The sequence below is a fragment of the Rattus rattus genome, chromosome 2, assembly GCF_011064425.1.
Source record: "Rattus rattus isolate New Zealand chromosome 2, Rrattus_CSIRO_v1, whole genome shotgun sequence".
Taxonomy (NCBI): Eukaryota; Metazoa; Chordata; class Mammalia; order Rodentia; family Muridae; genus Rattus; species Rattus rattus.
In genome coordinates, this window is record NC_046155.1 from 177204884 (window position 1) to 177344148 (window position 139265).

At 47.3% G+C, this 139265-nt stretch overlaps 8 protein-coding genes, 1 long non-coding RNA gene and 1 pseudogene across 17 annotated transcripts in view; 3 read left to right on the forward strand and 7 right to left on the reverse strand.

Moving 5' to 3' along the window:
• Nucleotides 1-1561: 1561 nt before the first annotated feature.
• Nucleotides 1562-4755, reverse strand: Tmem86b (transmembrane protein 86B). The gene is made up of 2 exons (XM_032894482.1): nt 3109-4755; nt 1562-2287 (listed from the first exon to the last, which is right to left on the reverse strand). Exons 1-2 carry the CDS (start codon nt 3425-3427, stop codon nt 1905-1907), a joined length of 702 nt encoding a protein of 233 aa, XP_032750373.1. The 5' UTR covers nt 3428-4755; the 3' UTR covers nt 1562-1904.
• A 102-nt stretch (nt 4756-4857) lies between these two features.
• Ppp6r1 (protein phosphatase 6 regulatory subunit 1) lies at nt 4858-30556 on the reverse strand. The gene is made up of 24 exons (XM_032894481.1): nt 29992-30556; nt 20559-20791; nt 16797-16983; nt 16579-16716; nt 16431-16496; nt 15766-15878; nt 15558-15671; nt 15139-15301; nt 14900-15052; nt 14681-14815; nt 13918-13982; nt 13686-13801; nt 13503-13588; nt 13278-13367; nt 13103-13200; nt 9580-9637; nt 9324-9496; nt 7115-7248; nt 6890-7022; nt 6694-6764; nt 6494-6575; nt 5894-6004; nt 5741-5803; nt 4858-5662 (listed from the first exon to the last, which is right to left on the reverse strand). Exons 2-24 carry the CDS (start codon nt 20783-20785, stop codon nt 5659-5661), a joined length of 2580 nt encoding a protein of 859 aa, XP_032750372.1. The 5' UTR covers nt 20786-20791; nt 29992-30556; the 3' UTR covers nt 4858-5658.
• Nucleotides 30557-32089: 1533 nt separating this feature from the next.
• Hspbp1 (HSPA (Hsp70) binding protein 1) lies at nt 32090-55092 on the reverse strand. Of its 2 annotated transcripts, none has more exons than XM_032894484.1 (8): nt 54839-55092; nt 54218-54512; nt 52348-52552; nt 48890-49114; nt 36506-36661; nt 36307-36403; nt 34721-34832; nt 32090-32410 (listed from the first exon to the last, which is right to left on the reverse strand). In XM_032894484.1, the coding sequence occupies exons 2-8, from the start codon at nt 54419-54421 to the stop codon at nt 32336-32338; spliced, it is 1074 nt and encodes a 357-aa protein (XP_032750375.1). In that variant the 5' UTR covers nt 54422-54512; nt 54839-55092; the 3' UTR covers nt 32090-32335. The 2 variants fall into 2 exon arrangements, with proteins under 2 accessions (XP_032750375.1, XP_032750374.1); XM_032894483.1 differs by having other exon boundaries at nt 54218-54515; nt 54839-54971.
• A 3482-nt stretch (nt 55093-58574) lies between these two features.
• On the reverse strand, nt 58575-60131 carry LOC116892662. Its single transcript, XR_004386962.1, has 3 exons — nt 60106-60131; nt 58784-58865; nt 58575-58666 (listed from the first exon to the last, which is right to left on the reverse strand). It is a non-coding gene; the product is annotated as an uncharacterized LOC116892662 (long non-coding RNA).
• A 282-nt stretch (nt 60132-60413) lies between these two features.
• Nucleotides 60414-86935, forward strand: Brsk1 (BR serine/threonine kinase 1). The gene is made up of 19 exons (XM_032894486.1): nt 60414-60860; nt 62274-62368; nt 62503-62588; nt 64498-64638; nt 68487-68603; nt 68704-68737; nt 68820-68888; nt 74661-74807; nt 75263-75294; nt 75675-75845; nt 76801-76898; nt 77109-77268; nt 77440-77500; nt 77876-78245; nt 78650-78698; nt 78797-78920; nt 79642-79840; nt 81321-81410; nt 86274-86935. Exons 1-19 carry the CDS (start codon nt 60731-60733, stop codon nt 86429-86431), a joined length of 2331 nt encoding a protein of 776 aa, XP_032750377.1. The 5' UTR covers nt 60414-60730; the 3' UTR covers nt 86432-86935.
• On the reverse strand, nt 86625-95403 carry Tmem150b (transmembrane protein 150B). 2 transcript variants are annotated; one of them, XM_032894487.1, is made up of 6 exons: nt 94963-95398; nt 94613-94672; nt 94456-94523; nt 93921-94048; nt 91000-91183; nt 86625-87331 (listed from the first exon to the last, which is right to left on the reverse strand). In XM_032894487.1, the coding sequence occupies exons 1-6, from the start codon at nt 95028-95030 to the stop codon at nt 87123-87125; spliced, it is 717 nt and encodes a 238-aa protein (XP_032750378.1). In that variant the 5' UTR covers nt 95031-95398; the 3' UTR covers nt 86625-87122. The 2 variants fall into 2 exon arrangements, with proteins under 2 accessions (XP_032750378.1, XP_032750379.1); XM_032894488.1 differs by lacking the exon at nt 94613-94672 and having other exon boundaries at nt 94963-95403.
• A 13735-nt stretch (nt 95404-109138) lies between these two features.
• Nucleotides 109139-109197, forward strand: LOC116894900 (annotated as a pseudogene).
• Nucleotides 109198-110732: 1535 nt separating this feature from the next.
• Kmt5c (lysine methyltransferase 5C) lies at nt 110733-118496 on the forward strand. 6 transcript variants are annotated; one of them, XM_032894494.1, is made up of 9 exons: nt 110733-110809; nt 112443-112576; nt 112723-112888; nt 113221-113330; nt 113572-113735; nt 113873-113892; nt 116772-116908; nt 117029-117213; nt 117328-118496. In XM_032894494.1, the coding sequence occupies exons 2-9, from the start codon at nt 112467-112469 to the stop codon at nt 117846-117848; spliced, it is 1413 nt and encodes a 470-aa protein (XP_032750385.1). In that variant the 5' UTR covers nt 110733-110809; nt 112443-112466; the 3' UTR covers nt 117849-118496. The 6 variants fall into 6 exon arrangements, with proteins under 6 accessions (XP_032750385.1, XP_032750383.1, XP_032750381.1 ...); XM_032894492.1 differs by having other exon boundaries at nt 110794-110809; nt 112367-112576; XM_032894490.1 differs by lacking the exon at nt 110733-110809 and adding an exon at nt 110816-112191.
• Nucleotides 118497-122508: 4012 nt separating this feature from the next.
• LOC116894541 (cytochrome c oxidase subunit 6B2) lies at nt 122509-123760 on the reverse strand. 2 transcript variants are annotated; one of them, XM_032896250.1, is made up of 4 exons: nt 123674-123760; nt 123445-123570; nt 122809-122879; nt 122509-122693 (listed from the first exon to the last, which is right to left on the reverse strand). In XM_032896250.1, the coding sequence occupies exons 2-4, from the start codon at nt 123554-123556 to the stop codon at nt 122640-122642; spliced, it is 237 nt and encodes a 78-aa protein (XP_032752141.1). In that variant the 5' UTR covers nt 123557-123570; nt 123674-123760; the 3' UTR covers nt 122509-122639. The 2 variants fall into 2 exon arrangements, with proteins under 2 accessions (XP_032752141.1, XP_032752139.1); XM_032896248.1 differs by having other exon boundaries at nt 122779-122879.
• Nucleotides 123761-124299: 539 nt separating this feature from the next.
• Fam71e2 (family with sequence similarity 71 member E2) overlaps nt 124300-139265 on the reverse strand; it is a 17545-nt gene continuing 2579 nt past the window's right edge. The window contains exons 4-11 of the mRNA XM_032896251.1: nt 130002-130026; nt 129715-129806; nt 129258-129367; nt 129124-129176; nt 128972-129030; nt 127408-128797; nt 126876-127138; nt 124300-124323 (exon numbers count right to left, since the gene is read on the reverse strand). Of these exons, the coding sequence (XP_032752142.1) occupies nt 124300-124323; nt 126876-127138; nt 127408-128797; nt 128972-129030; nt 129124-129176; nt 129258-129367; nt 129715-129806; nt 130002-130026 (2016 nt within the window). The remainder of the gene's footprint in view (nt 124324-126875; nt 127139-127407; nt 128798-128971; nt 129031-129123; nt 129177-129257; nt 129368-129714; nt 129807-130001; nt 130027-139265) is intronic.

Genomic DNA, 139265 nt, shown 5'->3' on the forward strand with positions numbered 1-139265 from the left:
GGAGTCAGGTTTATGCTATCACTAAAAGCACATTGTGGACAATGTAGTGGAGGTAGGGTTGGGTCTCATCATGTGTTCTAACACAGAACAGGAAGCCTCAACTCAGGGAGTGGCTTGTCAAGGTCACACTGCTGATGAGAACCATCCCTAAGATCTGCAGTTACCTGTCATCTCCAAGGTGCCTCTATCCTCACTTCTTCCTGACACTATGACTATTGTGGCTGTGTTCCCTAGAAAGCTGTCTTGATTAGGATGTAGCTCAATAGTGGAGTGCTTGCCTAACAGGCACAAAGCCCTAGTGTTCTGTCCCCAACACTACAGAAAGGTGCTCATGTATTAGTTCTAATACTTGAGAGGTGGAGGCAGGAGCACTGTAAATTCAAGGTCATCTTCAGCTACACAGTGGGTTCACTGGATGAATGGGGGTGGGACAGGTAAAAAGGTTGGTAAAGTGCTTGCTATCCAAACAGGGGGATCTGAACTTGATTCCCCAGAAACCACATAAAAAGTCAGGCACAATAGCATATATTTATAATCCCTGGAGTTCACTGATCAGCACTCACATAGTGGGGGTATGGGGGTGGGCTGTGATCAGGCCCCAGGCCTTGAATCATGGGGCTTAATCAAGATGTTTTGCTTGAGGGGCTAGCTGACACAGGACAGTGAATTTCAGAGTAGCATGGGTTATGGGTTACACCATTAATCCTGTCTGAAAAGACACGTTTAAGGGCTGGAGCAGCAAATGACTCAGCAGTCAAGAGTGCTTGTTATGGGCTGATCTGAGTTCAAAGCCAGCCTGGGTTACAAAGTAAGATCCTAGACAGAGAGAGAAAGAAAGGGAGAGGGAGAGGGAGAGGGAGAGACAGACAGGCAGAGGGGGGTAGGATGGAGAAATTACTAGAATATATGCTTTGCCAAATGGTGGCACACAGGTACACACCTTTAATACCAACACTTGGGAGACAGGCAGGCAGATCTATATGAGTTTGAGGCCGGCCTGGTCTACAGAGCTAGTTCCAGGACAGCTGGGACTACAAAGAGAAACCATGTCTCAAAAAACTAAAGGGGGGTGGAAGTATGGGGGGGGAGCTCACAATTGCTTGTAATCCAGATCCAGGGGATCTGATACCTCCGACCTCCACAGGTACTTTCACTCATGCACATACCTACACACAGATAAATACAAGTTCACATAAATACACAAACACACACACATATATACATACATATATATGATGTACTTGCTGTGCAATCCTGGGCTCCAGAGTTTAAATTTCATAAGCCCAGCTCTGAGAAGGGCAGAGACAGGAAGGAGCTTGTTCTAGTGGAGAAACTGCAAGCCCCAGGTTCTGGGAAGACTGCCTCAAACAGGTGGAAAAGAGAGGATACCAGATTATCAGATATCCTCTTGCGATGTCAGTAGGGGCACACAAGTTCACACATCTGTACACACATGTATACCTACTCACACCCAAGTTATCTTTTTTCCTAGAGCCATGCTTGCTGTTGGAACTATCATCATACCCCTATACATTCCTCCCAAATAATGGTGACACTGATGTTCCAACATTGGTTTTACTTAGACAGCCAGAACCAGACCTGGGAGCAGTGTGAAGGGGCAGGTGGATAGGAAAAACTGACTGGGAAAAGGAAGTGGGCATGGGGAGGGGAAAACAGAATATGGCTTGGGTTGGGCGTCCTGGAATCCAAAGTCAGAAGCCAGGGAAGGCAGCTCGAAATCAGTGGTAGATTTGAAATCCTGACAACAGTATGCAGGCAGATGTTTAAGAGGGTCGGCCACATATCTGTTCACATATGATCGGAAGCATTCACTTGCCAGGCTGGGCCAGTGTGGAAAGCCAAGGTTCTTATGGGAGGGAATACCAGGCTGTCTGGGTCCTGCATTAGTGGGTTTTGAGCCCTGGGTTCCTGAGGGCTGACAGGGTGAGGAGGAGCTGGGCTGCATAGTAGGTGCTCATGGTCACTAGGCGGGCAAAAGGTAAAGTGTAGACAAAAGTGTCCCAGGCCAGCACACCATCTGAGAACATAAAGAGCACGGCACCCCAGCCAGCACTCCTACCCAAGACAAGGCCACGCCACAGCATGGTGTTCAAGATCAGCCCATAGGCTGCCACTGGCAAAACCATGTTCGGCTCAAGGTGTAGCAGGAGGAAGCCGTAGTATGTCAGAGAGGCCAAGGTGGTGCACAGCAGCAATCCAGGCTGCAGTGGAGACAGGCCAAAAGCCCAGAGGTAGAGTAAGTGGGCAACAGAGAAGACTGCCATGCCTGAGGGAGAGAGGGATAGGAACTCAGTGAGGTAGGGGTGGGACACCAGTGAGGCAGGAGTTGGCCTCCTGCTTCTCACTGTTGACTTCTCCACCATCAGACATCAAGAACAATGTCCCCAAAGCACCAGCTCCCCCAGATGGCCACAGCACCATCATGCTCTGCTGATTATAGCACCCTTTTTCTTGATAGGCCTCCAGTTTTTTATCCTTGGGTGTTTGATCAGTTCCCAAAGCAATGGCAATGACCTTAAAATTCATAGCATCATGTGCTTGCTCTGTCAAATCTAAATCGTGTTCTGGGAAGCCCCATACCCTTGTTTTATCCACCATCCCACTCTAGCCAAACTGGTCCATGTGGGCAAAATAACTTACATACTATTACCCCAGGTCCTTTCCACACACTATTTCCACGCACAGGATGGCCACTCTTCCCATATACACACATCCTTATTCCTGTAATCCTAGCCCTTGAGAAAGCGAAGGCAGGAGGATCCAATGTTTGAGGCCATTCAGACCAGCCTGGACTATACAGATGACTCAAAATGACCCCCAACCACCCCCACCCACCTCAGCCATGCTACACCTTTCCTCCACACCACCCCTTTCAACCAGGTAATCTAGCACCTTCCTACCAAAAGGCCTGACCCCAATCCCCTGGCTAAACTGTGAGCTATGCTACCACTCATCACTGCCTTCTGATATCTCATGATAACAGCCTGGTTCAACCCAGGGGACCCTAGGGAAGGTTCCTTGTGTGTTCCAGCACTGACTCAACTCCACAAGAGCCCTAGGTGTGTTGTCATGGGATTCTCTGCTCACCATAAAAGAAAGTTTCAGGCCAGATGAGGCAGGCATCTCCAACAGCAGAACATGTAAGAGCTCCCTGCAGGAGCCATGTGTAGCTCCCACCAGGAGCCACAGCCCACAGGAACAAAACCAGGCAGAGAATGGGCTGGCACTTGACCAGGGCACTGACCCAAGATGGCTGGTCCTCAGGAATCCAGAGGAGGAAGTAGAGGGAGCAGGCAACGATGAAGGGGGCCAGCCACCTGCGGACCTGTGGGTGCTTCAGGAGAGGGAAGCTGCTCAGCCTACCAACACTCAGCCCAATCCAGGGGTAGGGGTCACAGCAAGGCATGGTAGGAAATGTCTAATTCCAGTACTTAGGAGGTAGAAACAGGAGGCTGTTGAATTCAAAACTGGTCTAGGATACACAGTGAGAACCTATTTAAACACCTGTCCCCACACCACCTTCAAGCCAGGTCCTAAGTATGTCCAGGCTGAACTTTCAGGACTAGAATCTTTAGCCACCTTGATAACCTTTACATTCATGTCTCTTGCAGGACAAAACCATGATACCTTAAAACCCAGCCTCCTGGAAAGACAGGGGATCCCCACCAACTCACCAAGCATAGATAATCACAGGCCCCAGGGCTGCCCATGTTCCCAGACCTGACCCCATCCCCACCATACAGATTCTCACTTGGTCTGAAAAGAGTGTCTCCAGGGACAGTCCCTCTTTTCTAGCTTCCATGTTGAGTGACTTCTCTTTAGGAACCAGTGGCTTCAGAGGGCAGAGGGGAAGCCCTGCGGTTACACATTAACCCAAGTGTCCTGTGGACTCTCGGGCTGATAACAAGGCTCACGCAAGGCCTGTTCCTGTCTGGCACTTGCTGATAAGGTGCCCATCAGGAACCAAGGGTCCCTCCACCCTCCAGTCCCTCCCCAGCACCTAGAAACCTGGCCACCACCTCCCTTATGGGTTGGCAAAAGTGAGCTCCCTCCCCCCAAGTGGAGCTCCCATTGTCTCATGCCCAGCCAATCAGAAGGGACAATATAAGGTTCCACAGAGGGGTGCCCCCACAACCAACCCTGGAGAACAGAGACAGGAAGGACTCTAGAGGGGTCCTGTCACAGTGCTGGTTAAATAAATCCTGTGTTATGCTCGAAGTCGTTCAAATGTATTTCCCGGAAGGAAATATATCATGCCACTGTATACTCTGCAGCCTTCCCATGTAGAAGATAGGGACCTACTGGATGCCCAGGGACTACTAAGTTTCTCAACCATCCCCTCAGGAGATACTTCATTGTGTGTCCATTCTCAAGGCAGTTTCCTGTCTCCTAATCTCTCCCACTTTTGTTTTTGAGTCAGGGTTTCTCTGCCGAGCTCTGGCTGTCCTTGGTAGACCAGGCTGAGCCTGACTCTTATGTGCACCACTACACCTGCTATCGTCTATCCCTCAATGGCAGGAAAGTCAGCTCCAAGGTCTGTTAGAGGAGGACAGAGGTAAGGGGGCTGTAAGCTAACTCAACACAGTCATAAGCTGATCTGCATTTTAGAACAGGGCTAAGGAAGTGCACATCAAGATGAGAGAGCCCCAAAGTGCTAACTCAACAAGGCTGGTACCCTTTTCCTGATGTTCCTGCCTGGTGTATACACATTCTTCATCCCTCTACACCCATACACACTCTCACAAGTGTGTTCCAAAGAGAATGTAGCTCTCTAGGCCATGGAGAGCATGTTCACCCAACTCTGAGTCCCAGGAACTCAAAGGCCCACACTAGGAATCTTCTGGTATCTTCCTTTATTTATATTTGCAGTATGAAACACAAGCTCTGCACACATACTTGCACACTCACACCAGCCTTGGGGAGGGAGCTGGGACAAGGCCACTTGGCAGCAGTGCTGGGACCCTCAGGGTATGGGAGATCCAGCAACCCCCATTCTGGGCCTCTGGGGCTGTTGCCAGGGAGGCCGTGTTCCCCAGGGCCAGAGGCCAGATGACTGGTCAAAGTGCAAGGTCTAGACAAACACATGGCCATTTGGGCCCGATGTCCTCTGTTACACCCCACGGTGGTCCTGAGTGAAAGGCTGGATGTGAGCATCTGCACCAGAGCACAGGTCAGCGGCTTCAAACCCCAGCGCCAACCCCTACTGGGAAAGACGGGGAGGTTGTGCTTCAGAACTGCTGGCCCAGTTCTTGTCCTGGCTTCCTTTCTTACTCCTCCCTCAATATCTATCTCTCTCTCTATATATATATATAATATATATATAATATATATAATATATATAATATACTTTCTCTCTCTCTCTCTCTCTCTCTCTCTCTCTCTCTCTCTCTCTCTCTCTCTCTCCTTTCTATGTGACTCTCTATCTTTATTCTTGGAGAAAAAACTCCATAGTTTCTCTTCTCAGTGCAAATGGGGGTGGGTAAGGGCATCTCCCTGGCACCAGCCTCCCTGGGAGTCCAGAGGAGAGAATGCAGGGTATGGGACAATGGAATAGAGGGCCACCAAAGGACTCATCCTGCCCCACTGAGGAATTCCACGGGGAGGACAGAGGACTTGGCCACCACTGCCACCAGGCAGCTACCTAGAAACAGAGAGAAACACCAGTGAGGGTCTAGTGACCCCATCTTGCAGACCCACCCCAGGCTATTGCCATACTCACTGAGAACCCGATGTAATGGGCCCTCCTGGGGTAGAACCATTGGGCATCTCAAGGGCCTGGGCACTGTTAGGGGAGAAAGGAAACCTGGAGGTTATTTCATGCTTTACCAGCCTTGCTCCATCCACCTAATACCACCCAGAGAGACTAACTCACCTCTGGTTTTGGGGAAGCCCCAAATGTTCTGGGCTCTTTTTCCCCTCCACTGTCTGAGGGGATTGGTGGGCCTTGAAGTCTGGGACAGAGGTAGAGGGGTCTCTGGTTGCACTGTGAGAGAGATCAATTTGACTACTGTTAGATATTCCCATATCCCTGCCTGCCTGAGGCCACCATCTTTCCGTAAGGGGCCTAAGGTGAGGGCAGGGCTGGGCAGCAAAGAGACCTCAGAACAGAGAAGCCCATTAGCATACTGACAGCAGAGCATAGTGGGGTTGCAGAGCCTCGAGGGGAAAACGAGACCTTAGACTCAGCTACTCCCAGTGATTATCCCCCTGCAGAATATGCTTGTGGGGCTATGCACAGTCCTCCTGCTTCTTGTGGTCCCTGATCCTCTTGGAAGCTGTTCTTACCTCTGGGGTAACAAGAGCCCTTATATATGCCATTGTCCAAAACATTTAATTATAAAAATGAATGGCTACAGGGACACCGAAGCTTAGTGCTGAGGACAGCTAGAGACAAGAGCCCAGCACCCACCTCAGCAACGAGGCTGGGATTCCCCTATCCTACCTCCAGCTGAGATGGGAAATTAATGATCACCTGTCCAAGGAGCTGGGGACAGAGCGCATCCCATGCAGAGTGGCCTGGACATCTGCAACACTAACCAAGGCCTGGCAGGGGGCTGTGGAGAAAGAGATGAGCCAGATCTTAGCTGCCACCTTCCAGCAAGCTGAGACATGGCTATGCTGTCTTCATACAAGGGCCCAGGGCCCTTAGGGAAAAGGTATGGCTTAGCTCACCCAAGGGCTCTGCTACTTTGCTGCTATCTGTGACTTCCTGAGGTGCTGAGGGGTGTGTGGGGTCCTGCGACCTAGAAGGTAAAAGAGGAGCTTGAAAGAATGCAGGTCATCAACTCCCAAGCCTAAGAGACATAGGAGTGCCTTCCAGACCAAATATCAGAGCAATATCCGCCTGCCCTGTCCTGTCCATCCACACCTGAGCTGTGGGGAATCGTGGGCTGGAGGGCTGGATAGGATCTGGATAGAGGATATGTCTGCCTCCTTGGAAACTGGGGGGCCTGTTGGGGCATCCATAGGCACTGGGTCAAAGGTAGCAGTCCAACTTGGGCCTGTGGCAGAGGTGAGAGAACATGGACAAAAGATAAGTTCAAAACAGTCAGAAGCTCCATGTACACCTGAGCATAAGCCATCCAACACTCACCAGAAGGCTGAGGGCCAGGGCTGGGGAAGGAGGAAGGGCTGGTTCTTCCACATGCTGCCTGGTCAGCCCCCTCATCCTCATCCTCTTCTTCCTCCTCTTCCTCCTCATCCTCGCTGTCTGTGCTTCCTCCACTCCTGCCAGACAACAACTCATTAGGTGGCCATGTAGGGACAGCCTATGATCCACTTCCCCAACCACAGCCCAGGACCACAGAGCAGATAACAAAAAAAGATGGGGAACAAAGGCCTCCAGAGAGGTCCAGGGAACCCAGGAATATGAGGGTGCTGGAGAAGCCAGCCAACAAGTGGAGTCTGAGTCATTTGAGAACTAGACTCAGCTACAACCACAAGAGATGAGACACCAACTTTCAAGTCACCCATCACCAGTATCACACAAGCCTTTCCACCTGTGAACAGCCACTTACTATACAGAAGAATGGCATTGATATGTTTAAAATTTGGGACTTAGGACACTGTCTGAGTGACTTTCTTAAACCAGTTCTGTGAAGTTTTTGAGGAGCTTATGAGAATAAGGTAAAGAAAGGAAGAATATATAAGAACACAAAAAACATAAATGGTGTGGTGGTACACCCTATAATCTCAGCACTCAGGATGACCAAGAAGTTCAAGGTTATCCTTAGATACACTGCAACTTCAAGTCAGCCTGGGCTACATGACAGTATGTCTCAACAAAACAAAAAACAAAAATCTTAGGGGGAAAAAAAGAGAGAGACAGATAAAAGGGTTTCTTTAAAAACTAATACTAGTGGCTGGAGAGATAGCGCAGTGGTTAAGAGCACTGACTGCTCTTCCAGAGGTCCTGAGTTCAATTCCCAGCAACCACATGGTGGCTCACAACCATCTGTAATGGGATCTGATGCCCTCTTTCGTTGTGTCTGAAGGCAGCCACAGTGTACTAATATAATAAATAAATCTTAAAAAACAAAAACAAAAACAAAAACAACTAATACTAGCTGTGCTAAACTCTGAAAGGCAGTTCTATCACACCTGGGTACAATGAGGAATCTAATAAAAATGAATCAAAACAAAACAAAAAAAAAGACAAAGACACAAGCACAAGTGCATTGGTTTATTACGGCACTATTTCCAACGCTAAGTTATAGCATCAGCCTCAGTGTCCATCAACAAAGCACTAGCCAAATGTGATCTATACACAAAAAGGGTCTGAGTTTTATTCAGCCATAAAATATGAAATTACATCATCTGCAGGATAACATAACACCATGTTAAGGGAAATAAGCAATAGTTTTAAAAAAACATGAAAAAAAAAGGGCAGTTAGCTGGGAAGAGGGAAGAGAGTAAAGGGTAATAACATGCATCAAGTGTGTATGTGTGAACCAGCGAGATTGCTCAGCAGGTAAAGTTACTCGCCACCAAGTCTGACCTCCTGAATTCAACCTTTGGGACCCAAATACTGACTCCTACAAGTTGTCTAAGCCAGGGGTTGTGGCATACACCTGTAATCCCTGCCTCAAAACATTTTAGTGACAAGAATTTTAGACACAGGACCCACCCTTTCCCTATATGATTATAAAGAGTGGGGAAAGACACAAAACTGATTCATGGAAAGATGTCAGGACACTGTTGCCCATGGCAGGGGGATAGTAGCCACATAGGGGCACAAAGGGCTCAGGTCCTGCTCCTGGCTCTAGATTCTAACTGTGTGCTTCCATTTCATTGCAAACCTGCACGCTATACAAATATAGAACGAACATAAATAACTGGTCTTCAAATCAAATTATGAGGTAAAAGTTTAGAGCTACAGGCCATACATGAGGTAGTGTTTACCTCAGCAAGTTCTAACATGAAATAATTTGATCACACTATCAAGACAAAAAACAAAGTACAAAGAAAAAGACTTATCTGTACAAAGCTGAAGAACAATATAATTGAGAGAGGTTTCTTCTTTCTTCTCTCATTTCAGAAAGAGGAAGGGAAACTCATGTAGCATCATTTGAGTTCAGGAGCACAGTTCAACGATGGAGCCCTCTTCATTTTGTGCCTACCTTGATTAACATGAACTGGGTTCTACCACTAACATACAACATACATTTTGATTTTTCTCATTCACTACATACCTCTGTATTTAGCTTGTGATAGTGGGTACTTGCACACAGTCATCTGTTTAAGTGCACATACATCTCCAAGCACTGGTAACTTAAGAGATAGGAGGGCTGAGGGAAACTCACCGCACACCAGGGGGCTGGCTTGCCTGGGATGCTCTCACTGGCTGGCTGCCCTGCCAGGCACCATACTCTCCATCTGACTCTGCTGAGCCTTGGCCCTCCTCCTCATCTTCTTCCTCATCATCAAACTGCTGGATCCGGTCCTTGTAGCATATCTCAAGCAGGTTGGCATTGGGCTACAGAGCAGGATAGAAGGGTGGGCTATACTGCTTGTGAGCCCTCTCCTCCCCTCCCCACAGCCAAAACAGACAGTACTCACATTCTCATCATCAGCATTTAGGGAGAAGGTAATGTTGGCAGTCTTGTCAAATGGTGCACTGGAAGAAAAGGAAGAGATGAAGTGAGACATAGTTCTCACCTCCTTTGCTTGCTCACATGACACACAACAACTGCCATTACTATGCAAATTCACCTCCTCCCCAAGATGTTATAACATCAAGCCCAGTGTTCACAGCACCCTGAGGGCATGGTAACAAGGAAGATTATAGTCACCTAACATATACATTACCAGCACATTCCACTTGATTCTCACAATCACACTCAAGGGCAGGGTCCTCATCTCCTCTCTAAACATAAAACCTCTTGGGCTGTGGAGAGGTTGCTCGGTGGTCAACACTTGCTGCTCTTGTAGAGGACCTGGACTCAGTTCCGGGCAACTGCACAGTGGTTCATGACTACCCATAACTCTAACTCCTGGGGATTTTACACTCTTCTGGCTTCCACAGGCAATGAAAACATGTGGTGCACATACATACATACAGGCAAGCTCAAACACATAAAATTAAAATAAACCTTAAGACAAAAACAACAAAAAGAGATGCTCAGAGGATAGAGACTCAAGTGACCTGCCCTGCAAGAAGGTCTGAAGGATGTTCTGAACCCTGATCCGTCTGTGGAGTGGCCTCAGGCAACTTAGTTTGCACTTCTAAATCTCCTTTTGTCATCTGTGAAATTGAGGAAACAGTCTACCTTAAAGGGTGTTTCCAAGGACTGAGACTCACAACCTGCCTACCTAAGAGTTTATACGTATCCACGGTTCCTGATAACAACAAGCTGTGCCAATTTGTTGTTCATAACCACCCTACAACAAAGCAGACCACGATAAAGCACTGACAAGACACTCCCTATTCTCACACTACTGTCTATGAGGGGCTCTAACTACACCAGTACCATTTACTGCTAACAGGAAATGCACGGGGACCAATCACTTCCTATGAGGGTTTGTGGCCTTTATAGTTTGTGGCCATTATTCCTCTTCCTTGTCCTTAGTGAGAACTCAAGTGCTAGAGGGAAAGAAATGGCCAGGTATTCTCCTGGAAAATATATAACATCGAGTGCCAATGAGGCAAACTGCTTCAAGGAGTACAGGTACAGGTAATAGTAGTCGACACATGACCCCTGACCTTGAGCCTGTATTATGGCATTCAGGTGCTAAATATGGGAACATAACCAACCATTTTTGGAGATTAAATAACAAATTATTGCCTAGGCCCCACTACTGAAAACCATGACGGGTGGGGTGGAATCCCAGTAAGATTTAATTGTCAGGAATGGATAGATAGATGGCTTATCAGTTAGGGACACTGGCTGTTCTTCCAGAAGTCCTGAGTTCAATTCTCAGCACCCATGTGATGGCTCATAACCACCTGTAATGGACTATGATTCTCTCTTCTGATGTGCTTGGGAAAAAAAATACTCATATACATAAAATACATAAGATAACAACAACAACAACAACTGCCTGAACTACCCAGAAGGCGCTCGCTGCCTGTAGGGAGCGCCTCACAGTCGGCACATGACAAGCCATCCATGACCACCTCAAACTGTCACTTAGCACTGTGCACAGGCATCTTTGCTCAGTTCTCTTCCAGACAGTCTCAGAAACACAAATTAAACCTGCATGTGTGAAATATCCAAAAGAACTGATGAGTTTATTTTCCACCTGTGACTTTCCAACAGTCCCCTGCTTACTTTGTGTCTTTTACCCACCTCTTCAACTTTTTCTTTTGAGACAGTGTCTCATGTAGTCCATCCAAACTGGCCTTGAACTCACTATGTGCGTAAGGACAACCCCAAACTCCTAATGCTGCCTCTGCCTCCCAAGTATTAGGATTACAAGAATGTGCCACCACACCCAGCCTTTTGCTTTTTCTACTGAGATGTCTTTCTCCCTTTACACAGTAAAAACACTATACACAGATCCACATTGTGAACACAGGTTGGGGTTACTTCCCAATGACCTAACTGCGTAAAGTTCATGAAGTAATCAGCAGCAAGATGGCTCAATGACACACTCCCACACACTCCATTGTCACAACCACTCTACAAGGGAAGTGTCCTTAACTTCCCAAAACAAAACAAAAAACCTGAGGGGAGCTAAGGCCTCCAGCTAGTGAAGAGTGGAGCAATTTAGCCAAGTGCTACACTGTACAGCCCCCTAACACCCACTGACTTGTTGACTCCCCCAACAGCACTGCACTAGCCCCTTCCCCCCAGCTGACTTAGTGTCTCCGAGAATCACTGCACCCCCCACACTTGGTAACTCCCCCAGCAGACCTTCTCCCCCAGCAGACCTTCTCCCCCAGCAGACCTTCTCCCCCCAGCAGACCTTCTCCCCAGCAGCACTCACTAGCCCCCAGCAGACCCCAGCAGACCCCCCAGCAGACCTTCTCCCCCAGCAGACCCCCCAGCAGCACTCACTAGCCCCCAGCAGACCTTCTCCCCCAGCACCTTCTCCCCCAGCAGACCTTCTCCCCCAGCAGACCTTCTCCCCAGCAGACCTTCTCCTCCAGCAGCACTCACTAGCCCCCCAGCTGACTTGGTGTCTTCCCCCAGAAGCACTGCAGAACAACTTCCCCCTGACACTGTTTAATACTCTTAACTCTGAATGATTTCATTTTCCTTGTAATTTACCTTGGTGGAAAAGCAAGAACAGAGTTTTGTCTCAAAGCAGCTAGTTACTCCAACTCCATCCACCAAGAAGCCAACCCCACTGCCATCAGATGGAGTCAAGTTTCCACTTGAGTATATTCCCCAAGGGACCAAATAAAGATCTAGTAGAAAGCCACCACACACTAAGTAGAGAAGCAACAAACACAGGATTCCACAGTATTGTATCTAAGTGCACACTGAAACAGCAGCAGACTGCAGTCTATCACAATGCACCCAGAGATGTTTAGGGTAAAGAGTGGACAACGCTCTCACTCTGGATAGGTCCTGGGACTTTGTCCCTTTGTGTGTAGATGGCTGGTATGCTTGCTAAAAGGGTAGCAGTGGGGGTTACAAACCCGAGAGGCACCCAGACCACTATAAGTGATGACACAAATGTCCACTATATGCTCCCCAAGGCCAGCTCCTCCACCCAACTCAGAATCCAGCACCCTGACAACTGTGTTTTACTTTTCCCAGAGACATCAAGACTTCATCAAGACCAAGTCATCTCTCACTGAAGAATATCATCCCTACACTATACACTATGCTCATCATCCTCACCATGAAAAATGTTGGTGTCCTACCTTCCTGACCTTCACTGTGGAAGGAAAGATGACTACAAACTGGGTCTTAGTCTAGAAGAGGAACACACAAGGCCACAGCTGGGTAAACCCAAAAACAGGCTGCTGGCTAAGCCATGGTGCACAAACAGATGAACATTCAAGAAAAGGCACAAGACATTAATTAACATCACGAGGTGAAACAGCACTGTGACCTCACACAGGAACACACGCAGGTACAGCACAAACCGTCACAAAGCAGAGCCTTAACTTCATATGAGGAACACTTACTTCACACTTTCTTCCTGTTCCCCAAACTCCTCATCATTAAAGCCAAAGTGGTCAATGAAGGCTGAGGTCATGCGTTGCATCTGGAAGTCCATGAAGGCCTACAAGAGGCGTGGAGGTCAGGGCTGGAAGAGGGCTCCTTTCCCCACTCCTCCCACCTCCACAAGCCCATGTCTACCTGCTGCAATACAGCCTCCTCAGGGAAGTTGAACTCCTTGAGGCGGTCATCCTCATCATCACTGGAAGAATGTAGGTGGTGAGTGTTTACCTAGGGACAGGATGATGGAGAACAGTCAGGACCCGCTGAAGCCCCCAGACAAGGGCAAGGCAAGAATCTGCAGGAAGTAGGGGCATGAGCCACATCAAGAGGGAGAGCAGAATAAGACACCAGGTCAGGCCTCACCAGATCCACTGTGTTCTTCTTGTTGGTCTCAGCCAGGGGTCCTGACACAAATGCTTCCCATCGCTGTTGCTGCTCCTCTGGCAGCTCTGAGCACATGGACATGGAAAAGTGTGAGGTGGGAGAACCTCAGCTTCCAATACCTAATACCTGCAAGCTGCAGTTCCAGCCAGCCTCATGCCTTACCCTTTAGCAGTTGTCCCAGTTGTTCAGCATTGGGCCCCTGTTCTGCATTCTGCACCACGGCATTGGCCACCCGAGTCAGGTGGCCCATGTAGCCTTTTCTTGGGCCCCCTCCAGACCTAATTGAGAGTGGAGGTCATTGCTGGGTGACAGGTGAGATGCTTGGGCTATCCAGGCCTCCTACCCATCCTCCCACTGCCCTATCTGTCCCCACAGGAAGTCTGCAAGTACTGACTGCACACGGTCATTCTCCTCCCAGGACGCCAGAATGCGCTCCACCAGGCGGCAGTGCTGAAGGAGCTGCAGGAGAGCAAAGAGGATTTAGCTTGGGGATATCTACACTTCCAGAACCCAGCAGATGGAGAAGAGGCCTTTATTCAGCAAACACAGTTCACCAGGCTCCAAGCCTGTGAGCAGAGGAAACAAGAGTGAAAGCCAGTGTCTATGGCTTGCTTTAATTCCGGATTTCTCTTCTTTTTCCTTTCTGATACAAGGTCTCATGCAGGCTAGCCTTAAACTCTTTATGTATGCTCCCAAGTGCATCACTACACCTGCTTTTTTTATACTGTGCAGGGACCATGCAGAACTTCATGCATGCTAGGTACTAGCTAGCCAAGTGAGCTACATCCCAAGCTCTAAATTTGTTTTCTCTGAGACTTATGCAGCCTAAACTAGACTCAAAAGTTGAGATCTTCTTCTCTAGGACTAGCATTAAGGTGTGGGCCACCATATCTAGCATGTGTTTTGACTTCTCACATGGAATATACACAGCCCCTCATTTGTTCAGAGAACCATCCCCAGTTTCCCCAACTCTCTGTCAAGTCATAGCATTCACTGGTCCTCAATAGATATCAATTTCTCCTCAGCTGTATAACCCACACCCATCCCAGGTACTGATGTTGCCCAATAGACAAGGGTAGAAGTAGGAAACACCTCTGGGAGGTTATGGCCTCAGGCACCAAGTCCCCAGGGGGAGGAAAACAAAAGTCCCAGCTCACATGTTTCACGATAGGGTTCGGGACAGGTGTCTCAGGGCTGCTGTCTGGAGGGGGCCCGGAACTCAGCATTGCACTCACACACACCTCCACTTGAGCATGCAGGAAATTGTTGAATACATAGTGGAAGAAGAGGTCCTGAGGGAGTGAGGGCACAGACTGATATTAAAAGTGCTCTGCACACATCTCTATTTCCCTGGCCCCTGATCCCATCCCTTATACCAGTAAGGTGTTGGGTACATCCAGCACCAGAAGCTCCTGTGTCAAGGCAGCAGCATTGGTACTCAGGGCACTGGCCAAGAGCTTGACCACATGTAACCTCGTGTTACCCAGTGGTGGGGCCAGGCTGCCCCACGTCATCTGCAGAGGCTCCAGCTACAGGAACAAAGAAGGCTTAGTGCATACAGGGCACTTTTTCACCCCCACTTCCCTCTAGAATCACAACAACCCATGTCTCCCACCTTGGGAGGCTCAAGCAGGAGCTGATGGAAGCGGTCAAGCCGGGGACGCAGGGCATGCAAGGCACCCATACTAGAGAGTGCATTATCCAGGGCTCCCTGAGCCAGGAGCTCCAACTGTCCATCCACACTGCTAAAGAAGTTGTTCATGGTCACAGAGTCAGACCTGTGAAGGAAAGCAGTATGAAGGCAGAGTGAGCAAGAGGTCACAAAAATGGGCCAGAAGAATACCACAGCCTTGTGCCCTGAACACCCAGAGCCCTTTAACAGGTCAGAAAAGCAGGGTAAAGGACAGGCCTGGCTGGGGAAGAACTGTATCTCTCACTAACCACAGCTTTGAACAATAGCCATCCAATCCTTCAGGCTCTGAGGGACTAAGTGCAGGTAGGGGCAGTGTGCCACCTCAGGCTGATACACCTCACCTTGGCTTCCTAGGTTCCAGGAGGGTGAGCAGCACCTGGATCCCACTGACAATGACAGACTGGCACTGTTCTCCCTCAAACATGTTACTGAGGAGCTGCTCAATGGTCTCCTGCCTGGGGAAGAGGAGTCAGAGTGAAGGGCCAAGAGCCAAAACTCGCCCAGGAAAGCCCCCTACCACAAGTCTCAGAACTGATCCTGCAAACCCACTTCTCCAAGGTGGCCAACAGCTGGTCTGGCTCCGGGCTGTCCTGGCCTTGGATCATCTGCTCCCGGCTTAGGCGGATGATGTCACACAGGGACTGAGATGCATTGGAATGTTGCTGGAGAAATGGGAACAAGTGAGTATGCACAAGTTAACCATCTGCTCCCAGCACCTTCCAGACAGAAAACCAGTAATCACAGGGACACAGGATACGTGCTATAATAAGGAAGCCAGTACCCAAAACCTCAAGAAAAAAAAAAAATTCATGTATGAACATGCAGCACTGCTCAATCACATGCTCAATAACTGCTGAATAGAAAAAGCAAAGCTGTCCACCCACAATAGGATATTTACTATTCAGCCATGAAAAGGAATAAGGCATTGACCCATGTTACAATACAAGAATTTCATGTAGCCCACACTACCCCCTAAACTTTCTAAGAAGCAAAGGAGGATACTTCTCATTCTCCTGCCTCGGGTTCCAGAGAACTGAGATTGTAGGTGTGAGCCACTATGACTGGTTTATGTGAGTCCCAGGGCTTCATGAATCCTAAGCAAGCACTCTAAAAACTGAGCCATACCGTCAGCTCTCCTACCCATCTTTTAAGGCACAAAAGGAATGTAGAACATAATCTGAAGATGAGGTTTGGAGATGTCAGCCGGCACTCACATTGTCATCCTTTGATGGGTGAATCTGCTCAATTAGCCGCTGGACAATCTTCTCTTCATTGAGCCACTGAAAAAAGAAAACATTAAGTTCCTAAACCAAATGCCAGCCCATCCCACTCCACCACCCACTTCCTGAGTAGGCTCCTCACATTGAAGACATCCTGCCGCAGCTGAGGCCGCTCCACACAAGTAAGCAGACGCAACAGGAGATCCATGATGGCCGAGGTACCAATGTGACGCAGCAACAGATCCACAAAGTCATCTTTCTTGCGCAGGAAGGACACAAGCTGGGGGCACAGGCTGTGTCATACAGGATCCTGATACCCACCCTCCCAACTCCTCATCCACATGCTGAGTCAGCAGGCACCTGGTCTGTCTTGCGATTGATGAGAATGCCCATGACTTTGCTGAAAAAGCTAGCAAGCAGCGGGTTGAGGCTGTCACCACTCTGCAGGAAGCCATAGAGTCGGTTCAGGAGGGACTCATCTGCACCCAGGGCATCGTTGATCTGAGGCACATCAGAGGTCAGGATTTCACAGGCTACACTAGGGTACCTAGGAAGTGAGTGCAGGGTAGGTGTGGGTGCAGAGAGAAGGTAGAAGCCCCACATTCAATCCCCCACATCTAGCACGAGGCTCAGGGGTCCTGTGTCCAGGAAGAGAAACCAAAAGAGAAATAAAAGCCCCCTTCGATTTCTGAGCCCTCCTCAGGCTTCCTAAGACCGCACTGAGAAAGCAAGAATTATAGCTCAGTGGCTAAGGGCACTTGTTGCTCTTGCAGAGGACCTGGGTTTGATGTGTAGCTCTTACAAGGCAGCTCACAAGCTATTGCAACTCAAGTCCCAGAGGATCCAATATCCTTTTCTGGCCTCCATCAGGAGCAAGTAATCATCATACCCACCTGGTAACATGTAGCCCAAACACCCATACACATAAAATAAATTTTAAAAATTAAAAACAGCCAGGCATGGTGTCACACGCCTTTTATCCCAGCATTCAGGAGGCACAGGTAGAGGTTCTTTGTGAGTTCAATGCTAGCCTAGTCTATATGGTGAGTTCCAAGACAGCCGGGGCTACATAGAGAAACCCTGTTTCAAAACAAACAAAAACAACCTACTGGGGCTCCCACCACCACAAAATGACATCTGACTTGAACTCAGTCCTAAAAGTCAAACATTTCCTGATCCCCTCCCAACACTACTCCTATCTCCTCTAATGCCATGCAAGTCCCACATGCTGCTCCAGCTTAGGCCTTCTCTCCTCAGCACCCTATTATCTTTCTAACTCTCCAATCTTTGCTCCTGTCCTCACACATCCTTGGGTACTTGACATTCCAGAAGCTTCACTGCTCAGGATGTCACCTAAGGGCCTAGGAGACTACAGCTATTCCAAGTCTAGGCCAAAACCTGTGGGGCCTGTGCCAAGGGCTCCCAACATCTAGCAAACAGACTCCTTAATCAGGGCAGAGACACCCAGAGCCAGCAGGGCTGCTTCACTATCAACTCCCTATGCCGAGTCTAGATCACAGTCCACTAGATGCAGTTTTAGTGTGAGGGTGGATGGGTAGAAAGGGAAGAGCAAAGGAGAAGACATCCAGTGGGATGAGCTGGCAAATGACAAACTCTGTCCTCCAGAAGTGCTATCGGAGGCAGCAAGACCAAATAGCAAGACCATGACTCTACAAGCCAACACTGCTTTACTGAGTCCCCACTACAAGAGGGAAACTGAGGAGCAGTCATCATTATCCGTCTGGCTCAAGGTTTCCAGGATGGGAAGACAGAACAAGGCAGGGAATAGCACAGTGAACAGGGTGGACACACAGGAGATAGAGATGTAAACCCAGGGAAGGATCATGCAGGCACAGCAACTGAGGAAGAACAGCAAGATGGCAACAACTGCTAGGGGCCCAACAGTATCCTGTCTGCCTGGTCCTGCCTCACCACTGGTGCTATACCCTATGCCCCATGCAGGTGGCATATACTTCCTCCCCCTAAATATAGAGCCTTCATGAACTATGCTAGGAACCAAAAATGGTCAAAGAGATGCAGACACTGTACTCTCAAAGCTCAAAATCCAAAGAGAAATTAACAAAAGAAAAAAATAAAACCCTCAGATGAAAATAAGGTAGTCAGGGGCTGGCTGTAAAGCACATGGAAGCCTCACAGGCTGCACCACAACAGTATTCAGACATGCAGTGAGCCAAAGTCAATCCTTGTCAATCTTGCTACTCTTTTTTTTTTTTTTCAGAGCTGAGGACCGAACCCAGGGCCTCAAGCTCTTTACCACTGAGCTAAATCCCCAACCCCTTGCTACTCTTGATGAAAGAAAAAACCTTTTTCTCAAGGGGTTAAATCAATCTCCAGAAAATCGTCTTGAGAAAAGCCAATGACATAACTAGGTAACAGGGGGACAGACTAATAGCTGCCAAAGTTAAGCATGGGTTACAAAGGAGGTAGCACAAGACTAGAGCAATGGCTCAGTGGTTAAGAGCACTGACTGCTCTTCCAGAGGTCCTGAGTTCGATTCCCAGCAACCACATGGTGGCTCACAACCATCTGTAATGGGATCTGATGCCCTCTTCTGGTGTGTCTGAAGACAGCTACAGTTTACTCATATACATAAAATAAATAAATATTTTAAAAAAGAGGAGGAGGTAGCATGTTATGAAAGGAACAGAAAGAATTGTGCGGTGACAGAAGTGTTCAGGATGTCGCTGTGGCTCAGACATACAAGCCTATGCAGGTGATTAATGTCTGCAATGTGCAAAGGCGTGAAAGTCAGAAAGTCTCCTTCCAACAGGTACTGATTAGGTACTAGGCATGCTATGTCCATGTCACCATTCCAGTTGGGAAACCAGCCAACATATACTTGGGATCACTCTCAACTACGATCAACCATGATCAAGTCTACATCATCTGGACAAAAATCTTAAATTGATTAAAAACATAAGGGAGGTGACTAGAGAGAAAGCCTGCAGTTAAGCATGTTTAAAACTTGCAGAGGCAGGGGTTGGGGATTTAGCTCAGTGGTAGAGCGCTTGCCTAGGAAGCGCAAGGCCCTGGGTTCGGTCCCCAGTTCCGAAAAAAAAAAAAAAAAAAAAGAACCAAAAAAAAAAAACTTGCAGAGGCTTAGTTCCCAGCACCAACATCAGATGGCTCACAACCTCCTGTAACCCCATCTCCAGGGGATCCAATATCCACTGGCCTCCTTGTAGTACACAGAAGTTTATATAGATGCACATGTGACTGCTGTACAAACATGAGAAACTGAGTTTAGATCCTCAGCACCAATGTAACATGCTGAGTGTGATGGCTTGTTTCTAAACAGAGCTAGGGAGGCAGAGATAAGATTTCTGGAGCTTTCTTGGGCCAGTTAGCTGAATTGCTTAACTTCAGATTCAGTAGACCTTGTCTCAAAAAATAAAGTGGAAAAACAGTGAAGATGGCTCCGTAGGTAAAGGCCAAGCCTGAATTCAATCCCTAGAACTTATATACTTATATGGTGAAAGGAGACAGACAGACAAACAGTCAGACACAGACACAGACACAGACACAGACACACACACACACACACACACACACACACACACATATGAGAAGGAGTCAAGCATGGTGAATGCATGCTACAATCTCAGCACTTGGAAAGGAACAGGAAGATCAGGAGTGATACTCAACACAGCCAGTTCAAGATCAGCCTGAGGTATGAGAAATGTGCACAGGCCTTTAATTCAAGCACTTAGGAGGCAGACCTCTTGTGAATTCAAGGCCAGCCTGGTCTACAGAGCAAGTTCTAGGACACCTAGGGCTATACAGAGAAACCCTGTCTGGAAAAATAAAAAAACAAACTAAACAAAAACTGAGGACAACAATCAAACTAGAAGAAAGGTAAACAATAAAACGTAAATAAGAAAATGTGACTCCCTGTTGAGGTTTGAAGGGTGAGTGGGACTTACCCAAGGCTTTGTATTTGGTCTATCTAGAGAACCTTATCATACAAAACTTTTAAAATAACTCAACCATGAAGGGTCTTCACTAGGTGAACTGTAATCCTATAAATGATCTGACCCTCCCTGCCTTACTTCCTCGCCCCAAAGTTCAATTACTGAGAACAGGTAAGAGTGAAGAACTCACTTGTAGCGTAGCCGCTCCTCACCACTGGCTGGGGGCTCCTGGGTGACCCAGGCCACCATGGCCTGCAAGTGGGAAGGCTGTAGCAGGAAGTCTAAGAGCTTCCGATTGACAACCTTGCACTCCTGCAGCACGTCCTCCTCATCCAGCAGCTCAGGTAGGCTCAGGTCCTCCTTCTCCAGCAGTGTGTCCAGGTGAGAGCTTGTGTGCAGGTCAAACTTCCAAAACATGGCGCCCTGTAAGCATGGGCATAATCAATTTATCACATACAACTAGCAACTGCTGCTGAGTGAGACAGTGGCAGTATCAGTGACCAAGTACAAACACCCCTTCTAGGCCCCAGACACAGATTCCTCACAAGTCTGCCCTGCACAGAGGCTCCACAGGTATAGCACATACAGCACTCGGTTCTGCTAAGGAACCCAGAACCCACCATCTCAGCCTCCAAGCTGCCTCTCCTGCAGTATAAGAAATCACTTTATCGCCTAGCAAGCGCAAGGCCCTGGGTTCGGTCCCCAGCTCCGAAAAAAAAAAAAAAAAAAAAAAAAAAAAAAGAAATCACTTTATCACTCTCAGCTTAAGGCCTGGTGAAGTTCTCAGTGTAGACTATCCAGGGCCTGCAAGGAAAAGCTAAGTGGCATAAAGTGACTGTGGCCCATCCCATGAGCCTGTTCCACTGTCTTTTATCTGGGCAAGGATACCATTTGAACTTCTAGCTTCAGATTCATTTTATTTGCTGAACAAATTCAAATGCTCCCATGACCTATAGTGCACAGCCACATCCTACGGTAGCAAATCACCCAAGGCCACTAGTGAGGTATGGGGTGGTGGCAGCTGGGAGAGAGGAAGTATGCTCATATTGAGGCTGTGGCTGTTGCCTAGACACCACAGACACAAACACAGCCCAACCATACTCATCACCCCACGCCCAGGAAAAGAGGAAAACCTGGGGTGGGGGCTCCTAGAACAAGACAGCCACTAAGCAGGATCCAAAGAAACACACAATGATAAACAGGCCAGCATGAGATAAAGTGAGGTATCAAGCCGACTCTTAGTAACTAGGTAAGACCAGAATACCCTGGGTATTAACCAGGAAACAGCACTATGCTGAGTTCCTGGTCTGCACTAAGGCCTTGCTCCTCTCAAGGCAACAACAAAACCCCATTTTAAAAAACTTAAGCCTAGAAGAGACAGTCAAGAGACCCAGCCTATGCTACCAGCAACTCATTCAACAACATGCTCTGGGTACACATATCCAAGTCACAACCATAGAAGCTGCCATTACCTCATCACAGGATGGGAAGAACTGAACCCCAGTAAATTATGAGGCTTCCCAGGACCTCAGGGGCCATTTGGCCCAAGGATAGCATCTGTGGAACTCTTGCTACACTTAAGGCCTGACCACAAGTTCTGCTCTTCACTTGTCTCCTGATAGCCTGACAATCACCTGAGGATGAAGCCAAGACAGAGTAGAGCCAGCCAGGAAAGCCTACAGCTTGGCACACAGACATCAGACCCTCTCTGCCTATACGGTCCCCCCTTGCACAGACCTCTATTATTTCCCAAGACCTTCTGATTCTCTGGTCCTAGAGAGAAGACCTCCTCCACCACAGCCTGCCAGCTAGAGCTTGCTGAAGAGATACGTCAACCCCAGTGCACTCAAGCTACCCTCAACTACCTCCTAGAAACTTATCCCACTCTTTCAACCTTCATGCTGTATTCCTTACTCAAACACTGCTCTTTGTTGTTTCCAAAACATGCTAAGCTTTGGTCCACCTCAATGATTCTGTCCAAACAGCTAGTCTCTTCTCATTATTCAGGGTTTCTTACTAAGCATTCTTCTTGCACAGGGGCTTTCCCAATCATCTTGGCTGAACCATGCAGTCCCCAGGCCTGCCTTTGTCCTCTTACTGTGACCTGTACAGAGCTTACTTAGTGCTATCCAGAAAATTACCACACAATAATAATACATTTATTGTAACTATAAAGACTCCAGGGGCTGGAGATGATTTAGTGGTTTAGAGCACTTGCTCTTCCAGAAGACTTAGATTCAATTCCCAGTACCCACATGGCAGGCAGCTCACAATTGTTGATTCCAGGTCCTGAGGACCCAATGCATTCTGCAGGTACTAGGCACACATATGTACATAAAGACCAAACAGTCATACACATAAAACATAAAAATATAAAAATTTTTTAAGACTTCCAAAATTTTCCTATGCTATTAAGTACACAAGATAGCACCTAACACACAACCTCATATACAAATATTACTAAAAGACACACATATTGCCAAACCATGTTGTCACAAGGCTTCAGCCCCCTGAGGCAGGAGACTGACAGTCTGGGATTGATACAGTAAAATCACTCCCACGCCTTGGCCCCATTCAATCAAGGTCAAAGGAAGGAAGTCTAGTGAGAAGGAGGTACAAGGTCACTCAGGCTGGTAGGGGACAGGCTAGTTCCAGGGTCAATGCAGGTGCTGGGGGTGTTATCATAGATGAAGAGTAGAGGTGAAAGAACTCCTGCTTCACAAGAATCATGTTGTGTGGACCCCTTTTCTACTTCCTACCTCACTTAATGGCAATCTCACAAGCCAATCAAGATCTGTAACAAAAACATGCATTGCAAAGGGGAGCAGTCAGGAAGAACACTGACAGAAGGGAGAGGTGAGGCAGATGGGTTTCCTGATCTGGGTATACCTGGGACAAGAATAATAATCTCAAGGGGCAACCGCCACATCAATCATGACTCACTGACTTCCTGCTGAAGGCCACGTGGTGTGAAGTAACAAAAAGTTCAACTTGGTGAACATGGTGCCTCTCTACACAGGAGGCTGTTTGCATGGCAGTAAGATCAGACAGTAAGGTCGGGAAGCTGCCCAAGCCAAGGGAAGGAAACCAGAACTAAAAATTCTGATAATACCAAGTTTCTAGAACAGACAAATATCCACAGTGACAGAAAGAAGATTACAAGTTTCAAGGATCTAGAAGAATTTGTAGAAGACAGTTTCCTTTTAGTAGTTTTTTGTTGTTGTTTTAATACTGAGCCAGGCACAGTGGTGCATACCTATAATCAGAGAACTTGAGAGGCTGAGGCACAAAGACCTAGATGTTTAAAGTCAATTTTAACTACATACTGAGTTCAACACTAACCTCTGTTACCTAAGGCCCTGTCTCAAAACAAAGTCCAAAAACTGTGAGAGAAAAGAAAATAGTATGAAATAAATTGTGGTGACACTACACAAAGTTGTGGATCTACTCAGACCCACTGACTTGTGCTCTTTAAATGGAAAAATTCAATGGAAATAAATGGTACCAAAACCGTTAATGAAGAAACAAAACCTGCCAGGACGAGTATATTGAGGCCAGACCAGAGCTGACAAAGTGCCTGCTGGCCCAGAAGAAGGGAAGCTTACCAAAGCTCTGCTCTGAGAGCCTGAGCAGATTCCCTTTTTCCCATGCTTCACTACCAACATTCTTGAGATAAAAAGAACCCACCAGGTTAAGTCTGCATGGTGAGAAGATGGCAGAGGCAGGGCATATGATTTGAGGAGTCTTAACAGTCACACTGAAAAGTGCCATTGTGGCCCTCTATATCCTAGCTTTATTCTGGGCATGAGGCAGAGACCTTCCACAAGAGCACCCTGTGCCCACCTAGGCCTGCAACACAACCCTCACTAGAGGCTGCCTATCTTAGGGCTGAAGGGAGAAAGGAAATCACCAGCCAACAGGCTCAAAGAACTGAGAAAGCACAGCAGTGGCCATGTGCAGTTGAGAGTTGAAAGGGCCCAGACGCTAGAGATCAGGTGGACTCAAAACACTCAATCAGGAAGCATGGAAGGAAGAGTGTCATGAGTATAGTGATAAAGGCCTTTTTCAGGGTTGCCAGCAGGATGCCATGCAGAGGGAGGTGAGCAGCTTCCCCAGTACGTGCTAGTAACACACTTCCCATTTTAATAAAGTGGGGTTTAGGGCTGGTGAGACAGCTAAACAGGAAAAGGCACTTTGCTGCAAAGCCTGACAACTGGGATTTAAGCCCTGGAACCCCAATCAATGTGGAAGGAAAACTGACACACACACACACACACACACACACACACACACACACACACACACACACACACACACACACACACCCCCCCAAATAAATGTGGAGCTGTTTGAAAAAGGAAAAAAGCCTCCTTCTCCAGTGGGAGACAGGTTAGAGGCAAGACCAAGCCATCTGTGGACAATCCCAGGACCTAGCCTTTCAGTATTTTGTCTACTGTGAGACAGAAAAAAAAAATTGTCAGTTCCATTTGACAACAGAATTCTATTTTAAAAGGAGGTCCGAAGGAAGAGAAGGACACAGCTACCAAGAGACAGAATCAGAATCCATGTGACATGTGCTGGTCTTCTGACAAACTCTCACTGCTGAGGCCTATCCACTCCCTTCTAAGACACCTGGTTAGAGGGCACAGCCACAGCTTCTTAAAATCCTCTATCCCTACTCCAACCTTACCACCCCCGTCTCAGTGATTCTCATTGAGCTTCTCTCCCCAAATTGGCTCTCCAGAGAACCTAGCTGGAGGCCACTGGAACAAGTCTTGAGCTAACGATTAGTATGAAGTTCACATGATGTATAGTAGCCTCTACTTGAGTCCAGAAAACCCAGAGTATCAGGGAGGAATGCTGACCAAAGGCAAGTACTGATGTAGTGAGGCAAAATTCTACAGGCTGTCCTGAGACCACACTCAGTTTCAAGCAGGAGACAGTCACTACACCAAAGGTGGCAGCACTAAAAACAGAAAAGCAGAAACTCTCAGCATTTGCCCAAGTGACTTAAGCACTTTTCTCAGATCATTCAGATACTTAGCACTATACACCCCACCACCCCCACCCTGTGTAGCTTTCAGCAGCTTCAAGAAAACGGAAGTGACAACCACTGGTTTTAGAGACGGTTTGAAAACCAAGACTGGCTGCTAACGGAAGGAAGGGAAATTATAAATGAGAAAGGAAGCCATTAGAAAAAAAAGTCACTTTGCTTCTTCTGCCAACTCTAACATCAGTAGCTCTGGCTTCTTGTTTTGCTGTGTTGTTCTAAAATCTCTGACACTAGCTGTCCCTCTCAGGAACCTGCCAGTCCCTACAGTTTCTCCTTCCTTGGTCCAGACAGGACCTCACTGTGGTCCCCCCATCCTGCCCTCATTGTTGCTGCAGCCCCGGCTGACTCCAAATATTCTGCCTACTAGGAAACCCATGGACAGGTTCTTTAACTGCTAATCCTCCCATACTTGCCCTAACCACCCCCTGACCTCAACTACCCAGAAATGGGAGACAAGGGCAAAGAGACCTTTAGGGTTGGGGAGGAGTTCCAAGACAGCCACCTGACTGCTCAAAGGCTCCAACATCAGGACAGCCCCTCAGGCTGCCTGGCTGCTCTAGGAGGAAAGGAGACCAGCAGCAGGCATGCTAGCTCCTTAAAAGGCTGGGTGGATCATGCCTCTGTTTTTTAATGCCACAGCCAGCTCCTGGCCAAATCTGGAAAAGGGGTTTGGGACACTTAATACCAGGGATGAGGAGACAGTAACGGCAATCTAACTATCCTAAGCAGGACCCGCAGCAGTGTGGCCTTCTGAACACACCACCACCCTGGCAAAGCAAGCACAGGGCGACAAGCATTTGGAGGAGCCACTGCTAGAAGGATCTGGTCACATGGAAAACTGAGCTGGGACTTTCCCAAGGCTTAGGAAAGGCCTGAGTGAGATAACAACCAGGGTGAGGGAGGGTCGTGCAGGTAGCCAACCCCTCAGATCCTAGTACCACTCTAGGGGAAATAGAAACTCTGGCCCAACCCCAAAGGAGGAATAAACAGAAAACAGAGCCTAAGGACACTTGGCCAAGAACTGAGGCAAAGCCAAAAATACTCTGTACTCATCTCCTGGTGTGGCCACAGGTTTAAAGGGAAAAAGCAACAGCCTACGGAACAGTTGTGAAACAGTCCATAGAAGAACAGAAGGGAAATGAGATCAATGGGCCAGAACTTGGGAAGCTCATGTTGCCAGGGCTAAAGAGCAAAATCCTATCTTAAGACTAAACTAAACTAAACTTTGAAAGACCTAAGTTTAAATCTCTATATGTATGTCCAGACCAGCCTCAAACTCCAGAGCTCAAGTATTCCTCCTGCCTATATTATAGGCATATACCACTGTACCTGACCAGATTTGGAATTTTATCTCTCCAAGATGAAAACCAAAGACCTAATTCCATTGAACCTCAGTGTCCTCATCTGAGAAATATCTGTAACGTAGCCTTTCCTGGAGACGAATTCACAAAACTGACATGCAATGGGAAAACCCTGGTCTGGCATGGATGTATTCCCACTAAGCCAGTACTGGGCAATAACTCTTACCATAGCAGCTAGACCACTTACCTGTCTTTTGCAGCAAGCCTAATGGCAGCAATTGAATGCACTCAGGATGAGGTCTACACCTTCTACCTGCCCTACAAGCTCTGAGTCTAACTACCTCCTCCTTAGACTGTCAGACTTCTTCACTGACACCACTTCCTCCCAGAAGCCTTCCCAGGCAAGTCTCCTTCCAAAGCATCCCATTGGTCACTCTATGAGAGAATATAAGTTTCAGCTGTGAGGAAAAGATAGGCCTGTCCAGGGACCTGCAACTTTCTAGAGATGCCACCTAGGATCTAAGATACTGCCAGATCCAAAACTAAGTGTTTGTTGGGGCTTGAGGATGTAGTTCATTTGCTTGGGGGTATGACTAGCATGCACAAAACTCCTGAGTTCAAATCTCAACAGTGAACCACCACTGTCAACCTAACACTTGGGAAGTAGAGGCAGGAGGATCAGAAGTTCAAGTCATCCTTGGCTACATAGTGAGTTTGAGGCCAGATGGTTTGAACCAGATGAGAGTCTGGTTCAAAATAAAAAGTAAAAGTACTTGTGGGATTAATGGAAACAGAAGTCAGAGAAGAGAAAGTGATCTCTGAAGGTCACTTAGCCAGAGATCCCAAAAGTAGAAAAAAAAAGGGGGGGGTGTCGACAAAGTTGTTTTCTGTCAATGGAAAAAAAAGATGCCATATAGCACAACAAAAGCAAACAACCAAAAAGGATAAATGTAAAAGAAAATACACAAATACACAACAGCTCCTACACCACATAGACGCCCAAAGCACATAAGATACTCGACCAAAATAGCAGAGTAGCAGTGTTTCCCTCCTATCCTCCCTAGCAACATAATTGACAGTTGGGACTGGATAGCTATTTGTGGTGAGGGGCTGCTCTGTATATTAGAACAGTTTCAATAGCATCCCTAGGGGGGATATAGATACACTAGATGTGGGAAGCATACTTTCTTCTACTTCCTATAGTTTTGACAACCAAAAGATCTCCAAACATTGCCAAATATCTCCTAGAGGACATATCATATCCAATGAGAACTACTGGGATATATTATCAAAAACCAGATGATAATCCTAAGAGATACTGATTTGATATACTTGCTGTGTGCCTTGCATTCTGTGACAGGCATCTACAAACATTGCACTCAATATCCAGGACCACCCTACACAGACAGCCCTATTAGCCCACTTACAGATGAGAGAAACAGATACAGACCGCTTGCATAACTTTCCCAAGGATTCATCACTTGGAAAGGGAAGAGCCTGGACTTAAACCTAGGTCTAACTCACAAAAAAATTCTTGCTCTAAATAATTCCTCATTATCCCAATCTCAAAACTAGAGGAGTAGAGTCACTGAATTTGGGCAAAATGATTTGCATTAGGCAAAGGTTACCAGAGAAATAAATAACAACAAAGCCACAGGCAACTCTAAGTGTATGTGGCAGATCATAGCAAGTGCTCCCACATGAACTGTCCACATCAGGAACACAGAATGCATATAGAAACGACTCTTACTGTGTTGTTCAAGCAATCCAGTCCCTGCAACATTGGCCTTGTTCTAACAGAACCTCTCCTTTAGGAGGAAAGCAACCCTGTGACAGTTTTACAACCCTCAACATAGTACCACATTTGGCATACAGTGCAGCTTCCTTCCCAGAAACAACTTGCCTTCCAGGTAGGTGTTAATGGTAATTCATCATCAGTACAGTTGCCTCTGCATATAGAGTGATCAAGACCATAACTACGTTGGCCTGGTAACAAACATATAACCCCAGGTACTTAGGAAGCTGAGACAACAGGATTGTGGGTCAATATCCCAGCAGCTCTGCAGAGTTCAAAGCAAGCCTAAAACAACTTAGTTAAGATATTGTCTCACAATTTAAAAGCAATAGGAGAGGCTCAGGCTGTATGTAGCTCAGTCAGTGGTAGAATGCTTACTCTGCGGCAGAAAAACTTGGGTTGAGCCCCAGTACCACCACAAAAGGGAGGAAAAAGAAGGGACCACTATCCAGGTCACTTAAGGCCCTGAACAACCGCCCCAACCAAGCCATTCCCTGCCCCTTGTCCTCTTAACACTTCAACCCACTTCATCCTGGCTCCTTCAATGTTCCCACCTTCACATATTTGCACGTGCTGTTTCTTCCACCTGGAAAGCCTTTCTTCCCACTCTCCATCTGTTAACTCCCACTCAGCCTTCCTCGACAGAAAAGCCACCCATCCGGCCGGTCTCACCAGTCTCTCCCACTCTGTGGCCTGCTGCCACAGCACCCTGGGTTACCACCATTACAACACGCAGTAATTGTGACTGTCCAGCTTTGCTTTGGCTCCCTGAGTAGAGAAACTACCAGGGACTTCCATTGACCACTCCCTCCCGGACCCAGCAATCAGGCCCTGCACTCAGCAGGCCTCATCTCACAGTATACCCAGTAGTGCACTGAACAGTGGCTCCAGCTTCACCACAAGAAGCTAGGGACAGCGAGGGACAGGACAGCCACAGCCAAGGCGAGGGAAAAACCTGTTTAACCGTTCCTTCCTGAGTAGAGGATGAGAATCAGAAAGGCCAAGAGCCACGAAGGCTGATGAGAGTGAAATGGGTAGACACAGTGGTGAGCACAGAAGAGCAGGCAAGAGGAAGGAAAGAGGAAGGCACCCTAGAGGAGGAAGACTAAGACAGGGGAGTGGGCCCGAAGAACCCCAAGAGAGCTGAGTCAGAATGATAGTGGAGGTGATGTAGATCCCAGTGGGAAGAGATGAGGGTTGGGGGCTGTGGGGAGAAGAGGGTAAAGAAGAAAAACCTAAGAGACTTAGAAAGGGTCCCCAATAAACGAGGAAGATGGACTGGGAATGATGACAGTGAGGTAGACACAGGCCCGGCGACAGGAAACAGACTTGACCACACTGACAAGTGGCTAAAAGACTCGGGGAGTGAAAGGGAGGATACTAAGAGACTCAGGAGGGGGGGCACTCAGGAGGATTTGAGGCAAAACCTCGCGATTAGAAGGCGCACGCCCGGGAAGGCAGCTATGGTGCTCACCTGCGCGGGGGGGCGGCGGCTCCTCGCACTCGGGGCTCATCGGGGCGCCCCCGCCGCCCCACCGCCGGCGGCTCCGGCCCTGTCGAGGGGCCGGCTAAGAGAGGCGGGGGCGGCGCCGAGGGGTGGGGGCTCGCGCAGGCGCCTGGGCCGGAGCTAGCGGACCCGCGCAAGCGCCCTCTGGTCACAGGGAATCCCCTGCCTCACCGCCGAGCGTCAACGAGTTCGGGGCGTCGCGAAAAAGTAGGCGCGCTCGTTCCACGGCAAAGCTCCGTGGCAGACGCAAGGCCTGCGCAGGCGCCTCCGAAGCAGGGGCGACGGGGGAAGTCGCCGCGGGTCACACACACAGAGACACACACAAACACGCCGGCACCCGCGGAACAGGAAAAAGAAGCCGCCGCAGCCTCAACGGGTGCAGAGCTGCACCGAAGGCCGACGCCCGTCTCCTCGGCTTCAGTGTCGCCCGAAACGGCTGGGTCTCCCCGGCCCAGCCGTCCACCTTAAGGCCTCCGACGCACGGCTACCCCCGCCACTGTCCCACAATGCCCCGAGCGCGGGAGGACGCAAGAAGACAGGCTCCGCCCTCTCGTGGTCGCTCTCCGTGCGCAGGTGCGCGAGAGGCCACTAGTTCGGTCTGGCGAGGCGCGTGCGCAGTGAACGCTGGAGCCCAGAACCTGCCCACTCCGGAACTCGGCCGCTGTCCGCGCCTGCCGTTGCCAATGTTCTCTCCCTGAATAAATCTAGAGGGCCCACTGCGCAGGCGCTGCTGCATCCCGAACCTCGTTTTCTGTGACTACATTCCAAAACCCTCTGAGTATTCGGTTTTAGGATCTTTCGCCCTGAAAGCTACCTTCGGAAATCCGATTGTTATTCCGACTCCTCCAATCCTGTTTCTTTGATTCGAGTCAACTCCTAAGAAATCCATTCCGACTTTTCGTCCTCACTCGAAGCTTGTTGGTTTTGTTCAGTCGGGTTCGTCCGGGAGGCTCTGTGGAGGTTTTCTGGCTGACTTAAGTTCCTACTCAGGCATTTGCCCAAGCTACGTCTACTGTTGCCAGTTGCTGCACAATGCCTTCTCTTGTAACAACCGGGAGGAACCCCTTACGCCGGGATTCAGTCACTAAAGGGCCTTTTCTAGCGCTGAGCCTCAGTTTACTCTCAACTTTCATACACTGCCCTTCGTGCCTATTTTATAGGTCAATTCTAAGGATTAGACAAATGCGTGTAAGAAACTTTCGTTTTCCTTCTTTAAAACAGCAGGTTGGAACTTTACATTTCGGGGACGTTTTATCTGAGTCGTGTTTGTATTCTCTTGTCTTTCAAGGAAGGGATCTAGTTATTTGTTTTTTCCACCTCTTGATTCTCAAATGGCTTTGTTGGACCTGCTTTCACGGATTAACACCTGTCAGTAATTTTTTTTCCTGTCTTGTCTCTTCAGGGCTGTGCTGTTTCTAATTTTTTGTTCCATTTTGTTATCAACTAGCTAGTTCAGTGTAATGGACTACCTTCACATAAAGTGAACATTAGTTCTGCTCCCCATGTCTACTTTTTGTTCAGTCTGGGCTCCCACATTCCAGGGTGGGTCTTCTCTCCCCAATTAAACCTTTCTGGAAACAGTCTCATAAGCACACTGGAGATGTGTTTCCATGGTTATTCTAAATCTAGCCAACTTGGCAATGAAGATTAACGTTCACATAAAAATTCCTTTAAGGATATTGAGCTGGCTTGATGGGTAAAGGTGGTTGCTGTGCAAGCCTCATGACCTGACTCAACTTAAAATTTGATTCCCAATACCCACACAGAAGAAAGGAAGAACCAGTGCCCCACATGTCCTCTGACCTCCAGTCACAGGCCATGCTCCTCCTCCCTTATACACTCAAATATGTTTTTAAAAGTACATGTGTATACATATGCACACACACATTGTTTTTTAAAGAACAGATGGTCCCAGCACAACAAAGGCAGAAAAAGACAACAGCTCTGAGGATAAGAGCAACACTTTTATTATCCCTTTAGTAACCTTTTTCCCAAATCCTCGAAGCTCAGTCCCTCCTTCCTTCCATAACACAAAACCTTCCAAAAAACAAAGCAAGACAGCATGGGAGAGCAGGAGAAATGTTTTTATTTGAAGAGCAGTGTGGACATGAAAGACAGAAAGCAAGGAAGGGGATCCAAGGGACCAGCACCTTTCTCAGCAACCCCTCCAGGGGGCTGCCTAGAGATGGGCTGGCAGGCCCAGGCCCAGGCCCAAACAAGGCCTGGCAATCCCTTGGGAGAGGGTGCCTGGGAAGGAGGGAGGCAGGAGGCCTGGGGTTCCCACGGAGAGAATGCAAGAAGCCGCCTGGTCTCACCGATCCATGCTATCATCCGTAGGGCTGGAGAAACAGGTCTGTAACAGCTTTTCACAGAACTCCAGCTCCTCCTGGATCAGGGTAAAAGAAGGGTCCTGAGCACAAGGGCGAACCTGCCTCCTATACATTCAGCAGCCAGAACCTTCCCCTGTATTTCTTGGCTACCACCTTCCCACTCCGGTAGCCTGGGCTTTCCCAATGACCAATATACCAATCATGATCACCTGCCCTGCTCATGGGTTTCTGAGCACCAGACATAAGAGCTCCCAGACGGGTCTGTCTTCACATTAGCCCCATGGCTCATATATCCCTGCACTCAATACCCATAACCCATTTGTGGAAGGGAAGAACTGATGCCTACAAATTTTCCTGTGTGATCTCCACCCATACACCATGACACATGTGTGCCCCACACGCACTATTTAGATCTTTTTAAGCTCTATTTTTATGGGGATGGAGTAAAAAATGTTTGTGTCAGTGTATATGTACTCATACATGTACATGTGTGTAAGGACTTAGAGGGTCCCAGGAGCCAGCCATCCACCTTGTGTGTGTGCACATTATGTGTTTGGGTATGAGTGCACCAGTATGCACATGGGTGTGGACACCAGAGGTTAACAAGTATCTTCCTCAACTGTTCTCCATCTCTTTCCCTTTTCTCACAAAGTAGCCTGGGCTGGCTTGGAACTCACTCTGGGTTGGCCTCATACTCACAGAGCTCCACCTGCTTCTTCTTCCCCAATGCTAGGATTGAAGGTGTATGCTAGCCTCCATCTCATTTCCCAAGACACACTTTCTCAGTGAACCTGGAATTCACTCACTCATACACATGAGTCCCAAGGGATCCCCTGTCCCTGTCTCCTGAGTGCTGAGGTCTTAACTGTGCACCTGGGGTTTGAACTCAATTCCTCCTGCTCACACAGCAAGCACTTTGCCAATTGACCCATGTCCCTGCCTCAAACACTTTCCTATAGCAGTGTCTGTAGTAGTGAGAGGCAACTACATCAGGATTTCAAGTTTGAGACCACTTTGAGCTAACACAGTGAAAATGCAACTAGAACAATAAGAAGAGGTAATTAAATCAATGAGGCCATAAAGCTATCCCCATTCCACTCAATAGAGCTGTGATCGAAGAAAAAAGAAAAGCTGTCACCAGGAGTGAGTCAAAATAAAACCCTCTTGCTGGGCACAAGAGTGTATAACCTACAATCCCAGCACTAGGCCTGGAGTGCTCTACACAGGGACCAGGCTGGCCTCTAACAACAGACATCTACCTGCCCTTGCCTCAGTGCTACCCTGTGTCTTTATGTTTGAGAATTATATATAAGGCTTGGTCTCTTTGCCTGTAGATTGTGGGGCAAAGCTGAACTTGGAATAATTCAGCTCAGGGTCTCCTGGGAGATAAATACAAATGTGGCATGTAGGGTCCCCACATTGTCCACCTGAAACCAAGCCAGGCTGGTCTGTAGCATCCAGTGCTCTATGGGGACAGATATTAAGGTCACAGGTTCCTGGGATGAGGTCAGGATAGACACCTGCTAAAACATTACTACTGTCCCTCTGTAAACATCAGGTGTGTCCACAGAGACACAGATGCAATAGAAAGGGCATCGCTGGTGCACATTTGCTATGCTTAATTTTGCTAAAATCCACAGCGTTGAAGCAAAGGGTACTTCACAAAATGAATAATCAGAGCTGGCAAGATGGCCCAGCAGGTAAAAGTGCCTTCTGCCAAGCCTGATGGCCTGACTTTGATTGTTCTGTGACCTCCACACAAGCACTGTGGTACTTATACATGAACACTCCTACACACACAAATGCATCCACATACACCCCTACGAATGTAAAAAACCAAATAATAGAGCCTGGAGAGATAGCTTGGTGGTTAAGAGCAATTGTTTTTGCTGGGAACCTGGACTCAGCTCCCAGCACTCACAGGCAGCTCACAACTACCTGTAACTTCAGCTCCAGGGGTTCCGATGCCTTCCACTAGCTTCCAAAGGCAACCCCCCCTCCCCAATACATACACATACAAACACAGACACATAAATCTTTTTAATTAAAAAAAAATTTAAAATAATCATCTAGATCAGGAAGTATGAATACTAAATTAACTGTGATCATTCATTACTTATCTAGTAAGTTAACCATTCTTATCTATTTAATTTATTCACCCATTTAACTGAATATTTAAGGATGTTTATTACTTTTGTGGTACATAATACCTAATCAGTTTAATTCTTCCCCACTCCCACCGCCCCCCCACTGACACAGCATGTGGTTCACAGTGTCAAATAACAGGAGAAAACACAATAGGGAGAGAAGAAAGGCAGAGACAAGCTGAGCTCACAGGAACAGGACCCCAACCCCTACCCTCCTACCTGGTACTCCTCATGCTGCTGCAGCAGCTGGCAGCGATGACGGAGCAGTTCCTCCAGGCCCAGCTCAGGCTCCCGGCATTCTCGAACACCCTGAGGGAAGTCTGTCACAAGGCTATGGGAGGACACAGGAGCAAACCTTAAAACCTCATCTGCAATAACCTAGCCCTGCACCACTGCTTCTATGGGAGCCAAGGCCCTATAGTGAGTCTTTGGCTCCCCATCTATAAAACTGCCATCCACCTGCTTCACATCCTAGCAGTGAATGTAAGGTTTGGATGGTGCCTGCTATGATGTCTATGCTGGCTCCACCATGGTCCAATGTGTCCAACTTTTGACACTGTGACACACACATTGTTGTCAGCTGTCATCTACAAAGACCATGCTAGAGAATGATATGATTGATTGGGTTATTTTAAGAAATCTTGGTTGAGTGGTAGTGGCACCTGCCTTTAATTCCAGCACTCAGGAGGCAGAGGCAGGCAGACATTTAGACAGTCTGATCTACAGAGTGAGTTCCAGAACAGAGAGGGCTATACAGAGAAATTCTTTCTTGAAAAAGCCAAAACCAAGGAAGGAAGTAATGAAGGAAGGAAGTAATGAAGGAAGGAAGGAAGGAAGGAAGGAAGGAAGGAAGGAAGGAAATCTTACAATGTGGGAGCTGGAGAGATTCTTCAGTGGTTAAGATCACTGGCTGCTCTTCCAGAGGACCCAGGTTCAATTCCTAGCACCCACACAGTGGGTCACACCTGTCTGTGATTTCAGTTCAGAGTTTCTGACACTCACACACAAACGTACATTCAAGGTTTTAGTTTACCGATGAACATAATATAAAATGATATATATTTTAAATTATATATAATATATATTATATATATGAAATCTTACAGTGCTTTAAGTTTACAATTCTGTATTGGGCAGTGTTGTGTTTTATAAAAAGATAAGGAGAGAGAAAATGTGTTTGGTGGATGTGTAGTTAGGTATGGGGGAAAGGGTACTTCCAGAGGCCCATGCTGAGGCATCCCTTCCTCCTGAGGGACCAGCTACACAATTCTGTAGTATAGAATAGAGTTTATTCAGGGCATGGAGAGGGCAGTTGAGAGGGTAGTAAAGACAGAGAAAGGCAGAGAAGGGGGAGGGAAAGAGAGGGAGGGGAGAGGCGTGGAGGCCGGCCATAAGCAGTCTTAAGCACGTGGAGAGAGGTGGAGGAGAATGGGGAGAGGGGGTAGCCTCTTTTATAGTGAGTCAGGCATACCTGGCCTTTGCCAGGTAACTGTGGGGCAGAGTGTAAACGAAATGATAACAGGCAGCATTCTGGGCACATGTGGCCTAAGGCCTGCAGGATGAAAAGGCCAAGAACACTAATTTGTTCACCCTGAGAACTGTAAGAAGGGTTTCTCCCTCCGAAGAACTGAGAAAAGATGCACTGTGTGATCCCTGCACCTCTCTGACCTACAATCTTTTTGTCTCCCACAGAGTTAGTTCCAGTGCAGGGGGGTCCCAGTATAGGAACAGACTAGTGCCTGAGCTGCTCTTTCTGTGGAAAACTCATACAAGGCCCTTTCCTCCTAGAACCCCAGCACACCTACCTGCACAGGGCTCCAAGCACATGCTCATGGAAAGGACTGTGTTCTGTCCTCACAAGGGCCACCAGCTGCTGGACCATCCCCATGGAGCAAAGGGTTCCTGGGGGAAGAGCTGTGGGAGTCAGGAAGGACGTTCCCATACCACTCCCATGTTTCCCAGATGTCTTTCTCAAGGCATCTGTTAACCTGTCAGCCAGCTCACCTTTGTGCTCAGGGTGGCCCACCAGCAGGTTCTGCAGCAGGAATGCTGACTTGACCTTGAGCTTCTGCACTTGCTGCTGCATGGCCCGCATCAGCACTGAGAATCCATCCAGGCGGAGGAACTGCAGCAATCCAGCCTCCTGCTCTCGGACAAGACCTGGAGAGAGAAGCAGAGCTCTGAGGTCCCAGTCACCATGGCCTCCATCATCACCAACATGCCTATCGTGATGACCATCAGTACTATACCCATCACCACCATCGCAGTCACTACAACTATCAACACCACCCATTCACTATTATCATCAGTGCCATCACAATGAGCATCATTTCTAGCACTATCATCCCCAGCAGCAGCACCACAATACCATCACCATTACTAAACCCATCAACATCACTGTCACCACTGTGACCACCACCACCATTTCCATTAACCACCACCATCCCCTCTATCACCATTACTACAGCCAGGAACAACACCCTCACCACTATATCACTATTACCTCGGAAACCAGCGTTATCATCACTACGTAATTGCTACTTCCATCCACCCAGCACCACAATCACTGTTAACAGCACTATCATCACAATCACCACTTCGACCATCAGTACTATGACCACCATGACCACTATCATCACTATCCACTGTCAGCAGCAGCAGCAGCAGCATGACCACCACTGTCACCATCATATAGTAAGTAGTTCACCATCATAACCCATATTTCACTCTCTTAATGCATATAACTCAGCAGTTGTTAGCATGTTTACAAGCAATGCAACCACTGCTATCACTTGACTCCAGAACATTTACATTGTGCAGGTACCCAGTGGATGACACTCCCATTCTCAGTTTACTTCCTGCTCTGCCACCACGGATCTAGTTTCTTTCCCTATGGATTTGCCTACCTTGGATACCTCATATGAATGGACTCACACAATATGGAACCTTTGTATCTAGTCTTGTTCACTCAACTGTTTTCAAGGTCCATCCATGTTATAAATCCTGTAACTACTTCATTTCCTCTTACAATAGAGCAATACTCGATCATAGGGGATGTAACTTGTCTTTTGCTACTTGGTGGATTCTTCTTTCTTCCATCCTTCTCCGGCCCTTTTCTTTCACCCCTTCAATCCCCTAACACTGGATAAAAGAGGAAAAAAGGATAGAGAGGAAAGGAAAGAGATCCCTCAAAAGATAAAGTCAGAGATTGGAAGGGGGGCGGACAATGTTTTTGTTAGACTACTTCCTGCTGATTAAGGCGTTGAGTTCCTTGGGGCAAGATTGATCTTCAATGTCAGTATCTAATTTCTTCTTGTTTCTTCTTTGTGCCCACTGACTACTTAACAAACCATGACCAACAGTAGCCAACAACCACCCCTGCCTCTTGGAACCCCGAGCATTTACATATCCTCTGATAAGTTCCCGAATTACAAATGTCAAACAATCACAGAAACTATCTGCAGCTGGTAAAACCACGCCCCTGTTAGAGCATGAGGCAAATCATAGCTGCTTTGGATAATCTGAAGCAGTCCCATTCCCCACACCTGGGATTAAAACGAAAACATATTCTTATAATATTTTCATGTTTTTTAGAGAAGCCAAATTTCCAAAGTCGTCGCTAGAGAAGCACACGTTTTTATGCAGTTACCTTTTGCTTTTGACTTATACCCTATAGGTAAGTAGGTTCCCTTGGGCTCCCATTTTATCTATTTGCTCATTCATTCAGCTGTTTACTTATTTTGGGTCTTTTTCTGTTTGTGTACATAATACGTGTATGTATATATGTGTTCTTGTGTATACATATGCACGTGCATGTGGAACTCAGCAGTCATGTCTGATCTTGTCCAGAATCACTGCCCACCTTGTTTATTGTGACAGGATTTCTCACTGAACCTGTAGCTTCCCCAGTCACAATAGGCTGGACAGCTAGGGACTTCCAGGGACTCCCCATTCTCTGACTCCCCTGCTCTGGGATTACAGCCCCAAGCCTCCATGCTTGGCTTGTTACATGGGTACTGGGCATCTGAACTCAGGTTGTCATGCTTGCAAGCATTTTACCAACTGAATCATTTCCCCAGACCTTATGGGTTTTAAGATGAGGTTTCATATATTTCAGTCTGGCCTCCAACTCACTCACAGCCAAAGATGACCTGAACTCTTCTTAGCCTTATTCAAAATTCAGGCATTATAGGTATGCACCAGCACCACACATGGCTAAAATTCCATTTAACATACAAGGCAGCCAGGTCAGAGCATAAATGATCTTTCTTCTGAAGGCAATGAGGATTCTGAGCAGCCTCCAAATAGGGCAACAGCCAACTAGGGATGCGTCTGCAGAAAGCAAGCTCCTGAGTAAGCTCAGACAGAAGTCAATGCAAGTTCAAGGCCACTAGGTACTTCACATGTACCAAGTGTGACTAAGAGCTGGGCTGTCCCCTTTCAAGTTCATTGAAATATAAAGTCCACAACCGGGACGGCTGTAAATTTTTCCACTAAACACAACTCTGTTGTTTTAGTAAAACTATACACCAACCTTTGGAAATTTTATACCTAAACTGAAATATGCTGAGTGTAAAATGCATGCCATGGACTTCTGAGACTTAGCACGGCATAAAGACACAAAGGATCTCATTTTAGTTCATATGTAGGGGCTAGAGGGATGGCTCAGCGGTTAAGCTCTTAACTCTGGGGCTGCTCTCCCAGAAGACTTGGGTTCACTTCCCAGCACTCATGCGGTAGCTCACAATCACCTGTAACTCCAATCCCAAGGGATCTCCTTCTAAAGAGTCAGGCACCAGGCTGGCCAGATGGCTCAGCGGTTAAGAGCACTGGCTGCTCTTCCACAGGTCCTGAGTTCAATTCCCAGCAACCACATGGTGGCTCACAACCATCTATAATGGGATCCCATGCCACTTCTTGTGTGTCTGAGGATAGCGATAGTGTACTTGTATATAATAAGTAAATCTTTAAAAAAAAAAAAAAGAGTCAGGCACCAGACCTACAAGTTAATTGCACAGGCACATTCATGTAAAATACCCATGCACATAATATTACATACTCATAAAAAATAAATTTTAGGGGTTGGGGATTCGGCTCAGTGGTAGAGCACTTGCCTAGCAAGCGCAAGGCCCTGGGTTCGGTCCCCAGCTCCAGAAAAATAAATAAATAAATAAATATATATATAAATTTTAAAAATTTAAAAAGTTGTCTATATCCACTAAGTGCTCCTATACATAATAGTTAACTCTTTTGGCTTTCTTTTTCAAAAAGATATATACATATATATATATATACACACACACACACACATATATATATGTATGTATATGTATACATATATGCATGCATGCATATGCATATGCTTGTGCATGTATGCATGTGAGTACATGCGCCCCCCAGAGGCCAGAAGGGAGAATCAGATGCTCTGGAGCTGGGGTCATAGGCAGTTACAAACTGCCCAATGTGGATGCTAGGAACCAAACTCATCCTCTGCAAAAGCAGTATGCTGCTTTAAAACAACGACAACGACGACAACAACTGAGCCATCTCTCTAGCTTCTTTGTTTTCTTTCTCAAGATAGTGACTTACTACTTACTGTGTGTTGTTAGGCTTGCCTTAAACTCATGATTCTCCTTCACCAATCTTCTAAATGCTGAGATTACATGTGTTACCTGAACTTAATAAAACATCATTTTAGACAAAGGAAAGAGACTTAGGGCTCATTCAGCAGTTAAGAGCATTGGCTGCTCTTGCACAGGATCCAGGTTTAGTTCCCAGCACCTACATGGTCGCTAATGACCACCTCTAACTCCAGTACCAGGAAACTGAATGCCTCTTCTGGACTCTGGGAGTTGTGTTGTCGTGTGTAGTTTTTTTTTTGTTGTTGTTTTGTTTTGTTTTAGGGTTTTTCTTTTTTTTTTTTAGTTTGGTTTGGTTTTGGTGTTTTGTTTTGTTTTGTTTTGTTTTGTTTGAGATGGGGTTTCGTAGCCCTGACTGTCTAGAACTCACTCTGGAGAGCAGTCTGACCTCGAACTCATAGAGATCCGCCTGCCTCTTCCTCCCAAGTGCTGGGATGAAAGGTGTGTCCGGGCATTGCTCAGCTGTTTATTTTTAATAGAAGACTGGTTATAGTGGTGTGCACCTGAAATTTCAGTGTTTGGAAATGAGAGGACTTCTGTTAGTCCAAATCCACCCTGGTCTACACAGCAAGTACCAAGCCAGCCAAGACTATGTAGTAAGACTCTGTCTCACAACAAAAAGAGTCCTAGCACTAATGGCAGCAGCTAATCTGCACACGCCTTTAATCCCAGCACTCCGGGGGCAGAGGCAAACAGATCTCTCAGTTTGAGACCAGCCTGATCACTGTATACAGAGTGAGTTCTAGGACAGCCAGGGCTGTTTCAAAGAAACCCTATCTCAAAAATAAATAAATAAAATAAAAGATAAAAAAAGCTGGTCATGGGGCCAGAGAGATGGCTCAGCGGTTAAGAGCATTGACTGCTCTTCCAGAGGTCCTGAGTTCAAATCCCAGCAACCACATGGTGGCTCACAACCATCTGTAATGGGATCTGATGCCCTCTTCTGGGGTGTCTGAAGACAGCTACAGTGTACTTATATATAATAAATAAATCTTTAAAAAAAAAAAAAAAAAAAAAAGCTGGTCATGGTAGCACATGTCTGTAATCCCAGAACTCAGAATTCAAGATCCATCTTCAATGACATGAGTCTGTGGCCAGCCATGGCTACCTGAGACCCTATTACAAAAACTAAAACTAGATAAGAAAAATAACAACAGTATTTCATGGGTAGGGGACATGAGGCACCACAAATTCAACTGGTAAACATAACCTCCAAAATATGACCAGGAGGAAGGATGGTCCTTTAGCCTAGGGCTTCTCCACCTGGACATGGTAAGCATTTAGGGCTAGGCCAACTATGCTGTAGGAGGGACCATGAGCATGGCTAAATGAGGAATAGAGCCCTGACCTCAACTCAGACAACGGAAAATACTCTGGTCATTCATTGCCAGTGTCCCTAGAGGGTACCTGTCACCTTTCCACAAGGACCTTTGCTTACTTACCTCAACCTTTATTCTCATCTAGGTCATTACCACAACCCTCATTCACCTCCCGCCTTCCACGAACCCTGCCTGAGCCCCTCTGCAACAGGGGAAAGAGAATGGATGCTACTGCTCTCAACTGACAGCCAAGGTCATCAACACCCTCTGAACTTCTCCCTTAAAAAGGCTACACTAGGGGTTGGGGATTTAGCTCAGTGGTAGAATGACTGCCTAGCAAGCACAAGGCCCTGGGTTCGGTCCTCAGCTCTGGGAAAAAAAACAAAACAACAAACAAACAAACAAACAAACAAAAGGCTACACTTACTCTGTTCTGAAAAGCAATGAGCTGGCAAGACAGAGGAAGGCTAAGTGAACATTACTACATAAGAGACCAATCCAACACTCGCTAGGTTCCAACTATATGGCTGTAGAGGTTTGAATGAAAATGTCCCCCATAGGCTTAAAGAGAGTATAACTATTAGAAGATATGGTCCTGTTTGAGGAACTGTGGATGGGCTTTGAGGTTTCAAACACTCAAGCCAGACCCAGTATCACTCTCTCTTCCTGTTATCTGTCGATCAAGATGAAGAACTCTCAGCTACCTCTCCAGCACCCAGCACCATGTCTGTCTGCATGCCAAGCTTCCCATCATGGTGATAATGAACTAAACCTCAGAACTGTAAGCCAGCTCTCATTAAATGCTTTCCTTTATAAGAGTTGCTATGGTCATAGTGTTTCTTCACAGCAATAAAAACTCTATAGAGACAGTGGCATTCCAGGAAAGTCATTGCTCAGGTTAAGGGTGTAACATCCAGGCAGGGCAGAGAGGTTCTAGGCAGTGAAACGTCTATGTATGGTTCCATCGTGATGGATACATGTCATTAGATGCCTATCCAAACCACAGAGTACACAATATGAGCTACAGACTGTAGATGAGACAGCAATGTGGTTTATCAGTTAGAGCAAATGTAACTCTGCTGGGGTGCTGATAAGGAGGGAGGCTGTGTGGGCACAGGACAGAGGGTAAGAGGAATCTCTCCATACCTCCCACTCTGGTTTGCTGTGAACCTAAATCTGCTCTTGGCTGGGGAATATAGCCCAAGACTTGCACAGCATGTACTCAGCCCTGGGTTTGAAACCCACCAAACTGGGCATTTTGGTGAAAGCCTGTAGTTTCAGCTCTAGAGAACCTCAGGCAGGAGGCCCAGAGGTCAAGGTCATCCTTAGCTACAGAGCCAGTTTAGGGCTAGGCTAGACCTTATAAAACTGCGACTTACAAACAATGATGACTTAGTGGTAAAGGTGTTTGCTGTTCTTTCAGAAGACCTGAGTTCAATCCTCAGAACCTACAGCAGGCAATTCACAACCACCTGTAACTACAGCTCCAGGGGGTCTGATACTCTCTTCTGAACACTAAGGTACCTGTTCTCCCAAGTACATGTACACATACACATATAATTAAAACCAAAACAGGAAGATCATTGCAAGTTTGAGGCCTGCCTGGGCTATATCAGGTTACAAACCAGGTTACACTAGATTACAGTGAGACTCTGTCTCAAAAAACAATGGGCCACCAAGATGGCTCAGTAGGTAAAGGCACCTCCATCAAGTCTGATAACCTCAATTCAATCCCCAGGAACCCATTGTTAGAAGGTGAGAACCAACTCCCACAAGTTGCCTTTAGACCACCACACTTATACTATGGGCACACATGCCCATGCAAATGTAAAAAATATGTGGTAGCACACACTTGTAATCCCAGTAGGAGGTAGGGGGATCATGAGGCCTTAGCTACATAGCAAGTCTGAGGCCAGCCTGGAATACACAGGACCCTGTATGAAAAAGAGAGGAGACAAGACTACTAAGACAGCTCAGAGTGTAAAAGCAGTCTGCAGTACAAGGCTGACCTGGAGATCCTCAGGTCCCTCATAAAGGTAAAAAAGGAAAGCTGTTGCCACAATTGTCCTCTAGCCACCACATACGTATGTCAATGGCACTCACTGCCCCCTCTCCTAAGGCAGTGGTAGCACACATCTTTGACCACAGCACTCTGGAGTCAGAAGCAAGAGAATCTCTGAGTTCAAGGCCTGCCTAGCCTACAGAGCAAGGGTTACACAGAGAAACCCATCTAGAGGGCCCGGTGGGAAGAGAAAAAGCAGCAGCAGAAGCAGGGATCACACCAACAGGAGATGCATGTATGTCTCCCTATCCTTCCCTATCCCTTCCCCCACCCTAGGCCTGCGCACACTTGACTCCAAGTGACCCATCTCTGAGTCTTTCTGAAACCCTTTCTCTGTGCAAACAAAGAACCACTTACAAAAGTGAAGTGACTGGGCAACCAAGTCTGTGTCCTCACAAGAGAGGGGTAGGAATACAGTAATGTCCCTGCCTTAAGCAGTACGAACCCACGTGACTAAGCCCTACCGGTTCCTAGCACAGAGTCCTGGAAAGCAGCCACATAACACCATACTATAAAGCTACCCAAGGAAGGGCAGACACCACTTGACTGTGCACTCTAAAGTGATTATGCAAACTCTACTTCAGAGTAAAATGGCAGTGTTGTTTTGTAGCTCCCCCAATGCATTGGAGAATCCACCATGCCATGGGGCCACTCAAGCAACCTGAGTCTTCTTGCCTCAAATGCTTCCTTCAGCAGCAGGCAACCTAACAGACACACAGCCAACACCAGAGGATGCATGTGGGCTCAAAGGCAGTATTACTGCTATGGTCCACTGCCTGGTCAGGGCCTCATAAAGGGCAAAAATCAAAACCTACGTAAGTGGACTGCTCTTGAGCCCTGACTCCCAAAAATGGTAAAAGATGACAGTCACTAGTGTGTAAAGAAGAAAGAGGACCAAAGCAGTCCAAGATCAGCTGGGCAGAACCATCCAAATGGTCTGTTACCAGGTACCTGCAAATGAGCAGAGGAAGAGAGGCTTTGCACAAGTCTGTATATTACATACACACAGAGACAGAGTTACAGAAACATGTAAGTACCATGTACAAGGGGACCAGGTGGTCTGGGACAGGGGACTTTTCTTTCTTTTTTTAAGATTTATTTATTTTATGTGTATGAGTACACTGTTACTCTCTTCAGACACACCAGAAGAGGGCATCAGATCCCATTACAGATGGCTATGAACCACCATGTGGTTCCTGGGAATTGAACTTAGGACCTCTGGAAGAGCAGTCAGTCCTCTTAACCTCCAAGCCATTCTTCAGCTCCGACAGGGGCTTTTCACTACAGAATCTATGTACCTGCCAGACTCTGAGCAATGTAACTTTTTACAGATTTCTGCTTTGTCTTCATTTTCTTTCCCCCTTTCCCTTCCCTACCTCCTTCTGCCTCCTCTTTCCCCAGACTAACTTTGAACTCACTATATACACAAGGATGACCTACACAAGGATGACCCTGAACTTCTGATCCTCCCCCTCCACTCTTCACCTCCCAAAAGCTGATAAAGTCACAGGCATACGCAACACTCCTTTAGGTGGCTTTGGGTGTTACTTGGGGTCAAACCCAGGGATTCCTGAGAGCCAAGCAAGCACTCTACAAACTGAGCTACATCCCCAGCTGTCTATCATTAGCCTTGATCCTTCAAAATGTAGCCCAAGACAACCTCAAAAAAATTTTTTTTTTGAGACAGGGTAGACTAGGCTGACTCCAAACTCAGAGATTCACCTGCATCTGTCTCCCCAGTACTGGAACTAAAAGCATTAGACAGCTGACCTCAAATTTCCAGGCATCCTCCAGATCAGCTCCCAAAGGTTGAATCACAGATGTGTCCCAACATTCTCAGTACCCTGTATTCTGAATACTATAGAATGTCTTCATTGGAGGCACAGGATGTTTAAGACACATTCTCCCTGTAGACCCTAGGGTGTCCTACAACTCACAGAAACCCTCCTGCCTCAGCTTCCCATTTACCAGAATTATAGGTGAGTCATCATGTCCACCTTATTTAATGTCTAAAAAGTGATTGGAACTGGATAGGCTGGAGACACAGCTCGGTAGTTAAGAGTACTTACTACTTCCAGAAGACCCAAATTCAGTTCCCAGCACCCCACCAAGTGGTTCCCAACCACCTATACCTCCAGACCCAGGGAATCCAATGCTTCCCTGTGGCACTCATGTGGGCACACACAGAAACAAACACATATACACACAACTAAAAATAATTTTAAAATAGATTCTAAAAAAAAATTAATAGAGGCTGAAAAGATGGCTCAGCCATTAAAAGCACTTATTGCTCTCACTGAGAGAACCTGGATTCAGCTCAGAGGCACCTGTAACTTGAGTTCAAGGAGAAGGAAGCACTACACACACACACAGACACACGCACGCAGGCAAAAAAAAACTCATGCACATACACATAAAGAAAAAAAACACAAGTGAAGCTTTGCAGTTCCCTATGTAGCTCCAGATCAAACTGTAGCAGATGTAGGGCACAAAGTCCTTTGCCCTACCCTAGGGCTAGGGTATCCTGTGTCTGTCTCTTCATGTTCCTAATTTGGGCATTACTTTCCAGAGGCTGCCCTGCTCCAGACTTCCTTCCTGCCTCAGATTCAAATCCTTTCCCCCTGTTGAAAGGCCTCTCCTACCCAAGCCTTCCGTGTTTTTCCTGCCAGCATCTATGCCCCAGTAGCATCTGCCCATCTACTGAGAACAAGCACATGGAGACCATGGCTCAAGACGCAGGGGAGGGCAAACGAAGGAGGATGTGGGTTAGAGGCCCCTCCTACACACCTCGTTTCTCTTTTTCTGCCTTTCCCCCTCTCCTTGTCTCCTCCCTCCACAGTCTAGCTTTGTAACTCTCTTGGACCTCAAACTCATGCCAATCTTGCCGAGTCTTGGAATTATAAGTGTGGGCCGCTTTATATATCCCATTTGAATCCCAATGTGTAACTTCTACAGCAAAGGAACAGTCAGACTAGGGATGCATATCAGTTGGTAGTAATAGGATGTTTTCCTGGCATTCACAAAACCCTGGGTTCAATTCTCAGCAGCTCAAGAACCATGCACGATGGTGCATGCCTATATTCCCAGAGCTCTAGAAAGATACAAGCAGGAAGATGAGAAATCAAAGGTCATCTTGTGGTACAGAGAGAGTTCAAGAGTTCAACCTGGTCTATATGAGATCCTGTCTGAAAAACAGAAGGGAGCCAAAGGTGGTGGTGCACACCTTCAATTCCAACACCTGAACGCAGAAGCAGACTCCCTAAGCTCAGTGCTAGGTAGTTCTAGGACAGCGAGGCTAAACCAAGAAAACCTGTCTTAAAAAAAGAAAAGAAAGGGTTGGGGATTTAGCTCAGTGGTAGAGCACTTGCCTAGCAAGCGCAAGGCCCTGGGTTCGTTCCCCAACTCCGGAAAAAAGAAAAGAAAAGAAAAGAAGAAACAAAGAAAGGGAAACAGCTGACCTTGCAGAGATGAACAAGGAGTCCCCATATGTCCTTGCAAACCCACCCCCAGGTACATACCCCAAGACTGTTCCCCTGCTCACAGCAGCAGAACAGCCAAAAGGCTGAGACAACCCAGACTCCTACTGGCAGATGAACAGATAAACAAAATGTGCTTTGTCAAAGCAAAGGAATGTCATTCAGCCATAAAAAGGAATGAAGTACTGACGCATGCCACAACAAGGATGAACACTACACTCTGTGAAAGAATCCAGAAGCAAAAGGCCATATGAGGCACACCGTTCAGTTTACAGGAGATGTCATGAACAGGCAAATCCTCAGACACATTAAACAAGAACCTGCAAGAGCTGGGCTCAGTGGGCTATGGCGAGGGACTAAAGCATGCCTACAGAGCCCAGCTAGAAGTGATGAATGTTATAAAGTTGACAGGGGGTACTATACCGTACACTCTACAAGGATGGATTTAGCTGGGCCTCATGGCATAGGCTATAATTCAACCTACTTGGAATATGGATGCAAGAAAATGACAAGTTTAAGGTTTGCTTGGACTGTAGAGTGAGTTCAAGGCCAACCTAGGAAACTTAACAAGATCCTGCCCTCAAAACAAAAAGGTAAAGAGAACTGGGGACATGTTTCTGGGTACTTGTTTACCATATACAAAGCCCTGGGTTTGATCTGCAGAACCCCATAACTAAACGTGGTGATACATGTTTGTAATCCCAGCACTTGAGAAATGGTGGCAGGAGAATCTGAAGCATATGACTGTAGGGGAGAGACTACAGGACTCCACCCTTCCCTTTGATATTCTAGCCCAACTTCTGCTGGGGAAAGGAGTAGGAAGAACCATAGTCCTCAGTGCTGGAGTCACTGGTAAGTTGCCCTTGCTCTGGCAAACAAGCACCTACCTGATGAAACCAACCCTACTTAAATGCAGTGGATCACAAAAGCAAAACGACACAAGAGACTTGAAAGTAGGAGGGAGACTTGTTGGCAGAAAATCTTTGTGAGTTCAATGTAAGCCTGGTCTATAGCTAATTACTAGCCAGTCAGAGCTACATAGTGATAACCTGTCTCAAAAAAAAAAAAAAAAAAAAAGAGTTCGAGCCTCGTCCACATGACACATTGCCTCTTAAAAACAAAAACAAAAAAAGCAATATATATATATATATAATTTACATTATATAATGTTACATACAATATTATATAATATATAATTGTATATGTTTAATACACACACACACACACACACACACACACACACACACACACACAATATCATAAAGGTATTTGCTACCAGCCTGAGGACCTGAATGGTGAAAGGAGCTACATACACAAAATATATAAATTACAAAAGTAAACCGGAAACCGACGTAAGAGCCCCAACAGGAATTTTTTCTGTTCTCAAGCTGGCACCTAAATCTGCGCTACACTTCTGCCCATGCCTTGGCTTCCCTGCTTCACAGCTGTGAGGACAGACAGCATGCACACAGAGCCACTACGGTACCCACTGAGGACTCTGCCCTGTCGGAAGAAGTGCTGGTTGTTATAACTGGGCAGTGCTCTTGTGTCTCCAGTTGGTGGACACCACAAACAGAGCCCAGCATTGGACAGTATACAGGATATCCCCAAGACAGAAAATGAACTGACCCCAAACATGAACAAGGACTCTGATATGTATGAGAAGCTCAAGCTGGAACACAAGGTCATCTATCACCACTATCAAGGTAGAGTTAGTATCTGGCTCTGACTTCCCTACTGTGGCTCTTGCACCTCACAAAGAGTCCTAACAAGAATACAGATAAAATATAAATGAGGTATCCCAACCTTTTCTCCCCTGTGGAGCCAGCAAGTCCCACCCCTATGGTCAACACTGGCCCCAGACCCTCCCCGTCTGATCTTGGGACACTCACAGGAGATGGCGAAGAGAGCCTTGACTCGTACCGTGTCGCAGGAGTCCCGGTCGAGCAGCCGAAGTAGCTTACGCAGGGCACCCAAGCCCAACACCTGCTCCTGGATGGCTGCAACATTCTGACTGCACGTGCCGATGAGCTGTGCTGCCCTCCAACGCAGTCCTGCAGCTCCTGCCTCCAGGTATCGACCCACCAGCAGGTGCATGCCTGACAGCTGGCAGAAATCTAAGGGCAGGAGGAGAAAACTGTCAAAGCCCCCAATTCAAAGGTTGACCTCTCATTCCTCAGAATTGAGACAAGGTGTGAGACAGACAGGGTGTGAGAGGAAAGGCTGATGAAAGGGTGTGGGGCTCACTCGAGGATGATGAAAAGATATGGAAGTGAGGCAGGTCTGGAGCTAAGGCTATACAGCTCAGCTGGTAGAGTGCTTGCCTAGCCTTCACAGAGCCCTGGGTTTGAGTCTCAGCACCACATACAACAGGCACAGTGGTACAGTAGCACTAAGGAGGAAGCAGTAAGGTCATCCTCAGCTACATAGGAAATATAAGGCCTTCCTGACTTACAGATTGGGAGAAACTGGGGGTACATGCCTATAATCCCAGGTACCCAGAAAGCTGAGGTAGAGTAGGGTATACTAGTACACTCCTTTAATCCTAGCACTTGGGAGACAGAGGCAGGTGGATCTCTGTCTGTTCGAAGCCAGACAGGTCTATGTAGTAAGTTCCAGGACAGACAGCTGCATAGTGAAACAGTCTTAAAAAAAAAAAAAAATCGAGACAGGAGGATTAAAAGTTCTGCATGGGGGGTTAAGGATTTAGCTCAGTGGTAGAGCGCTTGCCTAGGAAGCGCAAGTCCCTGGGTTCAGTCCCCAGCTCCGGAAAAAAAAAAAAAAAGTTCTGCATGGGCTTTATAGGGAATTCAAGGTCAGTCTCAGCAACTTTCTAAGATCTTGCCTCAAAGTGCAAAATGCAAAGAGAGCTAACAATCTACAGTAGGCTTCTCTGACATGTTTGAGGTCCTCAATTCTATCCCGAGTACCATACACAAGAAGTTCTGAAACCTGGAGGTGATATTGCAGAATACTGAAAATGTTCTGAATGCTGCCCAGTGTGCAGGCACAGGCCTGTAATTTCAGCACTTAGAAGGTATAAACAGGAGAACAGCCATAAATTCATCATCAGCTAGGATGTTATAGACAGTCTCAAAAATAAATAAATAAATGAATGAATAAATAAATAAAGGGTGGGCAGTAGTGGTGCATGACTTTACTCCCAGCCTCAGAAGCAGGTGGGATCTGACTTCCAGGCCAGCCTGGTCTACAGAGTAAGTTCCAGGACAGCCAGAGCTACACAGAGAAACCCTGTCTCACAAAACCAACATCCCTCCCCAAAAAAGTAAAACAATAAATAAATAAAATAGATGAATGCTACAGAATTATAAACTTGAAACAGTTACTTTTGTTTTGTGACTTTTTTTTTTAGATTTATTTATTTTATGTATGTGCGTACACTGTCCCTGTCTTCAGATATACCAACGGATCCCATTACAGATGGTTGTGAGCCACCGTGTGGTTGCTGGGAACTGAACTCAGGACCTCTGGAAGAGCAGTCAGTGCTCTTAACCTCTGAGCCTTCTCTCCAGCCTGTTTTGTGACTTTTAATATTTACATATTTATTTCTTCAGTGTGTATGTAGGTATGCACGTCATGTATGATTATAAAGGTCAAGCCTCTGGGAGGTGTTTCTCTCCTTCCACCATGTGAGTTACCAGAATTGAACTCAGATCACTGGGTGGCAATACTTTCCCACTGAACCATCTCACTGGCCCACTGTGATTTATTTACCTTGATAACTAAATGAGGTTTAAAAACTAGGCCTGGTGATATACACCTGTAATACCAACACTGGGGTAGTAGAGGAAAGATCAGGAGTTCAAAGCCAACCCCAATTACAAAGCAAATATGAGGGTAGCCTGGGCTGCCTGAGAATTTGTCTCAACAATAACGAAAGGAATATTGGGCTTGAGGAATGGCTCAGTGGTTAAGAACACTTGCTGTTCTTGCAGAGGATCGATGTTCAGTTACCAACACCCACATACAGGCAGACTGCAACTGCCTGTAACTCCAGTTCCAGGGGATCCAAAGCTCTCCTCTAGCCTTTGAGGGCACCAGATACGCACGTGGTACACATACATACATACATGCAGGCACTCACACAGAAACATAAAATGCCTTTAATCCCAGCTTTCAGAAGGCAGAGGCAGGTGGATATCTACGGGTTTGAGGCCAGCCTAATATATATACATAGTGAGTTCTAGGCCAACAAGAGAAACACAATGAGACCCTGTCTCAAAAAAGAAAAAAGAAGGGGAGGGGGAGTGGCTAGAAAGATGGTCCTGTGGTTAAGAGCACCAACTGCTCTTCCAGAGGTCCTGAGTTCAATTCCTATCAACCACATGGTGGCTCACAACCATCTGTAATGGGATCCAATGCCCTCTTCTGGTGTGTTTGAAGACAGCGACAGTGTACTCATATAAATAAATCTTTAAAAAAAAAAAAAGAAAAAAAGCTGTTTGGGATAGCAAATGCCTTTAATCCTAGTACCTGAGAGGCAGAGGCAAGTAAAATATCTGTGAATTTAAGACCATCCTGGCCTACAGAGCTCAAGCCAGCTAAGTCTACGAAGTGAGATATTGACTCATTTAAAAATAAATAAATAGGGCTGGAGAGATGGCTCAGCGGTTAAGAGCACCAACTGCTCTTCCAGAGGTCCTGAGTTCAATTCCCAGCAACCACATGGTGGCTCACAACCATCTGTAAAGAGATCCGATGCCCTCTTCTGGTGTATCTGAAGACAGCTACAGTGGACTTATATATAATAAATGAATAAATAAATAAATAAATCCATATATATGGATATATAAATGTGACCTGTGACCTACAGAATACACCTTGACCCTGGATACTGCAATACCATTGCCTACCCTAGACCCACACATGTCCAGCCCACTCTTCTTTAACAGGGGGATATCTATGTGTTCTGACCACAACAGCACCATGGTACCTCCACCTTTGCACTAGCTATTCCTACTGCCTGGAATGCTTTTTGGCAAACCAGGAATACTCCATGATACCCCATGACATACCCTCACTCATATCTCTGATCAAACACTCTACCTCAAGGCTGCCCCACATTACCACTCCACCCCAAACCACCTCCCTTCCCACCCTTGAGAAAGTAGCAAGCAAATTAGGGGTGAGTATCAGACCCAGGACTCATTAGAAAGTAGCAAACAAACTTGTCACCATAGGGATTTGGTGGAATATGAGGAGGGCTTTGTTCCTGTGCTAACGAAAGGGAGAGGCCAGGAGGAGCCAGTGGCTCAGTCCAGGAGAGCAGGGACAAGGGCTGAGCCACACAGGATGTGGGACACTGGTGAGAGCTGGGGGAGGGGGGTACCTGCCGCATTGTCCATGTTCTCGCACAGGTCTGCCAGCAGCTCTAGTGCCCCTTCACGCTCCTGCTGGTCAGTGGCCAGTTCAGCTTCACCAGCAGTTGGGGGTGTGGCCTGGGACAAGACCCGGAGGCAGTTCTTCATCTGCTCTACCTCTTCCCGCTGGCCTCGGAAGGCAGCTGACATGGCTTCCTGCAGCCATTGGCGTCTCTAGGGAAGAAGGGAAAAGGGTGGGGAGAGAAGAAGTCTCTCAGTGATTGCCTAGGGAGTGACACTAACAGGGACAGCCAAATTCCAGGGCTGATGGCTCTTTCCATCAACAAGTATCTAGGAAGCACAGGAGTCTCTCATTCTATAGTGCAATCAGGCTTCCAACTCACAGCCATCTTCCTGTCTCAGACTCCCAAGTGCTGGGGTTAACAAGCATGAGCCACCATGCCCAGATGGTTACAGTTTTAGTCATAACTTCTTTTCTAGGTACTAGGGAGTCAATCCTGAGACGGACTGGTTACAGAAAAGAAAAGTATTGTTCAGGGTATGTGCGTGGTAAACAGAGAGAAGCTAGAGGTAAAAAAAAAATACAATATGTAATGTGACATGATATGGCAGTATGACAAGCTCTGTATGGTAAGATGAAGACAACGGAGGATCACGAGCGTGGAGGTTGTGACAAATGTCCTGAGAACTACATGCAGTTTGAAAAGCATCCCTGGCCTGTACTTGCCGCCACCACGTTAGGACAAGACCTGCTCTCTAGCCATGCCAACTATTGTCTGGAGAACTAAAACAAACAAACAAAAACCAGAAAGGGTAGAGAATGAGGAGAAATCAGCAAATGGCACGAGAACAAGACAAGGGAGCCCAGAGGAAGATCAGACACTATACTGTCCCCAAAAGGGAGCTTCAGGACTGAAATGGCTAGCATAGCACACACCTGTAAGCCCAGGATTTAGGAGGTGTGGGGGAAGGGCACAGGAAGATAGAAAGGGTAAGGTCATTTAGGCTAGCCTGGTCTGTATGAGACACAATCTCAAAACAGGAAAGAAAAGGGGAAGAGGCTGTAAGGCTTTGAAATCACACTCCAGGATAAATATCTCATTGCTCTGTGCCCGTTTCCTTCTTGTGTCATAAAGATTTAATGATACAACTTGTATAAATGTTTCTATAACTTAACTGAGTTACTATAATATTCTATGTATCATAAATGTCAGCTAAAAAGAAATTACATGTAAAATTCCTATCAACCTTCAGGACAATTCTGTCAGGTTTGATTATGGCTATTCCATAAATTAAAAAAAAAAAAAAATCAGAGACAGAGAAAGGATATGACTTGCCCAATCAAGGTCATGGTTGGCAACTGGCCATGCCCAACCATACAGTATATTGTGTACTGGTCAGTAAAAACTGGAACATCAAAACTGCCTGATGGGGGTTGGGGATTTAGCTCAGTGGTAGAGTGCTTGCCTAGCAAGCGCAAGGCCCTGGGTTCGGTCCCCAGCTGCGGAAAAAAAAAACAACAAAAAAAAAAAACCTGCCTGATGAAACACTATCATTGCTATTATTATCACCATCAACTAAAAAAATGATTGGAAACTTTAGGATTGGAAAGATTAAATAATATACCCAAGGTCATACTTGTGAAGACAAGGCTGAATCTAGTTCTGCCTGGGTCCAGAAAACCCAGACTGATCCTGCCTTCCAGTAAAAGGCTGTGTTCAGACACTTCACAGCTGACCTTCAGCCTACCATGATGCCACATTTAGACTCTAGCTCACACCCAGGAAGACAACAGCTTCTAATTCACTTAACCACTCTTCCTAAGACACTAATATCCCCAGGACTCTCATCCAAGGTTCTTAGGTTCTCATACTTTACCTCCTCGCTCATGGGTTCTGGAGGAGGGTCTGGTTCCTCAGAGCCTGCAGTAATAGCCATCTGCAGCAGGCCTTGGAGGTTCCGTGGAAGCCGAGGGTTGCCTGAGCCCCCCGCCGAGGAGCCACTGCCCCCTGACGAGCAACCCTGGGAGGCCGGAGGCAGTGCGAGGGGGAGGCGATTGCCCCCTGAGCCTTTGTCTGCCATGGACTTTCTGTGAAGGAAGAATGTGTTGAAAAGAAATTGATGGTCACCGGTGAGGCAGCTCTGGCGTCGGGATGGGTCGATTCCTTAAGGTCTGCTGAAAAGGTGGAGTTTTGAAGGTGTTAGGAGTCTCCTCATGATCCCAAAGCATTCTGGCTGCAACCACATTAACCATAGCCCCCTTTCCTTCCCTCATACCAACAGGACCCTTCCCCAAATCCGACGTCCCTCCTTACTCCCTAGCAACAGGCCCCACCCACTCCCTGGCAACGAGCTCCCCCAAGCTCCCCAGCTTGCGTCCTTGTCTCTTAGCAACCCCACTGCCCCGCCTCCGTGGCAACAAGTCTTCCCTCAGTCTCCTTAGCAACAAGTCTCCTCCCTTGCCTTTGAAGAGGGGCGCCCCAGTGGGGCTGATCTCACCTTGCCCGGTCTAGAGCGGCCACCACGCCTAAAGACAGACTCGCCTGCACCTGACTCTGTTGGACGCCGCCATCTTTGCCGGAAATACGCAGGTCTCACTCGGAAGTGCCTCACCCCAAGCTGTTTGCCCAGTTCTAAGCAGCACCCCTAGGCGGATGCGGCACTTAGCTCCGCCTCTGTCTACTAAGCCTTTCTTCTTGCCACGCCCCTACATTCGCGCTTTTGTTATAAGCCCCGCCCCCTAGCTCCTCTATGTACCTTAGCGAATACGACACTCTCGTGGCGAGCTCCTCCCCTCCCAGACATAGGCCCCGCCTATACTCATATCCCCGCCTCTGTTCTAGGCGTTTCGGCCTGACCCAGTCAAGCCCCGCCTCTTAGTACCTGGAACTTCAGCTTGTCCTGTTCGGCCACGCCCCTGCGTAGGCCACGCCCCTTCTCTGCTTCTCAAGGGTTTTTGTTCCTCACTTAGCCGATTTTAACTGCAGTTGCTCTTATAGAGTCTTGGCATATCGCCCCTAATATCCCACCTTTGTAACCTGAGACTCAGTCTCATCTTTTTTTAGGCCTCTGTTTCCCCACTTATTATCGGTTTCGATGTGGAATACTCTGAGTTGTGTATATATGTCTTCATGTGACTATGCATGGTTTGTGTGGAAAGTCACATCAGCTGTCTTCCACCTTTTATCTTCACCTCGTTTAAAAAATATTTTTAGAGTTTTCTTTTAAAGATTTATTGTTTTTAATTATGTAGTGGAGGAGGAGGCGGGTGCATGTAAATGCAGGTTCCCATGGGGCCAGAGACATAGGATCCCCTAAAGCTGGAGTTACAGGCAATTAAGAGACAACCAGTGTGGGTGCTAGGAACCAAGCTCAGGCCCTCTGCAAGAACAGTAAGTACTTTTAACTGCCAAGCCACCTATCTCTCCAGCCCCTCACATTATTATTGTTGTTGCTTTAATTTTTGTAAATTTATCCATTTACTTGTATATGAATGGTTTATGGTTGGTTGGTTGGTTTTTGGGTTTTTGTTCTGTTTTTGAGACAGTGTTTCACTGTGTAGTCTTGGCTGTCCTAGAACTGACTCTGTAGAACAGGCTGGCCTCAAATTCACAGAGATCCACTTTCCTCTGCCTCCGGAGTGCTGGAATTAAAGGCATGCACCACCACTGCCCAGTGTGAATGCATGTCTTGCCCGCACGTATGTATGTGCACCATACCCATGCCTGATGGATTGCCAGGAACTGGAGTTACGGATGGTTGTGAGCCATCATACGGGTACTGGGAATTGAACCTGAGTCCTCAGCAAGAGCAATAAAGTAACAAGAGCTTTTAATCATTGAACTATCTCTCATTGAACTCTCTCTCTCTCTCTCTCTCTCTCTCTCTCCCTCCATCCCACCCCACTCCTCTTTTGTTTTTCATTTTGGAGTTGGTTTGGTATTTTGTTGTTTTGTTTTGATGATGCTCTCAGTATGTAACCTTGGCTGGCCTGGAGCAGACATGACCAGGTGGTCCTACAACTCATAAATATTCACATGCCTTAGCATCCTGAATGCTGGGGGTAAGAGTGTGCACACCCACCTTGCCTTATTTTATTCACTTTTATGTATGAGTATTTTACCTACATGTATGCATATATATATATATATATATATATATATATATATTGAACTCTGGACCTCTGGAAGAGCAGCCAGTGCTCTTAACCGCTGAGGAATCTCATCTGCTCCAGACTTTTTATTTATGTATATATGTATATCTATGTACAGGTATATGCATGTGAATATAGGTGCTATAGGAGGCCGGAAGAGGGTTTTATATTCCCTGGAGCTGGAGTTACCAATAACTGTGAGCTTCCTGACATGGGTTGTGGCAACGGAACTTGGGTCCTCTGAAAGAATAGTACTCATCTTAACTGCTGAGTCATCTCTCCAGCCCTATTTTTTATACCAGCTGGCTATTGAGTCCCAGAGAATCTTCCTATTTCCACTTGTCAACAAGCATGTACCACACAAACACCCTGGGGGTGCTGGAGATCAAACTCAGGTCCTTTATCAAGTGCAACAAATATTTTACTATCGAAGCTGTCTCCCTAACGTCTCCCTAACCACACTCTCTAGGTTTTTAAAAGGATTTCTGTAGCCCAGGCTGGTCTTGAGCTTGCTAAATACCTGGGCTGATCTTGAATTCCTCCTCTTCTCAAGTACTATGATTACAGGTATATGCTATTATTAATAGGACCCCTATTACTCTGGAGTATCTCAGTAAAGAAGGAAAAGTTTTATGATCACATTCCTTATAGATTATTATAAATTATTATCTACATATGTATCTATGCATCATACTGTAATTTTCATAGTATGCAAGGGAGCTTGCATCTTGGCTACCCTCGTGGTGCATATGTTTAATATTATATATACATATAAATATGCTATATGTAAACTTATATTATGTGGCATCATATATCATTATACATATATACATCGTACATAGACCCATACATGTATACATATACATTATAGTTCTAATCCTCAGAACCTATGAATATGTGACCTTATATACCCAAAGAAAATTAGAACATGAGATTCAGTTAGGGATTTTTTTTTTTTTTGGTGGAGGGGGTGAGTTTAAAGTATATGCTCTGCTCTCAGTTAGATCTAGAACATCCTGGTATCTTGATTCCAGCCTAGTCAAATAGTGGGTTCCAGGACAGCCATGGCTACACAGAGAAATCCTATTTCAAAAAACTACCAAAACCAAAAACCCAAGGTGGAGAGCTCCTGAGGAATGACACTAGAGTCAACTAGAGGTTGATTTTTGTTCTCTACAAGCATTATGCACACGTGTGAACACACATCTGCGCGCGTGCGCGCACACACACGCACGCACACACACACACACAAATAATAAATTATAGATGTGGGGAGAGTAACCAGAATACATTATATACATGTATGAAATTTTTTTTAAAACTATATATATTTTTTGTTTTTTCCTGTAGTCATGTCTGTCCTGGAACTAGCTCTGTATACCAGGCTGGCCTTGAACTCATCAGAATCTACCTGCCTCTACCTCCCAAGGGCTGGGATTAAAGGCAGGTGCCACCACTGCCTGGCAAACATATATATTTTTAATACAGATGAAAACTGATAATTACAGAATACGAGACATAAAGCAAAGACATGGTGACTGTTACATATAAAGCCCAACGCAGCTGCTTTCTGGCCTTCCTCTTTGCTTACTCATATCTATATACCCTGGCCTCTTCAGTGTTGCTAAGACATAACCCAGCAGACTCTTGCCTCAGGACCTTTACGCTTGCGCTTTCTCTCCCTAACTACTCCTTGCCTTTTGTCTGCATGATTCATTTTACTTCCTAGCCATCTTACCTAATGCATACCTATTCCTAGAAGCATTTTCCAGGAGAAATGGCTCCGTGATTAAGAGCTCTTGCTCATCAAAGACCTGAGTACAGTTCCCAGCACCCACTCTAGGCAGCCCACAGCTACCTATAACTCCAGCTCCAGCCATCCAGCATCCTCTCCCAACTTCCAGTGGCACCCAAATGCACAAATACAATCTTTTTTTTTTTTTTTTTTTTTTTTTTTTTCCGGGGCTGGGGACCGAACCCAGGACCTTGCGCTTCCTAGGTAAGCGCTCCACCACCGAGCCAAATCCCCAACCCCCCACAAATACAATCTTAAGGAGAAAAAAAACAGTTTCTTACCCTTAGTCATCTCTTCAGAACCAACCATGACTGTCTAAAGTGGCTAACAGGGTCCTCGCCTTGTCCAATCAGCTGCCTCCTCCACTAACAGGAAAACCCTATAGGGGAGGAATTTTGTAGATTTAGCACCCTGACATGTCCTTACCATTCAGAACAGTACATGGCTCAGACTTCATAGTGATGTTGCTAAAACGAAGATGGTTTAATAGGTTTACCACTTCAGAGGAGCACCAGTTTTCATGGGCGCACCCTGAGAGAAACTTGGGGATCAAATGGATGTCTAACAATCTAGGATGCCTGACAAAAAAGATAAGGCTTATATAGAAACACAGTAGGGACCAGATTCCCACACAGTTGAGTGCAGATCTACGGTACTCCCACAGAGGTGTATGGACTATACTGATGCCTATTTGAGGTTTCCAGGACTTAACAAGCAAACACTACAAATACAACCTGCCTACCCAGCTAGGTATAGGAGACATTGAAGCACGGTGGCATAGGACTGATTTTAAACAGTTTTAAAGGAATTAGAAGACTTATGTGTATGGGTATCTGGTTGTGCACATATGTACCACATGTGTACTTGGTGCCCAGGAGTCAAAGTCCCTTGAAACTGGATGGAATTATATACAGCCGTGAACTGCCTTATAGATGCTGAGAATGCAAACCCAGGTCCTTGGGAAGCAGCCTGCTCTTCTGAACTGCTGAATCATCTCTCCAGGACTTAATCCCACACTTGAGAGATAGAGACAGGAGGATCAGGAGTTCAAGGTCACCTTCAGCCACATAGTTTGAGGTCAGCTGGACTTTGTCTTAAAAAAATAAAAAAACAAAAAAACAATAGCAGGACGTGGAGCCCTGATAATGGTGGGAACATAGACTTTGCCCAAGGAGTACACAGTGTTGACCTTAGAGGACATAGAGAAATAGATCACACTTGGGTCTACAACTCCCAAAAGTCCTTCCCTTTTCTATCTCCGTCTCTTTTACCCTCTGCACCCCCCACACACACACACATACCCGCAGTCTGTTCCTGACTAAGCCGAGCATCTTTCCCTCCTGTGAATACTTGGACCCCTGACAGTCTTTTTTTTTTTTTTTTTTTTTTTTTTCTTTTCTTTTTTCAGAGCTGGGGACCGAACCCAGGGCCTTGTGCTTGCTAGGCAAGTGCTCTACCACTGAGCTAAATCCCCAACCCCCTGACAGTCTTTATATCTCTCTTTGTCCCCCTCTACATCTTCCTTTGCATTTCTGTCTCCTCATCCCATCTGGTAGTTTGTCTCCTATCCGCCTGCCCCTTTCAGCTCTTTTTTTATAGGGCGGGTTGAGGGGGTGTTCTCACATAGTCTAGGCTGTCCTCAAACTCACTTTATAGCTGGGATGGCCTTGAACTCTTAATCCTCCCTCCCTTATTCCCTCCTCTCCTCCACCCTGTCTCTGATACTCTGCATCTTCCCATCTATTAATGTATGTCACACTTCTCTTTGTGTCTCCATGTCTGCTTGCCTAGTGGTTCTGTATCTCTCTCCATCCTTACAGGCATCCTTCTTTCCTCCAGCATCCCTCTCCTCCAGCATCCCTCCACCCATCCGTACATCCCTCCACCTATCCCTGCATCTTCCCACCTCTTTCCTGTCCGTCCAGCTTCCAGGCCCGCCCCCTGCCACTCCCCCTCCCCCTCCGAAAGGGTTAACTGTGGGGAAGGGCCGGGAGTCCCCGGATGGTGATGTCAGCGTGCCGGAGAGAAAGGACGAGGTGGCGGGGGGAGGCGGAGAGGAGGAGGAGGCGGAGGAGAGAGGGCGCGTGGGGGGGCGGGGGGGATCTCGGCCTGCAGCATCCGCCGGCCCCGCACTTCAGACCCCCCCTGCAGGGGGAGGCACAGGAAGGGGGGGGCCGGCCAGGGACGGGCTGGGGAGGGGGGGCCGCGCAGCCCCCCCGGCCATGCTGATTCCAGGGGCCTGACCCCCCCGGCAGCCCCCCCTCCCCCAGCTCTGCGGCCCACCGACTGGGGGGGCCAGCCCAGCCCCCTGGGGACCCCCGGAGAAGTGGGGAGCAACCGGGGGGGCCGGGACGGAGGTGTCGCCGGCCCCCACCGGAGGAACGGGGCGACGGGCCGCAGGGGGGGCGGCCGGGGGACCGGTCGGGCCGGGACCAAGGGCACCATGTCGTCCGGGTCCAAGGAAGGTGGCGGGGGCTCCCCCGCCTACCACCTCCCACACCCACACCCACCCCAGCACGCCCAATATGTGGGCCCCTATCGGCTGGAGAAGACGCTGGGCAAAGGACAGACAGGTGAGCCTAGAACCTAAGCGGACACCTGGGGCGGGGGCGGGGTGCAGGAAGGGGCAGAGGGCGGGACCATGGGTATTTAAAGGGCAGACCCTTGTGTCCCTCATAGAAAAGGGGCTTGAATTCTGAGTTCCAAGTGCCCACGGTGTACCGAGTTGAGAGTCTGACGCTGGGGCCTCGAGAGGGCAGGGGTCTGGGACTTCTGGGTCCTAGGGGTATGGACTACTGTGGCTCAAGTAACCCTATTGGGGCAGATATTGGAGGGGCTTCAGGAAGCACTGGGGAAGTAGGCCCGTTGCGGGTGTGGAGCCCGGGCTAATTCTGCAAGCTGAGGCAGGCGGGTGCTGCAGTACAGCCGCAGGCAGGGTGGAGGTGCAGGCTGGGTGGAGGCGCGTCCATCCAGAGAGAGGCTGCTTTCCGGTCCCTCTTCTCGTTCTCAAAAGGGGCCACTTGCGCTCTGGGCAGCAAGCTGGAGCCCTAGGGTATGAGGTCGACTACACTCTCCCCATTCTGCAGTGTGGAAATAGAATGGAGAGGTGGACTGTAGACAGCTCAGTTCCCAGCCAGGAGTGGCCTGGAAAGCAGAGTTATCTTTGATTGATACTAAAGGCTGAGTGTGGCATGACCACCTCCTTCTAGGCAGGGGGTCGAAGTGAACTGGGAGGCCACCTCCAGTGTACCAGGCTGTGGGTCCTGGGTCACTATGAAGCTGAACTCCAGGCCTGAGATAGGAAAGGGAGGTCAGTCCTTTATATCCTGGTAGTAAGAGTGTGACGTGTTGTTGACCTCAATTTTCAAACTATAGGAGGAGGAGGGGTCAGGAACCTACAATCCTAGGTCTGAGGGAGGAGGGCTGGGGCAAAGACTACTGAGTCTGAGGGAGGAGGGATGAAATCTGGATTCCTGGGACTGAGAAAGTACCGTACACAGCTGATCTGTGGATTCTGAGGAGTGGTCAGGGAGTTTACATGCTTTTTAACCATGGCAGCTAGTTTTTAAGAGTTTAAAAAAAAAAAAAGATAATTGAAGGGTTGGGTTTTGGAAGGAGGTGAGGATGGGGAGGCTTGGGAAAGAAGAAAAATTGAGAGTGTGTTTTGTGAGATTATAGGGCTTCTGAATCTGAAAGGAAAGATGAAGTTGGGCAGACATACCAGAAGGTCAGAGAGTCAGAATGAAAGACCAGGGAAGGCTGGTGGAGGGGGTAGGCAGAGGGTGGACAGTCAGAAGGACCAAAAGTGAGCAGCATGAATGGGAGGGGAGTTGTTTTGTAGGAATGACAGCTGTTGGCTATCAGTTCAAATGCAGAAATTCAGAATAGGAGAAATGGGTAGCCAAGCAAGGGGGGAGACGGGTGTTGACAACTTAAGAGCTATTGGGAGATCCAGGAGAACACTTCATATTTTAAATGATCTCCAGGTCTAGTTAAACTTGGGGTCCACTGCATCACGGGTCAGAAGGTCGCTGTCAAGATCGTGAACAGGGAGAAGCTGTCGGAATCTGTGCTGATGAAGGTAGGTGTGAGTGTGTGTGTGTGTGTGTGTGTGTGTGTGCAAAAGTGTGTGTTTGTAGCAGGAGTGTCCTTTGGTACAGAAGGAAAGGCAGGGAGGTCATGCTGACCTTTTCTCTTGTGTCCCTGGCCCCTCAGGTGGAGAGGGAAATCGCCATTCTGAAGCTCATTGAACACCCGCACGTGCTCAAGCTCCACGACGTCTACGAGAACAAGAAATATTTGTAGGTATTTATAGACGCCCAGCCCCTCCATCCTCCCTCTCCATGGTATAGAGACCTCTCCAGACACAGGACCTTGTTAGTGTGGCCTGGCAAAACTCAAGCTTCTGAGCTAGAGATGTAACTCGATTGGTAGAGTACCTCTGTAGAATGCAGGAAGCGCTGAGTCCAACCCCAGCACTTTAAACTGGTAGTGGCAGCACACATGTACCATCTCACCTCTACTGAGCTGAGGCAGAACTGCCAAAAGGTCAAGGTCATCCTCAGCTACACTGTCGTGTTGGAGGCCAGAATGGGCTACTTTTGAGTGAGAGAGAGAGAGGAGAAGAGAGAGAAAAGAGAAGAGAGAAGAGAGGAGACAGAGAGAGAGAGAGAGAGAGAGAGAGAGAGAGAGAGAGAGAAGAGAAGAGAAGAGAAGAGAAGAGAAGAGAAGAGAAGAGAAGAGAAGAGAAGAACAGAACAGAACAGAACAATTTTTTTGAACTTCTAGGTTGGATCACTGAATGCCCAGTCCTGCCCTTGGGTACAGGAATGTCCCACAATCTACACTCCACCTGATACTACTAATAGTACAACAGAGTAGAGTGGTCCTGAGATCAGAACAAAGGCTGAGCCTCTTGCTGCTATCTTTCTGCCTCAGCCTCAGCTGTACCACCAAGCCCAGCTAGCTGCCTCTTTCTTCCTAAGGCAGTTAGGATTACATTAGCCCAGAAGGAGCCTAAAGGATCCTTCAAAATTCCCACTCTGGGACATCTGAGGTGTCTCCTATCCCAACATCATTTACGATGCCAAGGCTGGCCACCCTAACAGTAGGCCTTCTTTGGAGTCCTGTGTCAGTATCACAAAGTCCATTACCGTCCAGTTAAGATGGGGGGGGGTCAGCTGTCTGGGCTTCAGAGAATGATTCTTTTGTGCACACTCTGGTGGCCCAAAGAACAGCTAGAGTGGACAACAGAAGGGGGGACCAGCCTCACAGTCCCTCTCCCAACCTCACAACCTCCCCCAGGTATAGGATAAAGCCATTAATCCAACATCCATCAGATTGGTAGAGTAGGTTCCCCAAGCAGGAAGCAGTGTACAGCCCCAGGCCCTCATGGGAGTTGTAGTCCTTTGGCTTCCCAGGTGTGGAGGCAAGGAGAAGCCATTGTTTTCACAATTGATGGTTACCATTCCCACTCCACCATCAAAGCTGAGAGAGGGCTCATGAGAGTTTGTTCTTCACATGGGAATCTAACTGGCCAACAGCTCAAAAATCGAGTTTTTGTTTCCTGGGAGCTGATAGGAACTGGAGGTGTAATCTTTCAGAGCCTGATGGGATTTGGAGTCTCCACAATCCAGGTGGCTGATGGGAATTGGGACTGTCTATGTCCCAGAGGCTTATGGGAGTTAGGAGGGTTTTTTTTTCTTTGTTTGGTTGGTTGGTTTTTTTGGTTGGTTGGTTGGTTTTGTTTTAAACTTCTTTAAATTGATGGGAGTTGTAGTTTGTCTTTGGTGTATACTGTAATTGTCACTGCCCAAAAGTGAATGAGAACAGCTAGTGAAAATTAGAGGCTTGGTCTGGGGCTGGGGGAATGGACTGCTAGTGGAGGTAGGGTCTTTATTGCCACCAGAGTTTGGTGTGGATTATGGTTTCTGACCTCAGGTGCCAATGGGGTTGCATTATCTCCAAAAACAATCAAGAGTTTCCTTGGGAATCAATGCCACATGGGACTAGTGGGAATTGAGTCTTGGTTTCCTAGAGACGTGTGGATACTGGAATCATTTTTCCTGGAGGCTTGTGGCAACTGCAGTTGAAATTTCTTCTTTGCAGAGACTGGTGGGATTTGGGGCTTCACTGTTTTCAGAAAAGGGAGACCAGGCCTCCATCCTTCACATGCCCCTTCCAGCCCTCTGCCCCGTCTGTGTCTTTCAGATACTTGGTGCTTGAGCATGTTTCTGGTGGTGAGCTGTTCGACTACCTGGTAAAAAAAGGGAGACTGACACCCAAGGAGGCCCGGAAGTTCTTCCGCCAGATTGTGTCAGCGCTGGACTTCTGCCATAGCTACTCCATCTGGTGAGGGGACAGCTGCAGGGGGGAGATGACTGAGGGTGGCCCAGGATGATGGTTGCTGCAGCCACATGAAGGGCTGAGCAGAAACCAGTGTGGTTAGCCCTCAGCCCTAACCTTTATAAAATTCCTGGTATTGTAACTCAGACCATACAATTTACCCTTTTGAAAAAGTGTACAATTTAGTGGTTTTAAACACATTTTCAGACTTATGCATGGTTGCTATGTAATTTTAGAACTTTCTTTTAAGTAAGCAATGGGGGAGGTTGGAGCCTTGGTGTGCTAGGCAAGCACTACTACCATTTGTGATACATCCCCAACTTTTTTTTTAAGATTTATTTATTTATTTATTTTATATATAGGTACACTGTAGCTGTCTTCAGACACACCAGAAGGGGGCATCAGATCTCATTACAGATGGTTGTGAGCCACCATGTGGTTGCTGGGATTTGAACTCAGGACCTCTGGAAGAGCAGTCAGTGCTCTTAACCACTGAGCCATCTCTCCAGCCCCATCCCCAACTTTTTTTTTCCTTTTTCTTTGTGTGAGAGAGAAATCAGTTTCAATAAGTTCCTCTCTTGTGTAGACTAGGCTGCCCTCAAACTCACTGCAGTCCTCCTGTCTCAGCCTCCTGTTTTTTTTTTGTTTTTTTTTTTGGTTCTTTTTTTCGGAGCTGGGGACCGAACCCAGGGCCTTGCGCTTCCTAGGCAAGGGCTCTACCACTGAGCTAAATCCCCAACCCCTCAGCCTCCTGTTTACTCACATTGCAGATATGTACCACTACACATAGCTCTAGCTGTTTTTCATGTTTTGTACATTTTTTATGGTGTGTGTGAGAGAAAGTGTGCACATGTGTGCAACAGTATGCATGTGGAGGTCATATGACAATTTTTAGGAGCCTGTTCTGTCCACTTGTGGGTCCTAGAGATCAAACCGAGGTCATCAGGTCTGGAAGCAAGTTGTCTCCCACACCCCCAGCCATCTTCCCAGCACTTCTGTGCTACTTATAACTAAGTCAAGGTCACTAGAATTCTACCCGATGGTTTCTTCTAGAAGCTATATAGTTTTAGCTCTTGCATTTAAACCCGGGGTCCCTTTTGAGTTAATAATTGTTTGATATGAGGTAAGAATTGCAGTTCATGTTTATGCATGAGTATCTCTACAGACAGATACTTCTTTTCCTCAATGACCTACCTACCTTTAACCCAGACAAGAGATGATACATGTAGCATTTAGGATGAGGGATCCATACCTGTAGTCCTATCGCCCAGGAGACGGAGGCAGAAGCCCTATTGAGAGTTTGATACCCTGAAAGACCCTATCTTTAAAAACAAAAGGAGATATGGCTAAAGCGATCTCTCAGTGGCTAGAACATGTAATGCAGAGGATCCAAGTTCAAGTCCCGCCTCCCACATCTGAAGCTTCGTAACTGCTGTAAGTCCAGCTCCAGGATCCAGGAAGATGAAGTATCTCTGACCTCACTAGATACCTGCAAACTATGGAATTTCTACATCCCATTTCCCTCCATATTTGACCCTTAAATCTTGAGGAGTTTGGTCCAGGAATAGAAAGGTCCTGAGGGGGGTTGGGGATTTAGCTCAGTGGTAGAGCGCTTGCCTAGCAAGCACAAGGCCCTGGGTTTGGTCCCCAGCTCCGAAAAAAAAAAAAAAAAAAAAAGAAAGAAAGAAAAAGAAAGGTCCTGAGTAAGGAAGTAGTTGTCTGCTTTGAATAACAATGAGTAGCAATGCCTTTCCTTTTCTTTTCTTTTTTTTTAAATATTTTTTTACTTTATGTATGTGAGTACACTGTCAGTATCTTCATGCACACTAGAAGAGGACATCAGATCTTATTCAGATGGTTGGGAGCCACCATGTGGTTGTTGGGAATTGAACTCAGGACCTCTGGAAGAGCAGTCAGTGCTCTTAACCACTGAGCCATCTCTCCAGCCCTTCTTTTTTTTTTTTTTTTTTTTTTTAATTACTTGAAGCATTTTTGTGGCCCAGCACTCAAGAGGGAAAAACAGATCTTTAAAAAGTTTTTAAAAAATTACTTGATATGCACTCCTAATAACAACGACGACAATAGTAATAGCTGGGCATGGTGGTGCATGCCTTTAATCATTGCACTTGGGAGGCAGAGGCAGTCAGATCTCTTGAGTTCGAGGTCATTATGGTCTACAGAGCAAGTCCCTGGACAGCCAGGAGTACATAGAGAAACTGTTTTGTTGTTGCTGTTTTTATTTTTTGCGGGGTGGGGGTGGGGAGTTGATATGGAAGTATTTTAAAGTTTTGGGTAGTAGTAAGACAGAATCTCACAGTGTAGCCCAGGTTGGCCTGGAACTCATACCAATCCTCCTGACTCAGCCTTTAGAATGCTAGGATCACATACATGAGCCAGCATACCTTGCTGTATTTTATTTCTCTTTTTAAAAAAAAAAAAAAAAAACTTATTTATTTGTTTATTTATTTATTTATTTATTTATTTATTTACTGGGGGAAGGGTGCAGGGGCCATGACCCACATGTCGAGGTCAGAAGACAACTCTTGAGTTCTTCCTTCATGTGGCTGCTAGAGATCAATTGTAGGCCATCAGGCTTGGCAGCAAAGACTGTTAGCTGCTGAGCTATCTCAGTGGCCCAACGTTTATATTTCTAATAACTAGTGCAGGGTGGATGTGACAGTACATAATTCTGGAGGCAGAAGCATGTAGAGCTCTGTGAGTTCAGCGACAGCCTGGTCTTATACACTGAGTTCCAGGAGAGCCTAGGGCGTCATAGTAAGACCCTGTCTTAATAAATCAATAAGTGAGTTTTAAGTTGAGGCCGTAGAGATGCTCAGAGGTTGCAAGCACTAGCTGCTCTTTAAGAAGCCCTGGGTCCAATTTTCTGCACCTAAACGGTAGCTCATAATCACAGCTCCATTTCCAGATCAACACCCTCCTCCAACCTCTTCAGGCACCAGGCATCTATCTGCGTGGTGCCAATACATACATATGGGCAAAATACTCATCCACATAAAACAAAATAATTTGAAAGAAAGGAAGGAAAGGAAAAAGAGAAAGCTGAATAGACTTAGGAAGTATAATATGAAGCTAGGTAACCCAATCCAGGGCAGACAGAAAAAATCTGCCTTGAAAAACAAGCAAACAATAAAAGCACAGTAGAGAGCAAGCGAGGAAGATGCTGGATGTCAACTTGTTGCTTCCCGGGCACGCCCATACATAGGTACATGCACATACATAGGTACATGCCCATACATAGGTACATGCCCATACATAGGTACATGCACATACATAGGTACATGCCCATACATAGGTACATGCACATACATAGGTACATGCACATACATAGGTACATGCACATACATAGGTACATGCACATACATACATAGGTACATGCCCATACATAGGTACATGCACATACATAGGTACATGTACATACATAGGTACATGCACATACATAGGTACATGCCCATACATAGGTACATGCACATACATAGGTACATGCACATACTCAAAAAGGAAGAAGAATCGGGCACGATGGCATATGCCTGTTATCTCAGTACCTGTGAGAGTAAGGCAGAAGGATTGATTTCAAATTAGATGTCAGTTTGAGTCTTTGTAGCATGATTCTCTCACACACACACACACACATGTCAAGCTTGATAGGACATTCTATCAGGAGATAACATAAGAGATAAAGGCAAGAAGACCAGGACTTCAAGGCTATCCTCAACTACATGATCAGTGTGAAGCTAGCCTGAGCTACATGAAGTATCTCACTTTAAGAGAGACTGGGTGAGCGAGGATGGGCTTTCCTGGAGCATCCAAAGCTGAACCCTACCTGTCTGCCTTAGTCACAGGGACCTGAAGCCAGAGAACCTGCTGCTGGATGAGAAAAACAACATCCGCATCGCAGACTTTGGCATGGCGTCCCTGCAGGTGGGGGACAGCCTCCTGGAGACCAGCTGTGGGTGAGTGGGCGTCCCTCCACGATGAGCTCCTGGGAAGGAGAGAAGCCGGCTGGGGCTCATAGCCTCTTCTTGCTGTCTCCCTATCCTTCTCTTTCTCCAGGTCCCCCCATTACGCATGTCCAGAGGTGATCAAGGTGAGTGAAGGGTACAGGGAGGTTAAGGGGAGTGGACAGTGGGACAGAAATGCTGTTGAAATGACAACTCTTGCCCTTTCAGGGGGAGAAGTATGATGGCCGCCGGGCAGACATGTGGAGCTGTGGAGTCATCCTGTTTGCCCTGCTTGTGGTGAGGCACCTTTTGCTGCTACCACTGTGTCTATAGAGCAGTGTCACCAAGCAGGGCATAGAACCTTACATGCATCCTCCTCCCACCCCACCCCACCCCCCGCCACATCCTAGAAAGAGAGAGAGAGAAAGTGTGTGTGTGTGTGTGTGTGTGTGTGTGTGTGTGTGTGTGTGTGTGTGCGTGTATAATCGTGCACCAGTACAGGTGTGTGTGTTTGTGAGATTTCCCAAATATGTGTGCGTGTGTGCCTGCATGTACGTGTGTAATCTCTTAAATATTTGTATGCATGTGTGACTGAATGGAGATATATATTTTTTTTCTCATGTGTGTGTGTATATGTATATTTCTCAAATATATGTATTGTGATCCCATAAATGTAAACATATGTGTGATCTCTCCCATGTATGTGTATGGATATGTGTGTGACATCTCCCACATATATGTGTGTATTTTTATAGAGAGCAGTGGTTCTCAACCTTCGTAATGATGCAGCCCTTTATTTAACACAGCTCCTCGTGTCATGGTCCCCCCAACCATTATTTTCATCGCTACTTCGTAACTGTATTTTGCTGCTGTTATGAATTGTAATGTCAATATCTGTGTTTTCCGATGGTCTTAGGCAACCCCTAGGGGTAGGTTGTTTGACCCCCCAAAGGGGTGCCGCGCACAGGTTGAGATGCACTGATACAGAGAGGGTCAGGCGGTGTACCATGCCTCCCAGGCTAGCCTTAAACTCATGGATAGGCAAAGGTGGCTTTGAACTCCTGATTCTCCTGCCTTTACCTCCCAAACGTTTAGGTCACCGGTGTGTACCACCACACTTGGTTTGTGCAGCACTAGCGACTAAACCCAGGGCTTTGCATGTTAGGCCTAGAACGGGCCTCCATCCTTACCAGTTCTGTGGTTCACCTAGTAGATAGCAACACCGCTGTAAACCCTCAGCCCCGTGGTCATTTCTCACACACACTTCCCAGAGCCTCCCTCTGCCCTCTCTCACCCCTTCCCCAGGTGGGTCTTGCGATAAGTGTCCTTCTTCCTGGCCATGGTCTGGGCTCTCAGTGTGCATTTTGTTGCATAATTCTTGAAGCCTTGTCTTCCCTCCAGGTTGGGGCTCATGTCAGTCACTTTCATCTTCGTGCATTTGTTTAGTTGACTCTGAAGACCCAGGGCTGGCCTGTCATAAACCCCTAATTCATTTAAAGCAAACTTTCTCTCTCTCTCTTTTGTTTTTGTTTTTGTTTTTTGAGACAGGGTTTCTCTGTGTAGCCCAGGCTGTCCTAGACTCCCTTTGTAGACCAAGCCTCTGACTCACAGAGACCCACCTGCCTCTGCTTTCTGAGTGCTGAGATTAAAGGGGTGCACCACCATGTCCAGCAGCAAGCTTTCTTCTGAGCATTTCTTAATTAAGGTTTATTTTTGTGTGTGTGTGTGTGTGTGTGTGTGTGTGTGTGTGCGTGTGTGTGTGTGTGTGTGTGTGTACATGAGTGTCTGTTGGAACTAAAAGAGGGTGTCAGACTCCCTGGAGCTGGACTTAGAGGTGGTTATAAGCGTCCTCATGTAGGTGCTGGGAACCGAACTTGGGTCCCCTGGAAAAGCAGTCTGTGCTCTTAACTACTGAGCCATCTCTCCAACCCCCAAGTGTGTTTGTTTCTTTTTAAGATTTTTTTTCCATGTATAGATGCAGGGGTTTGCCTGCATCTATCTGTGAACTATATGCTTGCCTGGTGCCGGTGGGTGCTAGGAAAGGCGTCTGAATCCCCTGGAACTGGAATTATGGGCGATTATGAGGACAGCATGTAGGTGCTGAGAGCCAAACCCAGACCCCTGTGGGAGCAGCAAGTGCTCCTAACTGATGAGCCATCTCTCCAGACACATTTGGGTTTTGGGAGGTTTATTGTTGTTGTTTTGTTTTGTTTTTTTGCTTGTTTGATTGGTTGGTTTATCTTTGGTTTTGAGACAGGGTTTTTCTGTGTAGCCCTGGCTATCCTGGAACTCCCTCTAGACCTGACTGGTCTTGAACTCAAATTTCCCCTGCCTCTGCCTCCCGAATGCTGGGATTAAAGGCTAGGTAGATACCATGCTGGAAGTTGAACCCAGGGCTTTGTGTATACTAGACAAGCTCTCTACCCACTGGGCTAGATCTCCAGACCCAACACTCAGCCTTTTGTCATCAGTAGGGAAAGAACAGAGCTCAGATCACTACTTGCTCATCTTGGACATGTAAGTCACTCTCTTTGTGTAAGCCTCAGTCCTCCTCATCAAATAATTATGTGAACCAAATAATTACATGTGAATAATTATAGTACCAACAATTATGAAGATGTAAATTAAATGCAAGATCCCAGGGTCCCCCTCCAGTCCTGCAAACAGACAAGCAACAAAAAGCACATTACAAACAACTTAGAGTAATGACCGACCTTGGTGAAAAAGGTTGTGAGCAGAGAGTAGAAGGAGCCTAGCTTTGAGCAGAAGCAAGGACCCACTCTTCCAGGACTCACTCTCTGATCACAGTGATTATAAAGTTGGACTTCCGAGAGTAGTGAGGACCAGCTGTGCTGTGGCTGATATTTTTAATCCATCCCATAGCCTTTCCCAATAGAATCCTTACATCCCTTACACAGAGGCGAGAAGCTGAGGCTCACTGCCAGTGCCATCAGGCACCAGAGCCAGAGGCAGGCTGTGTGACTCCAAGACCAGTAAGAAAGTGTCCTCTCCCCATCTACCTGCATTCTTCCATGCCCCTCGATACCAGGGTCAACCATTTAAAACATTTGGGAAAGCCCTCAGACTCAATCTCTCCCAAGAATCCTCCTCTGGTGCCTTAGGTCAAGCCAGACCCCTTTCTTGCTGTCCCAATCCTGAACATTACTTCATCCATTCCACCTGTATTTTCCCCGTTTCTCCTTATTTTTTGTTATTTTAAACACGTATTTATTTGAGGAGAGGGGGTGTGTGCGCTCAAAATGGTATCCAAGGCGCGGGTGAGGGCAGAGGACAGCTAGGAGGAGGCAATTCTTCCCTTCACCATGTAGGTCCCAGGGGTCAACTCTGGTGCATAGGCTCGGCAGCGCATGCCTGGGTTACATATCACGTCAGGGCCCTATTTGAGACAGGTTCTCACATAGCCCAGGCTGGCCTTGACCTCATTATGTAACTGGAGATGACACCGAGCATCTGATCTTCCTGTTCTACCTCGTCCCAGGGCTAGGGTTACAGGTGTCGGTTCCATGTCCCGTTTATGCAGTGCTGGGAATTATGCACAGCTTTGTGCCTGGTAGAAAAGCTCTCTACTGCCAACTGAACACATCCCCAGCCGTCCCCTCCCCCCCTTTTTTTTTCCTTTCTTTCTTTCTTCCTTGTTTGTTTGTGTGTTTGATGTTTGTTTCAGACAGGGTCCTTGTATTTAGACCAGGTAGGCTGGCTTCCAACCAAGCGAGGTTGCCTGCCATTCTACCAAGTTCTGGGATTAAAGGTATGTACTCCCCCACCAGGGCCTCTTTGTTAGTTAGCTAGTTAGTTAGTTTGAGACAGGGTGTCACTGGTAACCATGGCTGGCTTAGAACTCACTGTATACACCAGACTAGCCTCAAACCCACAGAGATCCAGCTGCCTCTGCCTCCTGAGCACTAGAATTACACCATACTGAGCTCTCCCACTTGTTTTATTGGTGTGGCTATTCATTATTTACTTATATATGCTGAGATTAAAGGCATGAGCCACCCAACTTGGTCATCTCTTTCTCCCTTATTCTTTTTCAGACAAGATCTGTAACCCACCCTAGAATTCACTCATGCAGCGCATGAGTGCACGCATGACTGCACTCATGCAGTCCAGGCTGGTCTCAAACCTGCACCAGTCCTCCTGCCTTAGCCTCCTGAGAGCTGGGATTATAAGCGCGCATCACTGCACCTGGCAAATACAGTATGATAAGTATTAGTCTCCAGTGGAATTTCCCACAGTACCGGGGACTGAGAGCACTCTACCACTGAACTATGCAGCCCTGGCTGGCCTAGAATTCACTTAGTAGACCAGGCTGGCTTCAGACTTGCAGTGGTGGTTTTTGTTTTGTTTTAGAGACCACTTGTCCCCTGCAAATCTCTAATATGTAACTTACATATTTGCCTTTGGCAAATTGCTGAGCTTCTTGTGTCTTAATTTCATCATCAAAGGTGAGGATTATGGGCTAGAGAGATGGCTTAGTGGCTAAGAGCATTCACCGCCCTTCCAGAAGATGTGAGGTCAAGTCCCAGTACCCTCATCAGGCACTTCGTAAATGCCTATAACTCCAGCTCCAAAGGATCTGATTCCCTCTTCTGGCTTCCAAAAGTACCTGTGCACACGCGTGCGCGCGCGCGCACACACACACACACACACACACACACACACACATCTAAATAAAAACAAATTTGGAGATGGAAAGGTGGCTCAGCAGTTAAGAGCACTAGATCCTCTTCCAGAGAACCTGGGTCAATTCTGAGCACCTATATGGTGGCTCACAACTGTAATTCCAGTTCCAGGGGATCTGACACCCTCACACAGGATATGCAGGCAGAATACCAAAGTACATAAATAAAAATAAATCACTAGATTTTTTTTTTAATATTTTTTGTTTTTTGCTTTCCAAGACAGGGTTTCTCTCTGTAACCTGGGCTGTCCTAGAACTTGCTCTGTAGACCAGGCTGGCCTCAAACTCACAAAGATCAACCTGCCTCTGCCTCCCGAGTGATGGGATTGAAGGTGTGCATGAGGATTTAGAGCGAGGATTATTTTGGTTTTGATGTATTTTTGTTTTGTTTCTGTTTGGTTTTAATGTGGTTTTTGTTTGTGGCAGTGTGTAAAATCACCTAGGTTGGCCCCAAGCTCACTATGTAACCGGAAATGATCTTGAACTTCTGATCCTCCTGCCTCTACCTCCCAGGTTCTGGGCTTGTAGGCTGTGTCACCACACTGGTGCTGGGAGTGGGACCCAGGGCTTCATGGAAGTTAGGCAAGCACTTCACCAGCTGGACTACATCTCCAGCCCATGTAGGTGAGGATACTAAGTGTCCTCCCAAACTCTCAATCTTTTTTTAAAGATTATATCTATGTGAGTACACTGTAGCTGTCTCAGATACACCAGAAGAGGTATAGAATCCCATTACAGATGGTTGTAAGTCACCATGTGGTTGCTGGGGATTGAACTCAGGACCTCTGGAAGGGCAGTCAGTGGTTTTTTTTTGTTGTTGTTTGTTTTTTTTTTCTTTTTTCTTTTTTTCGGAGCTGGGGACCGAACCCAGGGCCTTGCGTTTGCTAGGCAAGCGCTCTAAGCAGTCAGTGTTCTTAACCGCTGAGCCATCTCTCCAGCCCATCATCTGGACAGTCTTAAGCTCCACCTAAGGCAGTGACACTCAGTCTTCCCGAAGCTCTGGCCCTTTGTATGGTTCTTCATGTACAGTTGTGGTGACCCCCGACCGTAAAGTTGTTTTGGTTGCTACTCCATAGCTGTGATTTTACTACTGTTACGAACTGAAGTGCAAACATCTGTGTTTTCTGATGGTGTTAGATGACCCCTGTGAGAAGGTCATTTGACCTGCCAATGGGTCATGACCCACAGGTTGAGAAACACTGCCATAAAGAAAGACCCAATGGTGTTGCTCACTTGGCGGATTGCTTGCCCAGGACACTGAAGCCTCTGGTTCCATCCCCCAAACTACATAAACTGGTCCTGGTGGTGCATGCAGCCCACAGGTTGAGAACCACTGACCTCAGGGTTCTTGATGATGTCTTGCACAGGGGGCGCTGCCCTTCGATGATGACAACCTACGACAGCTACTAGAGAAGGTGAAACGTGGTGTCTTCCACATGCCGCACTTCATCCCTCCAGACTGCCAGAGCCTCCTGAGAGGGATGATTGAAGTGGAGCCCGAGAAAAGGCTCAGTGTAAGCAGGGAGGAACTGGTGGAAGAGAAATGGCTCCTGAGATGGCAGAATCCTGGGAGAGCTTCCTGGGCCTGCCTGTAAATCCTGGGATTGACTGAGTTTGTTGGTTAAGTGACAAGCCCAAGAACCAGCAATACCTAAAAACTAGACAATCATTCCCAAGTTAGACCGAGGATCTCAGGCCTTGGGGACGGTGGGTTGAGGGTTGAGGCAGGGGTTGAAAATGCTGGCACTGTGCATGCAGGAAACTGCTACGGGGGGGGGGGGAGTTAAAAATGGTCAGTCTACAGGTGCTTTACCACCACTAGGGGAAGACATGATATCACTCTGCCTCAGATTGGGAAATGATGGGTCAGTGACCTCCCAGAGCCAATGCTAATCAATTTTACTTAATTGCTCACCTTCTGTTTGTATATGACCTAATTTCTGCTTCTCTGTGACCCACCCCTTCACAGCTGGAGCAAATTCAGAAACATCCTTGGTATCTGTGAGTAGGAGGGAATTCAGCAGTTGGGTACCCGAGGGAGGTAGGGCACTGGGGTCAGAATACAGAGAAAGGTGGAGGGTGGGATGCGATGTTCCTGATGGTGGGGTGGGATGGAGGGAACTACAGTCTGAAACTTCAGAGTACAGGCAGAGGACAAAGCTAAAAAGAGGCCAGGGTGTGGAGACCAGAGGCGGGTGTGGAGAATCCAGCACTCTTGAGTCAGAGAACTGGACCCCCTGAGTCTAAGGAAGTAAAGCTGGAGAGCCAGAATCTCCAGATCCTGGGATGAGTAGTCTGGGCATAGGACATAAACCTAGGATGATAAAGTCTCTATTACAGATGCTGTTTTCTCCAAAGCATTTGTTCCTGCACCATTCCAGGGGCGGGAAACACGAACCAGACCCTTGCCTGGAGCCAGCCCCAGGCCGCAGAGTAGCCATGCGGAGCCTGCCTTCCAATGGCGAGCTGGACCCTGACGTTCTGGAAAGCATGGCATCTCTGGGCTGCTTCAGAGACCGAGAGCGGCTACACAGAGAACTGCGAAGCGAGGAGTAAGAGCTCCTAAAATCGGGGTTGGGGATTTAGCTCAGTGGTAGAGCACTTGCCTAGCAAGCGCAAGGCCCTGGGTTCGGTCCCCAGCTCTGGAAAAAAAAAAAAAAAAAAAAAAAAAAGAGCTCCTAAAATCCTTTTCAGCAGCGCCCCACTATACAGGATGAATGGGTTGTGGCAGTTCCCTATGTAGCCTGAAGGGGGCGAGCTGCATCCACTTTTAGGGACAAAATTTAGGGAGCAATTGCAGTCTGGAAATACTCAGAGAAAGTATTAATGCTGAGACAGGCATGGATGGTGTCTTCGTTACTTAGAACTTAATAAGTACTTAAGTCGTGATGTACATTGGACCATAGGAAGCCAACTATGTTGGCTTATGTGAAAAAAATGACATTCTGGGTCCAAAAAGAGAAATAAGACCTGAACACCTGTGTCTGAGGGAGGACAGCTAGGGGCTTGGACTGGAGGGACTGTGGTGCAGTGGGCTCGAAAGTCTAAAGGAGAAGGACGGGGGTCTGGGCTCCTTGGTCCACGGGAGAAGGCCTGCACTTGTGCCCTTGGATATGGGGGCAGATCTATGAGGTGGCCTGAGCTGGAAGAGCCACAGCAGAGGGAAGGGAGAGAGAGAGAGGGGGAGGGGAGGAGAGAGGGAGGAGAGAGGGAGGAGTGGGAGAGGGAGAGGGGGAGGGAGAGAGGAAGGAAGGAAGAGGAGGTCTTATTCAGATACAAACTTCCTCATTTTACATGGTTGTTTTGTTTTTCATTGCTTTTAATTATGTATGGGAGGAGGGTGTAAAGACCAGAGGATAACTTGGCAGGAGCTTGGTCCTCTCTCTCCACCACGTGGGTCCCAGGGATCAAACTTTAGTAGCAAAGCACCTTTATCCATCTCTCCAGCCCTGGGTACTGTTGCTGACCTCGGTCCTCCCTTAACCGCCTCCCTCTTCCCTGTCTTAGGGAAAACCAAGAAAAGATGATCTATTATTTGCTTTTGGATCGGAAAGAGCGGTACCCTAGCTGTGAAGACCAGGACCTGCCTCCTCGGAATGATGTTGGTAAGAAGACAGATAGGGCAGTCCAGATCCTAGGATTCCTGAGGGAGGAGGATGCTGTAGGCCCTGAAAGTCTATGTTTAGACAACTAGACATGAGAACCTCTCTCTGCTCTGGGTCTTAGTTTCCACGTCTGTTTACAAGGCAGTCATATATATTCTGTGTATACCTGGGCAAACTTACCTACTGGGTGGGTGACTAACTCTCCCTCAGACCCACCTCGGAAGCGTGTGGATTCCCCCATGCTGAGCAGACACGGGAAACGGAGGCCAGAGCGGAAGTCCATGGAAGTCCTCAGCATCACAGATGCTGGGAGTGGTGGCTCCCCGGTGCCTACCAGAAGGGCCTTGGAGATGGCCCAGCACAGTCAGAGGTGAGAGAGAGGCTGTCCCCTCTGGAAGAATCTTCAGTCCCAGAATATAGAGGGAGCAGAGCATTGTAACCTCCTGTGCCTGGTCCCTCATCTGGGAGGACATGGAAATAGAGAAACAGCTGAACCTTCTGAAACTCTCTCAGATAATTTTTTTTTTAACCCTGTAAACAGATCCCGCAGCGTCAGTGGAGCATCCACTGGTCTGTCCTCCAGCCCTCTAAGCAGCCCAAGGGTAAGACTAGACCCTCAAAAAATTAAGAGAAATCAACAGAAAATACAATTCCATGAGACATTCTTGCCCAAGAAGTGTCAAAGACACCATTTTTTCTTCTCAGGGTTGGGTTTGTATATGCCTGAGGGGTTTTAATCATTTATCAGAAGTTCTTTGAGTACCTTCAGCATGCCAGTCTCTGCTAGGCAGTCTTAGTGGGTTGGTTGGAGACAGTGCACGTGCCTCAAATCCAGAGCGTGGATGGGGCTGATTGAACTACAACTCCCAGCATGTCTTGCAGTCCTCCCCAGCGAGTCTGTCTTAGTAATACTCCCAAACACAATTCCCTCCGGGAAGTTGAAGTCCGAATTCTCACTAGGTCCTACTTGTCTGCAGAGTCCGGTCTTTTCCTTCTCACCGGAGCCAGGCGTTGGAGATGAGGCTAGAGGTGGAGGCTCCCCAACTTCCAAAACACAGACGCTGCCTTCTCGGGGCCCCAGAGGTGGGGGCGCTGGAGAGCAGCCACCACCTCCCAGTGCCCGTTCCACGCCCTTGCCTGGACCACCAGGCTCCCCGCGCTCCTCCGGCGGAACCCCCTTGCACTCACCTCTGCACACGCCTCGAGCCAGCCCTACCGGGACTCCAGGAACTACACCACCTCCCAGCCCAGGCGGTGGCGTCGGGGGAGCCGCCTGGAGAAGTCGTCTCAACTCCATCCGCAACAGCTTCCTGGGCTCCCCTCGCTTCCACCGGCGCAAGATGCAGGGTAAGGGTCTCAGCAGATGCTGGTCTGGGTTTGGCAACTGCTGGCTTCTAATGTGGTTAGGAGGGGCTAAACGTCTTGTCATACAGGAAATTTCTTGGGGGTCTTTAGGAAAGAGCCTGCTTCCCAAGTCCCAACACGAATAGCGATGATAAAGTTTGGAGAGAGACAGGTTTGGGGGCTGGAGGGACATGGGAACATGTCCTGCCACAGTGTACTCTTCTTGGTAGCCTACTCATTGGTCCATAGGGACTTAGTACCCACCCTGGTAGCACCACTGCCTATCCTGAAGGACTAGATCAGACTACTGAAGTTAGGGTTTGCCATTTGGGAGATGACTGAACCCACAGGGTGCTGGATGATAAATAATAAGTAAGTGCTGACTACTCTCTCCTCTCCCAAACTAGTCCCTACCGCTGAGGAGATGTCCAGTTTGACACCAGAATCCTCTCCAGAGTGAGTTCAACAAGGGAAGGAACTAAGTGGGAACCAAGGGGACTTGTCTCTTAGTGTCTTCTTGACCCTCCTCCTTCTATCTGTCCCCTTCCACCCAGGCTGGCAAAACGCTCCTGGTTCGGGAATTTCATCTCCTTGGACAAAGAAGAACAAATATTCCTCGTGCTAAAGGACAAACCTCTCAGCAGCATCAAAGCGGACATTGTCCATGCCTTTCTGTCGGTAAGAGTCCTGGCATCCCTATTGACTGCAAAGCTACACCCCCCTAACACTCTATCCCTGGCCTGATTTACTTCTGAGATTCATGGGATTTGTAGTTTTCCAGCAAGAGGTGGACTTGGTTACTATGGCACAGGGAGGCAGGAACAGATGATTGGGCCCACAGCCTAAAAGCAGTGAATAAAGAACCTAAATAACAGGGCTGGAAAGATGGCTTAGAGGTCAAGAGCAACACTGTCTGCTCTTCCAGAGGTCCTGAGTTCAATTCCCAGCAACCACATGGTAGCTCACAACCATCTATAATCAGATCTGGTGCCTTCTTCTGGCCTGCAGGAGTACATGCAGGCAGAAAACTGTATGATGTATACATTATAAATAAATAAACGTGTAACAGGTTCCTGAGTACCAGTGAAAAATGCGCGAGTCACCATGCCATGCCAAAAGATCTGAGGAGAAAACTTTCTCTATGAACCTTAACGCTTCCTACTTACTACCAGTCATAGCCCTTTTGGAATTTTCAGATGAATTTAGGATGCATTCTTCTGATCATAGGGCAGAGGATCTATAGAAGGTGAGGCAGTGGCAGTGGGTCCTCCCAAGGCCTACTTTGTTATCTCTTACCATTACCATTGTGATGGGCCTTGTTCCTTGTCCAGAGCCAGGTGTAGAACAGTCATCTGTTCCTTAGATTTACCTCATCCTTATTTATATTCTTACCTTCTAGATCCCTAGCCTGAGTCACAGTGTGCTGTCACAGACCAGCTTCAGGGCCGAATACAAGGCCAGCGGTGGCCCCTCTGTCTTCCAGAAGCCTGTCCGCTTCCAGGTGGACATCAGCTCCTCTGAGGGTCCAGAACCCTCACCCCGAAGAGATGGTAGCAGTGGAGGTGGCATCTACTCAGTCACCTTCACTCTCATCTCCGGTGAGTTCCTCTTGACCAGCTTTGGGGTAAACGGGATCTCTAAAATAGGATCTCAGCACAGGAAGGCAGCAAGAAGGGGAATCAGCACAGAATGCTCTGGTTCTGTGGGTGCCCCTGTCCCCAACACACATACAACACACACGCTTTCCCTTCCCAGTCTTTCCATCACATGTATTTTGAAAATAGTTCATGGGTATCAGGGATCACTCATTTCACAAAGGGAACAAAACCACAGAGTGCTTCTTGCTACCTTTTCATCTCCATTTTCTAATAGAAGAGCGAGCATGCTAGCCTCAAACATCAGGGCCCTGCCCAGAGCAGACATCACCAGTCTATCCATGGAGTTCTTCCTGCACTCAGCTGAGCTGTAGCCTCAGAATTTTAACTCTAGGCAGCCATGACTAATCAAAAGTTAGCCTGAGGGCTGGAGAGATGGCTCAGTGGTTAAGAGCACTGACTGCTCTTCCAGAGGTCCTGAGTTCAAATCCCAGCAACCACATGGTGGCTCACAACCATCTATAATGGGATCTGATGCCCTCTTCTGGTGTGACTGAAGATAAGAGACACTGTGCTCACATACATACATAAACAAACAAACAAACAAACAAATAAATAAAAGAGCCTGAGAGAGGAAAAACTGCAGAGATAAGTTTTTTTCCAATTCTTGGTTACTGGTAACCAACTTTAATATGTTATGATCAGGAGGTGAGTTTACTCTAAGAGTTTCTAAATCAGGCTGCAATGTGTGTGTGTGACACAGTAATCACGTGGCAGTCAAAGGACAGTTTTGGGGAATCAGTTCTCTCCAACTGTGTGGGCCCCTGGGATTGAACTCAGGTTGTAAGGCTTGACAACAAATACTTTTACCCATTGAACTGTTCTGCCAGCCAAGATTTTTGTTGTTTTAGGTTGGGGTTTTTGTTTGTTTGTTTTTGATGTTTTTTGTTTGTCTTTTTTGTTTGTTTGTTTGTTTCTCTCACTTATCTTTCTATGTTAAAAAATGTTTATTTTATATGTATGGGTATTTTTTCTGCATTAATGTTTGTGCATGACATGTGTACCATAAAAAGGTATCAGATTTCCTGGGGCTGGAGTAACAGGTAGTTGTGAGCCACCATGTGGGTGCTAAGAATCAAACTCAAGCCCTCTGGAAGAGTGACCATTGCCCTTGCACACTGAGTCATCTCTCCAGCCCCTCACGTGTTTTTTTTACCTGGCCCCCCACATCCTTAAGGAAAGTTAAATGAGCGACAACATCTATTTTAAATAGAAGCCAACACCTATTGCTATAATCAAATGAAGATGTCTGGGTGCAAAAGTATTCCTTAAGGGCAAGATCCATCTGGAGAACCAGTTAATGATGTGGGTCCCAACAGAGTCAGGAAAATTAACCCAAAAGGAGGACAGTCTTGCTTATGGAGGGACCTTGCCTGCCCCAACTCTCAGTCACTGTGTTTCCTGATTGCCCATCTTATCTCAGGTCCTAGCCGTCGGTTCAAGCGTGTGGTAGAGACCATCCAGGCACAGTTGCTGAGTACTCATGACCAGCCCTCCGTGCAGGCCTTGGCAGGTAGGTGACAGATGTGTGAGGGCACACATCCAGGGTGACCAGTGCAAGCTCAAGTCTCCCTCTGCTTCTCTTAGGCTGGCCCACTTCTTGGACTTTTGGCTACTGTCTTGCTGAGGTCTCCCCTGTACTGTTGGAAATAGCTTTCCCCCAAGAGGCTGGGGTCAAAGAAAGGAATTTCTCAGCCACCTGAAGACCCTAAAATGACAGTGGTTCCCAAGTTGGGAGCAATGGTACCACAGAGCCCTGGAGCCAGATCTGCCACCAGGAACTAGGGGCTAAAACCTGGGGAAATAGAACAGGTTGGTGGCCTTCTTGGTAGGACCCAAATGCCACTGTCATAGAAGGACATAGTTTTCCTGTGATATCCAGGGAGCAGAGCAGAGGGTAGGCCTCAGGGAAGTGTTTGTAATTCATTCAAGTTTCCATAAGAGAATAACATAAACTAACCAGAGGTTAGTTCAGAGGTAGACTGTTTACCTAGCAATGAGAAAGGTCCTGGATTCAATCCCCAGGAGAAAAAAAAATGCAAATAAACTTGATCTGGGTGGCTGTTTTGACTTGTTTTGTTTGAGACAGGTTTTCTTTGTGAAGCCTTGGCTGTCCTGGAACTCTCTCTGTAGACCAGGCTGGCTTTGAACTCAGAGATCTGCTTGCCTCTGCCTCCCAAGTGCTGGGATTAAAGGGGCATGTCATCACCATACAAGTGAATTGGTTGATGTTTTAAGCCGTAAGAAACTGAGTATGGAAATGCATACATGCTTGCAGTCCAAACGTTGAAGAAGGTGAGGCAGGGAGATTGCCACAAACTCAAGTCTATCCTGAGAGACTAGTTCCAGGCCATGTTGGCCACTTAATAAAATTGTTTAAAAGCAGCAAGCGGGCTGAGGCAGTAGCTCAGATATAGAGTCCAGCGTGCACCGTATTCTGGGTTCAATCCTAGCACCACGTAAACCAGAAGTGACATGGCACGGCTGCTGTAAATGTCAGCCAGCACTTCAGAGGTGGGGTCTGGAGCATCAGGAGTTCAGAGTCATCCCCATCTGTATGTATCAAATTCAAGATCAGACAGATATTCATGAGACCCTGTCTCAAAAATAAAAATCTTTCATTTTTTTTTTTTTTTAAAGATTTATTCATTTATTATATACAAGTACACTGTAGCTGTCTTCAGATACACCAGAAGAGGGCATCAGATCTCTTTACAGATGGTTGTGAGCCACCATGTGGTTGCTGGGAATTGAACTCAGGACCTCTGGAAGAGTAATCGGGTGCTCTTAACCGCTGAGCCATCTCTCCAGCCCATCTTTCATTTTTTTAAATTAGTTTTTTTTTTCAATAGCAGTTTTGGGCAATGCTAGTGCATGCCTTAAATCCTAGCACTCAGGAGACAGAGGCAGGTGCACTCTTGAGTTTGAAACCAGCATGGTCTACAGAGTAGGTTCCAGGACAGCCAGGGCTACATGGAGAATTCTGGTCTCAAAAATACAAACAAATAAACAAATACATAAATAAATAAAATAAAAATAGTATTATTTATTTTACATATATGGGTGTTTTTGCCTGCATGTCTATGCACCATGTACATGCATGGTGCATGTGGAAGGCAGAAGAAGGTATCATATCCCGAGTTACAGAAGGTTGTGATCTGAAATGCTTGTCCTCTGGAAGAGCAGCCAGGACTCCTAGCCATTAAGCCATTTCTTCAACTCAGGAATTTTTGTTCATAGACTGGAAGTCCAAGGTCAATGCAGCAAGAGAGATTTTTGTGTCTGTCTACAGCTCATTTCCACGTTCTCAGAGGGCCTCTGTGTCTCTAACATGGTAGAAGGACAAAGGGGTAATTTGTATTTTGGTTTTTTTCCAAACTTGGCCTCATATATCCCAGACTGGTCTGAAGCTTGGAATGTAGTTTCAGATGGTTTCGAACTCCTGGTCCTCCTGCCTCTGTCCCAGCTGCTGGGATTACAGGCGTGAACTAGCAGTCTGGCTTTCACTGAGGCTCTTTATCATTTCAGGGCACTAATCCCACAGGCCCTACGGACTGAGGGGTGATAGTTTCAGCGTGTAAATCATGGGGGACACAACATTAGCCTGTAGTAAAGGTGTGTCTGCCACAGCAACCAGAGCTACAAAGATGAGAATTCCGTGTGAATGAAAGGTTTGCTGAGTCCCGCAGGCTCCATTGTAGGGTGTGCATACTAGGTACACAAGAGTCTAGTGAGATCAGCTGAGCACCCCTCTGCCTCTGTTCCCTGTAGAAGGGATCAGGCAAAGAGAATCTAGAATGAATATAGCGGCCATCGGAGGATACTAGCGGCTTGACTCTCAGCAGGGCTAGTCTTGACTTTGGGTTCAGCATGTATGGCTGCCACTAGTAAGTGACCTCAACGGTGACTCCTGAAACAATGCAATTTTCAGCCTGCTGTCCTGTCTTCCTGAGAGCTGCCCTCTCTTGCCCTGCAGTTCCTACCTTTACTGTAGCCACTTCCTCCAGAACCAGTAACACAGTTCTGCCCCTGACATTACTGGTTCATTTAAGGACTTAGGTGACTAAACTAGGTCTGCCCAGGTAATCCAAGGTAGTCTTCCCCCCACACAGGGATTATCCTGAATCACAACACATAGTCTCAACATCGTTACAGGTTCCCAGCTTTAGTGAACATCTGTCAGGATACAGCCTACCACAGCCTCTCTGAGGGACATTTGACAGTATGTGGAGACTCGTTTTTCACTGTCTCACTTGGAGGGCAGGAAATTGTTTTTGACACCATGTGGGTGGGGACCAGGGATGCTGGGAAAAAAAAAACAAACCTGTAACTCTCACAACAAAGTTACTCAGGCCTCAACATCAGTGCCCAAGAGGATTAGTTAAATGACTGGTTGCCACAACAGAATATCTTACAAAAGCAACTTCAGGAAGTGGGGACTGGCAAGAGGGCTTAGCACTTAAAGGTGCTTTCCACTGAGCCTAATAACCTCAGTTAGTTAAGTTCCCATGACCCACAGATGAGAGGGAAAACAAATTCCTGAAAGATTGTCCTCTGAACTCCACACTGGAGCCCTAACACACACACACACACACACACACACACACACACACCACAGAGTCAGGATACAGAGAGTGATGAATGCTGGTGTCCAGCTCTCTTTCTCCTTTTTATTCAGTTCAGGATCCCAGCCCCTGGTGTGGTACTGCTCACATCTCTGCACCTGCAGTATCCTAATCTGGACCGTCCTTTACAAGTTAGCCTGACTTGTGATCCAATCACTTGGGAGGCTGAGGCAGGAGGATCAGATGTTCAAGGTCTGCTACAGAGTTCAAGGCCAGCCTGAGCTAGTATATGAGATCCTGTCTCAAAAAAATAATAAAATAAAAAATACAGCAGGTGGTGGCGGGCTAGAGAGATGGCCCAATGGTTAAGAACACTTGTTGCTCTTACAGAAGATCCCAGCACCCACATGCTGCTCCTAAATATCCAGAACTCCAATTCCAGGAGATCTGATGTTCTCTTCTGAACTCTGTGGACCCCAGGCATCCACATGGTGCACATGCATGCAGGAAACCACTCATGAAATAAATAACACTTCAAAAAAAAAAAAAAAAAAGCACTGAAAAACAAAAACAAAACAAACAAGAAAACCCCAGTGGCAGTAAAATGGCTTAATCAGTAGGATGCACGCCAACCTGAAAATTTCATCCCCAGAACCATTTGGAAAAGCCCAGGGGCTGGGGCCTTAACTCAGTGGCAGAGTACTTGCCTAGCTGGGCAAGGCTCTGTTCTCAGCTCCAGGAAAAAGAGAAGCCAGCCACTGCAGTGTAGTCCTATAACCCCAGCTCTGGAGAGATGGGAACAGAACCCCTAATCGGTCTAACCAACTGATAAGTTCCAGGTTCCATGAAAGAATCCACTCCCCAAACCATCCTCTGACCTCCACTTGTGTGCCATGGCACGTGTGTGTCCCCACATAATATATAAATACATACATAAAAATGTAACCTAAGAGTTAAGATGCCAAGCCTGATGGCGTTTAATCCCTGTATTCAGAAAGCAGAGGCAGGCAGATCTCTTTGAGACTGAATACAGCCTGGTCTGGGGTTGGGGATTTGGCTCAGTGGTAGAGCGCTTGCCTAGGAAGCGCAAGGTCCTGGGTTCAATCCCCAGCCCCACCCCCCCCAAAAAAAAGAAAGAATACAGCCTGGTCTATATAGAGTTCTGGTTTCACATAAGCTTGTGTGCACACACATGCTACCACATATGATATGTAGTGTGTGGCCTTCTTCAAGTCAGCAGAAGGGTCTGACACCCCCCCCCCAACAATTCGCAATACTGTGAACCCCATTCCTAGTTACCTAGTTGTAGATAAAGGGTATTGAAGCCTTATGGTTGCCCCTGAAAGCCGAGCCTTTCTTGTAATGGGCTAGCCTGGGCCTCAGACAAACTGGGCAGGTTTTTCAAAGCTAGAATGTACCTGTGGGAACTCATGGGTACTCATGTAGGAATGAGTGTGCTTCCCTGTGGCAGCTGTCTTGGGGCTTCAAGTCCCACAGATGGTGGACATAACAACCTCTATTATGATTGTCGTTGTTATTACTACTGTTAACGTTTGTTTATTTGTATATTGGGGGTGAACACCACGGTATACATGTAGAGGTCAGAGAACAACTTGTGGGAGTCAATTTTCTCTCTCCATCTGTATGGGTCCCAGGGATAGAACTCAGATCATCGGGCTTGGTGACAAGTTCCACTGAACCATCCTGCCAGCCCAAGTTTGGTTTCTTGGTGCTACTGTGACCAACAAACAGGAGCTCAACCTGTGTTCAGCAGCCTGTCTGCCCATGCAAAATTACTTCCTCCTTTGCAGATGAGAAGAATGGAGCCCAGACCCGGCCTGCTGGTACCCCACCCCGAAGCCTGCAGCCTCCACCAGGCCGCCCTGACCCTGATCTGAGTAGCTCTCCCCGCCGAGGACCCTCTAAGGACAAGAAGCTCCTGGCCACCAATGGAACCCCTCTACCCTGACCCCAGGGGGCCAGGGAAGGAGGGGAACCCCCTCCACCCCCTTCCCTGCCCCCCTACTGTGAATCTGTATATAAGGCCCAAGGAGTATGTTGGGAGGGGGGGACACAAAACTTGGCCTTGCCCTGCAGGGATAGGGCTCCAGGGGCCATACCCAATGGGGGGAGGTTCTAGGGCAAAAAGGGGGTGGGAGCTGTTTTTATTTATTTATTAATTTATTTATTATTTTATTTATTGATCAAACTCTGCGGGTGGGGTGGGGGAGGGATGGGGGTGGCTTAGCAGATCCGGACAGGGCCCTCTGTCTCTGTGTCATCCCCAACCCCCACTCCCCTTCCTGGGCCCCTGCTCCCCACCAGGTCCTTCTCCCACTCCCCTATGACCTTCTGTACGGATTTGCTCTCCCGGAAGGAATTCTGGTTTCGCGTGATCCTGCCTGCGTCCGTGTCTGATTCCGCCGGCGGCGACAACAACAACAACAAAAATAAATAGCCTTGATCAGGGACAGCTGGCTGGCCTTCGCCTCTCAATTCCTGGGGTGCTTCTGATCACTGGGACAGGTGGGTACCAAGGTACTGCCTCCCTAAGCAGTGAGCACCAGTCCTCCTCGCCGTGCACTCATCAGGCTGTCCACATCAGCCTCCAGCCTGGGTTGGCTCCATCTTTCTTCCTCTACCAGTAGTGTGGGGCCTGGTCAGAGCACCATTGCCATCTGTATATTTGGAGACCCAGAGGGAGCTTGTTGGAGGCTGGAGTCCAGGTGGGGCTGTAAGTGCAGGGTGCAGCCACGGAAGCTGGAGAAGTCCACGGCGAAGAAGCCAAAGAGCACAAAGAGCAACATGGCCACTGTCCACTCGCAGATAGCCGAGGCAGAGCGCATGTGCAGGGAGTGCAGGACAATCACTTCACACGAGTGTCAAGGGTCACACGGCACATGCTAAAGCCCAGGGCCCACCTCAGAGGCCCTGACACTGCAGGCTGGCATCAGCACATCTTTGGTCCTATGAGGTGCTCCCCTCTCCTGGCATGACTAGTCACACTTCACACCCACATCCTTTCAAAGAAATTATAGCTGTTATCCCCATTGCCCTCCAAACCTTGCTTCCTCTCCATCAGTTCCTCTGTTTGTCCTCTCTGGTGACTCCGATTAGCACTGGAGAACTCCAAACCCATTTTCCATTCTGGATCCTTCCCGATCCCAGAAAGACTCCCCCAAGAAAAGTACCATTTCAACGACCTCCGCATGCATTGTTGCTTGGTTTCTCTTTTTCTCCTTGTTTGGGTTTATTTTGAGACAGGCTGTCATGTAGCCCAGATTTGCCTTGAAGTTAGTATGTAGCTGACACTGACCTTGAAATCTCAATCCTGTGTCCATTTCCCTAGTGCTGGAGTTCTGGGCATCTGGCACCGTAACTGGTTTATTCAGTTCTGGGGAATGAACCTAGAGCTTCCTGCACAGGAGGCAAGCAAGCATTCTACGGACTGAGCTACATCCTCAGCCCCCACCAGTCTCAGGCTATTATAATTTCCTTCCTATTTTGTGACCCATAGCTCCTCCTCCACATGAACTCCTTAACAGAACAGAATCTCATTGGCCTAAACCTGTTCCTCTTCCACTCTCCCCCTTCCTGTTCCTGTTCCACTCTCCCCTCAGAAATGAGTTGACACTTGGGAATGCCCTAGTCCCTAAGGCTTGTGATCACCCCCTGCTGCTTCAGACAGGTCCCCTCAACTCCTTAAACGTAAACCTTTTGCTGCTGGTGGTACCTCATGTAAATTTGAATCTACACAGTGAGTTCCAGGCCAGCCAGAGTTCTGGTGTGAGACCCTATCTCCAAGGGGGGAAAAAGAAAAGAAAAGAAACAAGCTCCTCATTCTCTTACCTTCAGAGGTACAGCCCAGAAGGGACAATGGTTTCTTTCTTGCTGGAACCTCACACAGCACCAGTCCCATCCCCCACTTCCTCCATCCTCATTTTCTATCAATGAATTTCCCTATTCATGTACTATGTGGAGATCAGAGGACAACCCGAGGGAATCATTTTCTCCTTCTACCATGAAGGGATCTAACTCAGTGCATTTATTTACTGCACAGCCATCTTGCCCTTCTATGCATCCTTTGCTTTGTTTTGTTTTTTGAGACTTTCTCTGTGTAGCCCTGGCTATCCTGAAACTTGCTCTGTAGACCAGACTGGCCTTGAACTCAAGAGATGCTCCTGCCTCTGCCTCCTGAGTGCTGGGATTAAAGATGTGTGCCACCACTGCCTGGATCTATACATGCTTTTTTTTTTTTTTAAATGTATTTTCCTCATCCGTCTGTAAGTTATTCTTCTCTAAAAGTCTTATTAAAGTTACCTGCAAAATCCAGTTTTTTTGGAAGGGGTCTAGATATTGAACCCAGCCCCTTTCCTAGGCAAGCTCTTTACCACTGAGCTGTATCTTTAGCTTTTTGATAACGGTCTGCTTGGCACAGAAATCATCCTCTTGCCTCAGCATTCCGGGTGCTAGCATTACAACTTTTCACCAAATCTGGTTCCTTTCATGGATTTAAAAGCTTCTTAAAAGTGGCAGGTGGGAGTTGGGGATTTAGCTCAGTGGTAGAGTGCTTGCCTAGCAAGCACAAGGCCCTGGGTTCTGTCCTCAGCTCCGGGGGAAAAAAAAAAAGTGGCAGGTGGGGCTGGAGAGATGGCTCAGTGGTTAAGAGCACTAACTGCTCTTCCACAGGTCCTGAGTTCAAATCCCAGCAACCACATGGTGGCTCACAACTGCCTGTAATAGGATCTGATCCCCTCTTCTGGTGTATTTAAAGACAGCTGCAATGTACTCATATACATAAAATAAATAATTTTTTTTAAAAAGTGGCAGGCAAACCCTGGAGAATGATTCAATGCTTAAGAATACTGACTGCTTTGATCCCAGCACTTGGGAGGCAGAGGCAGGCAGACCTCTGAATTCGAGGCTAGCATGGTCTTCACAGTAAGTTCCAGGATAGCCGGGGCTACACAGAGAAACCATGTCTCAAAAAAAAAAAAAAAAACCCTGAGAGACAGACAGACAGAAGGAACCTGGGTTTGATTACCAGCACCCACATGTTGGCTCCCAACCATTCATAACTCTAGTTGCAGGGGGTCCAACACCTTCTGATCTCTGTAGGCACCAGACACACAAATGATGCATATGCATAACGCTGGCAAACAATTATACCCACCAAATAAAATAGCAAATCTCATAAAGAAGCCGAAGGCTGGGGCAGGCAAGATGGTTCAGCAAGGGACAGTGGTGCTTCCCACCAACCCTGTAATCACATGGCAGAAAAATCACCAAGAAATCACATGGTAGGAAAAAACAAAAATCTCAACGTTAAGTGCTGTGGCCAGGAGCACCCACACACATAGAGTCATAGGCACACACCAAATAAATGTTTACAAGGGGTGAGGTGGGGCTGGAGAATTTAGCTTAATTGGTAGAGGGCTTGCCTGACACGGAAAAAACCTTGATTTCAGCCCTCAGAACCTGGGGCAAAAAAGCAAGGTGTGGTGCCCCACACCTAGAATCCTAGTAATTAGAAGAGTCAGGAAGACCAAAGTCCCAGGTCGTCTTTGAGTTTGAAGCCATCCTGGATGGCATAGCTTGCTTTACATATTCTCCCCCCCAACCACCACCAACACACACACACACACGCACGCACGCACGCACGCACGCACGCACGCACACACACACTGCTGGCTGACTATAATAACATTTCTGATTATGCCAGAGTAAATACTCCTTCCCATCTAGGCCATTTTGGGTGGCTTATATGAACACTCTGGGAAAAGTGTTGGGAAAAGATGGTTGAGCCACTAACTGATCTTTTGGAGCGCACAATTCATTTGCAACCTGTCACCAATCCCAGCCAGGAGTCTCTCTCACCGTGTCCAAGAAACTATTCTTGTCTGAGTCTGCTGCAGCTCTTCAGCACTCAGAAAGACGCTGGACATGCCTGGCTGGTGTCCCTCCCAACCGATTATTAACAGAACCTTCCCCTAATGCACATGCTACACGCCGGGTATACATCTAAGCATCTTACAGAGCTCTATTTCATTCTCACATACTGAGGTCTGCTTGTTAACTACCTGCATTTTCACAGAACAGGTCTCACTATGTAGCACAGGCTTGCTTCGGGCTCACAGTGATCCTTTTGCCTCAGCCTCAGCTACCTGCATTTCATAAGTGAGGAAACCAAGACACTTCAGGGGTGTAAGAAACCAGCAGAAGTAGTATATGGAAAAATCGAGGTTCCTGAGCAACCAATCTGACTTCAAGATCAGTCCTGTCCGATACATTTGTTTTGTTTCTGGGACAAAGGCCTACCACATAGCCTAGGCTGGCCTTGAACTCACAATCCTTCCTCCCTGGTATTAGGATTACAGGCTTGTGCCACTGTGCCTGGTTTCCACTGCTTGGGAGCTGTGATCCTGGATGGACACTAAGGCCCAGACACATGAAGGGACACCCACTGTGGTACACAACAAAGGCAACAAGCCCAAAGAGAAGCCATCTTTGACCAGTCCTCACCCCCAGGAAGGATACTGGTCACGATGAGGATGGTGGAGAGGCTGCAGAGACTCAGGCGCAGAAGCCTAATCCAGTGGGGCCCGGGTTGGGGCAGGCCTTTCATCCACCAGGACAGAAAGAACTGTAGCCAGAAGTACAGGTTGCCCAGGATGAAGGCCAGAAAGGCCCCTGCCAGGTGTGTGGGCTTCTGGTTCTTCTCCTGGGGGAAGGGAGGAGAATTGAGAATAAAATTAAGGCAACAGCAGGAGAATGAGAGGAATAAGAGACTTTGAACCAGTCCAACAGTTATAATTAAAAGTGCAAAACTCGGGGTTGGGGATTTAGCTCAGTGGTAGAGCGCTTGCTAGCAAGTGCAAGGCCCTGGGTTCGGTCCCCAGCTCCGAAAAAAAGAAAAAAAAAAAAAGTGCAAAACTCGGGACTGGTAGAATAGCTTAGCTGGTAAATAAATGCTTTCAGGCACTGACAGAGGAAACGAAGTAACACCTAAAAGATATCCTCTGACCTCCACCCACATACTTCAGCAAACATGTACTTCCTCCCTCTTCTCCCCCCCACCTCTCTCACCACTCCCCCCCCCTCTCTCTCTCTCTCTCTCTCTCTCTCTCTCACACACACACACACACACACACACACACACACACACACACACACACACACACACACACACACACACACACACACACAGAACCTGCCACCCTATCACCAACTTTCAGAATAGGTACCTTGGCCCTTATCAGCTCAGCTCAACAAAGCAGTCATAAAAATTATTTTGTGTTTATGTGCATGCCACATGTCTGGAGGCCAAAAGAGGGTGCTAAATCCAGTGAAACTGGAATTACAAGCGATGAGTGCTGGGAACCAAGTTTGGGTCCTCCAGAAGATCTAATTGTTCAAGCCTCACTATCAATAATAGCACCTCCCACAAAGTAGAACTTCAGGAAACATGCATAGAATAAATTTTGCATTCTCAAAGTGGGGAGAGGTAAATGTACCCCAAAGGGGAAAGTCTCATTGTTTTAGGTTTTTGTTTGTTTGTTTTTACCCCAAGTTCTGGATTAAACCTAGAATTTCAAGCATCAGGGCAATCACCCTACCTCACTACAGTCCCAGCACTAGAGACAGGGTCTCACAGAACCCAGGCTGGCCTTGAGCTTGACATGTATGACCTTGAACTCCTGAGCCTCCCAAGCAATGCAGTAATAGGTTTGAGCCACCATGCCCAGCAAAATTGTGGGATTTTGTTTGTTTTAGATATTTCACTTGTAGGGGCAAGGTGGTAGGTATCACACCATGAAGCAAGTGTGGAGGTCAGAGAATAAGGTGCCAGAGTCAGTCCTCTCCTTCTGTTATATGAGTTGTGAGGGTCAAACTCAGCTTTTTGGGCTTGGTTGCAAGTGCCTTCACACGCTGAACCATCTCAACAGCGTCCAAGTTTCAATACTTGACAGGTGAAATTCTCTTAGCTATGATAATGGTTTGTGACTTACAGAAACACATGTTAAAATATATATAAGTAGGTTTTTTTGGTTTGGGGTTTTTGGGGGGTTGTTTTTGTGGTTTTGTTTATTTGTTATTTGGTTGGTTGGCTAGTTAGTTTTTTGAGACAGGGTCTCTCTGCGTAGCCCTGGCTGTCTTGGAACTCACTCTGTAGACCAGGCTAGCCTAGGACTCCGAGATCTGCCTGCCTTTGCCTTCAGTGTGCTGGGATGAAAAGCATGTATCATCATTTTTTACATAGGTTTTTTTAATGCCACATGCCATCTTAGCTGAAGCAGGAAGATGCTGAGCTCAAAGCCAGTCCTTGGCTATATAGTAAGTTCCAGGACTGCCTCAGCTAGAAACAAACCTTGTTTTTTAAAAAAAAAAAAAAAAAAAAAAAAAAAATCATGAAAGATCAGGGAGGGTAGTGGCACTGCCCTACAATGCCAGCACAGTGGAGACCGATACAAGAGACACCCAAATTCAAACTCGGCATAGATACATGATCAGATTGTCTCAAATAACATGGAGGGAGATGAAGACTAGAGAAAGGGCTAAGGAAGTCCCTTGGAAAGGCACAATAGTAATATTAGGGACTGAGAAGGCAGCCAATCATACAGTGCTTGCATAGGTTTGGTTCCCAGTGCCCCATAAAACAGGAGTGGGATTCACCTGTAATCCCAGAACTCAGGAGGTAGAGCAGGAAGTTTGGGGGAGTTCAAACCTGTCCATATTGAGTTCCAGATTGGCCGTGACTACCTGAGACCCTCTCAAAAAAAAAGTCCTTAAGAAAGGAATCTAATAACGATAACATAGTCATAGGTTGAGAGACATAGGAATAAATAAGCAAGCAAACAAATAAATTGTTGTTAAGAAAATGACCCTGGAGGCAGTCTGAATATCATGTGGTCTTGCCCGCCCTCACCTCTCCATCTTTTCAGCAAGAGACTGGACATCAGAGTCAGAATATAAAATACAGTGACAAGATAGACCAGTGGGATTTTTCCTACCCTCTGTCCGTTCATTCATTCTAAAGTTAATTTACAGATCTTCATGAATGCCAGTACTAGAATCTGTGACTCCGTCCATTTCTGACCACCAACAGATAAGCTGATTGCTCTAGGGTACAGCCAACGGGAACTGAATAGAATTCGGTGGAGATTCTGATAAGACTCAATCACTGTACCACACTGCAATAATTTCATGACGAAATAAGGCAGATAATGGTGGCCGCAATAAAATTCTCTCAACCTCCGAGGGTTCCACAAGTTTCTGAAAACACAACCTAGTACATACCGGACACTCCGTAAAGTCCTCTATAGTGCAAGAGTCGCGAGAACCACAAATCCCAGAAAGCTTTGCGAGCCGAGTACGCAGAAAAAGCCACTAGAAGCCTTAGGAAACGTAGGGAAATGTAGTCCAGTTTCCGGCGGTGGGTCCCCCAGGTTGCATCTCACCTGGAAGTTGCCTACTATGGAGGTACCCACGGCACAGAGGATCCCCGACCACAGAATTAGCTGGTTTTGCCACGTTTTGACACCCCAGTCCCGTAGTTGGTGATAACGCACAATACAGATCCAAACAGCTAGAAAAAAAGACATGAGCAAGAGTCAGACTCATCACAGGATTCGCAGCTGAAATAGAGGATTTGAAACAGGAAAAGGCTGGTGTCGGAGTTAAACATAGGATAAGGGAAGAAGGGATTTGGAGGTACAGGGCTTGGAGGTTTGAGGAAGAAGGGCTGGGATTTGGATTCCTGGGTCTGAGAGAGAAAGGCTGGAGTAGGGAGGGACTCTAGATCTGAGAGAAGAGAACTGGAATCTAGACTCCTGGGTATGAGGAAGGAGGTCTGGGGCCTGAACCTTGGGGTCTGAGGGAAGGCAGCTCCTGTCTCTCAGGGAAGCCGGTTGCTCTGATCTGGAGGAGGAGGAGACAGGAACCCTTTAGGCAGCTTTGGGCTGGTAATGAAAGGAAAGGTCTGGAAATACTTACCTAGAGCAGCTCCTGTATTGAGGATTTGGCCGAAAATGCAGCTCTGGGGAGCGTAAGAGCCACAGTTACTGCAGAAGAAGAACAGGGTCAATCCTTTGGCTCCTCCCAGACAAGACCCTCTATTTGTCTCCCCCACCACTCCCTCAGCCATAAAAACCTGATAAAGGGGAAGCCTTTCTCGAGGTCCACAGAACCGTTAACCACAGCAATTGCAAAACTGAGAGGGAGGAATATAGGAAGTCAGTAAAGAGATCTTAGGGATAACTCTTATTTCTGTTCGCCAAACAAAACACTTCACTGTGTTAATGGACTTCTGGCCCCCATCCTGTGTCACAAGAAGCCATCCCAAAACCAGCTGTCCCCCCTCAGATCCAAAAGTCCAGACACTAGCCCTCCTCCCTCAGACCCTGGAGTCCAGCCTCCAGCCCTCCTCCCTCAGACCCAGGAGTCTGGACGCCAATCTTCTTCCCTCAGACTCAAGCATCCTTTAGGGCCCCTGCTACTTACACAATCCAGATGCCAGCTATAGCCCACAGAGCTAAGATGACAGGCAGCAAGGAGAGGTAATTCCACATTGCTGGGCTCTGCAGTAGAAGTGAAGAAGCTGGGTTTCCCACGTCAGCAAGCAGTCTTTAGGGGTGTGGTGCTGAGGATGGACTCCTGCTTCAGTGGCCCCACTGGCTGGAAGGCTGATGCAGGCCAGCCTCTGCTGAGGGCTCTTCTCCCTATCTTCCTCAGTCCTAATCAATGATGTTTGTCTGTTTTCCTGCCTCTTCACTGCCAGTTCCCAGGCTCCTGGTTCCCTTAGGCCCCTCACCTTTCCAAGTTCCTTCAAATTCTCTCCACTTCCTTGATATATTTAAACCTGAGTGACAGTTACAGGAAAAAAGGGCTTTGATTCCAGGTGTGGCAAAAGAAGGCAGGCGTCCGCATTCCCGAAGAGGCAAAGTCCAGGCTGAGTGTGTATGAGATATTGGGCCTTGGGTCTAATCAGTAGTCACCTTCTGTGAGCCACACAACCAACCACTTCCGGTCTCAGATTCGTAATAGCAGCACCCTTGATTCAGGGAGCCCCTAACTTCCTTCCTACAGTTTTGTGGGTTCAACGTCCAAATTCCCCAGGTACTTTATCCTCCCCACAAACTACATACAGACCCCTGGAATGCATCTTCTGAAGTCCAGCCACCAGTACTTACCAGCAAATGCAGGTCTCTTAGTTCTGGATTCTTCTATAGCCCCAGCTGACCTGGGATTGGTGATGTTCCCATCCTGTTTGTCTCCTGAATAACCAGAATTACACTCTCATACCACCAGTCTGCTTGTCCGTTCTGGGTTCAGTCTTTTGGGTTGCTTTGATGTGGAATCTTGATGCTTCCACCCCACGTCCTCCTCTCCTCTTTCCTTCCCCTCACACTTTCTTTTTCTGTTCTGACAAGAGTTCCCCAAAATGGGCAGGGTGAATGTGAAAGGACATAATGGTGGTAAGATCCCCATCTGAAATCTCTTCCTCCACAAGCAGCTCCTTCGTCTTTCTTTGTTTTCTGAGACAGAATCTTAGTACATAGCCTAGACTGGCTTGAAAGGCAAGGTCCTCCTATCTCAGCCTTCCTAGCGCTGGGACTAGGGCCTAGAGAGATAGATGGCTCAGTGGATAAAAGCACTTGTTCCGGAAACAAGAGAACCTGAATTTGAATACCCACCACCCACCACTTAGGCACGCCTGTTTGTGCATACCACTGTTGCATCCACAGAGTCAGAGACAGATTCCCGAGAGCCTGCTAGCCTAAAGGACACCAAGCCTCCCTTCCAATGAAGAGACCTGAAGGGAACGGGGAGAAGGTAAAGAAGCCACCTGGCATTTCCTCTAGTCCTAGCTTGTATGCATGCATTCACATGGTGCTACATGCCTCCCACACGCACACACCCCAATGAAATAATGATCATGATAAAATAGTTAATGCCGAGCCGGGCACTGGCGGCACACTCTAATCCCAGCACTCGGGAGGCAGAGGCAGACGGATCTCTTGAAGTGGCCAGCCTGGTCTACTTGGCAAGTTTTAGGACAGCCAGGGCTATACAGAGAAACCCTGTCTGGAAAACCATGGTAAGATGGCGACACGCAGGATACCTGCTGCCAAGCCAGAGGGAGGACCTGAGTCCTGATTTTCATCTCTGGGACACACACGATATAGAGAACCGGTGAACTGAACTCCACACGAATGCCATGGCACAGGCAAAATGAGCAAAGTAATAATTGACAATGATCATGGAAGCCAGCTGCCATCTTCCTTCAAACATTTGCTCCCTTCTAGTACCCTCATGTTTGGGTCATATCTCCATCTTTAGCTGATGAATCAGGCAGGAGTTGAAATCCTTTCCCTTCCTCAGTCAGCACACCCACCCACCCCCAATCCCACCCCTGCCCTTCTTTCTCTGTGTGCTGGCCTGGAACTCAGAGACTGGCCTACCTCTGCTGGAATTAAAGGTCTGTTGGACCAGTACAGCCTACCTAGCTTTTTCTTTTTTTTTTTTCTTAAGAAGGGGCCCCTTTTTTCTTTTTTTTTTCTTTTTTTTTTTCCCGGAGCTGGGGACCGAACCCAGGGCCTTGTGTTTGCTAGGCAAGCGCTCTACCACTGAGCTAAATCCCCAACCCCTTAAGAAGGGGTCTCATGTAGCCAAGGATGACCATGAATTCTTACTTCTCCTTGCCGCCACCTCCAGAGTGTTGGGATGTCAGGTGTATACCACTAGACCTGATTCATTCAGGGCTCATGCATGCTAGGCCAGTACTTTTACCAGCTGTGCTGTATCCCAGCATGCCATTCCTTTTTTTAAATTTTTAAAACATTAAATTTATCTAATTATTAAATAAGCAATTGTTTACACATTCCATACATACATACATTGATTGATTGATTGATTGATTGATTGATTGATTGATTGATTGAAGCAGGGTCCTGCCAGGTGGTCCATATAGCCTGGAACTCACCACGTATACTAGGCAAGATCCAAATTCATAGAGATCTACCTACTTCTGCCTCTGAGTGCTAGCATTAAATGTGTGTGCCCCTATAACCAACATCATTGTGCCTGCGTGGCACAGTGGCATGTGTGTAAAGGTCAAAGGACATCCTATAGGACTCAGTTCTCTCCCACCATATGGATATCAGAGATTGAACTCAGGTCATCAGGCATGGTGCCAGGCACCATTTTGCATATTCACATCTTATGTCACCACCATACTTACCTAGCCTATAACTGTTTCATTAGCCCAAACAGACGCTCCCTGCTCATGTGTTTCCATCTGTATGGATTTAGCTACTGTACACTGTTCATGGAAGTTGACCCCTACCTACACAGCCTTTTCTGTTTGGCTTCTTTTGTTTTTATGCTGTGTGGTGGAATTTGTTTTTATTTTTTTTAAAGACTTAAAAAAAATTCTCGGGGTTGGGGATTTGGCTCAGTGGTAGAGCGCTTGCCTAGGAAGCGCAAGGTCCTGGGTTCGGTCCCCAGCCCCGAAAAAAAGAAAAAAAAAATTCTCTCTCTGAGTGTGTGTGTGTGTGTGTGTGTGTGTGTGTGTGTGTGTGTGTGTGTGTGGTGTGTCACACACACTCATGCAGGTGCCCTTGGAGGCCAGAAGAGGAGTCAGATGCTCTGGACCCGGAATTACAGCTGGTCGTAAGCCGTCCAACATGGATGCTGAGAACCAAACTCCGATCCTCTGGAAGAGCAGGAAGTACTCTTAACTTCTGAGCCATCTTGACACCCCCTATCTTGTATCTTTATGTTGTTTGCTTGATTAGATATATAGTTTTACATACTTGAAACCGGTGTGGGAAACTGGTTATGTAATGGAGCCTGACCTTGAATTCCTGATCCTCCTGCCTCCTGTTTCAAGTTTCCAGGTGCTGTTGACTATGCCCCAGCCAGTCTAGCTTTTTGTTTTCTCTCTCTCTCTCTCTCTCTCTCTCTCTCTCCCTCTCTCTCTCTCTCTCTCTCTCTCTCTCAGTCCAGTCTAACACAAGGTCTCTCTACATAGACCCAGCTGTCCCGATACTCACTGTCTAGACCAGGGTGGCCTCAAACTCACAGAGCTCCACCTGCCTCTGCCTCCTGAGCCTGAGTGCTGGGATTAATAAAGGCTTGTGCCACTACGCCCTGCTAATTTTTAAAAAATTTAGTAGAAAACCACACAAAATCCCAGCACTGAGAAACAGACGTGCATACAACGTCCCATGTCTAACCAAGAAGCTATTTGCAATTGAAACCTGCTGATAAAGACAAATCAGTTTCCTGCAGTGGAGTATCATGCGTATATCAACCACAGCCCATGGTTAGTTGACCAACATGAAATGGACTTGATCTTTTTGTTTTGTTTTCTCTATTTTCTTTTTTGTTGTTGTTGTTGTTTGTTTTTGTTTGAGCTTCACTGTGTAGCTCTGGCTGTCCTGTAACTAACTCTGTACACCAGGCTGGCCTCAGACTCAGAGATCTGACAGCTGCTGCCTTCCAAGTGCTGGAATTAAAGGCATGCACCACCACTGCCCGGCTTCCATGTTTTTTCTAGGTGTGCTTTTATTTTGTTTTGTTGTCTTCTTTTCTTTCTTTCCTTGTTTCTTTCTTTCTTTTTAAGTATTTTTGGGGTTTTTTTTTCCATGTTTTTGGTTTTTTGTTGGTTTTTTTTCTGAGAGAAAATATGAAGTTGAATGAGGGGGTGGGAAGGATCTGGGAGAAGTTGAGGGAAGGAAAAGCATGTGCTAATATAATTTTAATTAAAATGTTTTAAAGGAAGATAAATAGAAATAACATTTAATAGATTAATCACTCACTGCGTTAGTGGGTTGTCTTAATTTGGGGGCTATTTTAACTAAGTCTCTTGGAGTCTTGTGTCTCCCACCATTTGATGCCAGCATCATCTCTAGACTTGGTCATCAAGAAGGCAAACACCAGGGGCTGAGAGATGGCTCAGTGGTTAAGAGCACCGACTGCTCTTCCAGAGGTCATGAGTTCAAATCCCAGCAACCACATGGTGGCTCACAACCATCTGTAAAGAGATCTGATGCCCTCTTCTGGTGTGTCTGAAGACAGCTACAGTGTACTTATATATAATAAATAAATAAATCTTTAAGAAGGCAAACACCAGGGCTGGAAAGATGGCTCAGTGGTTAAGAGCACCCAACTACTCTTCCGGAGGTCCTGAGTTCAATTCCCAGCAACCACATGGTGGCTCACAACCATCTGTAAAGAGATCTGATGCTCTCTTCTGGTGTGGCTGAAGACAGCTACAGTGTGCTTATATATAATAAATGAATAAAATCTTAAAAAAAGGGGGGGGTTGGGGATTTAGCTCAGTGGTAGAGCCCTTGCCTAGGGAGCGCAAGGCCCGGGGTTCGGGCCCAAGCGCCGGAAAAAAAGAACCAAAAAAAAAAAAAAAAAAAAGGCCAACCAACACCAGATGTAGCTTCTTGACCTCAGACTCTCTGTTTTGTGACTTACCCAGTCTGTAGTCTCATGTTTACAGCAGCAGAACACAGACTGAAACCCATACCATATCTTTCTCATGGCTGTGTGATGGTCTACTGGTCCCATCCCTGTGGTCCTAGACCTTAAATTCTGCCAGATTCCCAGTGTTTTACACTTAGAACTCTGGGTCCTGTTGTGCTAGACTTTTCCTAGGGAGACTGGACTCTCATGTGTCCTAGACACATGAAATGTGTTCATCTTCCAAGTCTCCTGAGTCTCCTGTCTTCCTCCTGGGAGAAAGGTTTCATTTGGGAAGAAACCATTGTACAAAAGCCTCCCTTCCCTGAGATGGGGAAATGAAGCTAAACAGGTCGCTAGCAAAAGTGTTTGAGACCAGAGACACCTATTTTCTCAGCACTCTGGCAATGGTCAGGCATTTCAGAAGGTTGATATCATCCTCACGAGTTCAAAGCCAGCCTGGGCTACGTGAAATATATTTTCTTCCTTTTTTCCCTTTTTCCTTTCTGTCTTCCTTTTTTGTTTTGTTTTTGTTCTTCGAGAACATCTTTAAAACAATATTGAGGGGCTGGTGAGCTGGATCAGGAAGTAAATGCATTTCTTGCACAAGGCCTGACTATCTATCAGTCTGAGTTTCCCCTGGGACCCAGATCAGTAGTAGATAAAGTGCTTGCCAAATAAACGTGAGGGCATGAGTTTGGTCTCCAGACTCCATCTGGTGAAAACAAAAAATAAAATAAAATAAAATCCTTGGGGATGCTGGAGAGATGGCTCACCATGTATGGAGGCTGCCATCCAACCTGACAACCTGAGTTAGACCTCGGGGCCTCACACAGTAGATAAGAGCCAACTCCTCCTGGCTGTCGTCTGAGACGTCCTCCAAATGTGCTCTAGTTGCACAGCCACACGGACAAATGAATAAAACATGTACGTCTTAAAATTTTAATTTAATTGTGTTTAATTGACTCTTGTGAGGTCTGTGTAGTCCTGGCTGTCCTAGAATTCCCTCTGAGGATCAGGATAGCCTGGAATTCACAGAGATCCATCTACCTCTGCCTCCCTAGTGCTGGAACCAAAGGTGTGCACCACCACGCCTGGCTCATAAATGTAATTTTAAAAAACAAGACAAAACAACTGAGCATTGAGGCTTGCCTGTAATGGCAGTGCCAGAGAATCAAAGACAGGTAGATTCCTGGTGCTCGCAGGCCAATCGGCCTAGTTTAGTTACTTCATAAGCTCCAGGCAGGTTACAGACCCTATCTCAAAAATCAAGGTGGGTAGTACACCTAAAGTCTGGCTTGCACGGGCATCTACACATGCGTGCACCTCCCCCAAACTAGAACATACAAACACACAGGGGTGGGGAAAGCAAGGTGTAATGGGCACAGTGGCTCCGGAAGAAGAGATTGCCAGAGGATATGAGAAATGGGAAGTGGGGCCAGGGAGCTCATAGAGACACCTCTTCAGCCACACTTAGATGGTGAGAATTTGCAGTGTGCACAAAGGCTTCTGCAGTGTTGAGGCTACATGGAAGTACAATGCTCCGGCCAGGTCTGTGGGAAGCTGCTGTAGAAGAAACAAAGACCCAAAGTTCCCAAATGCCATGAAGGCTTGGGATGGTTCTGAGGCTACCTGGGAATCTTGTGAGGTCTTTGAGCTAGGCAGAGTAAGAGGAAAGGACACTGAAGTATGGAGATGGGAAACAAATAATAAAAGTTGGGTGTACTAGGCATGATGACATGGGCCTTTAATCTCACACACAGGTGAGTCTCTGAATTAGAGGTTAGTTTAGTCTGGATAATGAGTTCCAGACCAGCCGGGGCTGCGTAATGAGAGCCAACCAAGGAAGAAAGACAGACAGGTATACACACACACACACACACACACACACACACACACAGAGAGAGAGAGAGAGAGAGAGAGAGAGAGAGAGAGAGAGAGAGAGAGAGAATGGCAGCTATATTGGTGAGTGCCTGTCATCCCAGTCCCAGCACTGAGGAAAGAGAAGCAAGAGAATTCCTGCAAGTTTAAGGCTAACTCAGTATATCCAGAATGTTCCAGGCCATTACAGCTATGTAGTGAGACTCCGTATCAAAAAACAAAATCACAAACAAGGCTAAGGATGTACTCTGTTGCTAGAGTGCTTGCCTAGCATTCATAAAGCCCTGGTTTCAATCCCAAGCACAATGCTCACCAGATGTGATATTGCACACCTAGGGAGTAAGAAGCAAGAAAAGCAGAAGTTCAAGGTCATCACGGGGAATCTGCGTCCATCCTGGGATACATGAGGCCCTGTCTTAAACAATAGAAGGAGGGGGACAAAAAGAGGGAGAGAACCATTAATGTGCCTAGAGTGTCTGACATTAATACTCTCTGTCTCTTTCCTTTTCTCTCTGTCTCCCTTCACTCTGTCTCTTCTTGCTCTGTGTCCCCCTCTGTCTGCCTCTCTATCCCTCTCCACATCTCTCTCTGTCTCTGTCCCTCCCTCTGTCTCCTCTCTCTCTCTCTCTCAATCTCTCTGTCTTTGTCTCCTCTCTCTGTCTGCCCTCTCTCTCTCTCTCTCAGGATCTCTCTCTTCTCTCTGGTCTCTCTCTCTCTCTCCAGGATCTATCTTACTATGTGGTTCATGCTGGCTTCACTTGCATCCATTCTCCTGCCTCATCCTCCCTCCCAGTGGCTGGGATTACAAGGCAATGGACCACACCCAGGGATTGCTTCATTTCTTGACTCATTTCTTTATGACTCACACACATACACACAGCCCAGTGGCCCCGAGGACAGAACACCTGGGATTATTTCAAAGTGCATGGATTCAGGAGGTTGTAGAAGGCAGTGGTTGCACTGGTAGCCTGCTTGCCTGGCGTGAGGCCCTGGTTCCCAAGTGGACACTGAAAAGGAAAAGGACTAGATCCAAAAAACCTGGAGATTTCCGCTCAGAAAGGCTTGAGTTCAGACGTCACCTTTAATGCAAAAGTATTAGGAGTGGCTATCTGTGGTCGCCACAGGGAAGACCCTGATAACACAGATCAGCTAAGTAGTTCTAGAGAGCTACAGCTTGAGGAAAGTCTCATTAAGCTAAAGTACACTTTGGTTCCATCCCAGAGTCTCCAGACCAGAATCCAGTTGATGACATTTAAAAAGTTACATTTTCGTTTATAATTTGTGCATTTGTGTGCATGCATGTGTGTGCCTGTGTGTGCATGTGTGTGTGTGCATGTTGTGTGCATGTGTATGTACATGTATGTGTGTGTGCTCGTGACCCCTCCCTCCCTTCCAGCCTCCCTCCTAGTCCAGCTTCTGACTCATGCCTGTATCTTCTCCCCTCCCTTTCTGCTTCAGACCCGTCGGGGTGCTGGACTCAGCTGGTAAAGTAGTTCTTTCCCCAGTTTGAAGGCCTCAGTTTGATCTCCTGTGCCCAAGTTAAAAAATAAATAGGACTGGAGAGATGGACCAGAAGCTAAGAGCACTTGCTGCTCTCGCAGAGGATCTGTGTTCCTAGTACCTACACAATAGCTGACAGCCTCCTCTGCTCTCCTCTGAAACCATGCACACTCACAAAGTGTACATACATACACACATACATACATACATACATACATACATACATACATACATATATATGCGTGCACATATGCACACACACACAGGCTAACTCTTGTGCACATAAAATAAAACAAAATGAAATAAAATAGCTAGACAGTGGGTAGCATACATCTTTAATCTCAGTACCCGGGATGCAGAGGCAGGAGGATAGCTGAGTTTGAGGCCAGCCTGGTCTACAGAGTTGAGTTCCAGGATAACCAGGTATACATAGAGAAACTCTATCTCGGGGGGTGGGGATTTAGCTCAGCAGTAGAGCGCTTGCCTAGCACGCTTGCAAGGCCCTGGGTTCGGTCCCCAGCTCCGAAAAAAAAAAAAAAAAAAAAAAAAAAAGAGAAACTCTATCTCTTAAAAAACAAACAAACAAACAAAAAATCCAGAAAGCAGGGCTGGAGAGATGGCTCAGTGGTTAAGAGCACTGACTGCTCTTCAGAGGTTCTGAGTTCAATTCCCAGCAACCTCATGGTGGCTCACAACCATCTGTAATAAGATCTGATGCCCTCTTCTGGTGTGTCTGAAGACAACGACAGTGTACTCACAGAAAGTAAATAAATCTTTAATTAACCCCCCCAAAAAACAACAAACAACAACAAAACATCACCTGAGCATTCTGACATCTGCCCCCCCTTCTTTGTCCCCTCCCTTTGCTTCCGTTCTCTTCATTTTTCTCCACTTTCGGCAGTAGTACATATTAATCTCTTTCTGTATCTTTTTCTTTTCTTTTCTTTTCTTTTCTTTCTTTCTTTCTTTCTTTCTTTTTTTTAGGCAAAGTTTTATGTAGCCCAAGCTTCCTTTGAACATCCTGCCTCAGCACTCTCACATTCAGGAATTATATGTATTAGTTGCCACACCCAGCTTCTAGACTGTCTCTTAACTTATGGCAGGTTATAGCTTTAGAGACAGTCCAGGGATATTTTCTTTGGCTGTGACGCTCTGACTAGCTTAGCATCTAGCCCTGTTCCTACCTTGAGGTGCAGGGGTTCCCCTATATTGTTGCCTCTCAAGACGTACTTCTGTCTCTAAGTCCCGGATCAATTGCACTTTTTGCCATTCTGAATACCTCTGTACTTACTGTTAGTCTTCAATAGCATCTAGTGGGCCGTTCTTATATTTTTCCAAAGCCCTGGCTTTGCAGAGGTAATAACTGTGTCCAGGGCAAGCAGATGGCTATGTGACTTGGCTCTTGCAGACAACACAAGAGATGTATACATGATGAGGGGAAAAAGAGGAAGGGGAAAGAGGGAAGAAGATGGGGGATGTGGTGTAGGCGGTTCTGACTCTGGGAAAGGGAGAGGAGGGAGGCAGAGAAAACCTCGGTTCCTGGAGAGCTGATGCCCCAGTGGGTAATGCAGCACAGAGAGTTCCCACAGGCAAATACATGGGGCTAGGAAGCAGGTGGAAGGTGAGAGGCAGGAGACGAGAAGTACAGTAATTGCATAATGGGTTCAAGCTTCCCTTAGGGACTAATAAGAATGCTTTAGAACTCCTTAGAGGTGATGGTTGTATTGCCGCTGGACCAAACATTTTTTTAAAAGATTTATTTATTATATATAAGTACATTGTAGCTGTCTTCAGACACACCAGAAGAGGGCATCAGATCTCATTACAGATGGTTGTGAGCCACCATATAGTTGCTGGGATTTGAACTCAGGTCCTCTAGAAGAACAGTCTGTGCTCTTAACCAGTGAGCCATCTCTCCAGCCCTGGACCAAACATTTTATTTACTGTTTTGTGACAGTCTCATGTAGCCCATGTCTACATTGGTTAACAAAGGGAAGGGGGAAAAACCCAATTTGGGTTTTTTTTTTGTTCGTTTTTCTGTTTTTGCTTTGTTTTGTATTTATTCTGTGTTTGTGTGTATGTGCATGTGTGGGCATGCTGGGATTGCCCTGTGCACATGGAAGCCAGAGAACAGATGCCTTCCTGCGGAGAACAGTTTTCATTCAACTTAATCTTTTCTCCGTTACTTCTTCTGGGGTTGATATTATTTCATCTCTCAGTAGATCTTTAAAAGAAAATAGTGTGCTTATTGTGAATGTGCTCGTGTGTGCGTGTGTGTGCGTGTGTGTGTGTGTGTGTGTGTGTGTCAGAGTTGGTTACAAGTGCCTCTACTTTGTGAGCCATCTCACTAGCAAATCAAAAGAATGTTAAAGACATGTTATTCCAGTCCTGGGGAGGCAGCAGCAAGAGGATCACTTCAAGGACACCTTGTGCACCATTCAGAGGACAATCTTCAGACATTATGTCCAGCAAACTAAAAAAAAAAAAAAAAAAACCACCACCCAAGCCAGACATTTATAGGGAGGTTGACCAGATTGTTACAAGCTGAGCTGATGAGGGACTAGATACAGATGAGGTCACAGAAGTCATGGGAGACAAACAGTTAAAGACTGGAAAGACAGGGGAGGTCAGAGAAAGATGTCCTTGTAAGAAAGTCAGATTTTAATCTAGGAATGTGTTAATTAACTAGAACAGCATCAGACCAAAGAAGTGCTCAGCACCTCCCAGATTTCTGCCTTTAAGTGGGGGATTTGCTTCTAGGACAGCCAAAGATACACAAAGAAACCCTGTCTCAAAACAACATAAAAACAAAAACAAAAAGAAGGGATTCGCTACACGGTCCTGGCTTTGTTATGATGGATCCATCAGAGAAAACGACTTGGACACAGGTTCAAGCCAAATGAAAACTCTTTTGTTTGTTTATGTTGTAAAAGCATTGCCGTCTTTCCTGCATGCATATCTGTGTGAGGGTGTTGGATCTCCTGAACTGGAGTTACAGACAGTTGTGAGCTGCCACATGGGCACTGGGACTTGAACCTGGGTCCTCTGGCATAGCAGCCAGGACCGTTAACCACTGAGCCATCCCTCCAAGTCCTAGAGAGTCTTTATTAGCTGGCAGTGACCACGCACACTGTGTGTTCCTGATCCCAGTGTAGCCACAAGCTGTTCTCGGGATGAGCTTTTAATCACAAAAGTCATAATCTATCTTGACATACTTTAGTTAACAGGGACAGTTAGCCACAAACAGAGTTGTAGAAGCCAAAGTTGTGGGAGCCATATTGGATTTGGGCCTGGTTGCCTTGTCACTGTCTGGCCTTAGTCTTAGATTGTAGGATCAAAAGCCTCTCCCTGTAATTTACGGCACAAGAAGTTTGCATTCACGGAATGTTTTCAGCCTGAACAAGACCCTTCTGGGTCTCCAGCAAGGTTTGACCCCTGCTGAGCCCTGCCTTTGCATGTGGAAGCTTTTTGTAACAGTCCGGCCAGGTACTTCTCACCTGAGTCAAAGAATTAGGTTGGCCTTCCCGGTTATTTTCCTAATTTATTCAGGTCACATAGTCGGTCCTTTGTTACCGAAGTCTCAGCCAGGGTTCCCCACTGTGCTTGGAAGATTCCTGCTAAGTGGTATTCTTTGGATATATAGTTTGGTCAATAAAGAAACCAGAAGCTCTTCCTCTTCTGGCTTGACACGAATAACCTGTGTGTGTGTGCTTCTTTCATCCCGCAGGCTTTCGCCCGATTCTCGGTACCGTGTCGGTGCTGGCGCCGACAAAAGTGTAGGACTTGTTCAGCTAGGAACTCTCCCAGAACTGTGAACTTTGCTGAATTTTAGACATCTGTTTTTGTTTTGGCAGAGGGTGCTGTCTCTGAGCTGGGTTCCAAGGCCAGAATGCCACGTCCATCATGGCGTCAGTTGTGCTAATGTCTGGGGTCTATTAACGCCTGGGGGCCTGTTATAGCCTACCTCTGCCTATGGGGTTAGAGTCGGGTGCCTGTAATCCCAAAACTCGGGAGTCTGAGGCAGGAGGCTCTTCTGAGTTTAAGGACAGCCTGAGCTACATAGCTCTGGCTATAAGAAACCCTTTCTCAGAAACACAAAAAGCAGCCGGGCAATGGTGGTAAGTGTCTTATTTTTTAAAGATTTATTTATTTATTATACATAAGTACACTGTAGCTGTCTTCAGACACACCAGATGAGGGCATCAGATCTCATTACAGATGGTTGTGAGCCACCATGTGGTTGTTGGGAATTGAACTCAGGAAGGTTGTTGCTCTGGAAGAGCAGTCAGCTCTCTTAACCACTGAGCATTCTCTCCAGCCCAGCAAATGTCTTTAATCCCAGCATTTGGGAGGCAGAGGAAGGTGGATCTCTAAATTGGAGGCCAGCCTGGTCTACGGAAGAAGCTCCAGGACACAGAGAAACCCTGTCTCAAAACGAGCAAAGAACAAAAACGAAGACAAACAGAAGCTCCAGGGATATAATTCAGTGGGTTGAGTTTTCCTAGCATAGACGAAGCCTTGGATAGATGAGATCCTGTCCCAACACCTTCTCAAAGGAGTACAGCTGGGCTGTTCCCTTGGCTGATGGCACAAGGTCTCAGTCGTGTGTAGCAGTATCTTCTATTCACCTGATATAATTGCTGACTTGGAGGTTTACTTCCTCTGTCTGCTAATCTAGGCCTAGTCCTGGAAGCCTTCTAGCCTCCACACAATCTTATCTAGACCTAGAATGTTTTTAGCCTCTGAGACTTGCTGCTGAATAAGCTCACCCTTTCTAGCTCTTTCTGAACTCTGGCTAGCTGGTCAACTCAGATATTCTGGCTCAAAACTCCTGTCCCCACTGACTGATTCAACCTGACTTTTCTCTGCTTCTTCTGAATTGCTCTACTTGGCCTCATACTAACTTTGGCAATCTTTTCTAATCTTCTGGCTTCTTCTTAATCTATGAATGGTTCTATCTTCACCTGTATCTAGCGTATAGCTTGTTCTCTCTCTCTCTCTCTCTCTCTCTCTGTGTCTCTCCTTCACCTCTCTGCCCTGATCTCTTTTCTCTCTGTTCTCAAGAGAGTTGGGCAAATCCTATTTTTTCAACTCTTTCTATCAACTCTTTCTCTGATTCATCACTTCATCTGTCTTTCATTTAACATCCCTTTTAAACATAGGTATTTCTTTCTACAAACTAACTTTATGGTCATTGTTTGGGATTAAAGATGTGTGCTAAGGACATGAGTGTATTCCAGCCAGAGCAGCCATGTTGCTGTATTAAATATCTCTACCCAGTTGTTTGCTGGGCACATCTCTTTTTCTTCCAAAATGGAAATCAAACCACAAGCCTCAAACATGGTGCATGTTGTATACCCACAGGCTACACCCTCATCCTGGAATCTATTTCAACAATCTGGAAGACACTCTGCTATTTAGTGGATTTTTTTCCTTAAATACATTTTTTTTTCTTTTTTTTTTTTTTGGAGCTGGGGACCAAACCCAGGGCCTTGCGCTTGCTAGGCAAACGCTCTACCCCTGAGCTAAATCCCCAACCCCCCCCTTAAATACATTTTTATTAGCTGTTTGAAAATCTCATACAATGTGACGACACCCAAGGAAGATATAGTCATCTTTATCTGGAGAGATGCTTAGGGTAGGGAGATCTCTTAGAATTCAGGAGAGATAAGAGTGGTGAGGCATGGACCTCAGATACTTGAAATATGATATACCAGTATATCATATTTGCTTTGTACACAGAACCATGAAGCTATGAGTTGGTAAAACCACAAGATCACGGAACAGTGCAAAACTTCAGCCTCCTTAAAAACGTTATTGCTTGCTTCAGCAGCACATATACTAAAATTGGAACGATAAAGAGAAGATTAGCATGGCCCCATGCCTTAACACTCTGGAGGCAGAGGCAGGATATCTTGAGTTTGAGGCCAGCTTGGTCTACAGAGTTGAGTTTCAGGATAGCCAGGTATATACAGAGAAACCCTGACACAAAAAAATCAAACCAAAACCAAACCAAACCACCACCAACAAAACCCAAAAATTTTGTGCATGGCGTAGCGGCACATATTTTTAATTCCAGCATTCTGGAGGCAGAGACAGGAGGATCGCTGTAAGTTCAAGGCCAGTCTGGTCTACATGGTGAGTTCTAGGACAGCCAGAGAAAGCTGCATGTCTCAAAAGACAAGCTGTGTTTTAATTAATTTAGCGTGTGTGTGTGTGTGTGTGTGTGTGTGCGCGCGCGCGCGCGCCTTGGCATAAATGCAGGGGTCAAAGACAACCTTCAGGAGTCGGTGCTTTCTTTCCATCCTGTGGATCCTGGCTGTCAGACTTGTGGGCAGGTGCTTTTACCCACTAGGCCATTCAATGTCCAATGTCACTTCAATCAGCTGTTCCTTCAGTCTGTGTTAACAAAACATTCTGTGCTGTAGCCATTGTTCTAACCCACCAAATAGATAACTCATGAAAAACAAAAACGAAGACTGACTGCCCCAAGCATGGAGCTTATTTGTTTGGACATAATTATGATATCCTGTTAATTATATCTGCAGGATTGAAGAGGGGGTGATCCTAATTACAGAGGCTTCCCCATGGGAGCGCCCCATGAGTCAGAGCTTGTCTCCTAAGTCCCAACTTCTCAGCAGCGTCTCTTTCCGAACTGTTCATTGGCAGCACAAGAAAACTTCAGAGTTCTTGTAGGTACAATTTCCCAAACGATAAAGGAATATTAGGCAAGAGAAAAGATCTTCTTGCTACGCAGGGTTGGCAACGAAGTTTTGTTACCATGGCAACCAATGGTCTCCTGGGGCCGGGGGCAGCAGTGGCGCGCGTGTGCATTCACCTCTTTCCTTCCTGGTTCGCTCAGATTTTGCCCCCCCCCCCTTAAACTGAAAGAAAGAGAATAGAGCTCCGGACTCTAGTGTGATGGGCGCAGGCCTTAGCGAATGGAAGTGTGGTCATGCCCAAGGCCAACCAATAAAATATGAAGTTTGTATTTGACAGGGTCCGCCCTCTTTTCGCTTGGACCTGAATAACCTGACCCTGACAGAGTTTCCGTAGGAGCGATGGTTCTTTGAGCCAATGAAAGAAATGATTTGGGGCAGGGCCGATGAAGGGGCGGGACAGATTTCTATGGCAATGTCTGAATGACAGCGACCCAAGCCATTAGCTGTAGCTCTCTGGATATACCGACAGAGTGGGCGTGGTGGGGTTTTGTCAGGGCACCGACTGGGACCTGGAGAGGCGGGAAAAAAAGAGCAAGAGAGAAATGAGTGTTAGCCAATAAGAACAGCGCGAGTTTCATAGCAACGGAGGAATGACGGCGAGTTGGGCCAATAGAAGGTTGAGTTGTCTGTCTTTCCGGCCGAGGGGAGGCGCGGCGGCTGTGTCTGACGAGAGCCGGAGGAGGCGGTGGGTGGAGGTGGCGGCTGCAACGCGGGTGCCGGAGGAGGAGGAGGAGAAGGAGGAGGAGGAGGAGGAGGAGGAGGAGAAGCGGGTGAGGGGCGGCGCGGGGCCCGACTTCTAAGCCCCCTCTTGGCCCCCGCGCCGCCCAGCCTCCCAGTCACCCCCTGACCCGGCTGTCCCCGGGCCGGTCCTCGAGCCTTGCTGTCCCAGTCTCCAGCACCGCGGATCTACGCGCTCCTCACTCGTAGCCTTCCCTGCACCCTTGGAGCCCATACAGACTCCTCTTACTCTCAGGTCTTTCCTTGCACCTTAGGGGTCGCTCCCTGCCCCACCAGGGCCCATCCCCGCCACCTTTTCCTGTATCGTAACCTACCCTGTCACACTCAGGGCACTTCCTGACTCCTGTCTCACTATCCTGGCCTCTGAGGCCCTTCCTCTGACTCTCTGAGTCTCCCCAGCTCTCTAGTACAACCTTCCCAGGCTTTAGTTAGCTACTTAGCTCCCTCAATTCCCTTCTCGAACCCCTAGGATCTTTCAGGTTTCCATCACTTCAAATCCCCCAGGAGTTCCCCCAAACCCTGCTTGGAACCGCTAAGCCCTTCCCTTGGACCCTGGGCGTATCTACCCTTTGGATTTCGTGGGCTCCTCCCTTGCAACCGCAGGTGCCTTATTCCTCTCCTTCCCCCACCCTGCACTCCCCGCAAATCCTTCTTGACTTCCCTCCATGTTTCTCTCCCCTTTCTCTCCCTTCCCATCTTATTCCCAATACCTGGCTTTGTCTTTTCCCAGCTTCCAGGCTTTTTTCTAAGCATCCTTTTCATTTAACTCAGACTTGTCTTTTTTTCCAGATCTTTCTCCCAGAATGGCAGAGTGTGTCTGCCACACTCTGCCTCCTTGCTCTCTCCCAAAGCGCAGAATTGTCAGACACACCATAGTGAGGGTACTGGGTAACCAACCTGTCCCTCTGTTTTATTTGATTTGGTTTTCTGAATCTTTTTTTCCCCTTCTTTGCCTCCTACCCTTTTGTTTTGACTTGTTCCTTCTCCCATTCTCTCTATTCCTTCTTCCCATTTAGGTCCTCTTGAGGGCCTCCTCTTTGCTGGAATCCTCCGTTGGGAACTAGGTACTGAATCCTTCCCCTAATGACTGCCTGGGTTCCACCCACAGCCTTTTGACCACTCCCCAGAGGAGGGTGACCTTGGAGGGAGGTGATGAGGACAAGAGAATCAACCTAGCAAGGGTCAGCAAAGGCAGGCAAGAAGCTCAAAACATAGAATTCATTTTACCCTTTCCCTTGATGAGAGCCCAGCTATCCTGACTCCTTCCTGCAATCCTAAGCCTTTGGAGTTGTCTCCTACTGCCAATTAATCTTCCTTCCCCCTGGGTACACAGGGACCTGTCTCCTACATGTGCACTTGGCAAGGTGGTCTTTGTGTGTACTGACGTCCGTGAAAGAGTACGTGTCCTGGGAAGGTAGTGTGTGTGATTGGGGTCATACATCTGTTTTGCAAGAGGGGAGGGAAGTACTTAATGCACAAGAGACTGTATTTCTCAGGGTTTCCTCACTCAAAAGTACCTGTTGGGTGTTATTCTTGCATAAAGCCCTGTAAAGTCAATATTGAAACACCCGCCCCATACTCTCCTACAGATAAGCAGGCCCTGGGGCCCACAGACATCCCATGTAGCTTCTGAGTGGCATATCCATGTGCCCTGTTCTGTGCCAGAAGCAGCATGGTTTATAGAGCACCATGGGGCCTGACCGAGTGACAGCCCGAGAACTGTGCGAGAATGATGACCTGGCCACCAGCCTTGTTCTTGACCCCTACCTCGGCTTCCGCACCCATAAGATGAATGTCAGGTGAGGGGGAATTTGGGGGTAATGGGTCCTGGGTCCTGGACCCTTTCTCTTGTATTTTCATAATTCTCAGCCTGGCCTCCCTGAAGCTTTGGGTGAGGACCATGGGCCTGGAAGTTCCTGGAACCCAGGCATACCCTTTCTCCCAGCCCTGTGCCCACCCTCCGACGACAACACCACCTTCGCTCAGCACTGGAAGCTTTCCTAAGGCAACGGGACCTGGAAGCTGCATTCCGGGCCCTGACACTGGGAGGCTGGATGGCCCACTACTTTCAGAACCGTGCTCCTCGGCAGGAGGCTGCCCTCAAGAACCACGTGAGGGAGCCTATGCCTGACCCTGCCCTGCACTGTACACTCTCTATTTAGCTGACAGATTCTAGAGCTCTCAGGAATATAAGCCCCAGGTCCAAGACTGCCTTGCCACTGGGGACAGCCTAAAAGGAAGGCTCAGAATCCTAGAAGAAGAGAATTGGGGGGCGGGTGAGCTGAGATGAGTCCACCCTCCTCTTCCTTTGACAGATGAGGACACCTAGACCCAGAGAGGACCCAGGCCACACAGTCAGTGACAAAGTAGACCTGGTCCAAGAGAAAGAGGACCCTGTGGTTGGCCCTGCTCATCTTCCTGCCCTCCCCCACTCTTCTCTCAGATTTTTTGCTACCTCCGCGCCTTCCTGCCTGAGAGTGGCTTCACCATTCTACCCTGCACCCGCTACTCCATGGAGACCAATGGGGCCAAGATTGTGTCTACCCGTGCTTGGTAAGGGGGCTGCTGGGAGCAGAGACCCAGTCAGTCCCTCTGGGTGAGGTAGGACCCAGGGGAAGTAGGGTTAGTGACACAGGAGGACCTGGTGGATTTGAGAGAGAATGAATGGAGGATGCAGTGGCTGGCCCTGCACCTCAGAGCTCCTGGTCCCAGGGTGCTTCTGTGTGAAAGGTCCTCATCCCCAGCAAGGATTGGGAGGCATTGCTCAGAGCCCCATAGCCTAGACTCTTGGCAGGAAGAAGAATGAGAAGCTGGAGCTGCTGGTGGGCTGCATTGCAGAGCTTCGGGAAGAGGATGAATACCTACTTAGGGCAGGCGAGAACGACTTCAGCGTCATGTACTCCACTCGAAAAAGGAGTGCCCAGCTGTGGCTTGGCCCAGCTGCCTTTATCAACCATGGTGAGGGCAAGGCTAGAGAGAGGATGCTGGGGCAAGGGGGGTGGGGGGAGGCAGGCAAGTGCATGAGACAAGGTAGAGGGGCTGTCTTCAGTTGCTCACTCTTTCTCTTTTCTCTCTTGTCCACCCAATGGCGACAGACTGCAAACCCAACTGCAAGGTGAGACCTTCAGAGTGTGAAAAAGGTGGGCATGTGGGAATTGAAATGCAGGGAGGGATGGTTTTAGACTATTTCACCTGATGAGGTAATTTCCTATCCTTTCAGTCCCTCGTAGTTGGTTGCAGTACCTAGGGTGGGCAGCATGGGAAGACGTGTGCCCTCAAGGACATCAGACAGGGAAGAAGGGGCGTCAGTTTTGGCAGAGCCTGGGTTACTGACTGAAATAGAGGCAAAGGAGTGGTGGAGAGACAGATTAGCAGGTAGCTAATCTCACCAGACAGCTTTGAAGGCAGAGGCAGGGAGAAGCCAAGAAATTCCAGGAGGCCAAGGACCTCTGCTTAGAAACTGGATGGAAGGGCAAAGTAAGGGAGGAGGAGGTAACTGGCCTGAACCTGTTGCAAAGGGTTTTGGAGGTCCAGTGGAGTGAAGTAGTCTCCTGTCCTAGGAGACTGAGGCAGAAAAATTCTAAGTTCTAGATTAATCTTGGCAACTTCAGTGAAACTATATTTCAAAAGGGCTAGGGATGTAGCTCAGGGTAGGGTGCTTGCTTCATGTGTGTAAGACCCTGAGTTAGTGCCACAGAAACAAAACAGAGAGAGCTAGGGGTGTAGCTCAGTGGTAGTGCTCAGTGGTAGCCTCACATATGAGTGGCCTGAGATCAGCCCACAGGACCAACACGAACAAAAGCAAAGTTTTTTTTTTTTTTTTTTTTGGTTCTTTTTTCGAGCTGGGGACCGAACAGGGCCTTGCGCTTCCTAGGCAAGCACCACTGAAACCCCAAAAGCAAAGTTTTAACCTTTTTTTTTTTTTTTTCTTTTTTCAGAGCTGGGGACTGAACTCAGGGTTTGCGGTTTGCTAGGCAAGCGCTCTACCACTGAGCTAAATCCCCAACCCACAAAAGCAAAGTTTTAGTTGAGCACCCTGCCTTGTATCTGTGAAATCAGTGTTTGGGAGACAGAAGCAAGAGGATTACAAGTTGGAGGCCAGGGGTTGGGGATTTAGCTCAGTGGTAGAGCGCTTTACCTAGCTTGCGCAAGACCCTGGGTTCGGTCCCAGCTCTGAAAAAAAAAAAAAAAAGCAAACAAGTTGGAGGCCAGCTTGGTTACATAGTGAGTTTCGGGTCACCCAAGACTATATAGTAACAAGGTCCTGTATTCAAAAAACTAAAAAAGGGCTAGAAAGATGGCTCAGCAGTTAATAACACTCAGTGGCTGCTCTTCCAGAGGACCTGGGTTCAATTCCCAGCACCCATGTGGCTATTCACTCCTGTGTGTAGGTCTAGGTATAGGTCAAGAGCTTTTTTTTTTTTTTTTTTTTTCCGGAGCTAGGGGACCAAGTGCTCTACCAGGACCCCTTGGTCAAGAGCTTCTTTTTTTTTTTTTTTTTTTTGTTTTTTTTTTGAGCTGGGGCCGAAAGTGCTCCTACCACTGAGCTGAAATCCCCAGCCCCGTCAAGAGCTTTATACCCTCACACAGACATACATGCAGGCAAAACACTAATGACTGTAACATTGTGTGTGTGTGTGTGTGTGTGTGTGTGTGTGTGTGTGTGTGTGTAATTAAGTAATGATAAGGGAAGGGAGTCTCCCTGAAGTCCCCATTTGTGTTCTGTCAGGACACAGACCTCTGGTCCCCTGTGGGAGCACCCATGGCATGAGTAAGGACCAAAGCTCAGTTTCCTGACTCAGAACTAGAAAGTTATGGCTGTATGGCCTGGCCTCAGGTTTCTCCTGTTGACGCCCCCTAAGACTGTTGTTGGGGTCAGGTGGTGGACACCTGAGAATGCCCAAGACTTGTTCCACATTCCAGAGGCTATTGAGATGAAAGACACACAGCCCTCACTAGGCCCTCTGCCTTGCATGCAGACACGGAGTGGAACAGAAAGCAAAGGGCACCGTGCACACAGTTGTCAGCTTGCTGACTGAGTACAGTGGTCTGGAAGCAGCAGGCTCTGAAGGAGCAGAGTTTTCCTACATGTTGAAGAAAATCAGAAGCACAGGAGGGCAAGACATTTCATACCATGTGGCTCAGACTGTAATGAGGCACCCCATAACCAAAGATGGTGGCCGTCTGACCACTGAACCTAGCAGCATGATGGGAGGTTTGGTTTCCAGATGGCTATGGCAGCAGTGTGTCGTAGGCTCAGTGGAAAGGGAAGAAGTGTACAGAGTGAGGGTGGCCTTGAGATCGGCAGGTGATGAATCTTGAGGTGACGAAGACCGACTCAAGGAAGAGCAGCAGGATGAGAGGACAAGGATCTATGAGGTGCTACTTTCAGGCACTGGCCAGTTGGCCTGGAGGCCATCAGGCAGGGAAGCATCTAGGTTCACTTTGGGTGTCAGGTTTGAGTGGCCGGTTGGCTAGATAGCTAGATGGTGACCATGTTCCCTCCCACATAGAGAGTGCAGAGGTAGATGTAGATGTGGAGTCTATAGGGTAGCCTCAGGATGCGTGCTAAGAGCTGGGCTGGAGGATGGGAATCTGGCAGCAGAGTGAACATAAGCCTTAGGAGAGTGGGAAGTAGCCACAGAGGTGGAGTGGCCCCTGAGGGACTCTGCTGGGCCTATGGGGTAAGTCTAAGGGGTGGAGCCTGGTACTTAGCTAGCAGTCAGAGGAAGAGCACTGCATCCCGCCTGGAGGTCAGGTTAGCTCACTGGCTGACAGGGAGGGGTAGACACAGAAGGCGATCTCTTAAGGAACTCTGTGGAGAACAGGCTCAAGCCAGGGTAGCTACCAATAAATGGTAGGGTAGGAGTGGGTTCCTTAGCTGTGGTCTAACTCATTACAGAACCCTTGGACCTGGGTGCCTGGCCAGGTTGTGGAGCTGAAGAGCTCCTGCCCTGCACTCCAGACTAGGGTGCTGAGGGGGCATGGCCTCAGTTTGTGCCCTCAGATGGGAATACTGCCTGTGTGAAGGTGCTACGGGACATTGAGCCGGGGGATGAAGTAACTTGCTTCTATGGCGAGGGCTTCTTCGGTGAGAAGAATGAGCACTGTGAATGCTATACCTGTGAGAGGTAGGCACGGACTGAGTGGGCAGGGTGTGTCAACGGTTGCTGGGCTGGGATGCGTCCTCAGGATTCACCCTAAAATATGTCCAGCCCAGCATCTCCCTTTGCCCTTTTCTGTTCCTGCAGGAAAGGCGAGGGAGCTTTCAGACTTCAGCCCAGGGAGCCGGAGCTGAGGCCACGGCCCCTGGACAAGTATGAGCTCCGAGAGACAAAGAGGCGTCTGCAGCAGTGTTTGGACAGCAGCCAGCAGAACCTGCTGAGCCTGCGGGCCTGCTCCCACCTGTCCCCACTGCGCCCTGACCCATTCTGTGGTGAGCATGCCTGTTCTCTAGCCTTTGGGTCACTTTTTCTGATCTGTCCAGAGAAAGAACTGCCCAGGTCCTGTTGACTGACTTTCACTTTTTCTGTCTTCTCTGACCTCCCAGCTGCCTGCCAGCCCTCATGCCTGCTGCCTGTCAGTCCCCACATGGACTACTTGCCCCTCTGGCTCCACTGGGTGCCTCAGCCCCAGCCCAGAGTACGTCCCCGGAAGCGCCGCCGTCGCCGCCGCCGTCGCCCCAGGACCCCCCAGGCTTCATTGTCCCCTGACCTGCACACTGCCTGTGTATCCCTACACCGATGGGGAGGCTGTGGTCCCCACTGCCAACTACGGGCTGAGGCCATGGTGACCCTACACCTGCTCCCCCAGACTCGCTGGACCCCAAAACAGGACTGGTACTGGGCCCGACGCTATGGGCTACCTTCTGTGGTGCGCGTTGAACTTTCCCCTCTAGCCCCAGCCCTACCAGCTGCTCCTGCTCCTGCTGGGAACCTAGGTCCCACCCCCACCCCTGACCTCATACCTAAACAGGCCCTTGCCTTCGCTCCTTTCTGCCCACCTAAGCGCCTCCGGCTAGTGGTCAGCCATGGTTCTATTGATCTGGACATCAATAGTGGTGAGCCATGATGGGCTGCTTACAGGGAGCCCTGAATGGAAGGTAGAGTCTCTGTCTTGGACCCCTCCAGAAGGGAAAGAGGAAACTGACCCTTAACCCAGGTCTGATCTTGGGAGTGTGTTGTTGGGGACATCCCTAGAGAGTTTGATCCTTGTTGCTCTATGGTTGCTGACCCCTGAGCCAGCCCCAACTCAGCAGGGAGCCCTGGCCATTTGATGTCCCCATCCCTGTCCCTGCCCCCACCTCAGGACTGTAGGAGTCATTCCCCTCCCCTCAGCCTCTTCCTCCCCAGGGAGCAAAGCCATAAGGGGGTGGGGGCCACTCCATGGCAACTCTCCAGAAGGCCAGGCCTCAGGAGGTGGAATTGACTTGGGGGTTTGCCTTCCCAAACTACTCCCAGAGTGGGGAGTAAGTTGGCGTTCAGCTCTGCAGTTGATGGAGGTATGGGCTGTCAGATGGGGTGGGTTGTACCCAGGGACACTACCTTGGCTCTGAACATGGGTCTCAGGGAGGCCAGGTGTGACCTCATCTTTTTCACGGTGCTATCCCTGGTGCTACTGGGGTGTAGGGGAGGCTCCCTCTCCTCCCCACACCAGAATGGGGTATGATGGGGGATTGGAAGAACTTGAACTTTTTATTAAAACATTGTAAGCCCTTAAGAGTTTTTTATGTTGGAGGGTGAGATCTCAGCTTGGCTCATGAGGTGGCATGCCTGGGAGACTGCCAACTACCCCAATATGCCTTAAGAAGGGAGAGGGCAGTGGGTTCTAGGGACCGCTGGAATAAGATAAAGGCCTCTAACCGCACATACAATGCTTGTAGGACATGACCAAATGCATTCTCTGCTGTGGGGAACTGAGAAGATAACCAATAACTGATGACCAGGAGGGAAGCAGAGTGTCTTGCCTGAGGCCATACTGGGACTTGTCTCTTCTCAGCCAGATCTCAGCAGGGCCTGGTGTGGTGGCACCCCTTTAATCCCAGCACTAAAGAGGCAGAAGCAGACAGATCTGTGTGAGTTCAAGGCTAGCCTGATCTACACAGGGATCTGTCGAAAACAAACAAAAAACTGTACTTGGGGATGGGCCTCAGGAGCAGGTTGAGAGGAGATGATACAAATGGGACCAAGAAGCTCAGCCCTGCTGAGGGGTGGAGGGAACCTCATGTAGCACAGCTGTCCTCAAGTTTCCTTCTTGTACACTAGGAATAAAACAAGCTGGGGATGTAGTTCAGCTTTAGAGGGCTTACTAAGCAGGTACCAAGCCCTAAATTTGATCCTTCATACCAGGAAAGAACCAAGAAAGAAAAGGACCAGCATGGAAACTGGTACCGTCTCAGTGGGGCTTTCCCCATCCTGTTTCTCCTTAGAGAACCTCGGAGGTCGATCTGATGGCTCCCAGAGCATAGGATCCTATGAGGAGAACGAGCGTCTGGAAATGAAGTGGGGTCTTGAAGATTTAGAGGACAAAGCCGGAAGCAGCAGAGCCATTTTAATGTTCTGGCCTCTCTACCCAGGAAGCACATGAAACCCCACCAGTGGTCCCAGAAAGAAATAGATTTCAGAGGAACTACAGGGCTCAAGGGAAGAGGAAAGCAGGGCAATCAGTCTCAAATCCTCTAAGCAGGGGAGGCTGCTAAGAGACAGGGTATTGCCCTGGGATCATGGAAAATTGACCCCAGTGGATGTAGGTGGGGAAACACTAGCTGGGAGGCCTAGAGAGCTTGAAAATTTGTGGTGGAAGCAAGTAGTCCAAGTGGGGGTTGGCAGGCAAGCTGTGACCCGGCTCCTTGTGTAGGTCAAGCATGGGCAAAGTTGGCCAAGATTATAAGAATGGCCCGGAATGGACGGGCAATGGCAGCACACACATTTAATCCCGGCACTTGGGAGGCAGAGTTAGGTGGCTCTCTGTGAGTTTGAAGCCAGCATTCTCTACTTGGAAAGCTTGATGCCAGTCTGGCCTTAAAACGTTGTAAAGACACAGGAAGTAGTCAAGTGACAATGACAAGAGGGATTATGAACCTGAGTAGGAGAAGAGATAGAGGAAGGAATGGGCATTGGGAGAATACGTAACTCTAGACCCAGGACTTGGTGGGACAAAAGATGGGTGCCTAGCTGATTGTCATGTGCTCCAGGCACCTAACTGGGTGATGTTATTAAGTCTTTTTTTTTTTTTTTTTTTTTTTTTTTTTTGGAGCTGGGGACCGAACCCAGGGCCTTACGCTCCTAGGGCCAGCGGCTCTACCACTGAGCTAAATCCCAACCCTGTATTAAGTCTTTAGGGAGCATTTAACCTCTTCCCTGACAGTGCCCTCTGGTCAACTGCTGTTCTATCTGCAACACCACCTGTCGGGGTGTCGAGTGACCAGTATCTTTCTGAAGCCTTATCATTACCCTGTACTTCCTGCCCCTCCCTCTCAGGTTGTGGTCAGACAGTTCTGAGGCCAAGGTCTAGATGTAGTCATCCCAGGCCATGTGGGGCGTGCCTTGATGGGTGATGAGCAGCCCATGGGGCAGGTGGTAGACAGGTCATCAAGGGTGGGGCCAGCCAATCCTAGGAGCTCAGCCACCCTTCCTATACTGCTTCTGACAACCTGAGTCTTAGCCATCATGATATACAGCTGGAGAAACTGAGGTTGGTCACCTAGGAAAATGACTTGCATAATCAAAGTTATCTTTGAACCTGAGAGTTAAATGTAGTCAGTCACCTGAGGCCTCAGACTCAGTCTGAGGATTACTTCAGGTCTGGCTGGAGGGTTGATAGCTGGGGGTAACAGCAGGTGCCAGCACAACCAGCTAGAGGCCTCTGTCTCTGTTTAGGATTACTAGTACTGGGCTTGGTGGCTTTAATCCCAACACTTGGAAGATAGAATTAGAAGGATTAAGAGTTCGAGGCTAGCATGGCTACAAGAGACTATATCAGAACAATAAACAAACGGTCTTGAGGATGAAGAGAAGGCTCAGGGGTTAAGAGTGTTTATTGTTCTTCCAGAGGACCCCGTATTAGGCTACTCACCATTTTCCCTAACTCCAGCCTATGGGGGGCATCTGATGTCCTCTGCTGGCCACCCCCACCAGTGCCCACCCACCCACTCACACATTTTTAAAAAGGGGTCTGGGAGTTATCAGGACAAGGTGGTGGTGGTGGTACACATTTTTAATTCCAGTTGTAAGGAGGCAGACGTGGGTGGATCTCTTTGGCTCAAGGGCTACATAGACTCATCCATAAAATGGTGTCACTCATGTTTGGAAGCATCTGGAACCAGAATGATTCGAAAAGATGGGAATTCAGACAGAAGTGTGAGTGTGCTAAAGGGGTCAGTGGAAGAAACATCCTGTATGGACAAAAGGACACATGGTTCCACATGAGCACAGGGTAGACCTGCACTAGAATTCAAAGTGAGCAGGATGCTTGAGAGATGGCTCAGTGGTTAAGAACATGTACTGCTGTAAGCTCTAAGAGATCTACGGCTCCCTTCTGGTCTCCATGGGCACCAGGTGTTCAAGTTGGTGTGTGTGTGTGTGTGTGTGTGTGTGTGTGTGTGTGTGTGTGTGTACATGAGTATTTTGTTCATATACATTTTTTAATTAATAAAATCAGATGTGCGGGGTTTTGGGGTTGCTGAAGGATGGGCAAGTCTCTGTGGCCTTGTTGGAACAAGAGGGCTCTTATTGTGGAGACGGGATGTTTTTGGAGGGATGGAGTAGAGGTACAGCATGATCAAAAGCCAATAAAGTGTCAAAGCAGGGTAGTCAAGAAATTATAGAACATTGGGTCATGGGATGAAGATTCCTCAAGACCAGGGACTGGATGGATGGGGGTGTGATAGCCCAGATGGCCCAGACAGGATGGGAAGAAACTCATGTGTGGACACTTGAAGACTAGTAGCAGACAGGTGTAGCAATTCAGAGACAGGACCAGTGGAGCCCTGTAGCTGGAGAAGGTTTTGTTGACTTTTTTTTAAAAAGATTTATTTAATGTATACAAGTACACTGTAGTTGTCTTCAGACACACCAGAAGAAGGCATTAGATCCCATTACAGATGGTTGTGAGCCCCTGTGGTTGATTGGACTTGAACTCAGGACCTCTGGAAGAGCAGCCAATGCTCTTAACCACTGAGCCATCTCCAGCCCCGATGTTGTTTTTTAAGGAGTGGTTTTTTTTTTTTTTTTTTTTTTTTTTTTTTTTTTTTTAGGAATTGTTTTGTTTTTCCAGTTTTTCATTTTTTAATGTTGCCTTGAACTATGTAGATCAGGCTAGCTTCAAATTCACAGAGATTCACATACCTCTGCCTTTGGAGTGCTGGACTAAAGACATGGGCTACCTTCAATATTGAGATTTTGATTTCATGATCAGAAGCAAAACACAAGAGCCTCTCAGCTTGTTTCTATATACCTACTTGGGAATTATGACTGCCTTAACTCAGAGCTGCAATCCTTCTTGCCCCATGATCAAAAGAAGCAGTGTTCAGGGGCTCAGTCAGTAAGCAGTCACTGTGTATGCATAGATCCCCAACATGCATGCAAAAAGTCTGGTGCAGGCCTATGGCTGGCTGTAATGCCAGTGCTGGGAAGTCAGAAACGGGAGGACCCCAACCATCTATTCCATCAGTTAAGTTCCAGGATTTGCAAGAGATACCCTATCTCAAACACAGGAAACAAAACAGAAGAAATAAATATTAGCAGCATCATAGCTTTATTTGTGGCATAAGGACAAAGTGGAGGAGGGGGGCAACCCAGGCTGGGGCAAGGACAGCGGTCACTGGGGGTTGATGCCACCAAGGAGCAGCGCTCAAGTGCAAGGTCAGATTTTGCCTGGGAAAGTTCCCTGCTTGATCTGCTCATTCCAGCGCTGCACCTGCAGAGGCAGAGGGACCCGGGCGGCTGCTCAGCCTGAGTCTGAAGCCACTACCCTGTCCACCAACCCCTCTCCGCCCTCTCACCCAGCTGACGGGACACAGTGCATGGAATACACGGAAATAGTAGTCGCAGGCCTGTGTGTTCTTTCCGCGGCGATCCATGGTCTTCACACACCGGTGGTAGTCTGCAGAGTGCCTCGGGGTAGGGGTGGGGGCGTGGGTCGCGAGACAAGCCCTGTCCAGTTAAGAATAGGCCACATCCCTCCCCTCTGACCTAGGTCCCACCCTATCATGCCCAGCCCTTCCAAGACAGTCTCATCCTTTCCAACCAATCGGGTTCCTCTTTTCAATTCCAGCCCCAAAACTCCCTTCTTGACTGAGCTCCATCACCTAGAGAGGTCTAATCCCTTCTGGTTGTCTGCCTCACCTTTCCCTTCCAGGACTCAGCTCCAGCTGGCTCCAGATCAGGTGCCTCCCTTCACCTCAAGTCCCGCTCCTTTTCTCTTGATCTCGCCCCCTCAGTCTTTTACAGACAAGGCCCCATCCTTTCTGGCTCAATCCCAACGTGGCAATCTTATTCCCTCCAGACCAGCTGCCTCCTCCATTCCAGGGCCCGTCCCTCCATGGTTCAGCCCCATCCGCTTTGTGCAGGGCCCACCCCTCTAGGCCACGGTGCAGCCTCCCATTCCAACGGTCTCCGACAGCCTCCAGGTGGGGGCCTCCCCTCTAATTTGGCCCAACCGGTCTCACCCAGAAAATTCTGGTAGCAGTTACGCGTCTGGTTTTGGTTAGGGAAGCGCGGGTCGAAGGGCGGCGTTGTCCATTGGCCTGGAGCAGGCATCTGGGCTTGAACACCCAACATCTAGGTAGAAATTCCTGCAAGAAAGGGTGCAGAGCTCCGTGGAGACTAGGGGCCGCCCCGTGCTTCCACCTTCCCCAGCTCCTAACCCACTCTAAACACCACCCACCCCGTCCTCACCAGACTGAAGTGGACCAACGTAGCTGGAACACCACAGTTGCGGAGTCCACCAGTGCCTTTAGCTTTAGAGTGAAGGCTGGTCCCAAGAGCACACGAGAAAAAAATACGACCCCCAGGCCTGATTGGCTGGCCCCCAGGGAGTTCCAGCCAATAGGAGCCGTCTGTAATGCGGGGGTGGGATCAGTGGAGGCCCTCCCCCTAGTTCTTGTAGGCAGTCCCCTGGGGGGACCCGCGCACAAGAACGCTTACACTTACCAGCACAGAAACAGGGCTTTGAGTCTCGGACTAGGACTTTTAATCCCTACAAAATTGAGCTTCTCCTTGACCATCAGCCCCGCCCCATCCTCCCCAGTAAGATAAATTTATATCTAGCTCTGGTCTCTATGGGAGGAGGAGGATCCCATCTCCCTCCCTCTCCGCGACCACACTCGGTGTTCTCAGCACTCTGCGCCTTACAGTCGGGGTACGCAGCACCCTGCTAGCCTGTGAGGGAAGGAGGAAAGGGGTTATGATTCCTGGCCCCTAAAACCCACTCCTCTATGTCCAGGTCTTCTGGATCTCGGGGGTTACCTAGCCTCATTGGGCTTCTGGACAATTTGCTGGCAGATCGAGTCTCCTGCATTATGTTATCTTAAATCCTTGGGTCGCTGCTTACTGCAGGGAGAGAAAGGCAGAGAATGTTTTAGGGGTCTGGCAGAGAGAAAGGTACCCAAGAGTGTAGAACTACATATAGTCTACAGCTGTTTATTTAGGCCTTAAAAAGCAGCCAGTAGGGGTTGGGGATTGGGGATTTAGCTCAGTGGTAGAGCGCTTGCCTAGCATGCGCAAGGCCCTGGGTTCGGTCCCCAGCTCAAAAAAAAAAAAAGCAGCCAGTATTTTATCATACCTTACTAGTTCCAAGACGTTTTGATCTCACCCCACCCCCAACACACTAGTAGTAATTTCCCATTCCTCCATCTCCAGGCTCCTTTAAACCCATCTACTGGGGTTGGGGATTTAGCTCAGTGGTAGGCGCTTACCTAGGAAGCGCAAGGCCCTGGGTTCGGTCCCCAGCTCCGAAAAAAAAGAAAAAAAAAAAAAAAAAAAAAAAACCATCTACTATCTGTGTCCGTGGATATATGGACCTTTCTTAGACACATCTTATTTGGCTGGCTTGGGGGGGGGGGGGCGCGTCTGTTCCTTTCACTTGGTATATGACAGTGTCTTTATTTTTACTTTGTTCCCCCTTGAGGCAAGGTCTCACAATGGCCTGGCAATTGGCTGGCTTGGAACTGGTTCTGTAGAGCAGAACAGTCTCAGACTTCAAGATCCACCTGCTTCTGCTTCCCAAGTGCTAGCTTTAGAGGGGAGAGGGGCAGCATGCCATAGGTGCTTGCGGACAATTGTGACCGTTTGCTCACTCTTTTCCCAAGGATGAAATTCAGGCTGTCAGTCTTGGGCACAAGCATTTTTATCCACTGAGCCATCTCAAGGGCTCTTAATAGTTTGAGATAGGGTCACTTTATAGTCCAGGCTGGCCTCGATATTGATACATAGCCAAAGGTGACTGTGAACTCCTGATCCTCACGCCTTGATCTCTCAAGTGCTAGGACCAGAGAGGTGTGAACTGCCATACCCAGTTCTATTTGGTGCTGGGATCAAATCCTGCTAGGCAAGCAAGCACTCTTATCAAGTGAGCTATATCCCCAATCCCTTTGCCTCTTCTTTTCTTGCTGAAAACCTCCTCGGGTCTCACAGTTTTCATAGTCTGGTAACTGTCCCCAAATCACTTCCCCTGAATTGTGGGCTCACACACCCTCCCCAGTCATCTCAGAACCACCACCCCCCAGCCTTCTTTCTCTATCTTGCCCCACTGCTGCCTGTGGTCTCTGCATTCTGAGGGTCTTTGAACCAGGAAACATCCCAGCTAGGAGACAAACTTCTGGCGTTAATGGAGGTGGGAAGGCCCACTCTCAATGCGGAGGACACTATTCTGCAGTCTTGGTGCCAGATTGAGGAAAATGAGAAACCAGGACTGAGGAGACGACTGAGTGGGTGAACTGACTGTAATGAAAACAGGAAGAGACTTTGGACCCTAGAACCCATGTAAAAGCTAGATGCTGGCCCAGTCCTGTAAGCCCAGGACAAGTGGGCTGGAAACAGGTGGATGTCCCGGGGCTCACTGGCCAGTCATTCCAGCCCCAAACAGCCAGCTCTAAATTCAGAGAGAGACTGTTTTAAAGAATAAAGGAGGAAGACACCTGGAGTTGACGTCTGTCTTCACATGTGCATGCACAGGCCAGCGTACACTCATCCCATCACCCCTGACACACAGAGAAATGAGTGCAGGGAGTTTCCCCCATCGTGAAGGGTTGTCTCCTCTAACTGAGCACCAGAATGAACCCTTTCCTCTTTCTGTCCGGGACTTTGTCACAGTGTGGAGAATGGGTGAGTCTTTAATCATCACATGCATGATCAACGAGGCATCCTGTTGCCCTTCAAAGTGTCAGAGGAATTCAAAGCTTCTCAACACTCTCTTGTCCAGGCTACCATTGTCTCCTGGGTGGCCTCCAATACATCTCCTGGGTGGCTCTCTTATACTCTGCCATCATCCTCCACCCCCTACATTCTGGACGCCAGCAAAGAGAGCCCTTTCCACATAAATCAGTTCCAACTATTCTTATGGCCCTAACCCTTCAGCTTGTTCAGAGCCAAAGTCCTTAAACTTGTCTGCAGTTTTCTGCGGGACTCTGCTGCACGCCCCCACCATACACATCCAGTGGCTACTAGTTATTTAAGTTTTGTATGATTCAAACCCAGGACTATGTACATGCTAGGTAAGTGCCCTGCCATCTGAGCCCCCTCTTTCATGTCTTTATACAAGTGACCCCCAACTCTGAGGCTGAGACCACCTTAGGCCACTGTGCTGTAATGGGGTCTACCCTCTGCATGGTAAATGTTTAGCAACATGCCTTATCCCTAGCCACTAGATGCCAAGCAGCAACTCTTGCTCTGCCAGCCTTATTGTGGGGTGCCATACCCCTACTGCTTAGGGCAATATGTGCTGCACAGCCAACACTTCATATCTAGTCCATGTCTAGTCTCATGGGTTGGCTCAGTGTTAAGGTCTGTACAAAATGCCTCAAGTGCAATCCTGAGAAACTGCTCCCACTCCCGAGCCCCCACCTCCTTAGAGTATATGCCAACCACTATTCCCAAATACCTGAGTATGACGGGCACCAGATTCTTTCACTGGCATTTCAGCTTTTGTGGCCGTTTTCCCCTTATTCTCCGTTCGCAAGTTCACAGGAAGGAGAATTTCTGAGGTTGACCTTGTCACCATCGAAGGATGATGCTGTGACTGTGCCTTGAGTCCTTGGTGTTTTACTACAGGCTTTTGGGGCACCTTGACTGAGGTCTTTGTCTCAGAGGTGGGGGATATTGAGGAGGTGAAGGATGTCAAAGGCTCTGACTTGTCATCCAAACCTAAGATAAGCATGGTGGTATCTTTAAGCCATCAAAAACAGACATGGAGGGCTGCAGAGATAGCTTAATGTGTTAAGAGCACTGACTGCTCTTCCAGAGGTCCTGAGTTCAATTCCCAGCAACCACATGGTGGCTCACAACCATCTGTAAAGAGATCCGATGCCCTCTTCTAGTGTATCTGAGGACAGCTACAGTGTACTTACATATAATAAATGAATAAATCTAAAAAAAAAAAAACCAAATAGACATGGAAGTCTTTGGCAACTCACTTATGGGTTTCTGGGCAGTACTCAACAAGTCCTCAGGTAGCTTCCTTTCCTTCTGGTGCTGTGTTTTCTCCTTGTTCACTTTAGTATGGGACCCTGATTTTTCCACGATCACTACTTGTGTCCTCTCTGGAAAGGTCATCTGTCTGGTGTTATAGGGCAAATTGGCCAACACAGACATGGAAGACACCTTGTTAGTCATAGGGAATGAGGAGGGCAGAGAGATGGTAGCTGGCTTCAGGTGCTGGTGTTTGGAGTTGGCCATAATCATCATCTTGGCCAGGGCGAGCCCCTCCACAGAGAAGGGCCTATTGTCCTCTGTGTAGGGGCCCTCAAAAGCTACCTCCTTGTTCAAGACCCACTTCTTCTGCATCTCTGTCTCCTTGGACTTTAGATCAGGCAAGTTCACAGTTGTCTCCTCCTCCATCTTGTGGACCCTGTTCTCTAACTTCTCCCTGCCCTTCAAGGCCTCCAGTGTGACCTCTTGGGTTTTGCTAATCAAGATCTCCTTGGACTGCTTCTTGGTAGTGGCAAAAGGCAGATTCACGGACATGGTCTGGGCCCTCATGTCTACCACCTTTTTGTTCTGCTCTCCGACCAACAACACAGATTCCTGTTTCCCTTCAGTCTTTCTCTCAAGCATGTCTCCTCCCTGTAATGTGCTAGGATTCACAAGGTCTTTAGCCCGTGAGTCGAGAGCTTTCTGGTACTGGGCAGTTGGATCTTTCTGAGACCGGGTATTTATGAGTAGATGGTCCTTTTTGAGGTGCATGGCTTTCTGGGGATGTGCAAGTGCTTGTAGAAACTTCTGATTCAGTGTTAAAGTTTTCTGGGTTGGGGCAGTTACAACTTGGGGCTTCTGGGGATGTCCAGGGATAGTTGGGGTCTTCTGAGAAACAGAAGGCTGAGACTTATAGAAACAACTAGGTGTGGCTGAAGACTTCGGTCTTGACCACTGTGAGGTTGGGATCTTTGGTGATGGAATGGGAAGGGCTGAGGTCATCTGAGCAGGAGCAGGCTTAGCTGGCACCTTATTAGACTGGTCCAAAATGAACGGCATTTTCCCTGATTCCTTGGGGACAGATGCAGCTTTGTGGGAGGACAGTGGCCTTGCATGTTTCTTTGAGATTGTGGGCCTGGCCTTGTCTTTGGACTTTAGAAAGGAGGGACTGGGGGGAAAGATGTAGAAGGCAGCAGGGAAAGATGAGTTCAAGGAAGTCACTGTGTTGGATGGAATACCCATGAGATGGTCAACTTTTGTTGGCCACAGGAGGGAGTCCAGGTGATCAGAGTCCACGACAGGTAAACAACTGTTGTTCTGAGAGATACACTTGGTAGGAGTCTCCATTCGTGGATCCCGGCCTGTGTCCTCCTCAGAATCAGATTTGTGGGCCTGTACATGGGTGAGGTGGATGTGTTCAGGGACAGGGGAGACACAAGGCTTGGGAATCTTGTCTTTCAGCCTTTCTTCTTCTGACCCAGGAGCCCATATCCCAACCTTCCTCCCTTGAGCCCTGGAGTCTACATCCCCAGCCCGCTAGTGAATAGCTATTGAACTAGAGTGGACCTGGTTTGTCGTCTTAGAGACGATGCTGAAGATGGTCCGGATGGTGATGCTGGTCTTGTCTGTAGGACAGAAAGAAGTCTGAGCTCTCTGGGAAAGGGATCGAAATCAAAAGCAGATTCATATAGGTGGCAGAGGGTGGGTATTGCTCATACCAGAAACATCAATTAGAGGTTCAGGTCTCTCAGAGCAGGCATCTAGATCGGACCTACAGAAGTAATGCAGTGGGACAGTAGTGATATCTGATCCAGGGTCCTAAACACAACCAGCCAAAGAGCCCGTTGCCTACTTGTTCCTTGTGACTTCCATCTGATCCTCAGAAGATTGCAGTTGTGACCAAATGAGAGGCACAGAGTCACCCACAGCCTGAGACCTGAATGTGTGCTTGACTGGCTGTCCCTGGGCAGAGAAAAAATAGTCAGTCAGACTGTCTGGGCAGCCCCTGGAACATACACATAGAGACACATGTGCACTCACACATGCACATACATGAACACACATACTTTCACACACTCCAACCTCCCACCTCCTCACACCCACACACATGCACACCACACACCCACATCCACACACATACATATGTGCACACACACACACCACATACCCACACACACCCACATGCACATGAACACACACACATGCATGTGCACACACACCACACACACACACACACACACACACACACACACACTTGCACATACACACTCTTCCCCCCTCCACGCATACATGCCCGTGCAAAAACATACTGGCTGCTTCACTTTGGTCAGCTTCACCTTGGTCTTCTTTGGTTTTTGAGAAGAGAATATTTTGCAAGGAAAAGGTTGAGCTGCAACTTCAAATGGGAGGAGAGGCAAAGAGAGGAAGGTCAAGGACCTCAGGGGGTGCTGACATGCAGGCAGACTCTGAGGACAAGGTAAGCTCGGCCAGGGAGGGCAGATGAGCCTGCCAAAGTGTGTGAGTCCCACCCATGCTTTGAGGGAGGGTACCTGACACGCGGAAGAAGATGGCCCAGCTTTTGACAGTGATGGCTCACCTGTAAGTTCGCCTTGAGACTGGGTCTGTGGACAGAGGGACAGTTTGCAGAGGTCTCTCTTATTTTTCATTCTATTTTGGTTTAAGATTTGTTTATTCACTTTTATTTTATGCTCATGTATGAGTGCCTACATGAGTGTATACCATGTCCATGCCTGGTGATTGTGTAGACCAAACAGGACACTGGATACTCTGGAACTGGAGTTACAGATGTTTGCAAGTTGCCATGTTTGTGCTGGGAGTCAAATCCAGGTCTTCTGCAAGAGCAGCAAATGCTCTTGAACCACTGAACCATCTCTCTAGCACCTTCTGGTTTCTTTTTGTTTTTGTTTTTTGAGACAGTGTCTCTATAGTCCTGGATGTTCTGCAGCTTGCTATGTAAACCAGGATGGCCTTGAACTCACAAAGACCATCTTTCCTCTGCCTCTTGAGTGCTCGGATTTAAAGCACGTGCCACCCCCACACACCCCTCTTTCTTTTTAAATGTTTGTGTTTCTATGCTGATGCACATGTGTGGTTTGTATGTGTGTACAGATGCACGTGTATGCATGTTTGTGTACATGTGCACTTGTATGCATGCACATATATACATCTGTGTATACAGGTGCATGTGTGTGTATGTGTAGTCACAGAATCACCTTGGATGCTGTCCTAAGGAAGGGTGTCCGCTTCCTTTGAGACCATCTTTCACTGACCTAAAGCCCACCAATTACACTAGTCTTGGCTGTCCAGTGAGCCCCTATGGATCCTTCTGTCTCTGTCTCCCTAATCCTGGGATTAAGAGTATGCTACTACACCCCACACTTAATAAACTCTTTAAAAAGTATGTGTGTGTTTCTGAATTTGGGTGCCAATGGAGGGCAGAGCCATTATATCACCTGGAGCTCGAGTTCATGTGGTTGGGAGCCACTCTGTGTAGGTTTTCAGCACCCATAATTCCTCTACAAGAGCAGTGTGTGCTCTTACGCACTGAACCACCTTTTCAGCACCTCAAACATTTTATTACATTTGCTTTTTATTTGGGGGAGGTACACATGCCATATCCTCGGAAGTCAGGGGACAGCTTTTAGAAGCTGGCTCTCTACTCTGACCACGTGGAACTGGGAGATTCAACTGAGGTCGTCATGCCTGGAGGCAAGCATCTTCACTCACTGAGACATCTCACTGCCTCACACCTGGCATTTGAGCATGAATTCTGGAGTGGGGTGTAAGTTCAGATTTTTGAAGTTGCAATGGAAGCCTCTTACAGATTGAACCACCTCTCCATCTCCTTTTGCTTTCATTTTGAAACAGGTTCTCACTCTCTAGCCTATAATAGCCGGGAACTCACTCTATAGCCCAGGCTGGCTACACGTTCATTGCAACTCTCCTGCTTCAACCTCCTAAGTCTTGGGAATTACAGGCATGAGCCACCAAACCTTTTCTTTCTTTCTTCTTTTCTTTCTCTCTTTCTTTCTTTCTTTTAAGAATTAGAAATTATGCTTTATTAAAATTAGAAACTTGCCAGGTGATGGTGAAATATGACTTTAATCCCAGCACTAGTGAGGCAGAGGCAGGCAGATCTCTGAGTTCAAGGGCAGCCTGGTCAAGGAGCAATGGATCTACTTCCAGAACAGCCACGACTACACAGAGAAGCCCTATCTCAAGCTGAAAAAAAAAAAAAATAGAAATCATCCCAAGAATGGGAAGTGGGCCCAAAGGCCCACGCTGACCTAAGTTTGACCCCCAGAATCCACATGGTAGGAGAGAACCCATACCCAAGTGTGCATGCATAATCAGACACATATGTACAAAGTGTGCATACATAATCAGACACATATGTACAAAGTGTGCATGCATAATCAGACACATATGTACACATATGTACAAAGTGTGCATGCATAATCAGACACATATGTACAAAGGAAAGGAACTAGGATAGAGAACTAAGGGTATAAACTAGACTAGCCTCAAATTTGTAACAAGCCTGTCAGAAGCCATCTAAGAAAGACTAAGTCACTAGAGCTGCAGGTCCCCTGTGCTCCAGATACCGCCGGGATCTGAAGGGACCAGATCAACAGTTCTCTGCACCCAAATACGGTGGGAGGGAGAGCTAACCCTTCAGAGAGGCAGACACGCCTGGGAAGCCAGAAGAGACTACACTCTGCCCACATTTCTGACTCCAGAGGAAAACACATAATGCCATCTGGGACCCTGGTGCACAGGGGCTCCCGAAAAGAGCGGCGCAGGCCCTCCTGGTTGCTGCCCTCACGGAGAGCTCAAAAGCAACACCCCACAAGCAAACTTGAGCCACGGGACCACATGTAAGACCAACTTTTCTGCTCCAAGCAACCTGCCTGGTGAACTCAGGACACAGGCCAACAGGAACAGCTGAAGACCATTAGACAGGAAAAACTACACACCCGAAAGCAGAACACTCTGTTCCCATAACTGGCTGAAAGAAAACAGGAAAACAGGTCTACAGCACTCCTGACACACAGGCATATAGAACAGTCTAGCCACTGTCAGAAATAGCAGAACAAAGTAACACCAGAGATAATCTGATGGCGAGAGGCAAGCCCAGGAACCCAAGCAACAGAAACCAAGACTACATGGCATCATTGGAGCACAATTCTCCCACCAAAGAAAACACTGAATATCCAAACACACCAGAAAAGCAAGATCTAGATTTAAAATCACATTTGATCATGATGCTGGAGGACTTCAAGAAAGACGTGAAGAACTCCCTTAGAAAAATGCAGGAAAACATAAATAAACAAGTAGAAGCCTATATAGAGGAATCACAAAAATCCCTGAAAGAATTCCAGGAAAACACAATCAAACAGTTGAAGGAATTAGAAATGGAAATAGAAGCAACGAAGAAAGAACACAGGGAAACAACTCTGGATATAGAAAACCAAAGGAAGAGACAAGGAGCCGTAGATACTAGTATCACCAACAGAATACAAGAGATAGAAGAGAGAATCTCAGGAACAGAAGATTCCATAGAAATCATCGACACAACTGTCAAAGATAATGTAAAGCATAAAAAGCTACTGGTCCAAAAACATACAGGAAATCCAGGACTCAATGAGAAGATCAAACCTAAGGATAATAGGTATAGAAGAAGTGAAGACTCCCAGCTCAAAGGACCAGTAAATATCTTCAACAAAATCATAGAAGAAAACTTCCTTAACCTAAAAAAAGAGATACCCATAGGCATACAAGAAGCCTACAGAACTCCAAATAGATTGGACCAGAAAAGAAACTCCTCCCGGTCACATAATAGTCAAAACACCAAATGCAAAATAAAGAAAGAATATTAAAAGCAGTAAGGGAAAAAGGTCAAGTAACATATAAAGGCAGACCTATCAGAATCACACCAGACTTCGCCAGAGACTATGAAAGCCAGAAGATCCTGGACAGATGTCATACAGACCCTAAAGAGAACACAAATGCCAGCCCAGGTTACTGTATCCTGCAAAACTCTCAATTAATATAGATGGAGAAACCAAGATATTCCATGAAAAAACCAAATTTACACAATATCTTTCTACAAATCCAGCACTACAAAGGATAATAAATGGTAAAGCCCAACATAAGGAGGCAAGCTACACCCTAGAAAAAGCAAGAAACTAATCATTCATCTTGGCAACAAAACGAAGAGAAGAAAAGCACACAAACATAACCTCACATCCAAATATGAATATAACAGGAAGCAATAATCACTATTCCTTAATATATCTCAATATCAGTGGTCTCAACTCCCCAATAAAAAGACATAGATTAACAAACTGGATTTGCAGTGAGGACCCTGCATTCTGCTGCCTACAGGAAACATACCTCAGAGACAAAGACAGACACTACCTCAGAGTGAAAGGCTGGAAAACAACTTTCCAAGCAAATGGTCTGAAGAAGCAAGCTGGAGTAGCCATTCTAATATCAAATAAAATCAATTTTCAACTAAAAGTCATCAAAAAAGATAAGGAAGGACACTTCACATTCATCAAAGGAAAAATCCACCAAGATGAACTCTCAATCCTAAATATCTATGCCCCAAATACAAGGGCACCTACATACGTAAAAGAAACCTTACTAAAGCTCAAAACACACATTGCACCTCACACAATAATAATAGGAGATTTCAACAACCCACTCTCATCAATGGACAGGTCATGGAAACAGAAATTAAACAGAGACAAAGACAGACTAAGAGAAGTCATAAACCAAATGGACTTAACAGATATTTATAGAACATTCTATCCTGAAGCAAAAGGATATACATTCTTCTCAGCACCTCATGGTACTTTCTCCAAAAGTGACCATATAATTGGTCATAAAACAGGCCTCAGCAGATACAGAAAGATAGAAATAATCCCATGCGTCCTATCAGACCACCACGGGCTAAAGCTGGTCTTCAACAACAATAAGGGAAGAATGCCCACATGTACGTGGAAGTTGAACAATGCTCTACTCAATGATAACCTGGTCAAGGAAGAAATAAAGAAAGAAATTAAAGACTTCTTAGAATTTAATGAAAAGGAAGGTACAACATACCCAAACTTATGGGACACAATGAAAGCTGTGCTTAGAGGAAAACTCATAGCTCTGAGTGCCTGCAGAAAGAAACAGGAGAGAGCATATGTCAGCAGCTTGACAGCACACCTAAAAGCTCTAGAACAAAAAGAAGCAAATACACTCAGGAGGAGTAGAAGGCAGGAAATAACCAAACTCAGAGCTGAAATCAGCCAAGTGAAACAAAAAGGATCATAGAAAGAATCAACAGATCCAAAAGTTGGTTCTTTGAGAAAATCAACAAGATAGATAAACCCTTAGCCAGAAAAACAAGAGGACACAGAGAGTGTGTACAAATTAACAAAATCAGAAATGAAAAGGGAGACATAACTACAGAATCAGAGGAAATTCAAAAAAATCATCAGATCCTACTACAAAAGCCTATATTCAACAAAACTTGAAAATCTGCAGGAAATGGACAATTTCCTAGACAGATACCAGGTACCGAAGTTAAATCAGGAACAGATAAACCATTTAAACAACCCCACAACTCCTAACGAAATAGAAGCAGTCATAAAGGTCTCCCAACCAAAAAGAGCCCAGGTCCAGATGGGTTTAGTGTAGAATTCTATCAGACCTTCATAGAAGATCTCATACCAATACTATCCAAACTATTCCACAAAATTGAAACAGATGGAGCACTACCGAATTCCTTCTATGAAGCCACAATTACTCTTATACCTAAACCACACAAAGACCCAACAAAGAAAGAGAACTTCAGACCAATTTCCCTTATGAATATCTACACTCAGTAAAATTCTTGCAAACTGAATCCAAGAGCACATCAAAACAATCATCCACCATGATCAAGTACACTTCATCCCAGGGATGCAGGGATGGTTTAATATACGGAAAACCATCAACGTAATCCACTATATAAACAAACTGAAAGGTAAAAACCACATGATCATTTAATTAGATGCTGAGAAAGCATTTGACAAAATTCAACACCCCTTCATGATAAAAGTCCTGGAAAGAACAGGAATTCAAGGCCCATACCTAAACATAGTAAAAGCCATACACAGCAAACCAGTAGCTAATATTAAACTAAATGTAGAGAAACTTGTAGCAATCCCACTAAAATCAGGGACTAGACAAGGCTGCCCACTCTCTCCCTGCTTATTCAATATAGTTCTTGAAGTTCTAGCCAGAGCAATCAGACAACAAAAGGAGATCAAGGGGATACAGATTGGAAAAGAAGAAGTCAAAATATCACTATTTGCAGATGATATGATTGTATATTTAAATGATCCCAAAAGTTCCACCAGAGAACTACTAAACCTGATAAATAACTTCAGCAAAGTGGCTGGGTATAAAATTAACTCAAATAAATCAGTAGACTTCCTCTACACAAAAGAGAAACAAGCCGAGAAAGAAATTAGGGAAACAACACCCTTCATAATAGTCCCAAATAATATAAAATACCTCGGTGTGACTTTAACCAAGCAAGTAAAAGATCTGTACAATAAGAACGTCAAGCCTCTGAAGAAAGAAATTGAAGATCTCAGAAGATGGAAAGATCTCCCATGCTCATGGATTGGCAGGATTAATATAGTAAAAATGGCCATTTTACCAAAAGCGATTTACAGATTCAATGCAATCCCCATCAAAATACCAATCCAATTCTTCAGAGACTTAGACAGAACAATTTGCAAGTTCATCTGAAATAACAAAAAACCCAGGATGGCTAAAACTATCCTCAACAATAAAAGGACTTCTGGGGGAATCACTATCCCTGAGCTCAAGCAGTATTACAGAGCAATAGTGATAAAAACGGCCTGGTATTCATACAGAGACAGACAGATAGACCAGTGGCATAGAATTGAAGACCCAGAAATGAACCCACACACCTATGGTCACTTGATTTTTGACAAAGGAGCCAAAACCATCCAATGGAAAAAAGATAGCATTGGGGATTTAGCTCAGTGGTAGAGCGCTTGCCTAGCAAGCACAAGGCCCTGGGTTCGGTCCCCAGCTCCGAAAAAAAGAAAAAAGAAAAAAAAAAGATAGCATTTTCAGCAAATGGTGCTGGTTCAACTGGAGGTCAACATGTAGAAGAATGCAGATCGATCCATGCTTATCACCCTGTACAAAGCTTAAGTTCAAGTGGATCAAGGACCTCCACATCAAACCAGACACACTCAAACTAATAGAAGAAAAGTGGGGAAGTATCTTGAACACATGGGCACTGGAGAAAATTTCCTGAACAAAACACCAATGGCTTATGCTCTAAGATCAAGAATCGACAAATGGGATCTCATAAAACTGCAAAGCTTCTGTAAGGCAAAGGACACTGTGGTTAGGACAAAACGGCAACCAACAGATCGGGAAAAGATCTTTACCAATCCTACAACAGATAGAGGGGTTATATCTAAAATATACAAAGAACTCAAGAAGTTAGACCGCAGGGAGACAAACAACCCTATTTAAAATATGGGGTTCAGAGCAAAACAAAGAATTCACAGCTGATAAAGATGGATGAAGCAAAGAAGTGCAGGCCGACAGGAACCGGATGTAGATCTCTCCTGAGAGACACCGCCAGAATACAACAAATACATAGGCGAATGCCAGCAGCAATCCACTGAACTGAGAACAGGACCCTCGTTGAAGGAATCAGAGAAAGGTCTGGAAGGTCTTGAAACCCCATATGAACAACAATGCCAACCAACCAGGGACTAAGCCACTACCCAAAGACTATACATGGACTGACCCTGGGCTCCAACCTCATAGGTAGCAATAAATAGCCTAGTAAGATCACCAGTGGAAGGGGAAGCCCTTGGTCCTGCCAAGACTGAACCCCAGTGAATGTGATTGTTGGGGGGAGGGTGGTAATGGGGGGAGGATGGGGAGGGGAAGCCCATATGGAAGGGGAGGGGGACGGGTTAGCGGGATGTTGGCCCGGAAACCGGGAAGGGGAATAACAATCGAAATGTAAATAAGAAATACTCAAGTTAATAAAGATTAAAAAAAAAATTTCATCAAAAAAAAAAGAAGAATTCACAGCTGAGGAATGCCGAATGGCTGAGAAACACCTAAAGAAATGTTCAACATCTTTAGTCATAAGGAAATGCAAATCAAAACAACCCTGAGATTTCACCTCACACCAGTGAGAATGGCTAAGATCAAAAACTCAGGTGACAGCAAATGCTGGCGAGGATGTGGAGAAAGAGGAACACTTCTTCATTGTTGGTGAGATTGCAGACTGGTACAACCATTCTGGAAATCAGTCTGGAGGTTCCTCAGCAAATTGGACATTCAACTACCTGAGGACCCAGCTATACCTCTCTTGGGCATATACCCAAAAGATGTCCCAAGATATAACAAAGACACATGCTCCACTATGTTCATAGCAGCTTTATTTATAATAGCCAGAAGCTGGAAAGAACCCAGATGCCCTTCAAGAGAGGGATGGATACAGAAAATGTGGTACATCTACACAATGGAATATTACTCAGCTATCAAAAACAATGACTTTATGAAATTCATAGGCAAATGGGGGGAACTGGAAAATATCATCCTGAGTGAGGTAACCCAATCACAGAAAAACACACATGGTATGCACTCATTGATAAGTGGCTATTAGCCCAAATGCTTGAATTACCCTAGATGCATAGAACACATGAAACTCAAGACGGATGATCAAAATGCGAATGCTTCACTCATTCTTTAAAAGGGGAACAAGAATACCTTTGGTAGGGAGGCAAAGATTAAAACAGAGGTAGAAGGAACACCCATTCAGAGCCTGCCCCACATGTGGCCCATACATATACAGCCACCCAATTAGACAAGATGGATGAAGCAAAGAAGTGCAGGCTGACAGGAACCGGATGTAGATCTCTCCTGAGAGATACAGCCAGAATACAGCAAATACAGAGGCGAATGCCAGCAGCAATCCACTGAACTGAGAATAGGACCCCCGTTGAAGGAATCAGAGAAAGAACTGGAAGAGCTTGAAGGGGCTCGAGACCCCATATGAACAACAATGCCAACCAACCAGAGCTTCCAGGGACTAAGCCACTACCCCAAGACTATATACATGGACTGACCCTGGGCTCCAACCTCATAGGTAGCAATGAATAGCCTAGTAAGAGCACCAGTGGAAGGGGAAGCCCTTGGTCCTGCTAAGACTGAACCCCCAGTGCACGGGATTGTTGGGGGGAGGGAGGTAATGGGGGGAGGATGGGGGGGAAGCCCATATGGAAGGGAGGGGGAGGGTTAGGGGGATGTTGGCCTGGAAACCGGAAAGGAATAACAAAATGTAAATAAGAAATACTCAAGTTAATAAAGAAAAAAAAAAGAAAGAAAGAAAGAAAGAAAGAAAGACTAAGGCACACAAGTAATTTTCTGGAGATGGCCCACCATTTTACATGGCCTGTGATGGGTGAGCTCTGAGATGCCGGTCCTCAGAGACTTCATCCCAGGATTGCTTCTCACTGCTGATCTGCCTTTCCAGCCACTATTACATAGCGTAATGATTCCTGGGCATCAGTCCACACTATTGGGCAGATTTCCTACAGATCAACATAAAGATGAACTTTCAAGAATTAATGCTGTTTAGATGAATTAATGACTTTATAGAATTCCTGATTTGGTTCCAATAATTTTAAGAAGGGAGCTTTAGGAGATAGTTTTAGTTGCTTTGCCAGAAAGACGTAATAAGATTAGAATTGAGACTAGAACTCCTCAAAGAATAGCAAGTAAAGGCTGCACA

What these genes read in the sequence shown, in the direction of transcription:
- Hspbp1 (XM_032894484.1), bottom strand. Translation starts at nt 54,421, where the DNA reads ATGGCAGACAAAGGCTCAGGGGGCAATCGCCTCCCCCTCGCACTGCCT. An exon ending in CAGAACCCATGAGCGAGGAG is followed by an intron (nt 52,553 to 54,217) that starts GTAAAGTATGAG and finishes CTTCTTCCCTAG; the next exon opens with AGACGCCAATGGCTGCAGGA. An exon ending in GTGCTTGGAGCCCTGTGCAG is followed by an intron (nt 34,833 to 36,306) that starts GTAGGTGTGCTG and finishes GTCCTCCCATAG; the next exon opens with CCTTGTGACAGACTTCCCTC.
- Ppp6r1 (XM_032894481.1), bottom strand. Translation starts at nt 20,785, where the DNA reads ATGTTTTGGAAGTTTGACCTGCACACAAGCTCTCACCTGGACACACTG. An exon ending in AGAAGAACACAGTGGATCTG is followed by an intron (nt 13,368 to 13,502) that starts GTGAGGCCTGAC and finishes TCCTGTCCCTAG; the next exon opens with GTAAACACTCACCACCTACA. An exon ending in TAAATGCTGATGATGAGAAT is followed by an intron (nt 9,497 to 9,579) that starts GTGAGTACTGTC and finishes CCTGCTCTGTAG; the next exon opens with CCCAATGCCAACCTGCTTGA.
- LOC116894541 (XM_032896248.1), bottom strand. Translation starts at nt 123,556, where the DNA reads ATGTTGGGTGTTCAAGCCCAGATGCCTGCTCCAGGCCAATGGACAACG. An exon ending in CTGCTACCAGAATTTTCTGG is followed by an intron (nt 122,880 to 123,444) that starts GTGAGACCGGTT and finishes GGCACTCTGCAG; the next exon opens with ACTACCACCGGTGTGTGAAG. An exon ending in CACTGTGTCCCGTCAGCTGG is followed by an intron (nt 122,694 to 122,778) that starts GTGAGAGGGCGG and finishes CTGCCTCTGCAG; the next exon opens with GTGCAGCGCTGGAATGAGCA.
- Tmem150b (XM_032894487.1), bottom strand. Translation starts at nt 95,030, where the DNA reads ATGTGGAATTACCTCTCCTTGCTGCCTGTCATCTTAGCTCTGTGGGCT. An exon ending in CCATAGTAGGCAACTTCCAG is followed by an intron (nt 91,184 to 93,920) that starts GTGAGATGCAAC and finishes CCCTTCCCCCAG; the next exon opens with GAGAAGAACCAGAAGCCCAC. An exon ending in CACCATCCTCATCGTGACCA is followed by an intron (nt 87,332 to 90,999) that starts GTATCCTTCCTG and finishes ACTCGTGTGAAG; the next exon opens with TGATTGTCCTGCACTCCCTG.
- Tmem86b (XM_032894482.1), bottom strand. Translation starts at nt 3,427, where the DNA reads ATGCCTTGCTGTGACCCCTACCCCTGGATTGGGCTGAGTGTTGGTAGG. An exon ending in GCCTGAAACTTTCTTTTATG is followed by an intron (nt 2,288 to 3,108) that starts GTGAGCAGAGAA and finishes TCTCTCCCTCAG; the next exon opens with GCATGGCAGTCTTCTCTGTT.
- Brsk1 (XM_032894486.1), top strand. Translation starts at nt 60,731, where the DNA reads ATGTCGTCCGGGTCCAAGGAAGGTGGCGGGGGCTCCCCCGCCTACCAC. An exon ending in TGCCATAGCTACTCCATCTG is followed by an intron (nt 64,639 to 68,486) that starts GTGAGGGGACAG and finishes TGTCTGCCTTAG; the next exon opens with TCACAGGGACCTGAAGCCAG. An exon ending in ACACCAGAATCCTCTCCAGA is followed by an intron (nt 78,699 to 78,796) that starts GTGAGTTCAACA and finishes CCTTCCACCCAG; the next exon opens with GCTGGCAAAACGCTCCTGGT.
- Kmt5c (XM_032894494.1), top strand. Translation starts at nt 112,467, where the DNA reads ATGGGGCCTGACCGAGTGACAGCCCGAGAACTGTGCGAGAATGATGAC. An exon ending in ATTGTGTCTACCCGTGCTTG is followed by an intron (nt 113,331 to 113,571) that starts GTAAGGGGGCTG and finishes GACTCTTGGCAG; the next exon opens with GAAGAAGAATGAGAAGCTGG. An exon ending in GAATGCTATACCTGTGAGAG is followed by an intron (nt 116,909 to 117,028) that starts GTAGGCACGGAC and finishes CTGTTCCTGCAG; the next exon opens with GAAAGGCGAGGGAGCTTTCA.